The sequence below is a fragment of the Hyperolius riggenbachi genome, chromosome 12 (assembly GCF_040937935.1).
Source record: "Hyperolius riggenbachi isolate aHypRig1 chromosome 12, aHypRig1.pri, whole genome shotgun sequence".
Lineage (NCBI taxonomy): Eukaryota > Metazoa > Chordata > Amphibia > Anura > Hyperoliidae > Hyperolius > Hyperolius riggenbachi.
In genome coordinates, this window is record NC_090657.1 from 202095040 (window position 1) to 202239218 (window position 144179).

General features: G+C 45.4%; 3 protein-coding genes and 1 long non-coding RNA gene across 6 annotated transcripts in view; all 4 read left to right on the forward strand.

The window, feature by feature from the left end:
- The first annotated feature begins 9232 nt into the window (after nucleotides 1–9232).
- On the forward strand, nucleotides 9233–75015 carry UBE2V1 (ubiquitin conjugating enzyme E2 V1). The gene is made up of 4 exons (XM_068262879.1): nucleotides 9233–9342; nucleotides 64369–64517; nucleotides 70992–71117; nucleotides 74171–75015. The coding sequence occupies exons 1-4, from the start codon at nucleotides 9321–9323 to the stop codon at nucleotides 74315–74317; spliced, it is 444 nt and encodes a 147-aa protein (XP_068118980.1). The 5' UTR covers nucleotides 9233–9320; the 3' UTR covers nucleotides 74318–75015.
- Nucleotides 17794–19972, forward strand: LOC137541469 (lamina-associated polypeptide 2, isoforms alpha/zeta-like). The gene is made up of 2 exons (XM_068262777.1): nucleotides 17794–18409; nucleotides 18503–19972. Exons 1-2 carry the CDS (start codon nucleotides 18347–18349, stop codon nucleotides 19970–19972), a joined length of 1533 nt encoding a protein of 510 aa, XP_068118878.1. The 5' UTR covers nucleotides 17794–18346.
- On the forward strand, nucleotides 20207–23214 carry LOC137541468 (uncharacterized). The gene is made up of 2 exons (XM_068262776.1): nucleotides 20207–20471; nucleotides 20826–23214. The coding sequence occupies exons 1-2, from the start codon at nucleotides 20207–20209 to the stop codon at nucleotides 22874–22876; spliced, it is 2316 nt and encodes a 771-aa protein (XP_068118877.1). The 3' UTR covers nucleotides 22877–23214.
- Nucleotides 75016–139382: 64367 nt separating the features above from the next.
- Nucleotides 139383–144179, forward strand: part of LOC137541183 (uncharacterized) — a 231266-nt gene continuing 226469 nt past the window's right edge. For 2 of the 3 annotated variants that reach the window (XR_011025100.1, XR_011025098.1), the window contains exon 1: nucleotides 139383–139446. This is a non-coding gene — a long non-coding RNA (uncharacterized lncRNA). Of the gene's footprint in view, nucleotides 139447–144107; nucleotides 144171–144179 lie in introns of those variants that run through there. The other variant, XR_011025099.1, reaches the window with a different exon arrangement.

Consider the following 144179-nt stretch of genomic DNA (forward strand, 5'->3'; position numbering starts at 1 on the left):
AATAGAGGAGATAAACAGGGGGACAGTTCAGAGGGGGAGTCAGAGAGGAGTAGGAGGAGACGAGTTACTGAAAGAAGCAGGGGGAGCTTGTCGTCAGAAACAGCTGGTGGCAGTGTCCGGCGCCATGTATTGCCACCTATGGACAGCCAGCCAACATGCCCTTCAACGTCAGCTGCTGATGCCACCATAGTGCCCACACCCCAGGGCTCAGCGGTGTGGAAACTTTTTGGTGCGTCTGCCTCAGATCAGAGCAAAGCCATCTGTTCTCTCTGCCACCAAAAATTGAGCCGTGGAAAGGTCAATAGCCGCGTAGAGACAACTTCCTTACGAAGGCACATGGAGAAAAGGCACAAACTGCAATGGGAAGACCGCCTGAGGAAAAGCAGCACACAAAAGCAAAGCCACAAGGGATGATCGGAAAGAGCAAATTCCGTTCCGCTGGAATTCACGGATTCCGCCAGCGCTGAATTCCATCGCTATGAAAATTCCTCCGGATTTTTGCGAAATTCTGCGAAAATCCGGATTCCGGCCGAAAAATTAAAATAATCGCAAATGGAACCTTATCTATGTTATATGGTAGCCCATAGACCGTATTAACTATTCCCTTAGTCCTTTTTTCTCTTTTTTTGAAACCACCTACTGTGGGATAGTGGCGGTGTTAGATATAGATGAGAGGAGGTTAGTGGGGAGGATAGGACAAGATAGGCCAATAGTAGAATATAAGTAACACGATCGATAACAGGTAATAGTGAAATATCTGTTAAAAAGGTTTGGGGAGGCGCCCAGATTTTCTACTAATGGTTCTGAGTATATTACTGTACGGTATTATAAAAAGAGGCGTCTTCTCTCCAAAGAAGACTCACTCGAATATAACATAAGGAGTCTCTATTATCAAGTGGTTAATTGTAGACTACAATTAACCACTTGATAATAAAGACTCCTTGCCTTATATTCGAGTGAGTCTTCTTTGGAGGTAAGACACCTCTTTTTATAATACCGTACAGTAATATACTCAGACCCATTAATAGAAAATCTGGGCGCCTCCCCAAACCTTTTTAACAGTTGTTACCCACACCCCCAAAAGGGGTGCTAGCACTTCCCACTTGTATATCTGTCATACCAGTGGAAAAGCCGACAGGAGGAGAGCGGCCACCCTGTTCCAGAAGGTTCCGGGATACCGAGCGGAAACGTTTTTTTCCGCATGCCTATATGGTGGTTGCAGGACTGCAACCCATCCTTGTGAGTGTTATGATCATGTCTGCAGCGTTTACTGCTGGCTGCAGTGGTATTGTAACCCAAGCAGTTCTGATGTCATTACATGCATTTTCTTGCATAGTTTGGTTTGCACTTAAACTAGTTGCTGATTCCATCTGCAGTCGCTCTGAAGTTAATGACAGTTTAATATGCTTTTGTGTAAACAAACATTGTCTGCTGCAATGGAGGGGCAATCCCTTTCCTGCAGGCTGCATATCATTGTCTGCCTTTTCCTGCTGTCAGCCTGTGATTAATTACCATTCACTTGTGTGGGAATCTGCAGGTCTGCTCCCATTGGATGACCTCAGTATAAAGAACTGCTTCCTGCAATGCTTGATGGGCTACCATAGTCTCAGATCCTGTCTGTTACTCTGCCCGTGCCCCACCTCGTTCCTAGTCCGTGTGGACTGCGCTGACTCCTGCGAAGGGGTCAGCGAGTCCTCCTAGTTCTGCTCTTGTTTCTAGTAGTTGTTACTTTGCTTGTCTTGTGTCATATATTGGTTCATCGCCAATATATACGCATACTTGCACGTTTATTATTTTCCTTGTATTCGTGTTACGTTGATACATCAGTGTCGCTGATATATACGTACACGAACTGTTTATATCCTGTGTTCCGTTAGTCAGCGTTCCAGCACGCTGAGCTAGTTATCCTGTTCCTGGTCCTGTTTGTGGATTGCGTTCATCTCTGCGAAGAGATAGCGAATCCTTCTGAGTCCTGTTCCCTGTATTACTCCAGTCTTAGTCAGAGTTCCTGCTTATGTCATATATCGGTTCATTGCCGATATATACATATGTTAGTCAGACGTTACAAATAGTTTCATTGATAGCTGTAATTGTAATACGCTAGGAAATCATACTTATTGTATATTTATCTGTGTTACGTTCATCTATCTTGATCCTGCTATTTCCTGACTATCCTGTCCTGTCTTGGTGAGGCACGCCATCGCTGCAAACGCATTGGCTACCTCATTCCAGTCTGTTTTATTGTGGACGCTTGCTGTCACTAAGTAGTGACTAGTTAAGCAAGCGTTCATTCTGTCTACCTGTCCTGATCTCCTCAGTCCTGGTTTATGCGTCTCAGCACTACTTGCGCTGAGACGTTATTACGAAAGTGTTGTTTGTGGCTGTTCGGATCTGCACCGGCTCTGTGCACTACAATCTCCTATTGGAGACAGTCCTCTCCTCCACTAAACTGGGGATATCCTGATTCCTTGTGCTGGTGTGTGTACCTCCTTCACGTCAGCTTATGTGTTGCATGCTGACGGTGGAGATTACACCTCCAAGCTTAACAGTGAGTCAGGGGCAAACCAAGGATTTTCAAGGGGGGGGGGGGATTCCTGAAAGGTCTCCCTCAGCCACGCACAATACAGTTTAATAATATGGTAGGCGATCATGCTTGATATACATAACACAATTTCCTGTCCGTCCAACTGACAACGGGATCGATTTGGAGTAGTTTGGATACAGATAATAATGAGGACAGCTGACATTGGTTATGAAGGGGAAAGTGAAGCATTCACACAGCAGGGCACAGGGCTGTGCACATACCTGGCTCTAAGTTCTGCAGAGCTGCTCCATGCACTGTACACACACTGCTGCTCTACCCAAAGTCAACTGTAGCTGGGAAAGAAAGGGGGCAGTGCTGTGAGCTGCAGGATACCTGCAGGATATTCTGGTGTTTCAAATGGTGCCTGTCCCAAGACATTGCACCGGCCATGGTCTGAGGGGGGATTCTGGGCAGCTGTAATCCCCCCCTGCGTTAGCCCATGTGAGTATAAATTACCCACAATCCCCCACCGTTTAAGACCAGACGTTACTACACTATTGGGCTCCCGGTCTCTACCCCTTTCTACAGGCCGAAGGATCTCCACTCCCATTGTGAAGTGACCTCCAGAGACCTGCGCCAATCCAATAGTGAAATATCTGTAGCCTTACCGATATTTTACTATCGGCAATATTTTGCCCTAATTACCATACAGTGCTTTTAATTGTGAAGTAAGGGCCCATTCACACTAGAAATCGCAAAGCACTAGCGATTACTACTAGTGTTTTGCGGGGGTGATTTTTCCGCGGAAAAATCACTGGACAAATTTTCTTTTTTGGAGCGATTGCGAATATCTGTTCTATATATGCTAATTTCATTGCAATCGCTCCAGAATTGACGGCAAAACACTGCAGGTAACACGTTTGCGATAATCGCAAAATGCCCACGATCGAGGCAGTGAGAACATTGCCATAGGCTAGAATAGCACTAACATTTAAAAAAAAATGCTAGCGTTTTGAGATTAGCGGGAAGTGCACGTTAAGTGTGAATAGGCCCTAACAGGGACACGAAAACAGCAAATTAGGAACAAACTGAGCTCCCTACTGCTTATTGGCCTCCTAGCAGCGTTTTAGCCTGATCCGTAAATATGCTCGCACCCCCCTAGACTGTACTCCAGTGATTTGTTTGCACAAGTCACATATTAAAAAACACTAAACAGTCTCCAGCATGGTGTGAACCAAGCTTGAGCCAATTCATGTTTCTGCCTCCAATATTAACCACTTCCCGACCGCCGCATGTACAAATGGCGGCCGGGAAGTGGACCCCGCAAGGACCACCGCATGTACAAATGGCGGCGGTCCTTGTACGGGCATGGGCGGAGCGATCGCGTCATTCGTGACGCGATCCTCCGCCGGGGACTGGCTCCGCCCCCTCGCGCTGTAACCCGCCGGCCGTTCGGAAGCGCCGGCGGGTTACTAGCACCCGGATCGGCGCATACAAAGTGTATAATACACTTTGTAATGTATACAAAGTGTATTATACAGACTGCCTCCTGCCCTGGTGGTCTCAGTGTCCGAGGGACCACCAGGGCAGGCTGCAGCCACCCTAGTCTGCACCCAAGCACACTGATTCCCCCCCCCGCCCCGTGATCGCCCACAGCACCCCTCAGACCCCCCCCCTGCCCACCCCCCAGACCACTGTTTGCACCCAATCACCCCCCTAAACACCCATCAATCACTCCCTGTCACTATCTGTCAACGCTATTTTTTTTGTATGCCCTAAACTGCCCCCTGCTCCCTCCTGATCACCCCCCCACCCCTCAGATTCTCCCCAGACCCCCCCCCCCCAGACCCCCCCCCCATGTGTACTGTATGCATCTATCCCCCTGATCACCTGTCAATCACCCATCAATCACCCCCTGTCACTGCCACCCATCAATCAGCCCCTAACCTGCCCCTTGCGGGCAATCTGATCACCCACCCACACCAATAGATCGCCCGCAGATCCGACGTCAGATCACCTCCCAAGTGTAGTGTTTAGATCTGTTCTCTACCCTAAACACCCACTAATTACCCATCAATCACCCATCAATCACCCCCTATCACCACCTGTCACTGTTATTCATCAGATCAGATTCTAATCTGCCCCTTGCGGGCACCCAATCACCCGCCTACATGCTCAGATTGCCCTCAGAGTCAGACCCCCTCTTATCAATTCGCCAGTGCAGTATTTACATCTGTTCTTCCCTGTAATAACCCACTGATCACCTGTCAATCACCTGTCAATCACCCATCAATCACCCCCTGTCACTGCCACCCATCAATCACCCCCTGTCACTGCCACCCATCCATTAGCCCCTAACCTGCCCCTTGCGGGCAATCTGATCACCCACCCACACCAATAGATCGCCCGCAGATCCGATGTCAGATCACCTCCCAAGTGCAGTGTTTACATCTGTTCTCTCCTCTAAACACCCACTAATTACCCATCAATCACCCATCAATCACCCCCATCACCACCTGTCACTGTTACCCATCAGATCAGACCCTAATCTGCCCCTTGCGGGCACCCAATCACCCGCCTACACGCTCAGATTGCCCTCAGACCCCCCTTATCAATTCGCCAGTGCAATATTTACATCTGTTCTTCCCTGTAATAACCCACTGATCACCTGTCAATCACCCATCAATCACCCCCTGTCACTGCCACCCATCAATCACCCCCTGTCACTGCCACCCATCAATCAGCCCCTAACCTGCCCCTTGCGGGCAATCTGATCACCCACCTACACCAATAGATCACCCGCAGATCCGACGTCAGATCACCTCCCAAGTGCATTGTTTACATCTGTTCTCTACCCTAAACACCCACTAATTACCCATCAATCACCCCCTGTCACTGCTACCTATCAGATTAGACCCCTATCTGCACCCTCAGAACGCCCTCAGACCCCAGCCCTGATCACCTCGCCAGTGCATTGCTTGCATCTATTCCCCCCTCTAATCACACCTTGAGACACCCATCAATCACCTCCTGTCACCCCCTAGCACACCTACCCATCAGATCAGGCCCTAATTTGCCCCGTGTGGGCTCCTGATCACTCGGCCAAACCTTCAGATCCCCCTCAGACCCCCTTCCGATCACCTCCCCAGTGCATTGATTGCATCTATTTTCCCCTCTAACCACCCTCTGAGACACCCATCAATTACCTCCTGTCACCCCCCTAGCACTCCTATCCATCAGATCAGGGCCAATACAACCTGTCATCTAAAAGGCCACCCTGCTTATGACCGGTTCCACAAAATTCGCCCCCTCATAGACCACCTGTCATCAAAATTTGCAGATGCTTATACCCCTGAACAGCCATTTTGAGACATTTGGTTTCCAGACTACTCACGGTTTTGGGCCCGTAAAATGCCAGGGCGGTATAGAAACCCCACAAGTGACCCCATTTTAGAAAAAAAGACACCCCAATGTATTCTGTTAGGTGTATGACGAGTTCATAGAAGATTTTATTTTTTTTTCAAAAGTTAGCGGAAATTGATTTTTATTGTTTTTTTTTTCACAAAGTGTCATTTTTCACTAACTTGTGACAAGAAATAAAATCTTCTATGAACTCGCCATACTCCTAACGGAATACCTTGGGGTGTCTTCTTTCTAAAATGGGGTCACTTGTGGGGTTCCTATACTGCCCTGGCATTTTAGGGGCCCTAAACCGTGAGGAGTAGTCTAGAAAACAAATGCCTCAAAATGATCTGTGAATAGGACGTTGGGCCCCTTAGCGCACCTAGGCTGCAAAAAAGTGTCACATGTGGTATCGCCGTACTCAGGAGAAGTAGTATGATGTGTTTTGGGGTGTATTTTTACACATGCCCATGCTGGGTGGGAGAAATCTCTCTGTAAATGGACAATTGTGTGTAAAAAAAATCAAACAATTGTCATTTACAGAGATATTTCTCCCACCCAGCATGGGTATGTGTAAAAATACACCCCAAAACACATTATACTACTTCTCCTGAGTACGGCGGTATCACACGTGTGGCACTTTTTTACACCCTAAGTGCGCTAAGGGGCCCAAAGTCCAATGAGTACCTTTAGAATTTCACAGGTCATTTTGCGACATTTGGTTTCAAGACTACTCCTCACGGTTTAGGCACCCTAAAATGCCAGGGCAGTATAGGAACCCCACAAATGACCCCATTATAGAAAGAAGACACCCAAAGGTATTCCGTTAGGAGTATGGTGAGTTCAAAGAAGATTTTATTTTTTGTCACAAATTAGCGGAAAATGACACTTTGTGGAAAAAAAAACAATTAAAATCAATTTCCGCTAACTTGCGACAAGAAATAAATTCTTCTATGAACTCGCCGTACTCCTAACGGAATACCTTGGGGTGTCTTCTTTCTAAAATGGGGTCATTAGTGGGGTTCCTATACTGTCCTGGCATTTTAGGGGCCCTAAACCGTGAGGAGTAGTCTTGAAACAAAAATGACCTGTGAAATCCTAAAGGTACTCATTGGGCCCCTTAGCGCAGTTAGGGTGCAAAAAGGTGCCACACATGTGGTATCGCCGTACTCAGGAGAAGTAGTATAATGTGTTTTGGGGTGTATTTTTACACATACCCATGGTGAGTGGGAGAAATCTCTCTGTAAATGGACAATTGTGTGTAAAAAAAAAATCAAACAATTGTCTATTTACAGAGATATTTCTCCCACCCAGCATGGGTATGTGTAAAAATACACCCCAAAACACATTATACTACTTCTCCTGAGTACGGCAATACCACATGTGTGGCACTTTTTTGCAGCCTAACTGCGCTAAGGGGCCCAAAGTCCAATGAGCACCTTTAGGCTTTACAGGGATGCTTACAAATTAGCACCCCCCAAAATGCCAGGACAGTAAACACACCCCACAAATGACCCCATTTTGGAAAGTAGACACTTCAAGGTATTCAGAGAGGGGCATGGTGAGTCCGTGGCAGATTTCACTTTTTTTTGTCACAAGTTAGCAGAAATGGAAACTTTTTTTTTTCTCTTGTCACAAACTGTCATTTTCCGCTAACTTGTGACAAAAAATAATATATTCTATGAACTCACTATGCCTCTCAGTGAATACTTTGGGATGTCTTCTTTCCGAAATGGGGTCATTTGGGGGGTATTTATACTATCCTGGAATTCTAGCCCCTCATGAAACATGACAGGTGGTCAGAAAAGTCATAGATGCTACAAAATGGGAAAATTCACTTTTTGCACCATAGTTTGTAAACGCTATAACTTTTACCCAAACCAATAAATATAGGCTAAATGGGTTTTTTTTAATCAAAAACATGTTTGTCCACATTTTTCGTGCTGCATGTATACAGAAATTTTACTTTATATGAAAAATGGCAGCACAGAAAGTTAAAAAAATCATTTTTTTGACAAAATTCATGTCTTTTTTGATGAATATAATAAAAAGTAAAAATCGCAGCAGCAATCAAATAGCACCAAAAGAAAGCTTTATTAGTGACAAGAAAAGGAGCCAAAATTCATTTAGGTGGTAGGTTGTATGAGCGAGCAATAAACCGTGAAAGCTGCAGTGGTCTGAATGGAAAAAAAGGCTCTGGTCCTTAAAGGGGAACTGAAGAGAGAGGTATATGGAGGCGGCCATGTTTATTTCCTTTTAAGCAATACCAGTTGCCTGGCAGCCCTGCTGATCCTCTGCCTCTAATACTATTAGCCATAGCCCCTGAACAAGCATGCAGCAGATCAGGTGTTTCTGACATTATTGTCAGATCTGACAAGACTAGCTGCATGCTTGTTTCTGGTGTTATTCAGATGCTACTGCAGAGAAATAGACCAGCAGGGCTGCCAGGCAACCGGTATAGATTAAAAGGAAATAAATATGGCAGCCTCCATATTCCTCTTACTTCAGTTCCCCTTTAAAGAGACTCTGTAACCTCAAAAACATCCCCTGGGGGGTACTCACCTCGGGTGGGGGAAGCCTCCGGATCCTAATGAGGCTTCCCACGCCGTCCTCTGTCCCACGGGGGTCTCGCTACAGCCCCCCGAACAGCCGGCGACAGTCCCGACTGTAAATTCAATATTTACCTTTGCTGGCTCCAGCGGGGGCGCTGTGGCTGCTTTCGGCTCCGAACTACATGGAAATACCCGATCTCAGTCGGGTCCGCTCTACTGCGCAGGCGCCTGAAACTTGTGCCTGCGCAGTAGAGCAGACCCGACGGCGATCGGGTATTTCCGCCTACTTCGGAGCCGACAGCCGTCAGAGCGCCTGTGCAGGAGCCAGGAAGGTAAATATTGACGTCATCTTTCACGGAGGGCTGCAGCGAGAACCCTGAGGGACAGAGGAGGCGTGGGAAGCCTCATTAGGATCCGGAGGCTTCCCCCACCCGAGGTGAGTACCCCCCAGGGGACGCTTTGAGGTTACAGATCCTCTTTAAGGGGGGTAAAGCCCACGGTCCTCAAGTGGTTAATTTTCTTTTGACTCCTGCTACTATAGCTCATTAGTAGGTAAGCATGTAAAAGGCCACTGCTTTGGCATTGTGTTTCCTTATTACTTTTGTATGGTTTACCTTCTCATGACTTTATGAAGGGATTTTAGGTGCTATGCAATGTCTTCCAGTAGAGGTCGCACTTTCCAGAAGTTTTGCCCACCCTTCCCACACTTAACATGGCGCCTTCCGGGGCCGCCTGTCATTGTGCTCGGGCAGCCTCCACCCCATTCCCCTGACAACCGGCTGCGGGGGCCTGGCCTGCGTGACGTCACCGAGAGGCGGGCTCCGGAGCACAGCGAGCGCAAGATGGCGGCCACCACGGGCTCGGGTGAGTTGTGTGAGAGGGGAAGCGGGGAGGAAGCGGCGACCGGGGCGTTGGGGGTTCTGGGGGAAGCGGAGAGGAGGGATAGAGGCCGGGAAGAGATGATATAGAGGGCCGCCGGTGAAGGGGAGATGCGAGGAAAGGCCGGGGCCTTCACTGCCCCAATCTGCCCTGTCACCCCCTCCTTCCCGGGCTATGGGGCGGGGGGCTGTCACAGGGGAGACCTGGAGCTGCAGCTCTGCATATGCATTGCGGGCCTTCAGTCCTATGTAGGGATTAGTAAGGAGAATGTGCTGTATGTATGTCTGTCCCCCAGGGGCCACCTCTACCCCACCTTATATACAGCCTCTTCTGTGGTGCCTGGGAGGCTTCACACAGCAACCCATTCATATACTGTACTGACTGGAGAGCCTGCCTGTCCTGCTACCATATCTCTATCCATGTCTGATCTATATGATACTGCCCTGCCTGTTCTACCACCACATCCCCTCCCCCACCCCATTTATATATATATATATATATATATATATATATATATTTCTGCTTACCAGTAGTCCAGATTGTGTGTCTACATCTCTTCACCACCTCATATTCATTGAAATAGCTTAGGTGCTGTGGGCCCCGATGCAAGTTTTACATTGGGCCCCCCAAGCATTTTATACGTAATTGATATGGCGCACCAAAACCTGCCAATGGCAACTACAGTGTCAGAGGTGCAAGAAGGGAATGGGGAGCAGTTTAATGATTACCACTGTTCAAAGTATATATAGAAGAGATTATGAGCACAAGTCCAATAGAGAGCTAATGCTGAACTTGAGGGAGGGCCCCTCTAGCCCAAAGGCCCTGATGCGGTCGCAACCTCTGCACCCCCTATTGCTATGCCCCTGCTCATATTCCTTTTCATATGAGATGGGCGTGCCATTTAATTGACCACCTCATATGTATTGATTTCAGTACTGACCCAGGCTTTTGACAGCACATTCCCCTTCCTGGTGCCAGTCTATGGGTACTTGGCAGGAAAGCTCACAGGGAAATTCAAACGTGATTGGATGGACAGCACCCTAGTAAACTACACGCACACTGTTTGGCCAGTGCTTTGAGCTGTTAGAGGGTGCTGTGGTTCTAGACTAGCGCCCCTTTCTCTATGTGTATATTATGTACTGGCTGAAGTCAGTGTTCTCCCCAGGCTCTTTTAGCCGGGTGCTCCACCCGGCTAGATTTGGTGACCACCTGGCTGTCATCGGCTCACCTCCTTCTATGCTGTAAGCAGAGTTGCACTGCATTTTCATCTCAACCCACCCGGCTACTTTTTCATGCCACCCGGCTACTATTTCATGCCACCCGGCTGGAAGAAAATTCTGGGGAGAACACTGGAAGTCCTCACACAAGTCTGTGCTACTCTATTTTAGGGACCCAGTGGGAAACCTCATGGTAAACAGTTCTAGAGCATGAAGCGTTGGGATTGGCTGAATAGCATGGGCCTAGTTTACTACAGCCAATTGGAAACTTAGCAGTTCGAGAGGGTCTTGTCCACCAAATCGCTTTAGCGAATTTCCCTGTGAGGTTCCCTGCTTGGCCCCCTAAACTAGACTAGCACCCAACTCTCCTTTAATAAATATATGTAATTTTTACATTCTTGTAGTAGCTTAGTAAATGGGGTCATTATCTATCTATCTATCTATCTATCTATCTATCTATCTATCTATCTATCTATCTATCTACATACACACACAACTTAGTTTGAGTGATTATTTTACTTGTAAATGTGCTGAAAGGTTATTTTTGTTAATTAGGTGTAAAATAAGGAATTTGAGAAGTCTTGTGAATTGACTCCAATATGTATTCCTTTTTTGCATTGCCTGTGAGTTCTGTCTGTTCTGGTAGAGATCTTAACAGTTCTGACACTGAAGACTCCCGGTCCTATTGGTCCACAAGGAAGAATGTGATTTATGTGTGTTTAGCCCCGATAGGCCACTTATCCCATACTTATTTTTTGGACCATACACCCTCCTCTTTCTGAACTACTGAACTAGCTCAAGGTTCTCACTATTCTGAAGGGTGTAAGAAATATATATTTGTACATACTCCAAAGGTACCTGAAGTTACATGAGCTAAACCTGTATGTATACTCCTATTCATCCTTTTTTTTTTCTCTGTGTATGAAGAACACATATGCCTAGTCTGATTGTACAATCAAACCTTTTGAAAAATCATACCCAACCCCTCCCCCCCCCCCCCCCCCCCTTAGATGTATGAAAAAAAGAGTCCATATAAGGTGATTTGGTGGACAGCACCCTCTTGAACAGTTAAGTTTCGGATGGGTTGTAGTAATAATACAACTGCACTATTCAGCCAATACATAGACCAGAAGTTTCCACCACTGTTCCAAAATATAGAAAAAAGTGAAATTCTTGATTGAAAAAAAAACACATTTTTTTCTATACAATTTTTTTTTTATGGAAAAATTGGAAAATGTAATATTGTTATGAGTGTGGTCACCTTTACTCTGGAACAAGTAGGCACCTGTGACTACTACAGATTGAATGCCACTGATGTGGCGTGCGTCTTGCAGGATTCATAGTTGCACTTGTAGTGATGCGAGTACACATCCGCGCCATGCACGGCTATAGGGAGTCGGGTACATGCTGCAGGAAACTGCTGTATGCTGTCCAGAATCGCACCACAACGCAACTCGGATGGCAAACCATTGCAGGTATCGGCAGTGTTTCCCCGCCTGTGAGGAAACGCTGCAGATTTGGCTGCACTCTGCCCTAGTGGACATGGGCCCTAAGTGCGTACACGCATCCAGTTCTGATTTGCCAGTGACTGGCCAATGTTATCACTTCCATGTAGTATTAGGGCCCATATATTTTGAATACTGTATGAACAGATTGTGTGGGTAAGCTCTTAAAGAGAACCTTAGTTGAATAGGATATGTTTTTATACTTACCTGGGGCTTCCTCCAGCCACCTGAAGTCTATCTGCTTCATTGCTGTCCACCTGAACCCCCCCCATTCTCCTGCAGTGGAGTTTGCGATCTGACCAGGTTGTGGGTTACTGTGCATGCATGGTCCAGGTCATGCATTCCTTCCAATCGTGCTCACAGCGTCTGGAGCGCTCTATGCAAGCGCAGTTAGTCTAGGCAAACTGTGTATATGCAGAAGAACGCTTCCGCCAATGGGAGTGCAGTGGGTGGGTGTGCGCAGCAGTGACCGCACATGCACTGTGGCCTGCGACTGGGCAAGCTGGGGAATTTGCCAGGCCAGAGTGCAGGAGAACAGAGGAGACTGGGCGGACGGCGATCAAACATACAGCCTACAGGAAATTGGAGGAGGAAGCCCCTGGTAAGTATAAAACCTTACGTCCTATTCGTCTCAGGTTCTCTTTAAATTACAAGTAACTGGGAAACTTGGCCAATGAAAATTGGGTATGTGTATGCACCCTTGCTGGCTAGTCTACACATCACACAACATGTTCTTTTACTTTTAGGGCCCTTTCTGTGGTCTGTCACTTTCCACAACCATGCTGCATCCCGCTGCAGAAGTAGAGCTAGTCCTATGGGGCTATCACATTAAACATGGTGGGCACTGTTGGCTGACGCACGAGTAAGGACTCGTTCACATTATTTAGCGCAGATGGCTGTGCGATCGGAACGCAACGCGTCCAATCGCACGCCATCTGCGCTCCTATGCGCTGCAGATCCCATTCATTACAATGAATGGGATCTGCGCTGCGATTCACAAAAATGCGTGCAGTACGCGATAGCGCAGTCGTGCTGCCACGTAGTGCATATGATGGGAACGGTAGAAGGGCTGTCTATGCCCTTCTACCGTTCTTGCGTGTCGCACACTATACGCGCTGCCAAAATGCGCACGGCAGCGCGTATAGTCTGAATGAGGCCTTACTGTGCATTCTGTACGTCCTACTCAGAAGTGAGGCATGCTGTCATTGTAAAGTATACCTCACTGTATGGGGAGACCTGAGTGGTTGTAGAAGAATCGCACTACAACGGACATTTGAAGTGCACAAGGGGCCTCCATGTTACCAAATTTAAAATTCAATAAAACTGGGAGGAAAAAAAGGAATCCAAGACACAAGGGGAAACTTAAATACTGATAACTAATTGGAACTCTTACAACTCCATGACTAGGAAACAATGAGTGTTGTGAACTTAGCGTTAGTAGGGGAAGCCTCTTGTTGCTCCAAGCAGCAGTCCACCGTGACCCCTCTGCCGCTGGTGGGATTCATCTTTGCGCTTCCTTCTGTATTTGAGCAAGATCACACTGCACTGGCGCCAGTGGGTTTGCGCCTGCGCTGTAGCATGGAGAGAGAAAAGGCTGTGCACAAGCTGCTCCATACCACTGCGCAGGTGCGGGCTAAACATTGCGGTTGTACGCGGAGGGGTTCATGGCCGCGAGCAATCTTCGATATTAAATTAAATTTAGAGGGTCCCAGCAGAGAAACGGAGGGGCAAAAAAAAGACTAGCGATGCCTCGAGACCACCCAGAGGCTTCCCCTACTGAGGTAAGCATCTCACAGTTTTTTTTTATTGAGAATTGTCATTTCCTCACTTTTTTTTTTTTTTTTTGGAACCAAAATGCTGCAGCAACGCAAACAGATCCAGTGGAAACTGGGCCTAAAAGCTTTCAACATATATATTTTTTTACTTTTTAGATGAAAGTAGGAATCAGATCGATTAGACTATTGAATTCCAGGAAAGTCCTATTTAGGAGTAGGACTAAAATATACCCTTTATCTCATCAGTTAATTTTTATTTCAGGCTTCTAATGTAAGCCAAGTCCCTCTTATTTACTTAAGAGAACATTTTACTTTCTGACTTTTGGTTAAACTATATGATTGGAAAGACTGTAATTCCTTTAATACAGTAAAAGAAGCCAGAGAGGCATAGAGTAGCCTGTAGATCAAGTTTCACCAGGTCAGGGCTGTAAATAGTGTGATTCATGTTGGCAATGATGGCATGCGGTTTATGTTGCTTGCAGTTCATATAGAAGATGTATAATTAGCATATTTATAATTTTTCTGCATGATATAGTAAATGATGCAGGAACAAGAGGGTGGATGGAAATCACTCGCACTGTTTCAGGACAGTGCCAGGACAGCCAATCCAAAAGTTAAATGTCAACAAGGGAAGGTCCGCACAATGTCCATAAAAGTCAGATTATGTTATTATGGACATATCCAAAGTCATCATATCATACAACTGTTGTCTTTTGTGGGCATTGTGCGGTCCTTCCCTTGTTGACATATAGGAAATGATCCTTTAATGAAATAATTAAAGGAGTCTAATGTATTATAAATAAATGAGTCATAGTTAAAGAATCTATGTTCAGATCCACAGCACTGCTGTTTTGATACCACGTTTCCAATGACAACTCCTATACAGTACCGTATATACTCGCATATAAGCCAACCTGCCACTTTTTCCCTTAGAAACCAGGAAAAAAGTGACTGACTTGCGAACAAGCTCCCTCGCCAGTATAGCCCTCTCCACAGTAGCCAAAGGTGCCCTCAGTACAAGTCTGCCCCCCTCCCCATAGCCAGATGTGCTCCAAGGATGATACAGCTGTGTCTCAAGATGCCACTAGATGGCGTCTTAGATATGAGCAATGCAAATCGGGAATGTAGACAGTTCCCTGTTGGTGCGATCTGGCAATCCTCCTTAGGCAGATCTCAGTATCCACTAGAGAAAGTAAAAACATGCAAAAGAGAAAGCACTCTGAGTGACAAATGAATAAGAGCATCCACCCTGCCAAGGACAGGTCTCACCTGTTCAGAAATGGCTGCTCGTAGGACACAGCCTCTGATAGCGTTTGTCCCTTTAGGGGCCAGGCTCACGTGTCCTACGAGCAGCCATTTCTGAACAGGTGAGACCTGTCCTTGCCACGGTGGATGGTCTTAGATATGAGACACAGCAATTGCCACACAGGAAGAATCCCTGATCATGACAGCTGACAATACTGCTTGCACGTTCTGCTCCACAAGCCAGGGGGCACAGGTAGTCTAGAGCAGCACACTCTGCATACCATGTTGCAGGATATGGGGAGCACAGGGACACAGCAGGGAGACAGCTGGCAAGAGCAGGATCACTAGTGCACGATCCTTACGCTCCTCTGCCAGTATCAAATCCTGCTCCACCATCTGTTCTGCTCCACGGACTCGCACATAAGCCTAGGGGGTAACTTTTCAGCACAATTTTTGTGCTGAAAAATTAGGCTTATGCACGAGTATGTAAGAAAGATGTGGCTTACCTCAATAAGAAAACGTCAGATATAAATGAAATGTATTATGCACTGGCAACGCGTTTCATAGGTCCAAGCCCACTTCCTCAGGTTAATAGTGGTGCCTAAAATCATTAAGTGTAAGGAGCTCAATACTCAAGCACCAAAATATATAAACTTATGCATAACATATACACACAAGAATGCAGGGTGCCTAGAAACGATATATAAGAATACACAAGAACATGAGAGTCCTTAAAGTGGACCTGAACTCTTTCACAGGACAGAAGGAAAACCTAGAGAAATGTACATTGTATGCATTTAGAGAGGTAAAGCTCGAGTGTCTATGGCTAAGGATCTGGCGTTGGGGATTCTAAACGACACCTGAGCAAGATTGATAGGGTACTCTATATATACACACTCGATTGTCAGCAGAATCGGTTGTTATCTGCCGCTTCCTCCAACAATTATCACACCTTTACATTTTCCAAAATGAATTTGACAGTTTGCATGTGTGATTTTTGGGCAAATGAGCAGCTCTACCCATCATACATCATTGGTTAAAACGTATGAAGATGAAGAGAAAGAGGCACTAATTGTTGCAAAGAAGGTACCTTTAATCCAGGGTGGTAGGTTCCTTCTATTGGCCTCTGAGGAAGCTTTGTAAGCGAAACAGCTGTCAGGCCTCCTTCACCCCCACTGCACACCCCGATGTATCCTACCACCCTGGATTAAAGGTACCTTCTTTGTAACAATTAGTGCCTCTTTCTCTTCATCTTCATACATGCATGCTTGTCTCTGAGTGCACAATTGAAAATACGAAGTACGCAATCCGGTGAAGTCATTAACCCTTTGGTGAACATCTAGTGCCAGGCTTTATCTTCTGACTATATCATTGGTTAAAACATGTGAAACTATTTGTCCTTATCAAGAATCATTTGCTCTTACATGAAGAGTCTGCAGACATTGTGTGACAGTTGCTTGTGCATGTGCAGGAGACAAAAAGGAAAACCAAGAGCCCTGGGTGATGTAGTATGTTAGAGGAAATGTACAATCAATTTTTAGGAGAGATATTATACTCACAAACAAGTGCTGCCACTAAGGCAACCTCTGAAGCGGGTGGGGAGCTATGACCAGTCCCCACTCAGGTTAAGAAGTCACTCGCTGTAGGTTTGAACAGAGGCACCAACCAGGATAAAAATATTTGCTAAAAATAGTACAGACTAACCAGCAAGCTCATGGTGAACCAGAACTCGTTGGAGTGTGTAAGGGGCTACAATGGTCCTAAAAGCCCCCTTACTAAAATGCTAAGAAAAACAAAAGTTTGTTTTCTTAAAACAGAAAGAATTTGCGATAATTCAGGTCGGAGTAAGCTTGAGATGTCTCCCAGGGCATCTCTGCTGAATATATGCAAATTAACCATTATTACCCTTAAGGTGCGTACACACGTCAGATAAAAGTCTTTGGAAAATGAAAGATCACAGACCAATTTTACCCCCTTCCATGTAGTATGAGAGCCATACTCTACACAGTCTATTCTATGGAGCTGCACTCCCCATCAGATAAAATCTTTGCAGGATGCTGCACACACAGATGCTGTACACATGCAACAGATCAGTGTCTGCAAAAGATCCATTCCTGCAAAGTGCATTCATAGTCTATGACATCTGCAGATCCTCATACACACCTTGTTTAATGGACATTCATCTGCAGATTAGACAATTATCTGCCGATCTGAAGATCCAACCTGGTGGATCTGGTCTGCAGTCAATTGTCCGTTAAACAAAATGTATAAGGATCTGCAGATATCATAGACTATGAATGCGGTTTGCAGGAACGGATCTTTTGCAGGAACAGATGTTTTGCAGATACTGATCTGTTGCATGTGTACAGCATCTGTGTGTGCAGCATCTTGCAAAGATTTCTGTCTGATGGGGAGAGCAGCTCCATAGAATAGACTGTGTAGAGCATGGCTCTCATACTACATGAAAGGGGGTAAAATTGGTCTGTGATCTTTCATTTACCAAAGACTTTTATCTGACGTGTGTACCCACCTTTAGAAGCTAAACAACCTCCAGAACCGCTGGAATGCAATGATATGTCAGTTTAATTGGTACAGAGCCATAATAATCCAACATGCAAACTTTTGTTTCCCAGAACGTCTCAGGACAGCAACCCTGAGACATGTCTCCCTCCACATTCACTGGACAGGAACTAGATTAAACAATTTGCATAATTAGGTAGGCAGGGCACACACATGTATATATATATCGTTATGTCCTTACCCCCTCAGTTGTTTTCCTGTCCAGCAGGATGCTAGATGTAGGGGGTAAGGCTGGCCACCCATGTGAGTCCACAGGAGCCGCGGCTGGTGTGATCCCCTTTGTCGGCGCTGGCTAGTTGTCTCAGCGCGGGGTCATGCTACACGCACTGGCCTCTCCCCCTGTGCTGTGTTCGGAGGACAAGCGGCGTCTGAATCCGGAAGTTGCCCGCCCCAGGGTCACGTGACTGGCGCCTCACGTGACCGGAAGTCGGAAAGCCGGAAGCAGGAAGTTCCTGACCCGGCGTGCGTTCCAGCGGCCATTGCAGCATGGAAGTCAGCGTCTGCTGACACATCACACTCAGCTGCAGGGGATTGCCTGGAGGAACGCTAAGGGGATTACTACAGCAGGTAGGAATTAACGTTTGCATAATGCAAGAAGGGTTGGGCATTAAGCAATTATTTAAATCAGCTATTAAGCTGATGTCCTAGTCTCACTTTGTGTTTGACTATGGAGGCTGCCGGTGGATCTTCCTCCCAGGGCTCTGTGGAGACAAGTTCCGTACCCTCTCTGGTATGTAACATTGTGGTAATTGTTTACATATCCCTTAGGAGGGTTATTAGGCTTGGCTGAGCTAATGGCTGGTATTTATTTGTTTTATTACAGCCTAAAATGGAAAGATCAGATTCCAAATCTGGGTCAAGACAAGACAAAGCTGATAAGCCTGACAAGCCTGATAAACCTGATAAAACTGACAAGACTACACCACATGCTGGTTCTAAAGCAACACATAAATCGGGGAAAAAATGTGCTATATGTGGAAATTATATGTCATCCTCTTCAAAAGTATTATGCCAAGATTGTACTAAAAAGGTGGTTAGAGAAGAAACCCCCACTATGTTAAAGGAATTAAAAGGATGGATTAGATCTGAAATTTCGTCTGCTGTGCAGACTATCAAGGTTCCAGAGGTTGCAGTATCTAATGTACAAATGCCTTCAGTGCCTGCAGCAGTCTCTGCAGCCCCGGCAGTATCAGATATCCCAGGTCCTTCAGGTTCAGTTCCCATAGGGGACCCTACTTTAAAAAGGAAAAGGAAAGAGGACGATTCTGAAGATTCAGAAATGTCAGAAGGGGAATTGGATATTTCATCTCTGGAAGAGATACCCTCAGAGACTGAAAAATCTGCTGAAAAAACTGTAAAGAATCAGAAATTTGCTTTTTCCACTGACTTTATGAAGGAGTTATTGGCAGCCATGCATGAAGCCATGGGTATTACTATAGAGCAAAAGACTTTATCTCCATTAGATCAGATGTATGAAACATTGTCAGAACCCCAAGTGACTTTCATCCCAGTGCATAGTAGTCTTAAGGGGATTATCAGGAAAGAGTGGGATAATCCAGATAGGAGGGCTTTCTGGCCTAAATCACTAAATAAAAGATATCCTTATAGCCCTGAAGACCAAAGGTTTTGGGGGACTGCACCCAAACTAGACCCATCTCTTTCTAAAGTATCCAGGAGATCAGATCTTCAATTCGAAGATTTTGGTAGTTTAAAAGACCCTATCGATAAGAAAATGGACAATATTTTGCGGAGGGCATGGGAAGCAGCATCTTTAAATTTCAAACCCTCTATTGCATCTACAGCGGTAGCAAGATCTTTAAAAATTTGGTTAGTAGAAGTCCAGTCTCAGATAGCCTCAGGGGTATCTAGGGAGGAACTTTTGAATTTTTTCCCAAAAATTTTACATGCAACAAACTATCTATCAGATGCAGCTGATGATTCAGTCAGACTCACAGCAAGAACCACAGCCCTAGTTAATTCTGCCAGAAGAGGAATCTGGGTGAAAACATGGCAGGGAGATACCTCATCTAAATCAAAATTGTGTAGTATTCCATGTGAAGGGGGCTTGTTATTTGGAACCAAGTTAGAAGAAACACTTGAGAGGTCCGCTGATAAAAAGAAAAATTTCCCATATAAAAGAAAGATTTTCCGCCCTAACCGTTCCTTTCGTGTTTCAGGGAAAAGCGAACAGGAAAACAAGGGGAACCAGAGAAGAAGATGGATTCCCAACAAGTCCCAGCGTTCCAAACCCAGTACTCCATATACCTCTACAGGTCAACCAACAAAACAATGACGCCAGAATTCCAGTGGGGGGCAGACTAGCTCATTTTTTCGAACAGTGGCAGTTAAAGTTCGAAAACAAGTGGTTACTGAACATTATTCTCCAGGGGTACAAGATAGAGTTTATAGCCCCACCACCATCTCAATTCTGGGTGACCCCTTCCCCAAGAGCTCCAGTTCAGGCCCAGGCCCTCCAGTCAGAAGTAAGCTTACTATTGGAAAAAAGGGTTATACGGAGAGTCCCAAAATGTCAAGAAACACTGGGGTTTTACTCCCCAGTCTTTCTAATAAAGAAACCTCAAGGGAGTTACAGGTTCATCTTAAACCTAAAAAGGCTAAACACCGCAGTAAGATACAGAAAGTTTCGGATGGACAACATCCGCTCAGTATTGAACCTACTACAAGACAGCTCCTATCTGACATCATTGGATCTAAAAGATGCGTATTTGCATGTGCCGATTCATCTGGAATCACAACAGTTCCTGAGATTTGCGGTGGTGTTAGAAGGAGAGGTAAGACACTTTCAGTTTGTCGCCCTTCCCTTTGGGTTATCATCGGCTCCATGGCTATTCACAAAAATCATGGCAGAAGTCTTGGCAGGGCTTAGGCTTCAGTCTGTTCAAGTAATATCTTACCTGGATGATTTACTTATCTGGGGACCTTCTGTTGAGTTAGTGGGATCCCAGACTCAGTCCACCATAGACTTCCTTCAGACATTGGGGTGGTTAATTAATTGGGAAAAATCGTCCTTTCAGCCTCTCCAAAAGATGGAATTTTTGGGGTTTGAGATATGTACTACAAATAAGAGACTTTTTCTACCTGACAAAAAATCTTCCTTGTTGTTAAAGTCTGTTTTCTCTTTTCAGAGTCTGAAAACAATATCCTTGAGGAAAGCGATGGCCTTATTGGGCACAATAACCTCATCTTTCCCTGCAATACAGTGGGGTCAACTCCACTCCAGAAGTCTCCAGAATTGGATCCTATCAAAGTGGGACAAGCATCTCTCCTCCCTGGACAAGAGAGTGATGATTCCTTGGAGTGTCAAGCAGTCACTACTGTGGTGGACGGAGCCACAACATCTGTCAACAGGGAATCTTTGGGAGTTTCCAACCCAGTACATCATAACAACGGATGCGAGCTCTTGGGGATGGGGAGCGCATCTGGACTCTCTGACAGCTCAGGGACAATGGTCAAGCCGGATCAGCAACAGGTCTTCGAACAGCAGAGAGCTGCAAGCAGTCTGGGAAGCCATACTAGCATTCAAGATACAGATATGGAAAACCCACGTGACGATACGTACAGACAACAGTACAGTGGTGGCATACATAAATCACCAGGGAGGCACAAGAAGCAAGTCACTGCAACAGCAGGCATCAAGGATTCTGCATTGGGCAGAGCGCAGTCTCAAGTCTATAAAAGCGGTTCACCTGAAGGGGACACTAAATTGCCTAGCAGATTACCTGAGCAGATGCAGTCTGTCCCAGGACGAATGGAGTCTCAACGACCGGGTGTTTCATCAGTTGACAGAACACTGGATTGTTCCTCAAGTGGACTTATTCGCCAGAAAGAGCAATGCGAAATGCCGGATGTTTTGCTCTCTTTGTCCCCAAGACGAACCATGGGTAGTAGATGCCTTCTCGATCAGCTGGAGCCATCACAGAATGTACATTTTTCCGCCTCTACATTTGATTTCCAGAGTACTGAACAAAATCTATCAAGACCAGGCGGAAGCAATCTTGATTGTCCCGTTTTGGCCAAAAAGACCGTGGTTTGCTCTGCTACAACGATTAGCTACGGATCATCTGATCCTTCCAGATCAAGAGGACCTGTTAACTCAGGGACCAGCGGTGCATCCCAATCTGAGCCTTCTTCATCTTTCAGCATGGAGCCTGAATGGCGAATACTGAAAAGTAAGGGATTTTCTAATAGGTTATCGGAAACACTGTTACAAAGCAGGAAGAAGGTGACGCGCCAAATATACTCTAAAGCCTGGAGGGTATACAACAATTGGTGTGAGGCGAATTCTAGAGATACTGGTCATTCCAATTCAGTTTTAGAATTTCTTCAAGATGGATTCCAGAAAGGTCTAAGTAGTAGTACATTGAAGGTACAAGTTTCAGCATTAACAGTCTTTCTTGACAGAAAATTGGCAGAGGAAGAAGATATCATCAGATTCTTCAAAGCACTCAGGAGGATTCGACCTACAATCCATAGTAGAGTGCCATCTTGGGATCTGAACACTGTGCTACAGGGGCTATGTGAGCCACCCTTTGAACCATTAGTGGATAGTTCTGATAAACTTTTAACTATCAAAACTGCTTTTCTTCTAGCAATAACGTCAGCCAGAAGAGTGGGGGAATTGCAGGCATTGTCAATTCTCGAACCATATTGTGTTATAAGTGACGACAGAATTACACTTCGTCTAGATACCTCCTTCCTACCTAAGGTTGTTTCGAAATTCCACAGATCTCAAGAAATTTTTCTGCCTTCCTTTTGTAATAACCCTTCCAATCAGAAGGAACAGAAGTTACATTGCCTAGATGTTAGAAGATGTGTTCTGGAGTATCTTCAGCGCACTAAGTCCTGGAGGACTTCCAATGCATTATTAGTATTATTTGCCGGAAAGTTCAGGGGTAAACAGGCCTCAAAATCAACCATAGCCAGATGGATCAAGCAGGCTATATCTCTATCTTATGCTCAACAAGGCAAACAGCTGACTTCGGCGGTCAGGGCTCATTCTACCAGAGCAGTATCAACTTCCTGGGCAGAGAGGGCAGGAGCATCAGTTGAGCAAATTTGCAAGGCAGCCACCTGGTCAAGTCAGAACACCTTTGTGAGACATTATAGGCTAGATGTATTGTCTAGTGCCGACTTAACGTTCGGCAGAAAAGTGTTGCAGGCTGTAATCCCTCCCTAAATATTATTTCTTGTTTTTCATCTCAGGGTTGCTGTCCTGAGACGTTCTGGGAAAGCCCAAAATTACTTACGGTAATTTCTTTTCCAGAAGTCGGAAGGACAGCACCCTTACTACCCACCGCTATTCTTATTAAAAGTTATTGGAAGCATCATTATGTGCGGAGTCTTTTTTATTAACTGAGGGGGTAAGGACATAACGATATATATATACATGTGTGTGCCCTGCCTACCTAATTATGCAAATTGTTTAATCTAGTTCCTGTCCAGTGAATGTGGAGGGAGACATGTCTCAGGGTTGCTGTCCTTCCGACTTCTGGAAAAGAAATTACCGTAAGTAATTTTGGGCTTTTTCTTAGCATTTTAGTAAGGGGGCTTTTAGGACCATTGTGTAGCCTCTTACACACTCCAATGAGTTCTGGGTCACCATGAGCTTGCTGGTTAGTCTGTACCTCTCGGTGTTACAAGCCTTACTCCATAGAGCCAAATTAATCCATGCCATGCACTGATGAGGATCAAATAATCCGAAACAGGCTGTATGCATGTTGGATTATTATGGCTCTGTACAAATTAACAAGCTGACACATCATTGCATTCCAGCGGTTCTGGAGGTGTGTTTAGCTTCTAAGGGTACAATGGTTAATTTGCATATATTCAGCAGTGATGCACTGGGAGACATCTCAAGCTCACTCCAACCTGAATTATCGCAAATTCTTTCTGTTTTAAGAAAGCAAACTTTTTTGTTGTTCTAAAAATACTAAGAAGGGAAGTTGTGGGGGACTTACCTCCCTAGTAGAAGACACAATAATGTCGGTATTACCAGGGCTGTGGAGTCGGTACAAAAATTTTCCCACTCCGACTCCTCAGTTTCTGAAACCACGACTCCGGGTACCCAAAATTGCTCAGACTCCGACTCCTCGACTCCGACTCCTTAGTCTAATACTTAACAGGGCTGTGGATTTTGTACAAGTATCATGCGACTCCGACTCCTCAGTTTCTGAAATCACGACTCCGACTCCAACTCCGGGTGCCCAAAATTGCTCCGACTCCACAGCCCTGGGTATTGCATCAATAAAAACTTTATTCAACTACTCCATGGTGCAATTTGTTTGACAGGTGCTATTCTGCTTCATCGGGTAATTAAAGGAGTAACTAGATTGGGTCATCTGCACACAAGTGCCTCTGGGAGATGACCCGATCAAATTACTCCTTTAATTGCCTGATGAAGCAGGATAGCACCTGTGAAAAGCATTGCACAGTGGAGTAGTTGAATAAAAATTTTTTATTGAACAAATACCGACATAATTGTGTCTTCTATTAGGGAGGTAAGTCCCCCACAACTTCCCTTTTTACTATTTTTAACAAATATTGTTTTTATCCTGGTTGGTGCCTTTGTTCAAACCTACAAGGTGCAGGAGTGAACGGGAGACATTACCCAGGCTTGATTGCTGCTGATTGTTGGTGTTTCGTGGTAATAAACGATAGCACACAAATAATTAGTCTAAAAAGTTTTCTGCTGCGTTTGTTTGACAGCATGATTTTTTTTTTTTTTAACCCGAGTGACTCATTATTAATGTTTTAGTGTTTTGTGTATAGCCAGCTGTAGTAAGGTGAGGGCTGACAATTCAGGTTAATCTAGAATTCAGCTTGCTTCCACGGACTTCAATACAAGGGGAGCTGTAAGTAGTACAACTTCTACTTGACTCCTGAGATTTCTGTGGCCCTGGGTGAGCTCTGACAGTTATAAGTGTTTCTCCAATAGTATACTGCGCTTTGTAGTGACAGATGTTTTCTAGGTAACAATGTAATTTAACCACTTCCACACCATGACATTTTATGCTGATCTGTGCAGCGTGGGCTCTCCAGCCCACAGCACAGATCAGCTAGCAGCCAGGGCGATCAGACTTCCCCCCCCCTTTTTTCCCCACTAAGGGGATGTCCTGCTGGGGGGGTCTGATCGCCGCCGGCTGCTTGCGCTTGCGGGGGGGGGGCTCTTCAAAGCCCCCCTCCGCAGCGCTTTCTGGCCTCCTTCCCCTTCCCTCCCTCTCCCTCCCTCTGTGAGCGGCGCAGGACGGAAATCCGTCCTGCGCCTGATGGGATAGGCTTTAGCCTATCAGGTGCCGGCGGTCCCCGGCCAATCAGAGGCCGGGGATCGCCGATCTCCTCTACGGCGCTGCTGCGCAGCAGCGCCGTATACATGTAAACACCGGGGAAGATCTTCCCCGTGTGTTTACATTTACCCTGCGAGCCGCCGATCGGCTCGCAGGGTGTTCACGGAGACACCCTCCGTGAGCTGACATGGAACGGCCGCTCATACGAGCGGCCGTTTCCATGGTATACACTTCTGGATTCAGGGGCGTGTATATACGTACCGAGAATCCGGAAGTGGTTAAAGTGTACCTGTAAAATGAAGCCACTGGATAATCCAGAGGCTTTCCTATCTTCCTCATCCCTGCCTTTCCAGCGCTGAGACCCCCCCCCCCCCAAAAAAAAAAGCTTGTCATTGAAGGCTTGTCGACCAGGTCTGTAGAGTTGAGGAGTCGGAGGAATTTTGGGTACCTGGAGTTGTAGACGGGGGCAATGCTGCTCGGATACCCCTTTTCAAAATCCGGATTGAATTCAGATCTGGATATCCGATCCAAATCGGATATCCGAGTTTTAAATTTTGGAATCCGAATCGGATATCCGAACCCAGTATCCCAGATATCGGAGCAGTGCTTTTCAGCGCTGCTAGATTTGGGCGCAGCTGGCGCCTCCATAGACTACAATGGGTATCACTCCTATTGCAGCACTCAGTGAGTAACGTCGGGTCCATCAGAAGAAGAAGGTTGCTTAAAAAACACAATCATTCGGCCTCCAGCAATCGCTGAAAGCCGAATTATTTCATTCCCCCACTATCCATGTCGGCCTGGAGGGGGAATAGTAATTAAAACGGCCCGGACTTGTGCAGAAGCAGGATCAGCTATATACCGCTGTATCCTTTCTTTGCCTGCCTGTATCGAGACCCATAATCCCTGCTCCCTTGGGTTATGCATCGGTGGTGGTAGCGATCCCATGGAGCAGTTTTGTGTACCTGATGTCGGTGGTTTTATAAACTGAGTAGTCGGTTGATTGTTGTACCGACTCTACAGCCCTGTTGTCGATGGAGCTCGGCTGCATGGCGTAGGCTCAGACTTGCACTTACACATTAGCACTGAGCCCAACAGGCTTGCTTCTTTCTGCTCAAGAGGTGGCTCCGTGCTGCTGCTCAGGCGCAAGTCTCTGTACTACAGCGCGGGTGCAAGCCTCTGTACTACAGCGCAGGTGCAAGTCTCTGTACTACAGCGCAGGTGCAAGTCTCTGTACTACAGCGCGGGTGCAAGTCTCTGTACTACAGCGCAGGTGCAAGTCTCTGTACTACAGCGCAGGTGCAAGTCTCTGTACTACAGCGCAGGTGCAAGTCTCTGTACTACAGCGCAGGTGCAAGTCTCTGTACTACAGCGCAGGTGCAAGCCTCTGTACTACAGCGCAGGTGCAAGCCTCTGTACTACAGCGCAGGTGCAAGCCTCTGTACTACAGCGCAGGTGGAAGTCTCTGTACTACAGCGCAGGTGCAAGTCTCTGTACTACAGCGCAGGTGCAAGTCTCTGTACTACAGCGCGGGTGCAAGTCTCTGTACTACAGCGCGGGTGCAAGTCTCTGTACTACAGCGCGGGTGCAAGTCTCTGTACTACAGCGCGGGTGCAAGTCTCTGTACTACAGCGCAGGTGCAAGTCTCTGTACTACAGCTCGGGTGCAAGCCTCTGTACTACAGCGCAGGTGCAAGTCTCTGTACTACAGCGCAGGTGCAAGTCTCTGTACTACAGCGCAGGTGCAAGTCTCTGTACTACAGCGCAGGTGCAAGTCTCTGTACTACAGCGCAGGTGCAAGTCTCTGTACTACAGCGCAGGTGCAAGTCTCTGTACTACAGCGCAGGCGCAAGTCTCTGTACTACAGCGCGGGTGCAAGCCTCTGTACTACAGCGCAGGTGCAAGTCTCTGTACTACAGCGCAGGTGCAAGTCTCTGTACTACAGCGCGGGTGCAAGTCTCTGTACTACAGCGCAGGTGCAAGTCTCTGTACTACAGCGCAGGTGCAAGTCTCTGTACTACAGCGCAGGTGCAAGCCTCTGTACTACAGCGCAGGTGCAAGCCTCTGTACTACAGCGCAGGTGCAAGCCTCTGTACTACAGCGCAGGTGGAAGTCTCTGTACTACAGCGCAGGTGGAAGTCTCTGTACTACAGCGCAGGTGCAAGTCTCTGTACTACAGCGCAGGTGCAAGTCTCTGTACTACAGCGCGGGTGCAAGTCTCTGTACTACAGCGCGGGTGCAAGTCTCTGTACTACAGCGCGGGTGCAAGTCTCTGTACTACAGCGCGGGTGCAAGTCTCTGTACTACAGCGCGGGTGCAAGTCTCTGTACTACAGCGCGGGTGCAAGTCTCTGTACTACAGCGCAGGTGCAAGTCTCTGTACTACAGCTCGGGTGCAAGCCTCTGTACTACAGCGCAGGTGCAAGTCTCTGTACTACAGCGCAGGTGCAAGTCTCTGTACTACAGCGCAGGTGCAAGTCTCTGTACTACAGCGCAGGTGCAAGTCTCTGTACTACAGCGCAGGTGCAAGTCTCTGTACTACAGCGCAGGTGCAAGTCTCTGTACTACAGCGCGGGTGCAAGTCTCTGTACTACAGCGCGGGTGCAAGTCTCTGTACTACAGCGCGGGTGCAAGCCTCTGTACTACAGCGCGGGTGCAAGCCTCTGTACTACAGCGCGGGTGCAAGCCTCTGTACTACAGCGCTGGTGCAAGCCTCTGTACTACAGCGCTGGTGCAAGCCTCTGTACTACAGCGCAGGTGCAAGCCTCTGTACTACAGCGCAGGTGCAAGCCTCTGTACTACAGCGCAGGTGCAAGCCTCTGTACTACAGCGCAGGTGCAATCCTCTGTACTACAGCGCAGGTGCAAGCCTCTGTACTACAGCGCAGGTGCAAGCCTCTGTACTACAGCGCAGGTGCAAGCCTCTGTACTACAGCGCAGGTGCAAGCCTCTGTGCCTCTATGCTACTTGGCATATTCAAGCCCCTGTGCTGCTGGGCAGGTGCAAGCCTCTGTACTGCAGCGCGGGTGCAAGCCTCTGTACTGCAGCGCGGGTGCAAGCCTCTGTACTGCAGCGCGGGTGCAAGCCTCTGTACTGCAGCGCGGGTGCAAGCCTCTGTACTGCAGCGCGGGTGCAAGCCTCTGTACTGCAGCGCGGGTGCAAGCCTCTGTACTGCAGCGCGGGTGCAAGCCTCTGTACTGCAGCGCGGGTGCAAGCCTCTGTACTGCAGCGCGGGTGCAAGCCTCTGTACTGCAGCGCGGGTGCAAGCCTCTGTACTGCAGCGCGGGTGCAAGCCTCTGTACTGCAGCGCGGGTGCAAGCCTCTGTACTACAGCGCGGGTGCAAGCCTCTGTACTACAGCGCGGGTGCAAGCCTCTGTACTACAGCGCGGGTGCAAGCCTCTGTACTACAGCGCGGGTGCAAGCCTCTGTACTACAGCGCGGGTGCAAGCCTCTGTACTACAGCGCGGGTGCAAGCCTCTGTACTACAGCGCGGGTGCAAGCCTCTGTACTACAGCGCGGGTGCAAGCCTCTGTACTACAGCGCGGGTGCAAGCCTCTGTACTACAGCGCGGGTGCAAGCCTCTGTACTACAGCGCAGGTGCAAGCCTCTGCCTCTATGCTACTTGGCATATGCAAGCCCCTATGCTGCTGGGCAGGTGCAAGCCGCTACTGTGCACGTATGTCTGCACCACTTTCTGATGAAGGGGACCCTTCGTGGCTCTGAAACAATTGTGTGTCCATGTTGATACATGCATTGAGTAAAAACTACTTTTGGTGTGCTAGCCAACCTTGGACACTTTGTGCTACTGTGCAGGTGCAAGCTGCTGTGCTACCGGGGCTGTGGAGTTGGCACAAAAATCATCCGACTTCTCAGTTTATGAAACCACTGACTCCAGGTATCCAAACATTACTTCTACTCCACAGACCTGCATGTTACTGCGTAATATGGCCATGCTCATTCTTGTATTGGAGCGTGACCTCAAACTTCAGGGATCCCAGCACTGAAACAGCCTTGTGGAGTATGACAAGGGAAGCCTCTGGAGCTACTATTGATGTAAGTGTGTGTTTTTTCTCCCAAAATAACTCACAGGCTTGGTTGGATTGAAATATATTGGATTAATTAATTTTCTCCCCGTGTCTGCGTGGGTTTCCGCCAGGCACTCCGGTTTCCTCCCACATCCAAAAACATACAGATAAGTGAATTGCCTTCCTCCTAAAATTGTCGGTGCTATATAAATAGTCAATAATAATAAATAAATTAATATTGCTCCAGCATCTTCAGTGGTGCTGTACAATGTAGAATATAAATACGAAAGGGGAAGGAGAGCTCTTCCTATTTGAGCTTACAGTCTAAAGCTGGTCATACAAAATCAGTTAGCTTGATTGGCATGACCAAGATTCATTACAGGTATTGCCAAAGCAAGGGGAAAAAGGGGACATGAAAGGGGGGTGGGGTAGGGGGACAATGGCTAAGCAGTCTGTGGACATTTTAGGTTTACAGTTCCATTATGCTCCTCTCAGTCCGTGGCATGCTGTGATGCTGTGACATAGTGTGCAGCGATTGTAACTGTGGATTCCTCTTCTCCCAGTAGGATATATATATTTTTCTCTCATCTTCTAATGTGAGAAAGTCTGGGAATAGTTACAACAATTTTTTTAACCTTCCTGGCGGTAACCCCGAACGTAGTTCGGGGTAAGCCGCGCAGGAGGTTTTCTCAGGCCCTGCTGGGCCGATTTGAATTATTTATTTTTTTTTGCTGAACGCAGCTAGCACTTTACTAGCTGCGTCAGCACTTCAATCGCCGCCGCCCTGCGCTCGATCGCCGCTATCCGCGTCGCAAGACAGCCCCCCCCCCCCCCCCACTAGACCCCTGCGCTGCCTGGCCTATCAGCGCCAGGCAGCGGCAAGGGGTGGATCGGGACTCCCTTAGACGTCACGACGTCCATGACGTCATCCCGCCCCGTCGCCATGGCGACGGGGGAAGCCCTCCAGGAAATCCCGTTCTTTGAACGGGATTTCCTGATCGCCTATCGCCGGAGGCGATCGGCGGGGCTGGGGGGATGCCGCTGAGCAGCGGCTATCATGTAGCGAAAAAAAAAATAAAAAAACCGGCTGCGCTGCCCCCTGGCGGTTTTTAATATACCGCCAGGAGGGTTAAAGTAAGTGTCCCTGGTTGCAGTGTATTTGGGGCAGTGCAGCAGGAAGTGGCTTTCATCCTCAAAGGGTCATCTGCTCACAGTGTTGGCATAGTCTCTCCTCCCTGGATTTGTATGTCTGTCTGTGACTCCCAGACTCAATTTCGAGGTTGGAGTACTCAATCTGTAGACATTCAGGATTTTCTTCTCTTGCCACACGATGTGGCAAAATGATCAAACTCCTCTCTGATCGAAATTGATTCAGAGAGGAGTCAATTCCTTCCACACACACACACAGCAGATTGATTTTCAGTAGACTCCAGCAGGGAATCTATTGATCGAGCTGTAGTGGATTGATGGGCCTTAGTATTGCACTGCATCAAAGAGTTCATTTATGAAATTGGGTTTTAAAAATCTGATGCTTTCTTTGAACCCTTTTCCACTAGAGCGATTGTGATTGCTGAATCGCAAAATCGCAAATCGCTAGTGATTTTTAAATCGCTAGGGTTGTTACTTTATCATAGAAATCACGAGAAGTATTTTCCACTACAGTGATTCGATTTGGATATCGCAATCGCTTACTGGAGCGATTTTTACAATGATAATGCAATGCAAATGAAAATCGCATAACAGAATTAGGGCCCTTTTCCACTAGCAATCGCTAGCGTTCACGCTGAACGCTAGCGATTGCTGAATCGCAATTAGCGGCGATTCCCCGACGTTCGCGGCCGCGATTTTGCTATGCTATGCACTGCATAGCAAAATCGCGGCAAAAGTCGCTCCGCGGCGCGATCGCGATCAAGTAAAAAACGAATCGCGGTAGTGGAAATGACCTACCGTGATTCCTATGTTAAAAAGCAAACCGTAGCGATTGTAAAATCGCTAGCGGTTTGCGTTTTTGCGATTCAGCCAGCGCAAACGCGCTGGTGGAAAAGGGCCCTTAATGAAAAATCGCAATCACTGGCGTTTGTGATTTGTGATTGCGATTGCTAGTGGAAAAGGGCCCTAAAGGTGGCCACACACGATACAATAAAATTATCTGATTTTACAGCAATTCCATAAAAATCGGATTTTCCCAAAAATTAAATTTTTTTTTTTTTTTTTTTAATTTAATGGATTTCCTGTTTTTATTCAATAAGTCTATTGGGAGAGCGGGATTTTTCTTATTTTTTTTTTTTTTTTTTTTTTTTTTTTTTTTTATGAAAATTGAATGTTGTGCGTATTAGATGTCAATTTTCTTATGTATACTTCCAAGCAATTTTCTCAGCTTTTGCAACTCTTGAATTGAAAAGATATTTTAAAAATTGTATGGTGTGTGGCCACCTTTAGGCCACATTTACCCAGTGCGCTGCATTCCCTGTAAAAGCAGGATCGGAACGGGAAAGTTATGCCACATGTTATCTGAGCGTTGTTGCATGCAGTCATGCTTCACTGTCATTGTGAATGTGCATGTCATGCTGTGATGCGCTGTATGCAGTGTGTTGGGGTTTCTTGTGTGATTGGCTGAGGAAGTGGCTTAAGCTACATACACACGAGGCACAGATGTTTGCAGATGCATGGAGACAAGCAACAGTTGAAAGTCTCCAGCAATGACAGTTGTATACAAGCAACGATTGTATACACGCGGCAACAACCTGTCTGCAACATAGCGGAAACTGTTGCTCAGCAACTTCTGTCGCAGGTTTAATGAACTGCCGGACTCACAAGAGTTGCGAGAGACTAGCATACACACGATTGCACCGACTTGAGACTAGGGACGGTTGCTGCAACAGCTGTTGCCGGGGATTGAACAAGTCAATCGCCTGGGGACAGCTCTGATTAGCAACAGTTGCTTGCGCGCGCCTCATACACATGGAGGAACTGTTGCCGCAACAGGCGCGCGCCATGTGTTTCCAGCAACAGTTGTAGCCTGTGTGTATGGGCCTTTACACTAGCTGCAGACTCCATGGGTCACCTCCAGGTCTGTGTAATATACGAGACATTTATGTTGTGACCGGAACCTCATTTCCTCTGTGTCACCAGAGTCACAAGGTCAACATTCCCTGTCTGATGACCGTTCAGGGAGCTTTAGCTAATTTACTGAGAACCTTACAGGTTTTTATGACGCTACTGTCAGTTTACTAGGCTTGGAGAACTATGTGATCCAGCAACCCTGGACTGCAGCTTATCTGTAAGGTGTCAAATATCTTCCATCATCACCTGGGGCATATTGGTACATAGTGAGGATTGCTAAAAGAATAGTGAATTTATGGTTGCCTGACTGAAGTTACACGCAGTATATGTGCTGACGTCATTTCTTAATGCTGTCAGCCTTGGATTTCATAGCCTCCCTGGCAGTAAGGACAATTCCGACTCGTCCAAGGAGAAATGACTGAAACCGGTATGGAAGAGTCAGGCTCGTCCAGCAGTTCTAAGGCAGGGTTCTGGGTTTTTTGTTTTTGCATGCATTTTTTTCCACATTTAAATTTGCATTCATATGCAAATGTTTGCATGCTTAAGGAGCATGCATGCACAAATTCCCATATGAATGTTGAATAGCGAAATATTTTGCAATTTTAATGCGAAAAAAAAACCTAAAAAAACTGCATGTTTTCTTCCAAAAGTTGGAGAATGGGGAAACTGTGGCCTGACAGAAAGGGAAAATGAAACGTATGTATTTTTTATATGATTTTGCGTTTGAAACTTTTACCCTACTCAAAATGTACACCAGACCCTAGCTTGACAGATTAAGTAACAGGCAAAAATTTCATGAAGATGAAACGCCAGGCAGGTTTCAGATAAGTCTTGTTATGCGTGTTGCAATAGTGCATTCTGTAATTTACAAACCCTTAAGCAATTCTTGCAGTATTCTGATTTGACCCAGGTTAGCGCTACAGACATTTGTGTAATCACAAATCCAGCCTATATTTGCTGAGTCACTGATGACGGCATAGAGCTGAAACCTGGTAGGGAAGGAGAGACGGGCTAACTCTGAACATACTACCTACATATGTGATAAGGTGCACTTTGATGTAATTCAGTGCAAAAACCTTATAAGCGATTTGTATGCAGTTGGGTCCAGTGTGCATGGACCCACAATGTAAGTTGTTTTGTTTTAACTTTGATGATTGTGTAATAAAATTTTTAACCCCTCTGTGGCAATCCTACTAAGCCTAGCATATTGTTTGTCCCATGGCGGTGGACACTGTGTACCCTTTTTGAGCTCTGGGTGGCTGCAGGCTATAGCAACAGGATTGGGGTGACTACAGCGCTGAGGAATATACAGTGGCTTGCAAAAGTATTCGGCCTCCTTGAAATGTTCCACATTTTGTCACATTACTGCCACAAACATGAATCAATTTTATTGGAATTCCATGTGAAAGACCAATACAAAGTGGTGTACACGTGAGAAGTGGAACGAAAATCATACATGATTCCAAACATTTTTTACAAATAACTGCAAAGTGGGGTGTGCGTAATTATTCAGCCCCCTGAGTCAATACTTTGTAGAACCACCTTTTGCTGCAATTACAGCTGCCAGTCTTTTAGGGTATGTCTCTACCAGCTTTGCACATCTAGAGACTGAAATCATTGCCCATTCTTCTTTGCTAAACAGCTCCAGCTTAGTCAGATTAGATAGACAGCGTTTGTGAACAGCAGTTTTCAGATCTGGACTTTGACTGGGCCATTCTAACACATAGATATGTTTTGTTTCAAACCATTCCATTGTTGCCCTGGCTTTATGTTTAGGGTCATTGTCCTGCTGGAAGGTGAACCTCCGCCCCAGTCTCAAGTCTTTTGCAGTCTCCAAGAGGTTTTCTTCCAAGATTGCCCTGTATTTGGCTCCATCCATCTTCCCATCAACTCTGACCAGCTTCCCTGTCCCTGCTGAAGAAATGCACCCCCCCCCCCCCCCCCCCCGAGCATGATGCTGCCACCACCATATTTGACAGTTGGGATGGTGTGTTCTGAGTGATGTGCAGTGTTAGTTTTCTGCCACACATAGCATTTTGCATTTTGGCCCAAAAATTCCATTTTGGTCTCATCCGACCAGAGCACCTTCTTCCACGTTTGCTGTGTCCCCCACATGGCTTGTGGTAAACTGCAAACTGGACTTCTTATGCTTCTCTGTTAACAATGGCTTTCTTCTTGTCACTCTTCCATAAGAGCCAACTTTGTGCAGTGCACGACTAATAGTTGTCCGATGGACAGATTCCCCCACCTGAGCTGTAGATCTCTGCAGCTTGTCCAGAGTCACCATGGTCCTCTTGATTGCATTTCTGATTAGCGCTCTCCTTGTTCGGCCTGTGAGTTTAGGTGGGCGGCCTTGTCTTGGTAGGTTTACAGTTGTGCCATATTCCTTCCATTTCTGAATGATCGCTTGAACAGTGCTCCGTGGGATGTTCAAGGCTTTGGAAATCTTTTTGTAGCCTAAGCCTGCTTTACTTTTCTCAATAACTTTATCCCTGACCTGTCTTGTGTGTTCTTTGGACTTCATGGTGTGGTTGCTCCCAAGATTCTCTTAGACAACCTCTGAGGCCATCACAGAGCAGCTGTATTTGTACTGACATTAGATTACACACAAGTGCACTCTATTTAGTCATTAGCACTCATCAGGAAATGTCTATGGGCAACTGACTGCACTCAGACCAAAAGGGGCTGAATAATTACGCACACCCCACTTTGCAGTTATTGATTTGTAAAAAACGTTTGGAATGATGTATGATTTTCATTCCACTTCTCACGTGTACACCACTTTGTGTTGGCCTTTCACGTGAAATTCCAATAAAATTGATTCATTTTTGTGGCAGTAATATGACAAAATGTGGAAAACTTCAAGGGGGCCGAATACTTTTGCAAGCCACTGTATGTGCACTTTACTCAGTGTGCTCAATGTTGCCTGTGACTCGTGTATAAGTCGACCCCTATACTTTTATGAAGTGAATCAGACCTAAATTTGTAGACTTATAAGCAAGTATATACAGTAGTATGCATTTTTAGTATAATTAAAGATTGCAACCAGAAAATCATGTAAAATTGATGAAATTGAAACGTCTAAATTAAATGTAATAATCACAGACGGACTTCATTTATGCAAACCCAGCATTTTGATCCCTATTGTTACGCTTGGTGGTATATTCTCCACGGTCAGCACACAATGCGGATCCTGACGTGAAGGAGGTACACACGCTAGCACAAGAAACCAGGATATCCCCAGTTCAGTGGAGGAGAGGACTGACTCCCGTAGGAGATTGTGGCGCACAGAGCAGGCGTAGATCGAGCAACCACAAACAATACTAAAATACAATGGATACGATATTCCTAGCGTATTACAATTACAGCTATCAATGAAGCTACAAATGACTGACTAACATATGTATATATCGACGATGAACCGATATATAACATAAGCGAGGAACGCTAGCTAGGAACTGGAACAATACAAGAAACAGGACTCAGAAGGATTCGCTACTTCTACGCAGAAGTGAGCGCAATTCACACAAGGTAACAGGAACAGGACTGAACTAGCTAAGAACGGGTGATCATGATACGCGCAACCTACCAAAACGTGCTGGAAGCTGACTGAGGCCTAGTGCACACCAAAAACCGCTAGCAGATCCGCTAAACGCTTTTTATTTTTCTGCAGCGTTTCAGCTAGCGTTTTGCGGTTTTGTGTAGCGGTTTTGGTATAGTAGATTTCATGTATTGTTACAGTAAAGCTGTTACTGAACAGCTACTGTAACAAAAAACGCCTGGCAAACCGCTCTGAAGTGCCGTTTTTCAGAGCGGTTTGCCATTTTCCTATACTTTACCCTAGCGGATCCGCACCCGCAAGCAGATCGGAAACCGCAGCGGAAACCCTCCGGTGTGCACTAGGCCTGACTGAACACAGGATATAAACAGTTCGAGTACGTATATATTAGCGACACTGATGTATTAATGTAACACGAATACAAGGAAAATAACAAACACACTAGTATGCGTATATATTGGCGATGAGCCGATATATGATGCAAGACTAGCAAAGTAACAATTACTGATAACAAGAGCAGGACTGGAAGGACTCACTGACCCCTGCGCAGGAGTCAGTGCAGTCCACACGGACTGAGAACGAGGGGGCCGAGACAGAGTAAGGCCTGGTGCACACCAAAAACTGCTAGCAGATCCGCAAAATGCTAGCAGATTTTGCGGTTTTGGGAAGAGTTTTTGGTGTTGTAGATTTCATATATTGTTAGAGTAAAGCTGTTACTGAACAGCTTCTGTAACAAAAACGCCTGCAAAACCGCTCTGAACTGCCGTTTTTCAGAGCGGTTTGCGTTTTTCCTATACTTTACATTGGAGGCAGAAACGCCTCCGCAATCCAAAATCTGCAGCAGCCCGGGAGTATGCGTTTCTGCAAAACGCCCCCCGCTCTGGTGTGCACCAGCCCATTGAAATACATTACCCTAGCGTTTCCACATCAGCAATCGGATCCGAAAACGCGACCGAACCGCTCTGGTGTGCACTAGGCCTTACAGACTGATCTGAAACTATGATAGCCCGAGGAGCCCTGCAGGAAGCAGATCTTTATACTGAGGTCATCCAATAGGATGCAGATTCCCACACAGGTGAATGGTAATTATTCAATCCTGAGCTGGCCAGAACTGCAGAGCCACTGCAGATGGAATCAGCAACTAGTTTGAGTGCAAACCAAACTATGCAAGCAAATGCATGTAATGACATCAGAACTGCTTAGGTTGCAATACCACTGCAGCTAGCAGTACACGCTGCAGAAGTGATCGTGACACCTATTTTTCCTGTCTGAGGTAGCGCTGGAGAGAACAGGATCGCGCCGCTTAAAGCCAACAAATTATTTTCTGCACGCACGCAAAAAAGCATTTCCATGAGACGGGGCCCATCTGATCCAGTCCTAAGGGCCTGAGCCCACTAATGCAGTTGTGTCCGCTTTTCAGTTACAAATCATTGTTATAGATGCTGAAAAGCGGACAGACTGCGTTAGTGGGCTCAGGCCCTAAATATCCATACCCCCACTGCTCTGAACTCAGCTGTGGCAGACAATAACTGCCATCGCCTGGAATCAAATCGCAAGAATCTCACACCTGTTAGGAGTGGTTGCTTTTGCAGGATCCCAATGCCAGTGAAATCCAAATAATCGAAGAAGGGTTCCGCACACAGTTTTATTCAGGAACGATATGACTCCTTTATGGTTCCAACAGACGTCACAACATCTGACTGTCACAGCCTACGATCGCTTCAGGCCACAAAGGTCTCCTTTAAGGCGCAGGCAGACAAAACATGCACACCACATATGTGCAAAAGCACTATGTTTCTAGTAGATTTAATCATATGATCGAATTGGCTGAATATCGATGATAAAAATTGTTACAGGACAACTGAAGCGAGAGGTATATGGAGGCTGCCATATTCATTTACTTTTAAAGCAGTTCTGTGTTCCCTTTTAAAAACAAAAACTGACACTTACCTGGGGCTTCCACCAGCCCCCTGTCATGTCTTGCGCCGTCCTCTACGATCCTCCGTTCCCTGCTGCCGGTCACCATATAATTATTCGGCTAACTAGACGAATGCGGCTGTGCACCCTCTCCCCCGTCTCCGAGAGCTTCCTGCGCAGGAGACGCAAGTGGAAGCTAGTACGTGTGCGCCCACGCAGGCGCAGTTGCATTTGTCTAGTTAGACTAATTATATGGTGCCCGGCGGCAGGGAACGGAGCATCGTAGAGGACACTGCGGGCACATGACAGCTGCAGGGGGCTGGCAGAAGCCCAAGGTAAATGTCAGTTTTAGTTTTTTAAAAGGAACACAGAACCCCTTTAAGCAATACCAGTTTCCTGGCTATCCTGCTGATCCACTGCCTCTAATACTTTTAGCCATAGACCCTGAACAAGCATGCAGCAGATCAGGGGTTTCTGACGTTCAGATCTGACAATATTATCTGCATGTTTGTTTCTGATGTGGCTCAGACTCTACTATAGCCAAATAGATCAGCAATGCTGCCAGGTAACTGGTATTGTTCAAAGGGGAACTTCAGCCTAAACAAACATACTGTCATCAAGTTACAGTAGTTATGTTAATTAGAATAGCTAGGTAATATAATCTCTTACCCACCCTGTTTTAAAAGAACAGGCAAATGTTTGTGATTTATGGGGGCTGCCATCTTTGTCATGGGGGCAGCCATCTTTTTGGTTGAAAGGAGGTGACAAGGAGCAGGAGACACAGTTTCAACTGTCCTGTGTCCTGATAACCCCTTCCAGCTGCACACACTAGGCTTCAAATGTCAAATTCAAAATGTAAAAAAAATTGCACCAAAACAGCAGAACAAGAACAAAATCAGAAATCCCATCATGCTTTGCACAGCATCAGGGGAAAAAGCCTGGGCAGTTTTCTTCTGTGCAGCTAAAAATGAGGCTTGTATAAGAGAAACAAACTTCTGATGCTGTGAACCTGTTAAAGAAACACCAGGCCTTTTCAGTGCTGCTGAGTCGATTTTTATTCCGGAGGTTCACTTTAACAGGAAATATGGCAACTACCATATAATTCTCAATTCCTTAAGTGTATGGCCACTTTGTGTCTTAGTATGAAGGCATCTGCATTGATGGATCTGCTTCTGGTAGTAGTCTGTATATGTAACGCAAATGTTCCACAGGGTTTCCAATAGATGTCAGATAGGAGTGCCATTTCTGTAGTGATCAGTCACCTGCTCTGTTAGGTAATGACTTAGGCAGCAGGACAGGAATTTCTAGACAGCCTGCACACCAGAGAGAGAACAGGTTCCCAGGCTGACAGGGAAATGCAGTTAGAGCATGAAAGTTTTGTAAACTCCAATTTTAAGAACTTTTTTTGTATTATTTTAGTTCTATATAGTATGGATGTGAGCCATAAGCTTTTGGGGGACTGTATTGATTTCTGTTTCCCACAGATGAGATATTTTACTCTCTTTCACCTCCATGCAACTCTGTGGCTTTAACCACTTCTCGACCGCTGCATGTACAAATGGCGGCCGGGAAGTGGATCCCGCAAGGACCGCCGCATGTACAATTGGCGGCGGTCCTTGTACGGGCATGGGCGGAGCGATCGCGTCATTCGTGACGCGATCCTCCGCCGGGGACTGGCTCTGCCCCCCTCGCGCTGTAACCCGCCGGCCGTTCGGCAGCGCCGGCGGGCTACTAGCACCCGGATCGCCGCATACAATGTAATGTAATACAAAGTGTATTATACAGGCTGCCTCCTGCCCTGATGGTCCCTAATGGTCCCAGTGTCTGAGGGACCACCAGGGCAGGCTGCAGCCAACCTAGTCTGCACCCAAGCACACTGATTTCCCCCCCGCCCCCTGATCGCCCACAGCACCCCTCCGACCCCGTGTTTGCACCCAATCACCCCCCTAATCACCCATCAATCAATTCCTGTCACTATCTGTAAACACTATTTTTTTTTTATGCCCTAAACTGCCCCCTGCTCCCTCCTGATCACCCCCCCACCCCTCAGATTCTCCCCAGACCCCCCCCCCCCCCCCGTGTACTGTATGCATCTATCCCCCTGATCACCTGTCAATCACCCCCTGTCACTGCCACCCATCAATCAGCCCCTAACTTGCCCCTTGCGGGCAATCTGATCACCCACCCACACCAATAGATCGCCCGCAGATCCGACGTCAGATCACCTCCCAAGTGCATTGTTTACATCTGTTCTCTACCCTAAACACCTACTAATTACCCATCAATCACCCCCTGTCACTGCTACTTATCAGATTAGACCCCTATCTGCCCCTAGGGCACTCAATCACCCGCCCACACCCTCAGAACGCCCTCAGACCCCAGCCCTGATCACCTCGCCAGTGCATTGCTTGCATCTATTCCCCCCCTCTAATCACACCTTGAGACACCCATCAATCACCTCCTGTCACCCCCTAGCACACCTACCCATCAGATCAGGCCCTAATTTGCCCCGTGTGGGCTCCTGATCACTCGGCCAAACCCTCAGATCCCCCTCAGACCCCCTTCCGATCACCTCCCCAGTGCATTGATTGCATCTATTTTCCCCTCTAACCACCCCCTGAGACACCCATCAATCACCCCCTGTCACCCCCCTAGCACTCCTATCCATCAGATCAGGCCAAATACAACCTGTCATCTAAAAGGCCACTCTGCTTATGACCGGTTCCACAAAATTCGCCCCCTCATAGACCACCAGTCATCAAAATTTGCAGATGCTTATACCCCTGAACAGTCATTTTGAGACATTTGGTTTCCAGACTACTCACGGTTTTGGGCCCGTAAAATGCCAGGGCGGTATAGGAACCCCACAAGTGACCTCATTTTAGAAAAGACACCCCAAGGGATTCTGTTAGGTGTATGACGAGTTCATAGAAGATTTTATTTTTTGTCAAGTTAGCGGAAATTGATTTTTTTTTTTTTTTCACAAAGTGTCATTTTTCACTAACTTGTGACAAAAAATAAAATCTTCTATGAACTCGCCATACACCTAACGGAATACCTTTGGGTGTCTTCTTTCTAGAATGGGGTCACTTGTGGGGTTCCTATACTGCCCTGGCATTTTAGGGGCCCTAAACCATGAGTAGTCCAGAAAACAAATGCCTCAAAATGACCTGTGAATAGGACGTTGGACCCCTTAGCGCACCTAGGCTGCAAAAAAGTGTCACACATGTGGTATCGCCGTACTCAGAAGAAGTACTATAATGTGTTTTGGGGTGTATTTTTACACATACCCATGCTGAGTGGGAGAAATCTCTCTGTAAATGGACAATTGTGTGTACAAAAAAATCAAACAATTGTCATTTACAGAGATATTTCTCCCACCCAGCATGGGTATGTGTAAAAATACACCCCAAAACACATTATACTACTTCTGAGTACGGCGGTACCACGTGTGGCACTTTTTTACACCCTAAGTGCGCTAAGGGGCCCAAAGTCCAATGAGTACCTTTAGGATTTTACAGGCAATTTTGCGACATTTGGTTTCAAGACTACTCACGGTTTAGGGCCCCTAAAATGCCAGGGCAGTATAGGAACCCCACAAATGACCCCATTCTAGAAAGAAGACACCCAAAGGTATTCCGTTAGGAGTATGGTGAGTTCATAGAAGATTTTATTTTTTGTCACAAGTTAGCGGAAAATGACACTTTGTGAAAAAAAAACAATTAAAATCAATTTCCGCTAACTTGTGACAAAAAATAAAATCTTCTATGAACTTGCAATACTCCTAACAGAATACCTTGGGGTGTCTTCTTTCTAAAATGGGGTCACTTGTGGGGTTCCTATCCTGCCCTGGCATTTTAGGGGCCCTAAACCGTGAGGAGTAGTCTTGAAACAAGAATGACCTGTGAAATCCTAAAGGTACTCATTGGACTTTGGGCCCCTTAGCGCAGTTAAGGTGCAAAAAAAGTGCCACATGTGGTATCGCCGTACTCAGGAGAAGTAGTATAATATGTTTTGGGGTGTATTTTTACACATACCCATGCTGAGTGGGAGAAATACCTCTGTAAATGGACAATTGTGTGGAAAAAGAAAAAATTGTCATTGAGAGATATTTCTCCCACCCAGCATGGGTATGTGTAAAAATACACCCCAAAACACATTATACTACCCCTGAGTACGGCAATACCACATGTTTGGCACTTTTTTGCAGCCTAACTGCGCTAAGGGGCCCAAAGTCCAATGAGCACCTTTAGGGCCCGTTCAGACTGCAAAACGCGGACGGCCACGCATGCAGAACGCAACTTGTACGAACGCACGCCATCCGCGTTCGTATGCGTTGCGTGGCTGATCCCATCACTGAAAAGTGAATGGGACAGCCGCGCATTTTTGTAAAATCTGCATGCAGCATGCGTTCCCGGACCGCATAGGTCCGGAACGCATGCAGTGTGAACATCAGACAGTGCACTCTATGCACTGTCTGATGTCCTGCGTGTCGGGCCACCCGCACGTGTTTCCAAAACGCGGCTGGAAACGCATGTAGTGTGAACGGGCCCTTCGGCTTTACAGGGGTGCTTACAATTAGGCACCCCCCAAATGCCAGGACAGTAAACACACCCCACAAATTACCCCATTTTGGAAAGTAGACACTTCAAGGTATTCAGAGAGGAGCATAGTGAGTCCGTGGCAGATTTCATTTTCCTTTGTCGCAAGTTAGCAGAAATAGAAGCCTTTTGTTTTGTTTTTTTGTCACAAACTGTCATTTTCCACTAACTTGTGACAAAAAATAAAATCTTCTATGAACTCATCATGCCTCTCAGTGAATACTTTGGGATGTCTTCTTTCCAAAATGGGGTCATTTGGGGGGTATTTATACTATCCTGGAATTCTAGCCCCTCATGAAACATGACAGGTGGTCAGAAAAGTCATAGATGCTTCAAAATGGGAAAATTCACTTTTTGCACCATAGTTTGTAAACGCTATCACTTTTACCCAAACCAATCAATATAGGCTGAATGGGTTTTTTTCTATTAAAAACATGTTTGTCCACATTTTTCGTGCTGCCAGTATACATAAATTTTACTTTATTTGAAAAATGTCAGCCCAGAAAGTTAAAAAAATCATTTTTTTGACAAAATTCATGTCTTTTTTGATGAATATAATAAAAAGTAAAAATCGCCGCAGCAATCAAATAGCACCAAAAGAAAGCTTTATTAGTGACAAGAAAAGGAGGTAAAATTCATTTAGGTGGTAGGTTGTATGAGCGAGCAATAAACCGTGAAAGCTGCAGTGGTCTGAATGGAAAAAAAGGGTCTGGTCCTTAAGGGGGGTAAAGCCCACGGTCCTCAAGTGGTTAAAATGAACACTGGCAGTCTATCACCTGGGCTCTCAACACATACTACCCCAGGGGCTACTTTAGTTGGGCTCAGGGGGTCTTGGAACTAGTAATAGTCAATCTAGTTTAGTATTGGTTTCCATACAAAGTGCAGAGAACAGAGGTTTGTGTCAATTGTAAAGCCTGAGCGTGACTGGAGTAGTTAAGCATCTTAGCTGAAAACTAAGGAGAGGAAAGGGCAAGGGTTGTTCTTTGGACAAGTTGAGGAGAAGCTTTCTGCTTGTTCCTTTCAGTGACAACATACTGCTACTTAATAATAAGACCTTTTCATTTATTATTTAGGCTGCAAAAATGAACCCACGGAGCAAATTTTTTTTTGTGTTGGTCACTGGAAAGCCTCGTACACATGCCTGACTTAAAGAAAACATGAACTGAAAATTAAGTAAAAATAAACATACACATGCCATACTTGCCTCCAGTGTAGTCTACTCATCAATCTTCCTCCTCTCCTGCGTCCTGTTTGTCCACTGTGATCAATGGAGTTCTCCGTCCTCCATTTTGAAAATGGCCATTACCCCATAACAGCCTCCTGGTCAGCACACTGTTAAACTATAACATCGCCCTCTTGAGCCATAGGGAAACATGGACATTACCTTGCACATCAGTTGTCCTCTCAGCTATAACTGACAGCAACTGATATATTTCAGTTCTGATAAAATGTTATCAGAACTGGAAGGGATCATTGTCAGAGGAAAATAGTGAGCTTCTGAAAGGAACTGATGGCGAGGTAACTATGTAATGTTCATTTGAAGTTACTTGTGTTTACTTTAAATAATTTTACTCAGTTCAGGTTCAGTTTAAGTCGTCTGTGGCTTCCAATAACGCCCACTTCAGCAGACAGTCAAGTGTGTGTATGGCACATAACTCCCAACCTGTGAGCGATCTGCCGGATGGATCAACTCAACTCCATCAACTCTGATCCCATTGTTCGTGCTGCTCGTCATCCCTCTGTCGCCACTCCGCATAGCAACACAGCGCATTGCCAGCTACACAGCTGACACGTGTGTGCGGCCCGGCGATGTCGCCCAAGGGGATCAGATCCTGATCTCCGACAGCCAACATGCATTGGTAGTGTGTGCGAGCCCTGAGAAGAATGATACAATCCTTATCAGTGTTTTATTACGATACTCTTTATGATGATTAGGGATTATATCATTGTGAGTCAGCCTGCTGGGTGGTGTTTACCTGGGACTCTTTATAGGTGACTGAAGATGTTGAATAAGCTCCCATATTTGTTTGCGTTTCTGGGACGTATCTGACCTATCTATACTGTATATCATGGTAGTAGTGGTAGTGGTTAGCTCTCTCGCTTTGCAGCACTGGGTCCCTGGTTCACATCCCAGCCAGGGCACTATCTGCAAAGAGTTTGTATGTTCTCTCCGTGTCTGCGTGGGTTTCCTCCGAGTACTCCGGTTTCCTCCCACATTCCAAAAACATACGGATACGTTAATTGGCTCCCCCTAAAAAAAATTGGCCCTAGACTACAGTACTTACATTACATAATATAGACATATGGCAATGGTAGGGATTAGATTGTGAGCTCCTTTGAGGGACAGTTAGTGACAAGACAATATATATATACACTGTACAGCGCTGCGTAATATGTAGGCGCTATATAAATACTAAAATAATAATAATAATAATGGATAGCTAGAATAATAGATATCGTTTTGCTTGTTCCTTGAAAAACTGTTGCTGAGCACTTGTAGCTGTTGTGACTCTTCTACTGACACTAAACTGTACTTCCACACGTCTAAAGAAAAAATAACTATATATAGTTAAAGTATTTTAACTATATTTTGCAGACATACCTGTGATTACTGCATTAAAGTGTAAAATAGCAAAAAAAAAAAGTGCCCCAAATGGATACTTACCTAGATAGAGGGAAGCCTCTGGATCCACCTTGCCGTTCTAGTGCTGAGACCCTCCGTAGCCTTTGGACAGTGGCTTGTTGACGGAGCTCGGCAGCACTGCGCAGATACAGACTGCTTGTGCCTTCAAGGCCCTTTTCCACTAGCAATCGCTAGCGTTCACGCTAAACACTAGCGATTGCGATTCAGCAAATGGAAAAGAAATTCCCAGCGATTTCCCAACGTTTGCGCTCGCGATTTTGCTATGCTATGCAATGCATAGCAAAATCACGGCAAAAATCGTTCCGTGGCGCGATTAAGTAAAAACGAATCGTGGTAGTGGAAATTACCTACCGCTATTCCTATGCTAAAATGCAAACTGTAACGATTTCAAAATCAATAGCGGTTTTGCGATTCAGCAATCGCAAACGCTGTAGTGGAAAAGGGCCCTTACACTGGAGCTGAGCAGCGACTCCTTGCTGCACAAGTGTGATGTGAGCCATCCTGCACCTGCACAGTGCGTCAGCGATCACTCTTGTGGTTGGGAGCTTCTGGAGTCCCATCGATGGAACGATGAATCAGTTGTAAAATGGCTGCTTCTTGAGAGACAGATACAGAAGGCAGAGCAATCCAAATGGGTAGGGGACTGCCATATGGGCTCTTTTCCACTAGGGGCGATTTGCTTGTTTCCCTGCATGCGATTTCAGACAGGGCAAAGCAGTAGCCTGCCGTACAGTTTGCATTTGGAAAAAAACTGATGGCATACAGCAAAATAGCTGTGCATGAAATTTTAATTTAAAGATATTGTAATTTAATGATGAGTTGCACCCCATTGTTTGCCAGGTTTATGATATTTACTATGTGTGGTTTGCAAGTGTTAGTTCCCTTGAAGGCAGCTGATAGACATTGAACTTCCTGTACCCGCCAAACCTTTGCTGCTGTGTGAAGGTGGCTGTGCTAGTCGTGCACTGCAGCTTAAAGCAAACCTGAACTGAAAAAGAAGTCATAATAAACATACACAGGTCATACTTGCCTCCCGCATAGCCTGCTAATCAATCATTCTCCTCTCCTGCGTCCTGTTTGTCCACCGTGATCGATGGAATCTCTGTCCTCCATTTTATAAATGTTAGTGACCCTATCAGAGCTTCTGGTTCAGCTTGCTGTTAACCAGTAATATCGCTTGAGCCGTAGGGAAACATGGACATTACCTTGCACATCAGTTGTCCTTTTAGTTATAACTGACAGCAACTGATATTGTGTGAAAGGGCCCTAAGGATTTCAGCTTACTGAGAGACAAGTCTGACTAGATGTAGTCAGAACTGGAAGGAAAATGGTGAGCTTCTGAAGGGAATTGGTGGTGAGGCAAGTATGCAATATTAATTTGCTGGTACATCGTGTTTATTTTTAACTATTTTACTCTGTTCAGGTTCCCTTTAAATCCAGCACAGTTTGATTTAGCAGGTGTCACACAAACCCTTTCAGTTACATCGTCGCATAATTCTGCAGTATGCCGTTTCCTGTTTTCGCTCCAATGAGTGCACTAGCGTATACCTCTTATGGGATTGATCTCACACACAGGCATGTGACACTGTAGAGGGGGGTGTATGCAGTGAATGAAACTTATTTATATTTCACAATACAGAGATGAAGTACGGTAAATCAGCATGCTACCTGTTTGAGTTTTGTACATAAAATGAAAGCTGATATTTTTCTGATAGTATTTTTTTTTTTTTTAGCATTTTATTGGTTCCAGTAGGCCACTGCAGACAGTGATTTAAGAGACTGACAAAATCATGTTGCGTTGCTGGTAATCCAGTGTGGCTGACTGTACTGCTAAAGGTGCATACACCAATAGAGCACAAACGGATACCATTTTTAATTCCTGTTAAGCTAGGTACACGTAAGCGACCACAGTCGATCTCGCAGACAACAGTTCGGGGATGTATGCTGTACGTTGCTAGACTTCAGCGAAGCATTATATTGCTATGGGGGTGATGGAAAGGTCATTTACAATGATTAGTTAGTTATCTGGCTGTTGTTTAGGCCAATGGTACCTAATACTTTGAGGTATTTACCCAAACATTTATCATGATCCTCTGCTCTCTAAACCTCTGTTCACCCAGTATTGAAATTAGGCAAGGTGAGATAGCATGGCAAGACTCAGAACATTTATATTGCGCTTTTCTCCTGGCGGACTCAAATCGATTTAGCTGCAGCCATGAGGGCGCACTCAGTAAGCAGTAGCAATGTTAGGGAGTCTCCTTACTGAATAGAACTGAGATTCAAACCCTGGTCTCCCCTGTCAGAGGCAGAGCCTTTAACCAGTACACTGTCCAGCTACTGACTGGATAGCAGAATAACTGAACATCTCTAGATGGTGAGCGTGCAAGAGCAGGGACCTCCCCCTAGAGTTTCTTGTTCCTGCAGTACATAATTACATGAACATGTACCAGCATTGGTGACTTTTCAAACCACACATCAACTATGCAGTGTTCTCCCCACGCTCTTTTAGCTGGGCGCTCCACCCAGCTAGTTTAGATGAGCACCCGGCTGTCGTCAGCTGATCTCCTCTGCTGCAAGCAGAGAAGCAAGCACCTGCCCTGCATTCTCTCATCTCGCCCCATCCGTCTGCTTTTTCATGCCACCCGGCTCGAAAACATTTCTGGGGAAAACACTGCTAGATTTGTACTTTGTACAGCACCACGGAATATGTTGGTGCTTTATAAATCAGTATAATAACAATAATACTTGTATTGCTGGATGTCCTGATTGTACAGTGTTTTGAACTTTGTATGCATCTATGCTCCAAACAATTGGTTTTGTACCATGTAATACGCAATGGAAGAGTCTACTGCTGTATAAATGATATAATATGGACCAAATGTTCCTGAAACTGAATTAGGCTCACTTTCTCTCTGTTAATTATGCTGGTGGTTGGATGTATTCGGTGTGACAAGATGACACACAAGCAGGAGAAATAGGGAGAATGTGTTCTTGATTACATTTCCCAAAATCTCAGCATTGTAGTACAGTATAAACTATGGTATGTATGTATGTACATGAGGAGGTGGGACTTTGAAGTTTACAGAAAGGAGGTGTGAGCTGTTGCAGGAAAAATGTTAATAAAACCTAGGCGCCAGTAATCATTGAGCGAGGAATGTGTGGGGTAATACATAGACACAGATGGCTTTTATGAACAACCTATACTCAAAAATCCAGCACTGGTGCACACACAGAAAATACTGTTACTACATCTCTCAGTTGATTGCATAGACACGCATGCGTACACATATACATATACACAGACACAAGCAGGGCTCTGAAATTGGTACAAATATCATCTGACTCCAACTTGGACTCCTCGACTTATGAAACCACCGGCGTACCCTTAATTGCTCCAATTCCTCAACTCCACAGCTCTCGACACAAGGTCCATGCATACTCGTATGCGCATGCACCAGCATATGCACAAAGACACTGGATACATGCATACTTATTTGCACACATACAAATACAAGATTCCTGTATACTCAGATGCACACACAGCACAAGCAGATACACAGGCTCAAGCTACATGCATACTCGCACCCAAAGCGCACATATACAGCGCATGCATTTTTTTGTGGATGTTTTTGCTCCATCCTCTCATACACACCCATTGGATCTCACATTTTCCCTTACTCCTCTAGTGCTTGCATTACAGGCAGCAATATAAGGAGGAGCATGCAGTGCAGTTTCCCACTTTCCTCTGTTGAGATGAGTGGACAGCTGGGGTACCATGCCACACAAAGTGGGACTCCTGGACTGTAGAATGCACACAAGTTGCCGGCAAGTTGAAGTTGTGAGCAAGCGGGGTGGGGGCTACAATGTGTAGCTGGAAGCTAAAGCATGAGTCAGGAGTTAAAGGGAAACTAAACTGAGAAGGATATGGATTTTTCCTTTAAAAAAAGGGGGGTTCTAAGAATCCTAATAGCAGACAGAGGCTGGCTGTGCATATAATCACCAGCCTCTGTTGCTATATATCGTCCCTCCAGGGCCCCCCTGCGCTCTGCTCTGCCCCCAATATATCACAGCCGCGCTGTCGACACGCAGCGTGTCACCAGCCGACTGTTTACAATTGCCTATCAATCTTCGCCGCTCCCCCGCCTCCTCCATTGCTCCTGCCCGCGTCCATTCCCTCCCCGCTGATTGGAGGGAAGGGACGCGGGCCGGGTCTGGAGCTATGGAGGAGACGGGGGAGCGGCGGAGATTGATAGGCAATTGTAAAGTCTTTGAAAATACCAGTTACCTGACTCCCCTGCTGATCCTGTGTCTCTAATACTTTTAGCCATGCAGATCAGGTGCTCTGACTAAAGTCAGACTGGATTAGCTGCATGCTTGTTTCAGGTGTGTGATTCAGCCACTACTGCAGCCAAAGAGATCAGCAGGACTGCCAAGCCACCGGTATTGTATAAAGGATGTTGCTCGTCAAGGATCGGCACCCGATCCCCCAGGTGACATTGCTGTACAGATGCATAGTTAGCCTTTTTCTAGTGCAGTCAGATCGGCGCAGACGTAACGCCACGCAGCTGGGCGAGCGCAAAGACAAATAAATCGGCTGCCGCTGAGTTACTGTAAGTTATACTGCTTGGAGGATTGCTGGTTGTGGTGTGTGTGTTTGTGGGGGGGGGGGAGGTTGTAAGGGGGGATGTGTATTTATGGGGCTTTAGACATATCTTATTATAATAGTCCTCTGCAAGGGCCCTGAAAACTCCAACAAACTGTAAAGATATACTTGGGTATAGTGAGCACTTGATTAGACAGATTTTTTATTTTAAAGGGCTAATGTAGCGAAATAAGTAAGCAGCTAAAACCTAACAAACGACAGGCTTTGGCCTAGTCCGTATTCTCATGAGAGCTAGGGTCACACTTTGCAAATATCACAGGCGTTTTCTGCAACACGAAAACACACAATGCTTCCTAATGCACAATCGCAGTGCACTGGGAGCAATGTGTGGATTTCCGCAGTGGGGTGGGGGAAGCCCACACTGTTGCTTTTTATTGCACAAAGTGTGTGATTCCCCTTTGCAGACAGCTGTTTTAAGCTGGCTGCTGTCCAAGAATGCTGATTTGGCCACGGGGGAAACGCTTCTCCTTTTCCGCGGCCTCAAGTATGACCCGATCCTCAGGGTTTTTTTTTTGGGGGGGGGGGGGGGGGGGAGGGGGGTTTGAAAAGCTTTCAGGGAGAATGGCAGTTGCTCACTCTGTCAAAGTAGTAAAATACCAGCCAACTTCCATATTTGCTTGCACACTATTTTGCAATTAGACTTAGTAACTGCCGTTGAGGCCTCATGAGAAGATGGACTAGTCCAAATCCTGTCCATTCTGTCATTTTAACTGCTTACTTTTTTCGCTATAGTGGTCTTTTAAGGAGATTTTCTCTTAATAAACCCATAGAAAACAGCGAATCTCTTCAGCTGCCAGCAGCTTACTGGTAATTGCAGGCAGTAGAGGCCTGTATGGATAGGCTCATGGCTACACACAGGGTTTTGCAATGCAAAAATTCAGTTCTTGAGGTAATCTTCATTTTTTTACACTAATTAAACATGATTACTTTCAGACTTTTTTGCGTTCAGTTTTGGTTTTAATAGTTTGAGTCATCAACTCAGACTGCATTCTTGTTCCACGTGTGACACAGATCTGTATAATGGCCAGACAAATTACGTGGTGTCAGTTTGAGTTTGGCATCCTGTGTAGTCATCTCACGTGCTGTTTAACCTAATAAGATAAGATGATATTCATATTCTTATAAGTTCAGAGCTTACCGGTAACTTTGACATCCAATATCCAAATGACAGTGGCCTGACACTGGAAAACCAGCACCAAAGACCTACTTGTCGCCCTCACCTATTTCTCTTGTCCATTCCTGTGTGCTGTTCTCTCTTCTCTCTCTCTGTCCAGGCTCTGTGAGATGCTGTGGTTGTAACTGATTGTAACGTGGTATAGTAACCAGCTTCCAGTGGTTTCTGGTCTGTCTGCGGAGGGCATTCGCATATTTACCGTGCCACAAACCATAAACACTTTATTGTTCTCTGTGGAATGCTGTGACCGGTGGTCTCGGGCCTAAAGCATTGTCCTAGAGTACACCGCCTAGCCATTCCATGTGGTATTGGGGTTTTTCTCTTTAGAACATAATGCTGGTGTTGCTGGTTTTCTTATTTCCTCTGTCATGTGGCACCACAGAGGCTGAGCTATGATTTGACGATGATGAAACATTTTCGCAGAACTCTTTGTTCCTCATGTTACTCTGTCATATCGAAGTGGTTCCAGTCACAAAACAGCCCTGACTGTCATGGGTGGAATTCTCCCGTTTGGCTCGGACCTCCTTGTTAAGGCGTTTGATCGGTGAAATGAGCCTAGAGAAGTCCAGTTCTTGACTGTAATTGAAGTTCCATCAGAACAGTAGGCATAGGGGGAACAGAGACCAACCCAGATGGGTCGCTAGAGTTCAGGCAAGTGACCTCGGGACATCTCGTAGTTGCATACAAGGATAGTCGGGAGACTGGCACTGGATCCCTTATGCTAGGTACACACCATACAACTTTCTGGTAGATTTACCAACATGTCAGATCTAAATTTCTATCGATTTTGTTTGTCATTTTTTCAATCCAATTTCATAGAACTGAACGAAAAAAAAAAAAAATTTAAAACAATTTGAAATTTAGATCGGACATGTTGGAAATCGATCTGGCAGGTAAATCTGCCAGAAAATTGTATGGTGTTACTCAGCATTAGGTTACAGTTTAAGGCTGAGTGCTTTTTAGACAGGCTACTGTTGCCATGGAGTAGGGATGAAGAGACAACAGGGTGGGGTACAATAGAGTGGGAGGAATATGGAGGAGAACAATAGCCTTGGCCTGTGTTTGGATTAGATAATCCTGCAGTCTGGGTCTCTCTTTGACGTATCAGAACCACTAGATTACCAGCCAACATGATCAAAGAACAATAATTTGGGCCAAGGAGTGTGTGTCTCCTGATAAGCCTAGTACGTATGCTAGAGGGTTTTCGGCCAAGGCAGTGGGTCTGGGCCACCTCTGCTGAGAATCTAGTGTGTGTACAGTGACCCCCCCCCCCCCCCCCCCCGATCTGCCCCGACATTGCTCTCTTACTCACCCTGCCTGCTCTGTGCTTCTCCATCAGCCCCCCCCCCCCATAATAACAATGTGTCGCTAGGCTGGATGCTAGTGACATGTTTGTATGGCCTCGGCCAAGCACTGTTGCCCAAGGGATTGAATCCTGATCTCTGCCGGGCGATAGTCCTTCTATGTGTGTACGAGGCTGTTTGTGTAAATTGTCTGTAAAGTCATTACATTGGCTGCTTGTTCCTGCAGGTAAAGGATTTATCGAGAACAGTAGAATCTTAGTATAGTAAACTCTGATATAGTAAACCTCTGGCTATAATAAACTCCGTCCCCATGATATACAGTGCTTTGCAAATCCTAATATAGTTATTTACTGATATAGGCCAGGTCCCATGGAGTTTAATATAAAGGGATTCTACTGTAATGTAAACTGGTATGAAAAGTGAGTTTGTATGCTTGTAAATTTTACATAAAAAGTGACCTAAAGCACTTTTAATTTTAAGTTCTATTTAATGTTTTGAAAAGTTTAGGAACTTTAGAAAATATATTTTTGGGAGGGTGACTGATAATGACTCACACCTGTGGGGACTACAAAAGAATAACAGTAGTGGATTTATATATAGCATGCTCAGACAAGTCATGATAGCCCAGAACCACCAGAATTTTGGAAGGGACTAATGATCGTAACCCCTCCCTGCCCTCCAACCCAGACACATTAAACACAACTATGCTAAGTATACATTTGCTTTGAAGATTGAACCTTCATTATGCGTCACTTTCGCTCAATCAGTGAATATGCAAATTATTCCTTTACGTCCCTGAAAATCAACAGCCCATGGTTAAAGTGGACCTGAACTCTAGCACAGGACAGAAGGAAAACCGAGGGAAATGCACCCTGTATGTATTTAGAGAGTTTAACCTGTCTAATTCCCCCTTATCTGTGACTAAACACAAGCTGTAATTTGATCTGTCAGCTGACTGCCACGGCAGATAGCTCAGTTGTAAACACAGGATATTAACCCCATGTTTGCTTCCATGAAAGCAAGAAGTAGACAAACAGGATTTGTAACAGCTGTAACTAAAATGTTTTTCTTTAAAGGTCATTATGTTGTTTCTTATCCTTTAGAGCAGAGAGAAAGTTCTGAGTTCAGGTCTGCTTTAACCACTTGAGGACCGCGGTCTTAAACTCCCCTAGTGCCCAGGCCATTTATTTCTTAATAGACCACTGCAGCTTTAAGGCCTCGCTGCAGGGCCACACAACTCAGCAGACAAGTGATCGCCTTCCCCCCACCAACAGAGCTCTCTGTTGGTGGGGTCTGATCACTCCGCACATGGTTTTTTGTTTTTTATAAATATTTGTTGTTTTTTTTTATCAAATTTCACTTTATTTTTATTTTTTTCCCCTCCCTCCCCCCGTCAGCCTATCACGGCGATTGGCTGTGATAGGCTTCAGCCTATCACATAGGATCGCTTCTGTGTCCCCAGTACCATGCTGCCTTAGATCGCAGTGCTGTACAGTCCTATTAGACGGCGATCGCCGCTGGGACACTGAAGACAGACCGGAGCTCCGTCATTCATGCGGAGATGCGTGTGCTTTAGCAATCCCCGCCCGCTGTGATTCACGCTAATCGGCGTGGGGTGGTCCTGGGGCTGCCGCCGCGTTCATGCCATTCAACGTGGAGCAGTCGGCTAGGGGTTAACCAACTTCTGTAGTTATACTTACCTGAGGCTTCTTCCAGCCCCATGTGGTCCGTGGGCTCCCTCGCCATCCTCCCCAGCTACTCCATTGTCCCGTCACTTCCAGTAGTTACTAAAAATGTGACAGGTTTTTAACTAGTCAATCTTTTTATCGGGGATTCTCCGTATTGGGCTATTTTAAAACCTGTCAATTCTGTCAGATTGCTACTACCTACTGAGTGACAGAAACATAGGAAAAAAGTAATTTATTGTGCATTTTACTCTGGGAGAAATTTACTTTTTTTTTATTAATGTGCTGTCATGTATTTAAAATTTTGCAATATTTCGTGTTCGTGGTCCTTTTGAGGAGGGGATGGGAGGGCGATAGGAGAAAGCATTGTTTAGTCAAATGAACCTCCCCGTAAGGCTCGTTTGACAGTTTGTTTTTTTAGTTTTTTGGGGTTTTTTTTAATAATCCGCAGATTGCTTAATATGCTCCTTTATTAGATTTATATCCCGGTGGCAACTGGCATGTCCAGTTGTCATTATAAACTATATTAAAGTAATGTCCTGGCCTTTACTTTCCATAAAGATTGTTGAAACTAAAATTAAAAAAAAATAACGTGAAGCTGAACTGGGGCCCTAAGATGGGCATTTCGGAGTGTCTCTGCTACTCAGCTGATTTTCATTCCCTTCCCTGGCACAGGCAGAGGATAGCCCGTAGGACGCATTGGCCAGACAGCCAGACCACAGTTGGAGCAGCTGTTCCTATGGAAAGGGATTCTGTTACTATAGCTATATAGAGAATATCTTATACAGATAATTCAAAGGTGGCAGATTCATTTTAGTGTCCAGCTTATGTATCGGATTCTTACAGCAACTGCACTCTGCCACTACAACATTGTGCTCTGTTAGTTTCCCATATGTACAGAAATATATATAAACATTTCTGTATCACTTCCCTGTTTGTGTGAAGCACACAGCGACGCCTCTTCTGCTTTCCAGCAGGGGTGGCAGCTGTCATGTCTCCTGCTTTTGTGTTAGATTGTGGTTGCTCTGCCTCTTATCGCACTCTTGTGTTGTGTGACACAAGCTGGGGGCCCTTTAGAGGGAAATGGCGCTTTTGTTATAAAAATCCCTTAAATATAAATGGGTGCTGCACCATCTTTTCACAGTTAAAGCTTTATACAATTAACTTTCCATTTCAATCTAGAACCAGAATTAAACAATACATTTTGACTGGAGTCAGAACACATAAAAGATGCCTATGGAGAGAACTATTGGAACTAGGATATATGTAGAACTTAACTTTTATTAAGTGCTATAAACAGTAGTGGGGACTACATAGACACATAACTGAATAACCAGCTTTATTCTCTGCAAGGAATAGAGTGTAACTAGAAAATAATCCTATGCGGTAAGGAACTCTCACATAAATACTATATGATCTGGCTAGCGCTCCTCCTAACCTAAAAATGACTAGTGCCACGCACTATGGTCTGAGTCAGCAATGGCTGATATTGTAGTGATGTATATTTATTGATGTTCTGATGTCTTTAGGCCTTATTTACATCTGCCCAAGTATGGCCTGGATTTCTGCAACATGCAGTAATTCGAACTGCAGGCATATCCGAAAATGCATTGACTGCACTTTCTAAGGATTCCATTCATGCGTTATGATTCACTGCTAAACCACAATGCATGGTTGCCTGCGCATTTGCAGTCCCATTCATTAACCACTTAAGTACCAGTGGTTTCTGCTCTCCCCCCCCCCCCCCCCCCCCCCCCCAAGGTCCAGAGACCGCTGGTACAATAACGACTGAGTACTGATGAATCACCGCATATACCCACACTGTCACCACCACGACCCTCAGGACATCCACTCTGCCGTGGAGTCATGTGAACCGGTCAGGAGCCGCTTTCATTGGCTCCTGGCCATGTCTATCAATTTAAGCCTATGGGAGGTGCTTACATTGATAGACACGTCCAGGAGCCAATGAAATCTTCTCCTGACCGGCTCACAAGGCTCTGCCTTCATACAGACAGGCAGAACAAGTGAGCTGCGATGGGACAGGGCGGGGATTTAACGGAGGGAGCGACGGAAACAGCCAGGTACCCACCAAAGCAGAGCGTAGATTTTAATCACCTTGGTCCTTAAAGTGAACGTCCAGACTAAAAATCGACTCAGCAGCACTGACAAGGCTTGGTGTTTCTTTAACAGTTTCACAGCATCAGAACTTAGTTTCTCTTATACAAGCCTCATTTTTAGCTGCACAGAAGAAAACTGCCCGGGCTTTTTTCCCCTGATGCTGTGCAAAGCATGATGGGATTTCTGATGTTGTTGCTCTCCTTCTGCTGTTTTGGTGCGAATTTTTTTTTTTTACATTTTGAATTTGACATTTAAAGCCTAGCGTGTGCAGCTGGGAGGGGTTATCAGGACACAGGACAGTTGGAACTGTGTCTCATGCTCCTTGTCACCTCCTTTCAACCAAAAAGATGGCTGCCCCCATGACAAAGATGGCAGCCCCCATGAATCACAAACATTTGCCTGTTCTTTTAAAACGGGGTGGGTAAAAAATTATATTACCTCTCTATTCTAATTAACATAACTAATGTAACGTAATGACAGTATGTTTGTTTAGGCTGAAGTTCCCCTTTAAGTAGTTAAAAACCAATGGGACCGCATCAGGTAACATTAAGGAACAATGCAGGGGCATACGCTACGACTGCCACGTGTTATCTGAACCACAGACATGGAAACAAGGTCTTAATTTTGCAACTCCTGATGAAGCCCCTATATGGGATAAAACCTGTAGGGTCACTAGTGTTTTAGTCATTTTTAAGGTAGGAGAAGAGCTAGCCCGATCATACAGTATTTATGTGAGGGTCTCTTGCATATGATTATTTTCTAATTGCACTCCATTCCTTGCAGAGGCTCGAGCTTGTCATTCAGTATTAGTATCTTGTATATAGTACCCACTCCTTTTTAATAAATGTTAAATTTTATATATTCTAGTACCGATAGTCCTCTTTATAGGGTTATTTTTTAGTATTCTACAGCCAGCTAAGAATCCGTTTTCCAGATTGATGGTTAAAATTGCTGTTTTTTTGCATCCTGTGTACCCTGGAGTACTGTTGTCATGAAATTACCCAGAACAGAACAAGAGCCCTTATTACTCAATTTCAGTACCGATCTTAGTCCGTTGACTGACAGCAAATTTTTTGCCTGTCACTTCATGTAGGAAAAACTATGCAATGACTGCTTTATATGCTCGTCCAGATAAAGTTTGCCAGTAATCTGAATGCCAATCTGAAAGAACTGAAAGGGTTTTTTTCAATTTTCTTCCCTTTAAGGAATGACTCTAAACAGAACTATTTGCATATATGCTTCCCTCATAGCCACACATAGGTTTTCCCAGGGCAGAGCTGCAGATTCTTGCTTCTAAACAGCAGGAAGGAAGAAGTAATCCTGGTGGTTATCTAGGCAGATGAACAAGTAAAAGACACTGCATTGTGCTGCAGCTCCTATTCCTGTTCATAGGGGATTGGAGAAGGGATGAAGCCTCAGTCAGTTTATTACTGTGGATGTTGCTGTTACCCATGTTTCTCCATACCTCCCTTCTCTCTCTGACAATGGGAAGTTGGGGTCAGGAGCTGTTTCCACTCTTTGAATTCCGGACACTGTACACACGCGAACAAAGCATTACAACTGACAGACCATTAAAAATGATCGGGCTGTTTCCAACTAATGCGTTTTTTCCCCAAGAAAAAAAATATTCAAGCACGCAGTTTTTTCAGATGCTTCACGCGGTTGCCCATTGACAACTAAATGCCCACATTCTCTGTCTGGAACTTTCAGGCTAGGTTCACAGTGGGACGTTGCGGAGCTGCTTTATAAAGTCTTACAACGTAGCTTACTGCACTGCAATGATAAACCTACGGGACGTTCACAGTGAGACGTTTGGGACTAAGGGTAAGGGTAGTAGACTTAATAAAGCTCATCCCCTTCTTTCATGTAAAAGGAGTAGAATGCAGCGACCCTTTTGGATGACCCATTAGAGAGACCTCGCTGTTATCACAGCAGGAAAACAGACCTGTGTAAATAAGTTTGAGACCCTCACAAATATTACTGGAGAGGAGAGTATCAGAGTTCTCCATATGGGTGAATTATTCACTTGTGTTTTGGCAGATTTCTGGGGATATGAAGACGTCCTTATTACAGGCGTATGTGAACCAGTTAGCTCTGCTGCTTTATTTCTGACAGCATACACGGTTTTCCCGAAAATAAGACAGTCTTATATTCAATTTTGCTACAAAAGATGCATTGGGATGTATTTTGAGGAGTTGTTTTATTTTCCTCTCTACGTCCTCCAGGACGGCCCTCCTGAGATTGTGTAAGTCTCCCCTCCCAAAATTGGAAACACCTGAAAGAATTAAAAGCAATTAGTATAAATCCCTCCCCTGCACAATCTCCTCCAGTTTTTTGTTTGTTTCCTGGACTCCCACATGGAAGCACCTATTGGATTGTTCCTGGTGGTAGGGGAGCCTGGGGCACCTACTAGTTTAAGCCCAGGACAGAAGATTTTAATGTGTGCAGAGGTGGCGGTTTTGGTCTGTGCTGGGCGCGACCTGAGTAGTGGGAAGGGGTCAGTGTTTTACCTGTGACCACTATTTGGAGCGGAGGGGGTCGGAGGACTCCTTCTACCTTCACCGCTGCCTCTGGCGGCATGGCGGCTGGAGGTGCGCACTGTCACCTCCGCATTGACTAGCGGAGGATATGACGCGTAGGACTGTTCCGGAGCGGCGCGGAAGGATGACGTCAGTGGGCGCGGCCTCTCCACCATGCTAAGAGGGGCGGCCTTGGCGTCATGGCGTTCCGATACTCGGAAGTTTGTCGGAGACAGACACAGCACCGGCAGGACGCAGCCCTTGCTCCTTGCAGCTCGCCTGCTAGGCCTCAACGCGCACTTCCCAGCACGCCGTGCAGTCTGCATTTGAAGCAGACGATCTCTGAAGGGCCATGCAGCAGTCAGGGGAGCCCTCCTCAGAGACACAGCAGACTCCTCCGGCTGATACCTCGGAGCAGCCAGGTTCTCAGCAGCCGGTAAGGTTTGTTTACTATGGTTATAGTATTACTGCTGTTTCAGTTATTAGCTCAGTAGCCTGACTTTCTTCTGGGTTACTGTTTATTACTGTCTTTCAGAAGCCACTTAAGAGCACCGGCAAAACAATTAAATGTGCTAAATGTGGATCCAGGTTACCTGAGGGTTCTTCTAAGACCTTATGTCTGGACTGCTATAATAGATCAAAATCCCATGAGACCCGGTCAGGGCGGCAGCATTGATGGACTCGATTTCCTCTCTTTTGCAGAAGAACGTCATTTCTCCAGTTCCGAGTCAGGAACGGGGAAGGGGGTTCTATTCCAAAATATTTTTGATTCAGAAACAATCAGGGAAATTCCGTATGATTTTGAACTTCAAGCCCCTGAACCCTTACATTGTGGAGAGGAAGTTCAGAATGGAGAGCATAGCCTCAGTTCGAAATCTGATGTCTCCAGGATCTTTCCTGGCGACGGTAGATCTGGAGGATGCTTACCTCCACATCCCCATTCACCCTTCCTTCCAGAAATTTCTGAGGTTCGCGATCCAGACAGGAGATTCGGTATGTCATTTTCAGTACCAGGCCCTTCCGTTCGGGATTTCATCGGCTCCAAGAATCTTCACAAAAGTTGTAGCAGAGGTTATGGCCTTCCTACATCTCCACAATGTAAGGGTTCTACCTTATTTAGACGATTTTCTTTTTATGGCCGACACAAGGGAAACCTTGCTAGAGCAGCTAGGTTTTTCTCTTCAGGTCTTAACCAGGCTGGGATGGATAGTGAGCAACGAGAAATCACATTTAGATCCCGTTCAGAGCCTAGTTTTTTTAGGACTCAGGTGGGACACGACGGTCAGGCGTGTTTTCCTACCGAGGGAAAAAATAGTCAGATTGATTTCGGAGGTTCAGGAGATCAGAGTAGATCCCTTGGTACCTCTTCGGAAGGTAGTGTCATTATTGGGTCTGATGTCATCTGCCTTTCCGGCGGTGGAATGGGCTCAGGCCCATTCTCGAGACCTTCAGACCTGGTTCCTAACGAACTGGGACAGGAATCATCAGTCTCTGGACAGGAAGACTGTTGTTTCAGCACAGGCACTGACCTCATTACTCTGGTGGATTCAGCCAGTCAATTTAAGTCAGGGACGCAAATGGTCCCAGGAATTACCACTGAAATTATACACAGATGCCAGCGCCTGGGGGTGGGGAGCTCACTGCCTAGGTCATCAGGCTCAGGGGACATGGGATCAGCAGATGGCGAACAGGTCCTCCAATTTCAGGGAGCTCAGAGCAATTCTGCTCGGTCTCCAAGCCCTTCATCCGGTGATCGCCAATTCGGAAATTTTGGTGTTCTCGGACAATTTTGTATCGGTCTGTTACGTCAGGAAGCAGGGGGGCACCAGGGTGCCAGATCTGCAGTACCTGACGTCACAGATCATGACATGGTCAGAGGCCAATCTAGAATCCATATCGGCAGTCCACATTCAGGGGGTCCTCAACAGACGGGCGGATGCACTAAGCAGACAATTGATGGAGGAGTCGGAATGGGAACTCAATCAGGACACATTTCAGGAAATCACAGAGATGTGGGGGGTTCCCATACTCGATTTATTTGCCAACCCAGAAAATGCAAAGGTAAAAGATTTTTGTACCCTGGATCCTTCCTCTTCAATAAGCAGGATAGATGCTCTATCAATTCCTTGGCCAGAAGGTCTGCTTTATGCATTTCCCCCGTTCAAGCTGATACCGAGGGTCCTCAGAAAGATTCAGTTAGAGAGGGCAGAGGTCATAATGATTGCCCCCTGGTGGCCAAGGAGAGCTTGGTTTCCCCTACTTCAGTCCTTAGTGATCAAGGGTCCCTGGCATCTGCAGTGCAAGCAGGATCTACTCTTACAGAACGGTCAAGCTCATCCAAATCCTCAGTTTCTAAGGCTGACGGCCTGGATCCTGAGGAACAGATGTTAATGGATCGGGGGTTTTCTACCGAGGTGGTTAAGACGTTATTAGCCTGTAGAAAACCTACTACCGGGAGAAAGTATAACAGGGTCTGGTTTACTTTCTCTGCCTGGAAGCAGAGGGATGTTTCCAGGTCAGATGACATCCGGTCAATCTTAGAATTTTTGCAACACGGAGTTCAGTTGGGTCTAACGGTTAGCACCCTAAGGGCTCAGGTATCGGCACTTTCGGTTTTCCTGTCTAGGCGGTTGTCCACCAACATTTTTGTTAAAAACTTTTTAAAGTCAGTTGAACGTTCTCAACCAATCCCTCAGAAAATAGTCCCTCCTTGGGATCTGTCCTTAGTTTTGGATTTTCTAACCTCGGAGAAATTTGAACCATTAGATACGGTTCCATTGAAATTTCTTACGCTTAAAGTTGCGTTTTTGATTGCCGTTACTTCAGCCCGCAGGGTTGGCGATATCCAGGCACTGTCAATAAAGGATCCATATATGGTGGTACATTCAGACAGAATTATTTTTAAGCTGGACCCGGCTTACTTACCCAAGGTGGCTTCGGCCTTTCATAGAACTCAGGATATTGTTCTTCCTTCCTTTTTGTCTAATCCTCAGAATGATAAAGAAAGGAGGTTGAGCACTCTGGATGTCAGAAGAGCTGTTTTGATCTACTTAGATAGGACCAGAGAATGGAGGAATTCCACCAATCTCTTGGTGTCATTTGGGGGGGCCAAAAAAGGGGGTCACGTCTCTAAAACTACCGTTTCAAGGTGGATTAAACAAGTAATATCATTAGCATATGCAGAAGCTCAGTTACAGGTGCCGGACCACATTACAGCACACTCAACTAGATCCTTGTCAACGTCATGGGCAGAGAGATCGGGAGCTTCCCTGGAACAGATATGTCGAGCAGCCACCTGGGCTAGCCACTCTACCTTTGTCAGGCATTATAGAGTTGAGCTCCTGTCCAGCCAGGACCAGGCCTTTGGCCGAAAGGTTCTTCAAGCGGTTATCCCACCCTAAGGTAATTCTTCTCGCTAAATCTCAGGAGGGCCGTCCTGGAGGACGTAGAGAGGAAGTGCCGGCTGCTTACCTGGTAGCAGTGTTCCGGCGAGTCCTCCAGGACGGCCGCCTAGTTCCCAGCCCTATTAATAGTATTAGTTAAATGATATGGGTGTGTGGAAGTTCTTTCTCTTCTTTAAAACTGGAGGAGATTGTGCAGGGGAGGGATTTATACTAATTGCTTTTAATTCTTTCAGGTGTTTCCAATTTTGGGAGGGGAGACTTACACAATCTCAGGAGGGCCGTCCTGGAGGACTCGCCGGAACACTGCTACCAGGTAAGCAGCCGGCACTTTCCATGAACAATCTACATTTATACTTGAATGAAAATCAACATTTATTTAAATATAGTCATCACATTCTGCAATATCTTCACAACTCTCCATACCCTGAACTCCATCATTAATTTCTTGTGACTCGTTCTTTCCTTTTTCCATGTACAACAATCTACATTTATCACTTGCCAACCCTTTGGCCCGGTTCACACTGTGACGCTAAAGCAGCGGATGCAGAAAGTGTGCACTCAGGATGTGCTGGTTTCTAAGCCGCGTCGCTCACATACTTGGGGTTTTGCATCCACTCTGTTTGCGTCATCACCCGTCCACTGTACCATCCGCCACTCATCCTGATACAAATCAGAAGACGCCAGAAGCATGCCAGGCCTAGCTGGATTGTAAAAAAAAAAAAAAAAAAAACAGGAGTCCTACCTAGCAACAGGGAGGATTCCTATTGGTCCACTGTGAACCAATGAGAATTTTGTCTGCTGAAGCTGGATTCCCATTGTTTTTTTTGCCCACCAGTGGGGCTCCCCATGCTTCTGCTGGGATCAGATCTTCTTCAGACCAAATGGCAGCTATCAGTGGCGGCAGAACTGAATCCATTGGACAAGTAATTAGGCGTTCTGCATGCGGCGACCATTGCATCTGATTTGCGGCATTTGTATCACGATACGGTTGCAGAAAAATGCAGCAGGTCAGGATTGTGCATTTGCAGTCCAGTGCATGCACGTTGCATTCACGTTCCGCTTTACACAATAAAAGCATCCCGAAAATGCAACATTTGTCATTGCAGTGTGAACGAGCCTTATTGAGTTGAGTCTATTGGGGTCTTTTGAGTGTGATTCTTTTGGGGATCTCTGCTTTCCCTGGTGAAGGGTCTATATATCCTGCTCAATTCTGTTTACATTTGGTTTAACTTTTTATTTTTTTTTACATGTATACAGTAGCTGCCTGGACACTATTTAACCACTTGCCGACCGCGCACTCATAACGCGCGTCGGCAGCTGCAGGACCAGCGACGCAGATCTGTGTCGCCGGCTGCAGGCTAATTAATCAGGAAACAGCCGCTCGCGCGAGCGGCTGCTTCCTGTCAATTCACAGCGGGGGGCTCCGTGAATAGCCTGCGGGCTGCCGATCGCGGCTCGCAGGCTAAATGTAAACACAAGCTGAAATAATCCGCTTTGTTTACATTTGTACAACGCTGCTAACAGTAGCAGCGTTGTACTAGATCAGCGATCCCCGGCCAATCAGCGGCCGGGGATCGCTGACACATGACAGGCAGGAGCCTGTTAGAGGCTGCACAGGACAGATCCGTTCCTGTGCAGCCTCCGATCTCCGTGGAAGGGAGGGAGGAGAGGGGGAATCCTGCGGTGGAGGGGGCTTTGAGGTGCCCCCCCCCCCCGCCAGCCACACGCAGGCAGAAGCGATCAGACCCCCCCAGCACATCATCCCCCTAGTGGGGAAAAAAGGGGGGCCATCTGGTCGCTCTGCCTGGTGTTTGATCTGTGCTGGGGGCTGTAGACCCAGCACAGATCTGCGAAATCAGCGCTGGTCCTTAAGGGGGGGGGGGGGGGTAAAGGCTGGGTCATCAAGTGCTTAAAACCACTTTTTTATGAACTGTAACAAGGACTTCTTTTTGGAGTAGGGTCCTGAGCCCACTATCGCAGTTGTGCGCAGTTGTGTCCGCTTTTTAGCAACACATTAATGTTACAGATGCTGAAGTGCGGACACCCCTGCGCACAACTGCGTTAGTGGGCTCAGGCCCCAGGGATTATATTTTTGGTTTCCTGCAAAACCAGTACTGTTGTTGGTACATGAGGACAGGGTTGGTACGTCCCTGGGTTTTTAATATTGTTTTATATTTCCTACCATGCAACGAGGTTCACAGAAAGGAATCTCTCAGAGCCATAGCCCTGACATCGCGCTGTGAGGGGTTTCACCCCAATATCGGCCACACAGACACCCCCTGATAATCTATTCAAGTAAAGATTTATCGCGTTAAAGGGGCTATCTGCTACTGATTGGGATGAAGTTTAATCCTGGGTCTTTAAACGTGTGTTTGCTACGTTTCTGATAGTGATGGTCATGTCTAGGAGCACTCATGGAAAAGCATGGATTTGTTTGATCAGCTGATAGATTTGCAAAGCTCTGATTTGCTGTGATCACATCCTGCTTTAGCACATGATCATTACTAGCAAATCAAAGACTTGAACATCTATCGCCTGACTAAACTGAGCACAGGCTTCTCCATTAGTAAACCTGGGCTTCCCTATTACAAACCAAAAAGACCTGTATGTGTTGTCTGGTAGCAGTCCGGACATTTTGATGTCAGGTTAATATTTAGTTGCAGTGACAAAGTTTCTGGATTTTACTCTAACCATTCGTTTGTCATTCCTTCCAGGCGTAAAGGTCCCTCGTAATTTTCGGTTGTTGGAAGAGCTTGAGGAAGGCCAGAAAGGAGTTGGCGATGGCACAGTTAGCTGGGGTCTGGTAGATGATGAAGACATGACACTCACAAGATGGACTGGCATGATCATCGGACCTCCTAGAGTGAGTGGCTCAACCTTCCCAATTGTGATGGTTGTTTTTCTAATCCACAGCTGAATGGCATTCTTTCATGGAATTCCAAAATCCATACTACATTTGCTCAACTTATTTAGAGATGAGCTCCCTTTTCTGGATAAAAGTGAATTTCCAAGCAGAGTACTTACTGTAGAGCCCTGAGTGTATATTCCTGCTTTAAAAATAAGTAATTGAGGTGCCCTAGATGGAACCTGAAGTGAGAGAGATATGGTGGTTGCCATATTTATTTCCTTTTAAGCAATACCAGTTGCGGGGCTATCCTTCTGATCTCTTTGGCTGCAGTAAGATCTAAATCGCACACCTGAAATAAGCATGCTGCTAATCTAGTCCGACTTCAGTCATAGCGCTTGATCTGCATGCTTGTTCAGAGTCTATGGCTTAAAGTATTAAGAGATAGGGCAGCATGGCTGTCAGGCGATGTGCATTGTTTAGAAGGAAATAAATATCCGCTTCTGTATACCTCTTGTTTCAGGTGTGCTTTAAAGGAAACCTGAAGGTAGTTACAAAGAAGTGTCACTTAGCTGGGGGTTCTACCAGCCCCCTGCAGCCACCTTTTGCCCACTCCCTCCTGGATTGATCCTCCACTCCCCCACCGCGGCTAAGTTTCGGTGGCGATAGCAGCTATGCCTGCCTGACCCTGACCGTGTGCGTCTTCACGCTCATGTTGCTGTCCTGCGCACATGCAGGAAGGCAGTGAGAGCGCAGGCGCACCTGGCCAGGGCCGCGCAGGTGCAATGGCCCGGTGACTGGCCAGTTGCCAAAAATGAAAAGAAGCCGCGGTGGGGGACCAGAGGATCGTTGCAGGACAGCACGGCACAGGGTGGCTACAGGGGGCTGGTAGAAGCCCCAGGTAAGTGAAACTTTTCTTTTTTTTTCTTTAAGTATCTTCAGGTTTTCTTGAAAGGACACCTGAACTGAGAAGGATGTGGAGGTGGCCATATTTATTTCCTTCTAAACCATACCCATTGCCTGGCATTCCTGCTGATCTTTGGCTGCAATAGTAATTGGATTACACATCTGAAACAAGCTTGCAGCTTATCTAGTCGGACTTGAGTCAAAAACATCTTATCTGCATGCTTGTTTGGGAACATTGGCTAAAAGTATTACATGCAGATGATTAGCAGTATACCCAGGCAATGGGTTTTGTTTAAAAAGGAAATAAATATGGCAAATCCCAAATCCCTCTCAGTTCAGGTGGACATTTAATTGTTTGTCATGACTGCCAAGGTCTGTTTTTTCTCTTCCTGGATCTTCATTGTAAGAGGATGTTATGAAGGTCCCCAAAAATGTGTGGATTTAGGTGCTAGCTCTATGTGAACTCCCATTGTGACAAAGCAGGAGCTATCATAGGTTTTCTGTTGGAAAGGTCTCACCTTGTATGATGGCTGGTAAACCTGTATAGGAGCGACCAGCATATACCATACTTATCGGACTATAAGATGCACCCAGGTTTAGAGGCCAAAAACCAGGATATATATAATTTTTTTTTTTTTAACTGGTGCATCTATGGTCCAGGTGCATCTTGTAGATGACAATTATCTTGTCTCTTTGCATTCTTCTGTGTCCCCAGTGTCCTATCTGTCCCCCTGTCTCCCCTCTGGCTGGTGTCCCCTGTCCTCTTGTGTCTCACCTCCCCCCCCAATTCCCCCACCCCCGTCCCCCTAGTATTCTCCTGTGTCCCACTTGCCCCCCAGGGCCGAAGAGCAACAAGGGAGCACTGGACACAGGAGGGCAGCTGGGACATAGGGGGGGGCGGTGAGACACAAAAGGACGCAGGACACCAGAGACACGGGGCAGCAATGGAAGACAGAGTGGGCTCTTATGGCGGACACCTTCAGACCATGAGACGCGCTGAATTTTTACACCCACTTTTAGGGGAGCAAAAGTGAGTATTATGATACGAAAAATACAGTAAGCGTTTTTCCCACTAGCTTGGTCCAAATTACTAAGCTGGAGTTGCTAGTGCCAAATGCAGAACTCTTTCACTGTAGATTTTATGATGGTAACTCCGTTGTTTGTAATATGCCTGTAAAGCCAAACCTTTTATTTAATGAACCTCTCTTTGCCACTTCCTGACATTAGAGCATTGAGAGGTGATGTTTAACTAACTAGGTGCTTTCAGTTTTTGCCCTTTGGCCATTTTCATCATATTGATTGAAAATGGATGCGATTACTATAGGACTCTTAGGAGCTCCTTTTTCATTGCTGTTACCATCGGAAGCATTGATTACACTGCTGGTTTGATGTTGAAAGAAACTTATGATTTAATCATTGCTAATATTTCATGCTTGCTTTAAGCTATACTCAGCAGGTTCTCTAGGCTATTACTCTATAACTTATTCTGCTTATCTAGCCATAAAACATTTAGCTGTGTGCTGGGCAGTGATGATTCTTGATACAGTTGCTCTTTTATTTTTTGAGTTTTGTATTCCAAGGGACAATGAAAAGTGGTTACTAAATCAGAAAGTTTACTCTATCAGAAATTCAAACAGTATACTATAGTACTGGATCTTAGTTCAGTCAGTAATTGAGTCATTTTTTTCAATGCTTCAGCAAGTGTAAACAAACAGTTTCTAAGCTACATCAAAATGCAGTGTTTAACTATGCAAGGATTTGCATAGAATAATTATGCAGCAGCCTGCACAGGAAGCCTGGATCTCACCAGTTAATGCAGGTACAGTACTTGTAGTGTGCTCCTCTGTCCACGTCTGTGCAGCTAGGATGATACTGTAGCATTGTAGCCATGCAATAGCAAGTCACAGATGACAGGCAATGCCCTCAGTAATCAGGAAGCAGCTTACACAGGAAGCATAGGTCTCACCAGCTGGTGCTTTTGAAGTAATCCTCGCAGGCCCAGAGTAGTGTGCAGTTAGCGAGCAGGCTACAAGTGGCTGCATGCTCCTGCCCACTTTCCACTATAGCCGGATACAGAGTACCGCAGGGGACAAAAAACAGGTTTGTTACAACAGAAGTTCTATTAGATCAGTTTACTATACCTGGCTTTACTCTTATATACTTCTAACGGTGCTTGGCCGGGCCCTGGACACATAGTTTACTATACCCGAATATTTACTATATCAGAGTTTAGTAGAGCGAGATTATACTGTATATGCTTGCTGAAATTCAAACGTGAAGGCTGGAGGCCATCTTCAGTGCAGATGAGAGGCTGCTGTACCAGGGCCTCACTTACAACATGTACTGACTAATAGCATGCCCGGGCAAATAGGGAGTTGGCATCCCCCCACTTGCTATTGCTTTTTCTGCATGACAGGCAGTCCCTATACTTACAAATAGATTCGGAAGGTCATTTGTAAGTCAAGTCATGTATATATACTGGTATCTGTGGATTAGGCTCGGTTCCCGCTGCACAGATCACAAACGGATCTGTTTTCTGAGCCATTTGTAATGTTGGGCATCAGTTTTCATCTAGCTTCCGACTCCACAGCCCTGATCCTAACCAAACAGTACAAATCGCCGGCAGTACTCAGTGGTGAAGGCCAACTTCTTAGGCTTTTTGTGTGCTGTGCTTACAGACTGGGTTCCATGGCTCAACCCAAGGTTAATATACTTTCAATGGCTGTATTTTAACATTTAATACAGAGTTCATGGTATGCATATGTAGAGTGGGGTATAACACTGTATTAGCTGGGCCTATTTTTACAGCGAGTCTGAAGCAACCAGAAAGCACACTAATTCAGCGTCAGCCGATCCACATTTGTACCGGATAACTGAGACTCTACTGTAATCTCATTTTCACCACCATCTGATGCCACAGTTAACCCCCCCTTCCCCCAACATAGCCCTGTGATAGCTATCTTGCTGTAGGCAATGCCCATTTATACATGGAGGCTTTTAACTTCCTGAAAAACCAAGATTCCACCACGGACAGGCTATTTTTATTGGAAAACCGATGCATTGCAACACCGGTATTCTACTACGACTGGCACATTGTATCTATACATGACGGGTACAGCACCACTCCAGCACGTGCGATCTGGGCCTCAAACAGGTTTTTAAAAGTGAAAGGACAGTACTACAAGTAGTTCTGACTTGCATCAAACGTGTGCTTTCAGTATTTTCAACTTCAATTTTGGATTAAGTTGTGCTTTAACTATTTCAGGACCGCAGGCTATTTTTTACAAATTAGGCCACTGCAGCTTTAAGACCTCCGGCAGGGCCGTACAACTCAGCACACAAGTGATTGACACCCCCCCCCCCCTCTTTTTCTTCCCACCAACAGAGCTTGTTGGTGGTGGGCTCTGATCCCTGCTGGCATGTTTGTTTGTTTTTTTTTTCTATAAATATTGATATATATATATATATATATATCTCCTACCTAATAAAAGGCAAGTGTCGTTGCGTCCGTCTGTGTGTCAGTGCTTTTTAGCACTGCGCATGTGCAGGGACAGACTCAGAGGCACTGCCGAGAGCTGAGGGAGGACGGGGCCAGAAGGGTGTGGCGTGTGTGGGTCGGGCGTGTGTGCGGCGCACGCGAAGTAGAGACAGACCTAGCCTGTTCTTAAATGGGCTACACACACACTCACACACACTCACGGAGCATCGACGCACGCGATCTACTGCTAAACATGCCCCCAGGACTTCATGTCACTTGGCTTGTCGTAATCAAGTTAAATACTTGGTAGTTACAGTGGGGCTACTGCAGGGGTCTCAATCTCGTGGGCCATTTGTGGCCCTCGATACAATATTTTGTGGCCCGCGCCGGCAAAAGCTTCCTTATAGTTCGCTTCAGTGCTCCCAAGTAATCCGCCGCATCCCCGCTGCTAAACGAGGGCTGCAGAGCCCCCAAATCGCCCGGGGGAGCAATCCGCCGGCATTTCCTGGAAGGGGCAGAGCTTTCAGCTTCAGCTATGCCCCTCCTGACGTCTCTCCCCGCCCCTCTCTGTGAAGGAAGAGTGAGAGGGGCCAACAGAGGCGGCGATGCGCCGCGATTGACGTCAGGAGGGGCAGAGCTGAAGCTGAAAGCTCTGCCCCTTCCAGGAAATGCCGGCGGATTGCCCCCTGGGCTATTTGGGGACTCTGCAGCCCTCGTTTTTGCGGATTACTTATAATGGGAGCACTGAAGCGAACTATAAAGTAAAATAGGTAAAATAGTTTGCTAATTAAAACTGTTAATAATGACATTTGAGGACTTTTTTTGTGAAATCCCTTATGCGGCCCAGCCTCATCCTGACTTTGCCTCCTGCGGCCCCCATTTAAATTGAGTTTGAGACCCCTGGGCTACTGCTTCTCCGAAACTTGCAATATTACAGTGTAGCTTATTATTTAGTTTACCAGACTTCCTTTTTAAAGCGGTATTGGACTTTTATTGAATAAAAACCTCCTTTGTTTACAACTGTACACAAGTTATTATTAATATTCAAATCCTTATCTTATTTATATCAACAGAGAAACGTACAGCCACATCACAACCTTGCTGGCAGCATAAGGTCTGTGAGGTGTGTCAGTTTGCCAGTTATTGCTTGTAATTTCTCATTCAGAGTTGCAGTGCGCCCTGCAATTAATTACTCGCAGGAGGGGGGAATTTACTGGGGTAGGCCATACTTTAGAGCAAGGCTGTGGAGTCGGAGCAATTTTGGGGTACCTGGAGTCGGAGGTTTCATAAAGTGAGGAATTGGAGATGAGTTTTATGCCGACTCCATATCCCTGCAAGGACAGTTTTGCAGAATGCGAAGTTGTTCCAGCAGTAAGAAAGTTAAATTGCCCACGTGCCGTCTCAATGTATGCTGCTCTCCATTTTCCCTTTGCTTTCGCCTTCACAGCAGGAAGGTGGGAAGATGTAGTGCAGCGGCAAGAGTGTTCCTCGCCATCAGAACACCCTAGGACAGTTTTGAATTTTGCAAAATTGATCTAGCTCATACCGGCCCTTTAATGCGGATCCAAACTCCTGCACAGTACACGATGGAAAGTCTTTATTCCACATATAGTTGCTGAAGAAATTCACTGTGTTCTGTTTGTTTAAGCGGTTCAATGTGTCCTTTATTACTTCTTCTCAGCAACTGTGAACAGACTGCAGGAGAGCTCTGCCCAGGCTTAACTGAGGCTTAACCCTTTAAGTGCCTTCTACAAACGTGAAAAGAAGTAAAACGTTAGGTTTTGTGGGGGTTTTTTTTTTTTTTTTTTTGTAGGCTTTCCATAAATTGTAATGAGTTTAGTTCCTCTTTGAGTCATTTATAGCTGGCTAAAAACTGAAAGGGAAAGATCATTCTTTGTTACATTACAGAATGATTTGGGAAGTACGGACATGGCATAGAACTTTTTTTTTTAAAGAAGGTGAAATTTGACTTTGTATAAAATTATTATTAATATAGGGATATTGAAATGAACATATCTACACATGACAAAAAAATAACATCTCTAATAAGAATACAGCATAGTATGGCCAAAGGGTGCAACACTTAAAGCTCTGCTTTTCTCTTTCAGACAATTTATGAAAACAGGATATACAGCCTTAAAATAGAGTGTGGTCCTAAATACCCAGAAGCACCTCCGTTTGTTAGATTTGTAACGAAAATTAATATGAATGGGGTGAATAATTCTAATGGAGTGGTGAGTATACTTTTGTATCTGTATATGCTTTTATTCTGTCCTCTTATGTGGCTAGGCAGAATTCAACAGTCTAATTGTAGTAGATATTATGTATTATTATATCCTGAAAGTTTCATTCTCTTATTCCTGTATGAGTGTCCTGCTTAACATGGGTTGTTACCTTTGTTGCTTCGGAATAGGGGACACAGAGCATACCTATGAAATAGCCGCCGGGATATATGGGTGCAGGATAAAGCCTGCACAAGTCCCGGCAGCGTTAATTACTATTCCCCTTCCAGGTCAATGTGGTTGGTAGGGAATGATGTAATTCGGCTTCCCGGTGTTGCTGGAGGCTGAATTAGTGTTTTAAAAGTAATTTGAGCTCTGTCTTTTGATGGCGCCCAAGTTACTCACTGAGCGCCGGTAAAGCTGTAATTCCTATTATGGCCTATGGTGGCGCGCTGACTACGCCCAAATCTCGTGTGCTGTTTTAACAGTGCTCAGAAACAAAGGACACCAAGGGGGATACAATAATTGAAAGGACATCTACAAGATTCCCATGGACTATAAACGCACCAGGTTTTGTTTTTTTCTTCCCTGGTTTTTGTTCTCTAATCCAGAGTGTCCTCTATTCCCAAAAATTCGGTAGCTTCTTATTTGTGGAGTTAGGTGAACTCTGGGACCTGATTTTATGGTTATAATTTATTTGGGGGTTGTAGCAAGAAATAAAAATATTTGCTTACTGCAGTGACCAACATCCTTTTCTACATTGTGGGGGGTAAAAGATATTGTAAGGCAGAGTTTTCTACCAGTCAGTGGATCTATCCTGATGTTTAAATTGGGTAATAAAGGCTCCTGCTCCTGCTTACCCCAGCAATGAGTTGGGAGTTTCTGGATAGGCTTATGATAACTGTATGCCAAGCAAGAGTGCAAAGATTACTGCTGTGACGAAAAGAAGTTCCAGCTTTCTCTCAGTTGTGGAAATTGTAAGATCATTAAATTACACAGATATTTGATCATTATTTGTGCCAATTCTAAAACAAAAGCACACTTGGGGGAATCTACAGAGACATTACTCTTCGGATAGTATTCTTGCAGCAATGAAGATTGGGCTGCACAGCATACGGGGCATTGTATAGAAATTTCTGCAGGATCTAATATACAAAATTGCACAATGCCATCCTGACTACAGATAAAGGAAACTACAGCTGAAAAATATAAATGATTTATACATACCTGGGGCTTCCTCCAGCCCCATCCGCACGGATCGCTCCCACCGTCCTCAGTCTTCTGGAGCGCTGGTACCGGGTCCCGTCACTTCAACCAGTCGGAGCCAGTCTGACATAAGAGAAGTGCGCTCTTTGCGTATCTCTCCAGTCTTTGCGTATCTCTCCAGCAACCGCTTGAGAGATACGTAGAGGGCGTACTTCTCCTGTGTAGACTATCCCAGACTGGCTGAAGTGATGGTTGGGTATTGTAGAAGGAAAGTTCTGTGTGAGAGAGAATAGGGTAGGGTTTTGCTGTAGTAACATATCTGTAAATGTTACCAATATTTTACTACTGAAAAATATCACTGAAAAATAAAATATTGACAAAAGGCCAATATTCTACTAGCTTTTATTCCTGGGCACCCAAATTTCACCGTGCCTCTGTCATGCAGACGTCCTAAAGTCCTGAATGTCAACATGGCAGAAAAAAAAAGATGTCTTACTCCTGTTTTCTTAAACTGCATCTAGCAGTAACTAGCAGTGCCAGCAGTCATTGTGATCGTGTATGCGGTAATTCTAGATACTTAGCTGTGGAGTAGGGCTGGATGGGTTTACCATAAGACACTGCAGGCACGAGCCTACAGGCGTCTGATGGAAAGGCGGCTCACTCCCCTCCCCAAGTGTGTCTCTCTTACTTTACCTGTGCAGAGTCCTGAGTGGAGTGTAAATGAGGTTACTTACCCTGTTCTCTGCATTCCACTGACTTCAGCCAGGGGCACCTCTAGCTACCTAATACCTGGGGGCACCTCTAGCTACTTAGTATTAGGTAGCCAGCAGTTGATATGTGACATGATGAGATAGACATAGGTATGTACAGTGCCAAGCACACAAATAACTATGCTGTTTCTTTTTTTCTTTCTCTGCCTGAAAGACATATTAAATATCAGGTATGACTCAGTCCTGACTACAATGTTACCCTCTCTGATAAGAAATCCAACTAGAAAACACTTTCCTAGCAGGAAAGAGATAAAAAGGGTCAATAGTTCATACATTTTAGCTCTGGCATACTTCAATGAATGTGTCATTGAGCAAAAACAATAAAACTGTTAAAACTTAAAAAGTAGATTAAAATATAAAATAACTGTGGAATTTCTTAAAACGTCATTTTTAAGAGAAGGAAGATGGATACAATCGTTTATTTCATTCGTTTATTTTCGCCTCTTGTGTCCTTTATGGGGCACCTGTAGCTACCTATGACTGGCAAGGGACGTAAGGGAGAAATGACAGCTGTGCCAGCCAGCACACTTGCACTGCGGTTCGACAGGGGTTTGTAGGTTCATGGAGGGCGAAGTCTAAGGTGCCAGGACATCTGTGCCTATAGGCTCCTGTGAGGTAAATCCAGGCCTGTCAGCAGTAAAGTATCTGCTGAGAATACCTTACCAGTTGTTGTAGGTGGAGCTCCTGAAACTGTTTACTTGTAATATTTCATATGTTTCTGATTAAAAATGTTTGTGCTCAGTGATCTGCAAACTTGGCTCCCCAGCTGTTAAGGAACTACAAGTCCCACAATGCATTGCAGGAGTCTGACAGCCACATTCATGATTCATAAAGGCAAATGCATTGTGGGACTTGTAGTTCCTTAACAGCTGGAGAGCCAAGTTTGCAGATCACTGGTATAACTAATCAAAGAAATGTAAGAAAAATAGTTAACATTTTCTTTATCATCCTTTTGCAGTGTATTTGTGTTCTTTGTATCTATTTGCATAAAGTTTACCTCATCAAAAAGTGAAGGGAGAAGTCCTGATTTCATGTAACCAATACTGGCACTGTGTAATCGTGGCTGTTTTTATTCTTTTTCTTGTCCAGGTGGATCCCAGAGCTATATCCGTATTAGCAAAATGGCAAAATACCTATTGCATCAAAGTTATCCTGCAAGAAATGCGACGTCTAATGATGTCCAAAGAAAATATGAAACTTCCTCAGCCGCCTGAAGGACAATGTTACAGCAATTAAAAGGAAAACAAATAAAATTAAAAAAAAAATCAAAAACCACAAAAATGAAAAAGAAAAAAAAAAATTCTTCATGCCCAATTTAAAAAAAAGAAAAGGAATTTAAGCTGTCTTCATTTTCTGCGGTAGTAAATTTTCTAGATACATCTTGTAGACCTCAGACTTACTGGAGAGGAGGTTCCCGAGATAGTCATTTTATCTTGAGACACTATAAATTATACTAATATTTTATTTTATTTTTTGTTTTTTCCCCATTTTTTCAGAAAAACAAAACAAAAATATAAGTTTGTGCTATAACCATTAATCCTGTCTGCATAGTTCAAACTCTGGCGTCAAGAAAAATCTATTTAAATTTATTACTGTTAAGAAGCGTTTGGCACATTTATCTGACTGTGAAAAGAAATGTATCACACAATCACATTGCTGCAGTTATCCTCCCTTCCCCCTTTCCCTCCTCCTTTCTCCAACCCCCCCCTCCCCTGGATTTTCCCTGCTTTACACATCTACTTCTGAGCTCTCTGTCCAGTGGGGCTCTGTTTTTTTGTTTTTTTCTTCCCTTTTCTTTTGTCTTTTTATTTTTCTTAGTCCAGTTTTCAAACTGGGTTTCATGGACTACTAATGGGAAAGCGTGCTAACTTGGGTCACCCCCCCCCCCCCTCCTTTTTTTTGTGTCGTCTTTAATAAATGCTGGATATGGCAAATTTTCTTGTCTGGCTTTTGTGCTCTTTGTTTAGGGTATTTAAAATGAACTTGCGTGTGCATTGTTTATATTGCACATATGGGCCAATATGCAATTAACTCTTCTAAGTGATATTTCCACAGCTTGTCAATAAATTGCTTTTTATACAATACAATAACATTTCTATAGCGCTTTTCTCCCATAGGACTCAAAGCGCTTAGGCTCTCTCAGATTCAGTAATTGGTAGTAGGATGAAGTATTCACACAACAAAAGTTATATTTCTGCAAATGCCAAACTGAATAGTTGAGTTTTCAGTCTGGATTTAAACACCTCTAGAGATGGAGCTGTCCTGATCTGTTGAGGTAAGGAGTTCCAAAACATAGGGGCAGCATGACAGAAGGCTCTGGGACCAAAAGTTTCCAAGTGGACAGTGGTTATGACTAGATTATTAGAACCTGTGGATCTGAGAATGCGGGGATTGCTACGTAGCTGGTACATATCTTTCATGTATCCAGGGCCTAGATTATTCAGGGATTTAAATGTCAGTAGGCCGATCTTGAATAGGACCCTCCATTCTATAGGTAGGGAGTGCAGGACTGGCGTTATGTGGCAGTGACGGGGTTGGTTGGTTAGCAGTCTGGCAGCAGTATTCTGTATCAGTTGTAGGCGGTACAAGACCTTTTGTGGAAGGTCAGTGTAGAGAGCATTACAGTAGTCCAGTCGGGATGTGATGAAGGCGTGGACTAAGGTTGGCAGATCTTCTGGGGGGATGAGGTGCTTGATTTTTGCAATGTTCTTCAGGTGAAAATAGGATGATTTCACCACAGCAGAGATTTGAGTTCTGAAGTTTAAATCCCCACCAATTAGAACTCCCAGGCTACGCACATCATCAGAGCTGCGTAGATCCGTGCCTCCTATTCCCAGTGGTGAAGACTGCAAGTTAAGTTGTTTTGTTGTCATGCGCTGCCCTCCGATCATAAGGACTTCAGTTTTGTCTGCATTCAGTTTCAGCCAGTTGTCATTCATCCATTGCTGTAGTTCACGTAAGCAGGCATTTATAGTTAGAGTTGGGTCTGTCATACCAGGCTTGAAGGAAAGATATAGTTGGGTGTCGTCTGCATAGCAGTGGTATGTCAGGCCATGTTTTTGGATTAGTTTTCCAAGCGGTAACATGTAAATTGTGAAAAGCAGGGGAGAGAGGATTGAGCCCTGGGGCACCCCATACTTAAGTGGTACAGGGGTGGACAGGAAGGGCCCCATAGACACTTTTTGGGTTCTGCTACTCAAGAAGGATTGGAACCACTGAAGAACTATGCTATTAATGCCGCAGTATTCCTGTAGCCTGTTTATCAAGATGTCATGGTCAACTGTATCAAAGGCTGCAGAAAGGTCTAGCAGTATGAGGATCGAGCACTCTCCTCTGTCTCTTGCCATGAGCAGGTGGTTGCAGATTTGGATGAGGGCAGTTTTAGTGCTGTGGTGTTTCCTGAAGCCAGACTGGAATGGGTCATAACTGTTGTTTTGTAGGATTTTTGGCTTCTAGCTGGAGATAAATAGCTTTTTCAATTAGCTTGCCCAGTAAGGGGAGGTTAGAGACAGGTCTGTAGCTGGTCATTGCATCTGGGTTTCAGGGAGGGTTTTTTGAGGAGAGGCCTGATGATTGCTTCCTTCAGTAAAGCAGGAAATATCCCTGATTGTAAGGAATAGTTAACAATTTTGAGGAATACCGGTACGAACAGGTTGGGGCAGTTCAACATGAACTGTGTTGGGCCAGGATCCAGGTCACAGGTAGTTAGGCGGAGGTGAAGGAGGATGCTTGATGTGACTTCTTCATAAATTTCTTTGAAGTTTGACCAAGGTGTTACGTTGTCTCTGCTAATGGACTTCGGCGCTATATTAGGCTCAGATGCTGTAAGTTGGATGGCGGACCTTATAGCGGAGACTTTGTGAAGAAATGGGCAAATTTTTAAACCACCAGCAAAAGAAAATACTCAAAATAATTTTATGAGTACTTTTCACATAATATTTAGTACTTTTTCAATTGCAAGGTGTTGAAAAGTTTTTAAAGAGATGAAAAATTATCACCTAGGAGAAAACTCAGAAGAAAAAGTGAATTGTATATGGACCATTGTCTGTAGCAATGCGTATAACCTATCAGAAGCAGCGTTTACCTAAAAGATGCATATTTAACTTTAACAAAATTGTCTTTTCTGCTAGGCTCTGCCACATAGCCTTTTTTGTGTGAAATAATGTTATTCTTTTTTCAGATAAGTAAAAATGAAACAATAACCATAAAACCCCCACAATTTCCCCATCTGTAAGTCCCCTTCTGTCTTTTACTTAGCAGCATGTCACCTGAAACAGTACAGCAGTTATACATTAAACAGAGTATCTTGGCTATCTTAAACATGGTCAACCAGCAGGTCCAAGTTTTGTAAAATGTGTTTTTGGATCCCCTATTCTTATAAATGTTTTTATACACCGGTAGGTCCGGATGGACAGATTTAAGAAATTCCGTCAGGGTTGGTGCAGTTGCATTTTTCCACTTCCGGACTAATTGTCTCCTGGCATAATATCGGAATATGGTCACACTTAAGAGAAAAGGCGTGGGCACCAGTGCACTCCAGTCAGCATTTATTGCACGTTCGTGTATAAAACAATGTAGCAGCTTGAGAAATGGTAACACCATCAGATTACTTCACCCGTCCAGATGACACCTAGCACACGGAGCCCGTCCTCCTGACAATTGTTTCGCACCTGCCGGTGCTTGCTCACAGGGTTTAGCTCGGTGGCGTTATAATTCCAACAACGCCACGGAGGAATGGGCGTAAACAAATAGTTGCTAAAGCACACGCCCATTAGCCTGTCTACTCCAATCCGCCGCCAACTCCCATGGCTGACGAAGGAGTGCGCGTCATGTTCGCGCACTACCGCCCTCAGCAGGACAATTCCACCAATCCCGGCCGCATTTGACGTCCATATCACGTGGGCGTCTGCATTACCATGGAGACGGGTAACCATACCCGAAGACCAAACGAGGCCACTCCCTCCAAGCAATCCGGAAGGGATAGTGGCTTTTCATTGGCCCTGGCAGATTTGTTTTGGAGGTACAGAGGAACGGATAGGCAGGCAGGCGCCAGTGAACACTACATTGTTACCTCACGGACTGAGTTTAGTGTTCATACAGATCATAATTATACTTAATTACAGGCCAACATCAAGACCTTGAAATTACAAGCAGACCTGACTCCCATTATACAAAAATGTGAATAAAACATGATGCTTAAACCAAGCCCACCCTAGTAACCCATAAACACACTACGAAGGGTTATGCCAGCAATCCCATACAGGAGGTAATTAGAATACCATCTAGGAAGAAATATATACAATTGCATTTATCTCTCTAAAAAGACAATTAATTTTTGTCATTGAATCCAAGGGGCCCCATGGCATTCGTTTTGGAGATTCAAAAGGATTCCCTCTGTGATAGGAGTTTCTCCCGGTCTCCCCCTCTTCTTGGAGTCACGACAGCAATCAGACCCACCATTTTAAGGAGGGAGGGATCGCTGCCGTGCACTTCCTCAAAATGCTTTACAAGTCTGGGTACACCCCCTTCAGCCTTCCGCACAAAGCGTATATGTTCAACCAATCTTTCTCGCATTGGGCGAGTCGTTTTCCCAATGTAAAAAAAGGAGCAGGGACACAGGAGGGCATACACCACAAACTCTGTTCTGCAAGTGATGAAATCCTTGATCTGAAAGTGAACCAAACCCAATTTCACTTCTTTAGTTTTGAGCACATGGGGACAAGTAGGACAATGTCCACATGGAAAAGTGCCTTTAAATTTTTTCCCACCCAACCAGCTGTCACGTGTGGGGGCTATGAATTCACTATTCATTAGCATAGATCCTAATGTGGAACCCTTTCTAAATGCCATAGTAGGTGGCTGTGTCACCTTTGGGTCTAAACTCATATCTTGCTCTAGGATTTGCCAATTACGTTTAATGATTTCCTGAATCTTCTCAGACATTGGGGAATAATCAAAAACTAATACAAAACCATTTTTCTCTGACTTCTCTTTGTTCATCAAAAGGTCTGTCCAATCAGTATTTCGAACCCTTTCAAGAGCTTGATCCAGTTGGGTCTTTTCATATCCTCTAGCTTGGAAGCGATTATGCATTTCCAATGCTTGTTTTTCAAAGTCCTCTTGTCTACCATTGTTTCTACGCAATCTAAGGAATTGACTATAGGGTATAGACGACTTTACATGAGGTGGGTGATAGCTTGCGCTATGCAGAACCGAGTTTGTGGCAGTACTTATCCTGTGCCCCCTTCGTCACCAGGGCACCCTCCATCACTTCAATAGTGAGGTCAAGGAACGGAATCTGAGTTCCTCCCCATTCACCTGTGAATGACATATTCATGTCATTCACGTTGATGTATTGCAAAAATGAGTTCAAAACAAATCTGCCAGGGCCAATGAAAAGCCACTATCCCTTCCGGATTGCTTGCAGGGAGTGGCCTCGTTTGGTCTTCGGGTATGGTTACCTGTCTCCATGGTAATGCAGACGCCCACGTGATATGGACGTCATATGCGGCCGGGATTGGTGGAATTGTCCTGCTGAGGGCGGTAGTGCGCGAACATGATGCGCACTCCTTCGTCAGCCATGGGAGTTGGCGGCGGATTGGAGTAGACAGGCTAATGGGCGTGTGCTTAAGCAACTATTTGTTTACGCCCATTCCTCCGTGGCGTTGTTGGAATTATAACGCCACCGAGCTAAACCCCGTGAGCAAGCACCGGCAGGTGCGAAACAATTGTCGGGAGGACCGGCTCTGTGTGCTAGGTGTCATCTGGACGGGTGAAGTAATCTGATGGTGTTACCATTTCTTACGCTGCTACATTGTTTTATACACAAACGTGCAATAAATGCTGACTGAAGTGCACTGGTGCCCACGCCTTTTCTCTCAAGTGTGACCAGGTTGATGTTCCTTTTGTGGAGGCACAGTGAGAAAGCAGCTTGTGCAATATGTGTATTCCCCAGTGATTGTTGGAGTGCGGGGATCCTTCCTTTTTCTCCCCTCTGATTGGATATCATAATATAGGAATATGTTGAGAATAATTTCCGCTCCAATAGGGCAGTGTCACCAAAACTGTTAAGCAACATAGCCTTAGGAGTAGAAAGAAAGGAGACACTTAACGACCAGCTAACGCCGATAGGCGGCGCCTGGTCGTTAGTGGTATAGCATGGAAACGCGGCCTTTCCATGCCAGTTCACGGAGGGTGTCTCCGTGAACAGTGTGCGAGCCGCCGATCGCGGCTCGCACACGTAATGTAAACATGCGGGGAAGAAATCCCTGCAGTTTACATCATACGGCGCTGCGCAGCAGCAGCGCCGTAAGGCAGATCGGCGATCCCCGGCCTCCAATTGGCCGGGGATCGCCAGCATATGATAGGCTGAAGCCTATCCTACAATGCGCAGGACTGATATCCGTCCTGCGCCACCTAGGGAAAGGAGGGGAGGGAGGTAAGCGGGGAGAGGGCGGAAAACGCTGCGGAAGGGGGGGCTTTGAGGAGCCCCCCCCCCCCCCGCTACTCACTAATGGCCGGCGGCGATCAGACCCCCCCCCAGCAGGACATCCCCCTAGTGGGGAAAAAAGGGGGGGGGGGGAGTCAGATCGCCCTGGTGTAATCCTGATCGTTGCTGCGGGCTGTAGAGCCCACGCAGCACCGATCATTAGAAATTCGCCTGGTCCTTAAGTGGTTAACCACTTGCCGACGGCTACACGCCGATGGGCGTGGCCGCGGCGGCAGCCCCAGGACCGCCTAACGCCGATTGGCGTAAAGTCCTGGGGCTTGCATTTGCAGGAGATCGCGCGCACGCTGCGCGCGCATCTCCTACTTGGTGGGCGGAGCGGAGCTCCGCCTTCAGTCTCCGAGCGGCGATTGCCGCTTGGGAGACTGTAACGGCGAAACCGCCGCTTAATTGCATTGTATAGCGCTGCGATCGGCAGCAGCGCTGTACTGGGGACAGCCGTGTGACACGGCTGTCCCCCTGGAGGGCAAGAGAGCGATCGACTCTCATAGGCTGAAGCCTATGACAGCCGATAGCCGTTATTGGCTGCCTGGGGGGTGGGAGGGATGGAGGGAATAAGATACATTAAAAAATACAGAAATTTAATTAAAAAAAAATAACAAATATTTATATAAAAAAACCAAACACTGCAGGGGCGATCAGACCCCACCAATAGAGAGCTGTATTGGTGGGGACAAAAGGGGGGGGAATCATTTGTGTGCTGTATTGTGCGGTCCTGCAGCTTGGCCTTAAAGCTGCAGTGGCCAATTTTGAACAAAATTGCCTGGTCACTAGGGGGGTTTAAGCCCACGGTCCTCAAGAGGTTAATAAGTCTTGCAAGCAAGTCATGCACTTCCTCCCAATGATTTCTTATTTCAGGGCAGGATCAGGATATATGGGAAAACGTCACTTCAGATCCACCACATCTCCAACATCTATCTTGGTCAGCATTACCTATTCTTAATTTGTAGGGTGTAAGGTAGGTTTGATTGAGATATTTGAGTGCAGAGTGCTTATGGCTGCCATCAGAGTTTTCAGGAAGCATGAGATAGCTTCTGACCATTCATCCTCTATCCGGTATCTTTTTTTCCAGAGTAATAAGGGTTTTTGGTTACCACTCGCATGGCCTAAATGGCCCAGTAGTTCTTGAATAGGGTGGGGCTGTATGATCAACCCATGTGCGCTGAACTGCATCTGCAATGCATGGCAGAGTTGAAGATAACGAAAGTAAAATAGTTTGGCTGGGAATATGGAGTCTGGAGTGTATTGAATTGCATGATTTGGTTTCTGTCTGTGATGTTTTTAAGTAAAGGGAGGCCATTGTCCCTTCTGTGAAAGGAAGTTACCTGCAGCATTCCAGACTTGAACAGTGGTAATCATATGAAGAGTCATGGAGGTCCTTGATATGGCCAATGGTGACCCCATGATTGCCGCTTCCAGCACTAAGACAGTATTATATTAGGATTGTTCAAACCGCCAAAAGACCGAGGGTAGGCCAGCAGCCCAATAGTAGAACTTCAGTTTTGGTATTGCGATACCCCCCCTGATCCACCGTTAGCTGCAAGCCAAAGAGAGCTAATTGTGGAGTAGAGGTATTCTAAATTATCAAAAGTGATCAGTGTATCAAGGGTAGAGAACAGACAGGCTCATCATTTGACAGGAGTGTGTCTGAACGCTGAAAATGAATTTCGTCAGTATACACATTTTTATGAAGTTGGCACGTCCTATAAGGGAAAGACGCAATGTGGTCCAGGCCCTTAGTTTGTCTTTGACCCGCACTACCTATGGCTCTATATTTAAGGCATAATAATTCAGCATAATGGGGTGACTTCAATGCCCAAGTATTTTATTTTGTCATCTGGAGCAGTAAAGCACATGTTGATTTTATTTGGCAATCAAGTGGCAATAGAAGTGATTTAGACTAGTTTGTAGTAAGGCCAGAGTATGTGCCAAAGTCTGTTTTTGATCTACGTCTGCTACTATATCTGAGTGGGAGCGAAGAACTGTAGCCAAGGCTTCCATTGCCAGTGTGAATAGTGCTAGAGAGAGAAGACATCCCTGGCGTGTCTCTCATCCCAAAGAAAAGGATATCCAATTCCCAGTCTGAAATTTGGCTTTCAGGGCATAATACATGGTCTTGATATGTGATAAATGTGCTTACAAAACGGAATTTCTTCAACACTTCCCATAAATCTATCCATTCAACTGCATCAAAAGCTTTTTCAGCGTCTAAGGACGCAATTACCTTAGAGCCAACTTTATGCTGAGTGGATAGATTGGTCATTAGCCTACGAAGACTAATATCACAACCTTTGCCAGAGATGAAGGCCAACTAGTCCATAAGGACAGTAGAGGCTATGACTCCATTAAGCCTCAATGCAAGGATTTTGTCCAGAATTTTACTGTCTACATTAAGTAGGAAGATAGGTTGAGATAAGGATCATAGAGTAGCGTCTCATCCTGGTTTACATAAAACTGTAATCGGAGCCTCCGTCAATAACGGAAATACTGTTCCTGTCTTCTGGATTTCTTTGTATACTGAGAGTAGTTAAGGGGCCAGTTGATTTTTATATGTGGTGTTGAGCTCTGAGGGTAAGCCATCTATCCCCAGCATTTTCCCTTTTTTGAGAGTGGAAATGGCCTGCTTGATATCAACTAGAGCAATGTCAACCTTCAGAGAATCTGCATCTAAGATCAGGGAGGTAGATAGCATCTAGATAGGTTTTGATATCTGATTCAGTCTTTGTGATTACTAAGGTGTATAATGGAGTAGGAGTTAAATGCCTCACAAATCTCCCCTGGGAAGGGGGGGGGGGGGGGGGGAGAGTAAAGGTGGCCATCCACTCGTTAGATTAGCAGCAGATAGATCATCACACAGATTTCTGATCTATCTGATGTGTTTAGGAACATTTTTTACTAGGAACAGATTTCCAATAGATTTCAGTTTGAAATCTATTGAAAATCGATCTGCTGGCATTTTTTTGCCATCAGATTTCCATTAGGGCCAATGCAAAATGATAAGCAATCTCAGCAGATCAACCTCGAAATCGGCCACAAATCGATTGATTGGTCAATCGAGTTGCAATCGACCGATCGGCCAAAAATCAGCTGAGTGTATGGGCCCCTTAACACCTTTGACCAGTTGCGCAATTTGCGTCTTTGGTTGTTTTTGTGTCATGCTAAGTGGGCAAGCAATTAACCAGTCTTATCACCATGCTCAAAGATTTTAATATTTGTTTTGTGTAGTCTATTTGTTTACTGTAGACGGATAGGAGTGCCTACTGACAAAGCTCATGGGACCTTTCTGTCTTTTCTACTATATGGGTATGGCCTCTTTCTCAAGGTTGTTCGTTATCATTTGTGACTGGCGGTTTTCCTCCGCTATGCTAGAAATATAGGCACCATGTGTCAGAGCTTTCTGTTGGTGGGCTCTGATCGCTGCTGGAGGCTTCAGTTTACCATAGTTTTTTTTTTTTTTTTTTTAAATAAAATTGACTTTTTATTAATTGCTTTCCCCTCCTTCCCCCCCCCCCCCCCCACCTCCCCCCGCCAGCCAATCACCGCAATTGGCTGTCAAAGGCTTCGGCCTATGAGAGCCAATCGCTCTTGTGCCTCCCCAGGGGACAGCCGAGTGACATGGCTGTCCCCAGTACAACGCTGCCATAGTTTGCAGCGCTGTACAATGTAAATAGACGCTGGTTTAGCCGTCTAACAGTCTCCTGCCGGCGATCACTAGTCCATCTCATCATGCTCCCCACATGATGAGATGGACTAGGGATCGCCGGCAGGAGACTGTTAGTTTTCTATATTTTGAAAAGCACTTACTGTATGGCAGTTTCTTAGTCCACCTTCCAAAATAGTGTGCAAATAAGCAGGCAGTCTGCATAGTCTTTGCATAGGTTATTTTCAGAGATTGCTTTTGTAAATAAGGAAATATTGAACCTCCCCATAAGTTAAACCTTGAATTAACATTCAGTAACAAAAAAAGGAAGGAGTATACAGTGGAGGAAATAATTATTTGACCCCTCACTGATTTTGTAAGTTTGTCCAATGACAAAGAAATGAAAAGTCTCAGAACAGTGTCATTTCAATGGTAGGTTTATTTTAACAGTGGCAGATAGCACATCAAAAGGAAAATCGAAAAAATAACCTTAAATAAGATAGCAACTGATTTGCATTTCATTGAGTGAAATACGTTTTTGAACCCCTACCAACCATTAAGAGTTCTGGCTCCCACAAAGTGGTTAGACACTTCTACTCAATTAGTCACCCTCATTAAGGACACCTGTCTTAACTAGTCACCTGTATAATAGACACCTGTCCAGAGAATCAATCAATCAAGCAGACTCCAAACTCTCCAACATGGGAAAGACCAAAGAGCTGTCCAAGGATGTCAGAGACAAAATTGTAGACCTGCACAAGGCTGGAATGGGCTACAAAACCATTAGCAAGAAGCTGGGAGAGAAGGTGACAACTGTTGGTGCGATTGTTCGAAAATGGAAGGAGCACAAAATGACCATCAATCGACCTCGCTCTGGGGCTCCACGCAAGATCTCACCTCGTGAGGTGTCAATGGTTCTGAGAAAGGTGAAAAAGCATCCTAGAACTACACGGGAGGAGTTAGTGAATGACCTCAAATTAGCAGGGACCACAGTCACCAAGAAAACCATTGGAAACACATTACACCGCAATGGATTAAAATCCTGCAGGGCTCGCAAGGTTCCCCTGCTCAAGAAGGCACATGTGCAGTGGTCTGATGAGACCAAAATAGAGCTCTTTGGCATTAACTCAACTCGCTGTGTTTGGAGGAAGAAAAATGCTGCCTATGACCCCCAAAACACCGTCTCCACCGTCAAGCATGGGGGTGGAAACATTTTGCTTTGGGGGTGTTTTTCTGCTAAGGGCACAGGACAACTTAATCGCATTAACGGGAAAATGGACGGAGCCATGTATCGTGAAATCCTGAACGACAACCTCCTTCCCTCTGCCAGGAAACTGAAAATGGGTCGTGGATGGGTGTTCCAGCACGACAATGACCCAAAACATACAGCAAAGGCAACAAAGGAGTGGCTCAAGAAGAAGAACATTAAGGTCATGGAGTGGCCTAGTCAGTCTCCGGACCTTAATCCAATAGAAAACCTATGGAGGGAGCTCAAGCTCAGAGTTGCACAGAGACAGCCTCGAAACCTTAGGGATTTAGAGATGATCTGCAAAGAGGAGTGAACCAACATTCCTCCTAAAATGTGTGCAAACTTGGTCATCAATTACAAGAAACGTTTGACCTCTGTGTTTGCAAACAAGAGATCTTTTATTTAAGGTTATTTTTTCGATTTTCCTTTTGATGTGCTATCTGCCACTGTTAAAATAAACCTACCATTGAAATGATACTGTTCTGAGACTTTTCATTTCTTTGTCATTGGACAAACTTACAAAATCAGTGAGGGGTCAAAATTATTTCCTCCACTGTATGTGCTAAATGGACAGAGTATCAGGACGTGGTGCGCGATCCAATAACAAACTGTCACTTTTTGCAAAAATATATACAAACAAATGGCTGCGCTCTTAAAGAGAACCTGAGGTGTGTTTAAAGAATGTTATCTGCATACAGAGGCTGGATCTGCCTATACAGCCCAGCCTCTGTTGCTATCCCAAACCCCACTAAGGTCCCCCTGCACTCTGCAGTCCCTCATAAATCACAGTCGTGCTGTGAGGCTGTGTTTACATCTGTAGTGTCAGTCTCAGCTGCTCCCCCGCCTCCTGCATAGCTCCGGTCCCTGCCCCGTCCCTTCCCTCCAATCAGCAGGGAGGGAAGGGATGCAGGCGGGGACTGGAGTTCTGCAGGAGGCGGGGAGAGCAGCAGACTGACACTATAGAGATAAACACAGCCAGCTCTGACAAGCTGTTTGTCAGCAGCGTGGCTGTGATTTATGAGGGATTGCAGAGTGCAGGGGGACCTTAGGGGGGTTTGGGATAGCAACAGAGGCTGGGCTGTATAGGCAGATCCAGCCTCTGTATGCAGATAATATTCTTCAAACCCACCTCGGGTTCTCTTTAAGTCAAAGTTCAGGAAAAAGTCACTTATCCAAAAAATTGTCCAGGACCATCCAAATTCCCAGGAGTAATAACAGGATATGACTTGCAGTCAGGACCACATTCCTGGTTCAGACTAGGCCTGAACGATTTATCGGTTTTTGATCGAAATCGCGATCACGGAAACGATTCCGTGATCGTGAAGGTGACGATTTTTCACGATTTTCCTAGCAACAGTGTACTAGTTCAGCCCGGCAGTCCATCTCCCGCTTGCCGCTCTGCAGCGGCAGCTTAGTAGCTCTCACCAGCTCCTTCCTAGTGGCCGCCACTACCCCCTACGTCATCAGTGTGTTCTCCCTCCGCCTTGCATATTCATCATCGGTGGACGGGCGGCTGCAGCAGGCACTCACTCTCGCTCCGCCCAGCCTAGCACATCATTAGCTGGGCAGGCGGTGGACTCCGCCCACAGGTACTCGCTCTTTACCTCCGCCTTGCCTAGCGACTAGCGAGTCATCAGCTGGGCGGGTAGCCGCCATGGCTCTCACTCACTCTCACTCCGCCCAGCCTAGTACATCATCAGCTGGGTGGGAGGCAGACTCAGCCCACAGGCTCTCGCTCTGTTTCCCTCCGCCTAGCGTGTCATCAGCTGGGCAGGCGACAGGACTCTCACTAAAGAGTTTGGCCAGGTAGTGCACGACAATTTTTTATATATATATTTATATATATATATTTATATATATATATATATATATATATATATATATATATATATATTACTACCAGCCATCCACCAGGCTAAGATTTACCACTGCTCCGCCTCCTTTGCCACTCTACATCAGTGCAACTCTGCACATCACGCTGACACCCTGTGTGTGCCTCATCCATTCTGTATGTGTACAGGATGATGTGTGCTGGGCAGTGGGCAATTTGAGCTGAGGTGACGGTGAGCTGGACTGTGTGATGCAATTTTATATGTATTCACGATTTTTCTTCAAATCTTGTCCTCTTGCTGTGCACTGTCCTGAGCCGGCCACTGTCCTGAGTCGGCCACAAGGATCAGTTTGTGTGAACAGTAGTGTCCTTCCACAGATCTGCAGTTTGGCCAGTTATCAAGCCTGGCAGGAGTGGAACCACAGTGAGTGTGTTATATCTTGCCAAAGCCTGTCCTGCGGATTGCTGAGCTATGGAAGGACTATTGTTCACACAAACTGATCCTTGTGGCCGGGCTCAGGACAGTGCACGGCAGGAGGAGGACTAGTTTTTAAGAAAAATCGTGAATCGAATCGAAATCGCAATTTCTAACAGAAATCGTTCAATCCAATCTTTTCCCAAAATCGTTCAGGCCTAGTTCAGACCCACACGTCATACATGTAAAAAGATAGAGAACAGTACATAGCGTAATCCAATTTTAACACTATGGCCACCACCTCCACAAGCCCCTCCAAGCGTGGACCCCCCCCCCCCCCCCCCCGTCTGACCACACTCACCCTCAATGGCCTCCACAATTCCCGAGGTCGGGTTTAAAGGTATGTGGGGGTGAAAACAGCGTTTCGTCAGCACGCTGACTCATCAGACGCCCCGGATGAGTCAACATGCTGACGAAATGCGTAGGGCAGAGCTACGCATCACGTGACCGGCGCACAGGAACGAACGTTGAAGACACTTGGGATCTGAAGTGACATGCTTGTGAGCGGTACTTGGGACGCCATACCGCCTGTACAATGCTCTGTGCTCTTCTATCATTGTGAGTGCATCCTTGAATTTTTAACTTTTGATATTAAACAATATACTATTTGGAGCTTTTTAGTTTTAGTGCCTTCTTGAAAATGGCTTATTGGTCATCCAAGAGCTATCCATCTGCACAGCTGGTTTCACCCCCGCATACCTTTAAACCCGACCTCCGGAATTGTGGAGGCCATTGAGGGTGAGTGTGGTCAGACGGGGGGTGTCCACGCTTGGAGGTGCTTGTGGAGGTGGTGGCCATAGTGTTAAAATTGGATTACGCTATGTACTGTTCTCTATCTTTTTACATGTATGACGTGTGGATCTGAACAAGGAATGTGGTCCTGACTGCAAGTCATATCCTAGAGAGGTCCACAAAGTAAAGATTCACATTCACGCATACAAGACTTCTCACGTGCCTCACCCCTACTCCGGATGCCCTTCCGCCACTCTCCCACTTTTGCCATCTTTAAACGCTCCCTCAAAACCCACCTTTTCCGACAAGCATAGACCTCGCGTCTAGATTTACTTCTTACTAAATAACCTAATCACGCACTGCCTGTATGTATGCTGTATACTTCCCCACCTCTTGTTTCCACCCTATTCTTTTAGATTGTAAGCTCGCAAGGGTAGGGCTCTCTCACCCTTTTGTGCCTTGGAATGTTATTCATTTAATAGCTTGCACTCTGTTATACATTTTAGTCGTCATGTTAAGTTTGCTAGTGTAATCACCAGTTCTGTATTTTGTACCAATGTCCATATTTGATGTATATCATTATCTGTATCATTATGTATCCCTTGTTTGTTTTCCTACTTTGTACTGCGCCACCGAATATGTTGGCGCCTTATCTATTATTATTATTTATAATCAGAGTGCCCCCCTCCTTCATTTGTAGGCAGCCAGGTAGTGCCCCTTTCCCCAGTTTAGGTAGCCAGAGAATGTCCCCCCCATCTTTCAGTATAGGCCACCAGATAGTGTCTTCTCATCCCCAATGCAAAGTGTGCAGCGGATTCTAGATCACTCACCTACCTGTAATCCAGCTGCATCCTGGCAGTCCTTCTCCTGTCCTGTGGGGGTGCTGCATCTCTATGCTGATGATAGTCATGTGATAGACTGCAATATACGCATAGTAATGGGGCTCCAGGCGGACACAAAGAAGATGGGCTGTTGCCACTGGATTCTGGCGAGGTGAGTGATCCAACAGCTCTGCTGCGATCACAGCCCTCCTGGTGGTATCCATGGGTGTAGCTTGGGGTTACAGCTAATTGCTGTTAAAAGTAACCCTGAGCTACACTCAGGAAGAAGGTTAAGCCACCAACAAACAAAATAAAAATAATTTATGTACCTTTTTGATACTTTTTCAATTGCAGAGTGCTTAGAAGCTATTTAAAAAAGATGAAGATTCTCCTAGGAGAAAATGTAGGAGACAGAGTGAATTGAATAAGGGTCTGTGGCCCATATGCAATTCACTTTTTCTCCTGAGTTTTCTCCTAGGAGATAAAATAACTTTTTAACACTTTGGAACTGTAAAGTAGACGAGAAAGTACTATAAAAATTATTTTGAGTATTTTCTTGCTTGCTGGTGGCTTAAAAGACATTTTATTGACAATTTTAAAAATATTACTTAGGAGAATACGAAGGAGAAAAAGTTAATTGCATGTGGGCCTATGTGTCCAAAGTATTTCAGCTTTAGCATTGCTCCTTCCAATGAACACTCCGGCTTAATTGTTACTGATCGGATCTATTTGCAATGAATGTGTGTTCAGGGCCGGCGCTTCCATAGAGGCAAAGGGGGCAATTGCCCTAGAGCCTGTGGGGGCCCCCATCCAGGTATGGTGACCCATAACGGGAGGCTACGCATGCACTTCGGGTAGGAAAAGGAGGGGTGGATAATGGGAAACCCAAAAATGCATTTTGGGGATGTGTGATGGACACCTAATGATATAGTGGGGGGGAGGATGTAATCTTGCCTGGCAGATGGCTCAGGGGCACTGGGGGGTAATTTGGTTCCATGGGGGTGTTGGGGGCCTCCCCAAGTTACTTTTGCACCGGTGCCCCATTGTAGCTAGAAGCAGCCCTGTGTGTGTTGCGCTATTGCTCAGGCAGAGTATGGTCACGTTCAGGTACAGAGGAGCCACGAGCTGTCAGGGCTGGTTCACACTACAAGAGCTTTTCTAAGTGCTTGTGATTTTAAAAGCTCTTGCTAATGTTATCCTATATGTGTGTGTTCACACTGGAACGATGCGATTTTGTAAAATCACCCATAGCATTATGTTATTATTATTGATTTATAAAGCGCCAACATATTCCATAGCACTATACAAAGTAAGAAATGAACATAGGGTACATAATACAGACAATGGTGTACACCAATATACAAGATACATAAATGGTGACAAAATACAAAAATGATACAACATACAGAATACAGAAGTGGTAATGACAGTGATAAAAATAACAGGATAAATAAAATGTATATTAATTTTCAAGACGAAAGGGGGAAAGAGCCCTGCCCTTGCGAGCTTACAATCTAAAGGGAATGGGGGGATACCGGGGAAAGAGATCCTGCGCCTGGTGGTCTTGGAAGGGATAGTTCGGAAGCGCCGTCCAGATGGGAGGAGCTCGAAGAAGAGGCTGTGGGAGAACAGGGTGGGAGGGGTCGCAGGAGATCTTGGTTGCCTTCTTCCTCATCCTAGCCGTGTGGAGGAGATCAAGAGGTGGCAGGGGCGATCCAATGATCTTTTCTGCCTCACTGATGATTCTTTGCAGTTTGTGCCTGTCGCTGGCCGTTGCGCCAGCATACCAGACGATGACTGAGGAGCAAAGTATGGACTCCGTGGTGGCGGTGTAGAAGCTGGTCAGCAGCTCCGGGGCATGCTGAATTTTTTAAGTTGCCGCAGGAAAAATAGCCTCTGCTGTGCCTTCATTTGAATTTTGATGGTGTTTTGCCACCATCTTAGGTCAGTGGATAGGGTTGTGCCAAGAAACCTGGCTGATGGTACTCTGGAGACCTCGGTCTCGCCTATGTGGACTGTTGGGGGAGTGGGAGGGTTTTTCCTGAAATCAACGATCAGCTTTACAGTCTTTGTTCCACTTCCTGGACTGAGACTGGTGCAGCGATGCCACGGTCTTTCAGTGTGGAGGGTGTCACTGTCATTGTTGACCTCGGGGCCCCTAGCTGCTGTGGCTGTTTCTCGAACCTGCAGTAGAACTCATTGAGTACCTCAGTCAGTTGCGTGCTCGGGATCACCTGCTGAGGAGGAGGTTTGAAGTTAGTGACTGCCCTGAGGCCTTGCCATACCTCCCTCGGGTTTTTGGACTGGAGGCGGAGTCCCAGCTTGTCGGAGTAGGCTCTCTTTGCAACTCGCAGTTCCAGTTTCAGAGCGTACCTGGCCTCCTAGTAGGAGTGCAATTTGGTCTTAGGACAAAGGGAAGTGGCCTAAGGTAGCACATATGCTTGTCGGAACAAATTCATTTTTATAGAGCGTTAACGGTAGCACAGGTTGGCGAGTGACTGATGTGTTGGGGGAGGGCATTCCAGAGGAGGGGTGAAGCGCGTGCAAAATCTTGTGAATGTGGGGAGGTAATTTTAGAGGAGGACAACAGAAGATCATGTGCAGATCTGAGGTTGCGGTTGGGTTTGTATCTAGATATTAGTGAGGATATGTACCGGGGAGAGAGATTGTGGAGAGCTTTGTAGGTTAGGGTTAAAGGGGAACTGAAGTGAGAAGAATATGGAGGCCGCCATATTATTTTCCTTTTAAACAATACACATTCCCTGGCAGCCCTGTTGATCTATTTGGCTGCTGGTGTGTCTGAATCACACCAGAAACAAGCATGCAGCTAATCTTGTCAGAGACAATGTCAGAAACCCAGATCTGCTGCATGCATGTTCAGGGTCTATGGCTAAAAGTTTTAGAGGCAGAGGATCAGCAAGACAGCCAGGCAATGTGCATTGTTAAAAAGGAAATAAATGTGTCAGCCTCCATATCCCTCTGCTTCAGTTGCCCTTTAAGAGTTTGAACTAGCAAGAGCTTTTAAAATCTCTATTGTTTAAAAAGCTCTTGCTGTGTGAACGGACCCTGAGGGTCCGGGGCAGCGGTGGAGGTCTTAAAGAGAATCTGTATTGTTAAAATCGCACAAAAGTAAACATACCAGTGTGTTAGGAGACGTCTCCTATTCCCCTCTGTCACAATTTCGCCGCTCCCCGCCACATTAAAAGTGGTCACAAACAGTTTTAAGAAGTTTGTTTATAAACAAACAAAATGGCCACCAAAGCCGGAAGTAGGTTGATGTACAGTATGTCCACACATAGAAAAAACATCCATACACAAGCAGGCTGTATACAGCCTTCCTTTTGAATCTCAATAGATCATTTGTGTGTTTACCTTTTTCCACCTGCAGCTCTCATCCACTGAAGAGTGACAGGCTGATTGTTTCTTCCTGCAGACAGCTCTGCTGTGTCTGTAATTCCTCAGCATGTGCCAGCCCAGGCAGCCAGCTCCTTTCACAGCCTAACAGAGGATGATTTATCCAGCTTGTAAAAGATAAGAGAGCAGAGAGGCTGTCTAATCTAAATAAAGCTGAGTACACACGTACGATAACGATCGTTCAAAAACGAACGATAACGACAATTGGACCGATAATCGTGCGCTCCAAATTTTCCAACGATCGTTTTTTGGGACGATAACGACCGTTATCGTTCAATCCGACCGATCCAACCCGGCGGATTTTTTCTAAAGATAATCGTTCAATCGTTGCAGTGTGTACAAAGATCGTCCGATAACGCATGTTCTTATTGCCTGTCATAACGTCACTTCCGTTTGCGCACGCATTTTTTAATCGTTCGTCGTTCAGTACTTTATACTTATATCGTTCACGTGTGTACACAATCGTTCATTACGAACGATCTTTTCCGTCTAATTTGAATATCGTGTAAACGTCATGAATCGTTCGTAACGAACGATCTTTATCGGACGTGTATACGAACCTTAACACACACGGGAGTGTGCATAGATTGGGCCTGGAGGGGGGCGGGGGGGAGTGCATAACTGATCAACAACACAGAAGAATTGGCAGCCTTCCAGACACAGGGCGACAAATCCGACAGGGGAAAGATAAGTTGATTTATTACAGAGACTGATAGTAGAAAGTGCTGCAGTAAGCCAGAGCACATTAAAATAGGTCTAGGAACTTGTAGGATGGTAGAAAACAGGATGAAATTTATGTTAGAGAGTCTCTTTAAGGAGTACATGTGAATGCATAGAGTACATAAATAAGATGGCACCCAGAGATGGTCTGTTTACAGAATTTGTGAGGCAGTAGCAGAAGAACAAAGTAGAGGAAGTGCCATGTCAAGACCCAGGATCCTGCTACTGCCAAGTGGGGCAAAGGCAGGCAGCAGCATCCCCACCACAGGACCCATCAATCCAAAACAAAATATAATCTTTCATGCGTTAACCCTCCTGGCGGTGAATTTTTTTTTGCCACTTAGGCAAAAATCCTTTTTTTTTTAAAAAAAAATTTTTGTTTCATGTAAAGCTACCAGAGTGGTAGCTACATGAAACACCACTAGAGGGCGCATGTGTCCATCTAGTGCGATCGTCGCCGGCATCAAAAGCAAACAGGGGAATGCGTATATAACGCGCTCCCCTGTTTGGCTTCTGTCGCCATGGCGACGATCGGAATGACGTCAGCCGACGTCATGGACGTCAGCCGACGTCCTGACGTCAGACGCCTCCGATCCAGCCCATAGCGCTGCCCGGAACTCATTGGTCCGGGCAGCGCAGGGCTCTGGCGGGGGCCCTCTTGCGCCGCTGCGTGCGGGCGATCGCCGCAGAGCGGCGGCGATCGAGCTGTACGCGCGGCTAGCAAAGTGCTAGCTGCGCGTACAGCAGTTTAAAGTGCGCAAATCGCCCCACCAGGGGCTGAGATATCTTCCTGCGCGGCATAGCCCGAGCTCAGCTCGGGCTTACCGCCAGGAAGGTTAATGATAAACTGACTCAGGGTTTTCTAAATGTCATTTGCCTTCTTAAAACAGAAGGTATTTATAAGCTATAATCTTACTATACACCAGCGATTCTGGATGTAAGTCTGGATTCAGGGGCATAAAGAGTTAATTTGCATATTCAATAGTGATGCATTGTGGGTAACCACAGTTTACCTAAAGCGGAATATAACCCTGCTTTTTAACTTTGCTCTAAAACATTATTTACAGCATATTATATGCAACCAACATTTTTCTTTTACTAGACCAGCATTGGAAGGGTTACACACAGAGCTTTAAAGTTCCGTGGAGAGAAATGCTGCCACAGCTGAAGTTTAGATAGATACATTTAACCTCCTTGCCGGTCTAAAAAATCCGGCAAGGAGGCAGCGCCGCACTTTTTTTAAATTTTTTTTTTTTTTTTAAAATCATGTAGCGAGCCCAGGGCTCGCTACATGATAGCCGCTAAGCGGCGGCATCCCCCCACCCACTCCGATCGCCTTCGGCGATCAGAGTATGCAGGGAATCCCGTTGAGAACGGGATTTCCTGCAGGGCTTCCCCGGTCGCCATGGCGACCGGGCGGGATGACGTCACCGACGTCATAGACGTCGTGACGTCAGAGGGAACCCCGATCCGCCCCTTAGCGCTGCCTGGCACTGATTGGCCAGGCTGCGCAGGGGTCTGGGGCGGGGGGGGGCCGCGCGGCGGGTAGCGGGGAATCGGCGGCGAGCGGCGGCGATCGCGTACTACACGCAGCTAGCAAAGTGCTAGCTGCGTGTAGGGAAAAAAAAATTATGCAAATCGGCCCAGCGGGGCCTGAGAAATCCTCCTGCGCAGGTTACCCCGAGCTGAGCTCGGGATAACCGGCAAGGAGGTTAAGTAAACACAATGTAACAAGTGTGGAATGTGACTCACACTCTCTGTCTGTGTCCGGGAGCTCCTGCACAGTAAGTGTGAGTCACATTCCTCACTTGTTACATTGTTTTTCCTTAAATGTATCTATCTAAACTGCAGCTGCGGCAGTATTTCTCTCCACGGAACTTTAAAGCTCTGTGTGTAACCCTTCCAATGCTGGTCTAGTAAAAAAAAAATGCTGGTTGCAAATAATATGCTGTAAATAATGTTTTAGAGCAAAGTTGAAATGCAGGGTTATATTCTGCTTTAACCACTTTACCCCCCGCGGTACGAATTTCTCCGTCCCTTTTTTTCCCCCCTAAAAAGCCAGGGACGGAGAAATCCGTACCTTCCGCGCTACCACCGCTGTCCGCGCTCCCGCCACTCGTGCATGCCGCCTCCCGCTCTCCCGGAGATCAATGAAGGGAAAATCCATTCCCGTTCGTTGATCTAAGTCCCCGCAATGATCTGCTGCTTCTTTGAAAAACAGCGCGATCATTGTGATTTACCCAGCCTTGTACTGCTTCCTGTAAGCGTCCTTCCTGACACTTACAGGTCGCATGTAAACAAACACACTGTGGCCATCTTGTGGCCAAATAGTAAAACTACACCCTAAAGCATTTTACATACACAAACACATTAGTTTTACACAATAAATTAACTCATTACCTCCCACACTCCCCATTTTTTTTTTTTTGTAATAAAAAAAAAAATACAATAAAAAAAAAAAAACATATAGTTACCTTAGGGATTGAACTTTTTAAATATTTATGTCAAGAGGGTATAACACTGTTACTTTATAAACTACGGGCTTGTAATTAGGGATGGATGCAAAACTGAAAACAATGCACCTTTATTTCCAAATAAAATATTGTTGCCAAACATTGTGATAGGGACATAATTTAAACGGTTTTATAACCGGGACAAATGGGCAAATACATTTCATGGGTTTTAATTACAGTAGCATGCATTTTTTAAAACCTATAATGGCCGAAAACTGAAAAATAATTTTTTTCACACATTTTTTCCTATTTTCCCATTAAAACACATTTAGAATAAAATAATTCTTGGCATAATGTCCCACCTAAAGAAAGCCTAATTGGTGGCGAAAAAAACAAGCGATAGTTCCATTGCGATAAGTAATAATAAAGTTATAGACGAATGAATGGAAGGAGCGCTGAAAGGTGAAAATTGCTCTGGTGTTCAAGGGGTAAAACCCTTCAGTGGTGAAGTTGGTTAAGGTTAAACTGTACGGAAAAAAACCCTCTGGGGGAAACTTACCTTGTGAGGTGAAAGCCTCTGGATGTGGCATTCCCACATCCTTCTCCGTCTTGGCTATCCAGGAATGGAACCCCCGAAACCACAGTCTACAAGGATGATGACTGTGGCACAGGCGCAGTAGGGCCTGCAATATTTACCTTCCCTTGCTCTAGCGCAGGCGCAGTAGCGGCTTTCCGATCTGGCTCAGGCAGAAATAACCAAGCCCAGTCGGGTTCGCTGTACTGTACTGCACAGGCACGTGTCGCCTACAGTGTACCCAAACGGGCTCAGCTATTTCTGCCTGAGCCAGAATGTAAAGCCGCTACTGTGCCTGCACTGGATCATGATAGGTAAATGTTTACCTCCCCGGTGTTCAGGGCCTTCCAGCGATGGATCCCCGGGACGGAGGAGAACGGGGGGGGAAGCCTCATTAGGATCCAGAGGCTTCCCCCTCCCGAGGTAAGTATCCCTCACAGGGTTTTTATTTTCTTACAGATTTTCTCTAAAGCTTAATTATTGCAAATACCTTTTGTTTTAGAAGGCAAATTACACTGTGTTGCTTTTTAGTAGGAGGGCTTTTTGGTCTTTTTTAGTCCCCTATATTTTTCTAGTGGTTTTGGGTCACCCTGAGCTGCTTGGGTATTCTACGGTTTTTTGAATGACCCCGAGTCAGCAGAAGCATAGGTCAAGGTGGATAGCATAGGTCCATATGGATGGGTCATAGAAACTTCTGCTTTGTCATTAGTTATCCTGACTTAAAGTGAACCTAAACTGAGAAGGATATGGATTTTTCCTTTTAAAATAATATGTTGTCTGACGCTCCTGCTGATCCTGTGTCTCTAAATCTTTTAGCCACAGCCCCTCAACAAGCATGCAGATCAGGTGCTCTGACTGAAATCAGACTGGATTAGCTGCATGCTTGTTTCAGGTGTGTGATTCAGCCACTACTGCAGCCAAAGAGATCAGCAGGACTGCCAAGCAACTGGTATTGTTTAAAACGAAACATTCATATCCCTCTCAGTTTACGTTCCCTTTTAAGTGGGATTGTCTGCCACAAAATCAAATTCCATTTCAACACTGCACTGTTTATAATGCTGCCAGGAAACTCACCCTGCAGTGCAAGCTCTCTATTCTATTCAGTAATGTCTCTGCTTTAATTATCTTATCTCAGTTATCCAGGCTCTATTCTCTTGCTATTGCTGAAGACAGTAGAGAGGGAAGCTTGTCATCTCCCCTCCCAATTTGCTGCTTCTCATTGATTGGGCTAAGCACACTGCAGTGTGACAGGTTTGGCTGAAACCTAATCCTGTGCTCACACATGGTTAGAAAGCAAGCCAGTATGACACAGCAGATTAAAGGATACCACAACCGAAAAAAATGATAGCTGCAGTGTGTGGGGGGTTAAAAGTACATACCATCTGCTCCTCCTGCCCCCCTCCGTCTGCCACCGTTAGTCTAATATACATCCTGGTGTTCGGCGACTTTCTTGACCCCTCACCCTGACATACTGCACCCTGTGTGCGCAGTATGTCCTCCCCTCTTCACTTCTGGCCAGTGCATAGCGAGCGGCTCAGAAGCACGCTGATCCCTATAAGATAGGAAGGGGAAAATCGCTCTGAAAATCGCTAAATCAGAGCAATTTCCCAAGCGTTTTTGAGACAAAACCAGTACACTAGCAGCTGTACTGAGCATAAAAAAACAAAACGCTACACAAAAATGCTCCAAAAAAAACACTAGGTATAAATAGAAAATCACTAGGCACATGTCTAGAATCGCCTTGAAAAATAATTTCAAAAAGCGCTGAGCGTCTGCGATTACTCTAGCGCTTTTTGGTGTGCACTGGCCGTAATACTTCTTACCATAGAGCCTGAACAAGCATGCAGATCAGATGTTTCTTACTGAAGTCTGACTGTCTTAGCTGTATGCTTGTTTCAGGTGTGTGATCCAGACACCATGGATGCCAGAAGGGCAGCCAGGCAATGTGCATTGTTGTTTCAGGGCTCATTTCCACTATAGCGAATCCGCATGCGTTGGCCGCATGCAGATTCGCTCAGCCAATACAAGTGGATGGGCCTGTTTCCACTTGTGCGTTGTGCGGAGCGTTTTTGTGTGCGGGGAAAATCTGCATGGCAGAGCCGTCAGAATTCGCTCCCCGCACACCGCTAAGCGAATCGCATACAATGTATCTAATAGGGAAATCGCATGCGGTTTTGGCATGCGTTTTTCCCCGCGATTTCGCATAGGAGGTAATGTTAATTTACAAAGGCAGTGACATGGTTTAAATCGCCCACCTACTACCCTATGCGAAATCGCGGGAAAAACGCATGCAAAATCGCACTAGCATGCGATTTTCGTCTGCGGTGATTTCCTGGCGATTCCGCACCGCACAAGTGGAAATGCAGCCTAAAAGGAAATTAATATGACCGCCTCCAAATCCCTCTCACTTCAGGTGACCTTTAACCATGATGCCCATGTAGTTGCTGACCAATCATATGACAAACACTGTTTCGCACGACAGCCGGGGGCCCCAGTCTCTCTCACTGGCTGGGGCCCCCAAACCACCATGCAATACCTAGAGGCAAATGCGGGCGATCCCTGGATCTCTCACTTCCAGGAACTTCACCCCCACTGCCTCTAAACTGAATGCTAACGGCAACACACACATGTGCTCACTCACAGTGAGCAAATGTGTGTGTTGCAGTGACCAATCATATGACCAGGAAACCTCTGTAACAACATTCTGCCATTGTAACCTGTTTTCCTTCCTTTTCTTCTTTAGCAAACTCCCTTCAGGAAAGGAAAGGTGCACTGAAAGAAGCAGTCTAAGCTCAAGGTCTGTTCAATGGTCATTTAACCTCTTCATGGCTGGAGCCATTTCATACCTTTGAGGACACTGGGCATAGTATGCTTTGTTGATTGGAAACATTGGCATGCTTAAGAATTGTTTTTTTTTAACAGATATGGATTTCTTTGGGCACACATTGACAAATATAGCAATGTAAATGTATGATAACAAGGGCAGAATGAGTCAATGATAACTTATTGAATAGGAACGCCTTAATAGATTACTATATCTAAAAATTATAAATATGCAGAGAATAGCCTATGAATACTAATTGCCTCTGCCACTAAATCATGGTAAGCGTAAGTGTCTGTGGTAACGGCACTTTAATGCTAAAATCATTTGATATTAAAATATTTAAAAGTGGCAATGAATATTTCATATGTCCTGAAATTATATAGACCGTTATCCATGAAAAAGAAAATTACTTTTCTCTGTATTTTAATATAACAGCAGCAACAACAGACTTCTCTGTTCCAAGATTGTCCTCATGGCATGCTTGTGCCAGAAATGCAGTGTACTAAATGACCACAAGAGGGCAATGCATGATCAGAAATAATACTGCAGAAAACCTCTACTCCTTGATGGAAGATCTCTCTACTCTAGTATTTTGCGTTGCTCACTCTAATCTGAATAATCACAAATACCTTCTGTTTTAAGAAGGCACACAACTGTTTTGCATTGCATTTTAGTAAGGAGGCTTTTTGATCCCTTTCAGCCCCTCTATACACTCGTAGACGTTCTGGTTCACCATGAGCTTGCTGGGCAATCTGTAACTCTAGATTGCAGGGCCGGGCCGAGGCATAGGCTGGAGAGGCTCCAGCCTCAGGGCGCAGTGTAGGAGGGGGTGCACAATTCATTCAGCTGTCATTCCTAATTGTGTATGAAGCAGAAAGAAATAAGAAAAGGGGATACATAGCAGTGACTGCAAGCCAGATAACTAGATATTAAGGTATTGGGGAGGTTGGGGGCCCTGTGGCACCTCTTAGTCTAACAGCAATCAGTGTGTGACGGCTGGGGTGAGAGGGATGGAGGGGCGCACTTTGGTGTCTCAGCCTTGGGTGCTGGAGGACCTTGTCCTGACTCTGCTAGATTGTGTTCTCCTAGACTTTAATTCTTCTTTGTTACAGTGCAAGAACAGAAAGGAGCATCTGATTAGCTTAAACTGATATAGGGGGAGTGTACTGGCTGCATTTCAAAATGTGTTTTTTTTATCCACTTATATAACTTGTCCTAAAGACTGATGTGTCTGAGCCTTTTTTTTTATTTATTTTTTTATTTTAAGGAAACCTGTAACCACCAGGGGGGGAAAGGTACCAGTGATCCGATTTTTATGTCAAGCATCTGGGTCTCCTTAGAAGGCTATGGAAGTACTAGGGTCTCCGAGTTCTTTTGTGCACTCAGTACAGAGCCACTTGTCTTTAGATGTACTCGGTGACCCTAGTACTTCCGAGAAAAACAGAAAAGACACAACATTTATACCATGATTTTCTCCTGAGGGGACTCAAAGCACCAGAGCTGCAGCCACTTAAGGCACGCTCCATGGGTGACAGGATCATTAGAAAACCTTGCCCAAAGACTCCTTACTGGTTTACCTACTGCCTTGAGCCGGGATTTGAGCCCTGGTGAAAGGCTCTAATTCTACGTCTAAGAGGCAGCCTTAACAGTACACTATCCAGCTATGGTGGCTGGATAGTGTAATGTTAAGGTCTCTGCCTCTGACACAGGAGACCTGGGTTCAAATCTTGTTTCTGCCTGTTCAGTAAGCCAGCACCTATGCAGTAGGAGACCTTGGGCAAGTCTCCCTAACACTGCTACTGCCTATAGTGTGCGTCCCAGTGGCTGCAGCTCTGGTGCTTTGGGTCCACCAGAAGAAAAGTGTATAAATGTGTCTGTATTCAGGAGACCTAAAAATGCAGCTGGTGGGAAATATGAACAGGCTTTAATGACTAACTCTAAAAACAACTTCTGTTGTTATGGTGGAATGAGGGAACGCAGCGAGGCCTGGGAAGGCTCTAAGGGATCCAGAGCAAGCTAACTTTTTTATTTTTCTCAAAAACTACTTCTACTAATTTTCTTAAAAACTACTACTTACGTTTTGAAAAAATAAATTGACTTGCTCCCACAGAATCAAATTTCACATTTTTGAACTGTTCATACTGGTGGATCGTTCATAAGTCGTCTGTAAGTCATGTGTTTGTAAGTTGGGGACTACATGTACATGCCGCCTCTTAATTAACGCACTGCTGATTTTAAAGTGTAGTGTTTTCCTAACATCCTTTTATGCCTATTGCAGCATCAGTGGAGATCTGAAAAATGTACATTAGCTTGAGATTTCTTCCTGACCCTCATAACTAGAGGTGTCTCAGGGAACGTTCTATGGGCTTAAATATTTTTGCACAAGAAGGTGTCCGTCTTTCCTATTTAAAGAAGCTTTGGAAGTTTGCACTTGTACTTTTGACTAATGAAGCTCTAGCACAGGGGTGTCTAAAATCTAGTCCGAAGACATAACAACTAAAGTTGTTTAGGTGATACCTTTAATGACTGACTCTAAACAACTTTAGTTGTTATGTCTTCGGATTCTCTCCTTGACTAATACCAGACCACACGCAACTAAAATCTAGTCGCAGGCCAAATTGTTTATTAAGATTTAACAATTATTCAACAGTTTAAAACTAGGTGGCGTATCTATAGTGACCGTGGGGGTCTTGCTTCTTCTTCTGTGGAATAGTGCAGCGAGGCAGTTTAATGTTTGCCTGCTCCAGTGTTGCTTTGGGTCTCCTTTGATCTTCCTGACGGCCACGTGCTCTATGCTGCATACCTCCGCCTCTGACTGGATGTCACATGATCAGGAGAAAGAGGTAATGGGAGCACAGTGTGTGCAGCTGCAGGAAAGACCAGAAGAGGCTATACATGCCTAGAGCAGGTAAATTTAGCATGTCATTGCTGCTCTATTCTATGTGGGGAGATGGGGTGGGGAGTGTAGGGGTTTGTATTTTCCAGCCATACAGGGGTAAGGAGGGGGGCCCATACTAATTTCTTGGGGGGAGGTTCCCATGGGTTGTTGCTGCATCCCGGCTCAAAGTATTTCAACCAGAACAGGGGTGTGCCCCTCTGGATGGGAAGGCAGTGTGCCATTGTTCTTTTACAGCTTACAAGGGTGCCCATTTGAAGCCCTCGAGAGCACAAAAAATGACAGAGGGCCGAGTTCGCCCTGCGGGCCTAGCAGGTCTAGCACTACACTCTCAGCAAATGACAGAACCTGTCTGCTTCTAGCAACTGGCAGTTTTCACAAATAAAACCCAATGTTACTAGCAGGCCAGTGTGTAGATCAGTGTTAATGTTTACGGACCCCTAGCAGATACGTAAACTGAAATGGTGCCGAGGTGTGGCGTCACACTTCAATGAGGTGACATCTGTTCCCCCTCTTTTCCTTTGCTAGCAGCGTTTGCAGCTCTTCAATCTCTCTTTCTCTCTGTGAAACCGTCCAGATCTCGAGGAAGTTGACGCAGCAGCCTCCTCCAGAGATCTGGAACGCTGACAGGTTACGATAAGAGCCCGGCCAAGCAGATCTCCTCCAGGGAAACCTCTGACAGTCCCTGGGCCGCAGCCCTCATCCTTTTTGTCTTAGGTCTGCAAGCAGATGTTGCTCAGCTGCCTGACCCACTTCCAGCTGAGACACACACTGAAAGGGCCGTCCGGCGTGTAAGCAATAACATAAACAGTTTTGGAGGCCTACCCTAGAGCAAGTCATTAAAAACTTCCCACGATCCTCCGCAGCACAAGCTTCCTCCGAGAGCATCAGTGTTTTATGCACTGAGCCTGGATATCCTGCGCGAGTCAGCAGTGGGCTGCCACCTGCTAGCTCCAGTTCCACAAACACATTTCCCCGCTCTGTTCAGTGGCGCCAGCGAGCCGCGCTGCTCCACCGTGAGATTATTTGTCTTAGCAGATCACTTGGGCCAATTGGAGAGAGGGGAGGCAGGAGCCCTGCAAGTGAAGCGACCATTTGCAGCCCCGTATAAACACAGGCAGACAAATTATGTTAATTGTCATCTAAACGCTCCAAAATCAGATGGTTTGTAGACGGGAAATTAAAAGTGGAACCAGGGAGGAGGGAGAAAGGCCTGAGGGCCGCTTTTGCTTTCAATAAAGAGAGCCGTGTGTAAGATCGGAGCTCGTGTTTCCTTTCCCCACAAGGGTCCTGATATGCCAAACGCAGGTCACATTAGGGGATCTGTTCGAGCAGTTACCCTATTCCATGGGAGCTTTTAAGTGCAGGTAACTGTCTTAGGGCTCATTCGCACTAGTAAATGCTTTGAAATGCATTAAAAAGCATGTAAAAACTCATTAATTGGTCAGTGAGTTTTGGTGCATTTCATTGCGCATTACCATGCGTTTCTATGAGCTTGACTGCATTGTAGTAGCTGTAGGATATTGTAGAAGTTTTTTTATCAGGATTAGACCATTTATTAAAAGAAAAGGCTGTAAAGCCTTCGTCGGACTTCAGTGCCAAACCACTGTGAAGTGACGTAGAGGTAAAGGAAACCAGCAGATTCATGGGCTTATCTTCATAATCCATATGCTGAAATGCACATAGCATGCATTTCTATGAGTTTTAATCATTCCCAACGAGTTGAAATGCACTACACAACACCTCACAGGTTTACTGTGAATGTTAAAATGAAAGGCTATGGACTTTCATGTTACCATGTCTAATGCACAATCAATACATTGCAAGGTGAGAAGTTAAATACAAGAAATGATTAGTATTCACGTGTAATTTGTTCATGTTGTTTGACCTACTGTTCGCTTGCAGTTTATAAACTTTACTGCTGGCAGACATGAAAATAAGAAAAGCACCAACTTCCATTATCTACTGTATAAACACAAACACAACCACTAGCAATGTGATAGGCTAAAATGTTGTGGTTATTTAATCACAATATCCACAATACAGATGTCCCTGATGATCTATTTGAGAAAAGGTAAAGATTTGTCATGGGAAAGGGGGTATCAGCTACTGTGAGTGGGGTGGATTTTAAAGCGTATTCTGGGCACTTAGAAAATCTCCCATACGCATTCTTGTCTCTCCTGTGAATAGGTTCAGTTTTATATTACCTAAAAGCCCATTGCATTGAAAATTAGCATCACAATGGAAGTGCAGAGCCGGGACAAGGTCCTCCAGCACCCAAGGCTGAGACACCAAAGTGCGTCCCTCCATCCCTCCCACCCCAACCGGCACATACTGATTACTATTAGACTTACAGGCACCCCAGGGCCCCCAACACCTTAATCTCTAGTTATCTGTCATGCAGTCACTGTGCGCCCTTCCTGCACTGCGTCCTGAGGCTGAAGCCTCTCGCCTTGGCCCAGCCCTGTGGAGCACCCACTCTCAGCCTTGGTGTCTCAGCCTTGGGTGCTGGAGGACCTTGTCCCGGCTCTGCACTTCCAGAGCTCTCCTTTAAACCTCACATTGCCTCATTAACCGCCACCTGCTATTTCCAGCTCAAAAATATATTCCGTATCCGTCCCTTCCTCACACAAGAGGCCACCAAAATGCTTGTTCATGCCTTAATCATCTCCCGCCTAGACTACTGCAACACCCTGCTCTGTGGTCTACCAAAAAACAGACTAGCACCTCTCCAATCCCTTCTAAATTCAGCAGCCCGCCTCATTCACCTTTCCACACGCTCTTCTGATGCAGCCCCACTGTGCCGTTCTCTCCACTCGTTACCCATCACCCAGAGGATCCAGTTCAAACTCCTGACTCTAACATACAAAGCCCTCCATGGGTTGTCTCCTCCATACATCTCCTCACTAATCTCAAGATATTGTCCCTCCCGCAACCTTCGCTCCTCCCAAGAAATTCTCCTGGCCTCCAAGCTGATCACCTCCTCTCATGCTCGCATCCAGGACTTTACACGAGCACCATCCCTTATCTGGAACTCTCTTCCACAGCCTGTACGTCATGCTCCAAACCTGGGCATCTTCAAACGCACTCTTAAAACACATCTTTTCAGACAAGCTTATAACATTCTATAGCCCTTATCTGTCACATTGTAATCAGAGGCAAAGGGTCACTGCCTCATCCATCCTCCACCCCCTAACCTAGTGTGTCCCCCACTACCTATTAGAGTGTAAGCTCGCAAGAGCAGGGTCATCCTCCTAATGTTTACTGCTTTGTAACAATATTTATGCTGCTTGGAACTCTGCTGTACATTTGTTCGTTGTATCTATGTTCCCCTTTTCGTCTTATTGTGCTTTGTAAAGCGCTGCGGAATATTTTGGAGCTATATAAATAAAAAATAATAATAATAATAATCTACCCCCCTTTCACTCCCTTTACTTATAACTATCATAGCTGTTCCCAAAATCAAATGTTCAAATTCACCCCAATGTCCATGAATATTCTTACTTCTAAATGATTCCGATCCGAATTATTCTGAATATTCTCATTCTGATCCAAGCCTAACTGACTGCCAAACTAGAGGCCTGTGCAGGTCTAATTTTTTAGACCCGCACCCAACCCGCAATCCGCTTTCTGGTGAATCTGGTACCCGCACCTGCAGACCTGCAACCTGATGCAGGCCTCTACCCCAAACCATTCCTCCAACCTAAATGAATGCTCCCTTAAACCCAACTCTATTCTGCAACCGAGGTGAAAGAACACAGCACCGAAAGGATCCTGCGCCAAGATGTGAAAAGCTGACATTACACAGCTAAGTGCATCATGTGATATGTGTGCAGATCTTGGCACCTCTGACTACTCCGCACAGAGCTCCGAGTTCATTTTAGTGGAGAGCACCCAATGCCGTAACCAGGAGATGCTGGAATGCTCACAACGTGGAATGTTACTTTGAGTTTTTAGAGTAGTATGTGGGAGATTGTCTGCCATCTACTACATGGGATAGTTATGTTCCTGAGACATCTGGGCCCTATTTTCTTACACTGTACACTGCAGTGGCACGTTATCATGGCCTGTGCTGAGATACATTCACAGATTGTCTGTCGCTGTGGATGTGGAAGTGTTTGAGATGAAGCGAAGTGTTTAATGGGGAATGCCTTGTAGTACTAATCTGTACAGCTGGGAATAGTTTTCTGACTCCAGATAACAACAGAAGGAAATATCTGTTTATTTCTGAATGCTGCTCTGCTAATCATTACCAAATTATTTATTTAATCCATCCACATCGGAAATAGTTCTCTAACTTGGCTTTTTCCTCCCTGTGGTCAGGCTGATGTACGCATTTGTCATTTACTGCGCACTAAAGCAGCCTTATTTGTATGTAAATTGCAGTATTACATAATCCTTTAGCACTTAAAACTGCAAGCCTTTATTTAAAGTGCATGGATAGTTTGCCAGATATTTCTTCCTCTGCTTCCTTCTGCCACTACTTAAAAGACACCTAAAGTAAGAGGGATATGAGGGCTGCCATGTATTTCCTTTTTAAAGAATGCCAGTTGCCTGGCCGTCCTGTTGTACTCTTTGGCTGCAGTAGTGTCTGGATCACACACCTGAAACAAGTATTGGAGGTAGAGGATCAGCAGGACAGCCAGGCAACTGGTATTGTTTAAGTGTAAATAAATATGGCAGCCTCCATATTTTTCTCACTTCAAGTGGACTTTATTAAGGCAAATATTGTACCTCTGAGCTAGAAACAACACAATCAAGGCAGGTAAAATACAGAGATAGTTGTTAAAGAGAACCAGAGAGGAAGCACCCTCATGTATTTTGCTACATTTATCAGTGGGAACATGACAGTAAACACTTACCCGGCTTTTAGTTTCATTCTTCTCTTCTCAATCTGTCTGGTATCAGCTGTGATAAGAATCCCCGACTAAGCATTCAGTCTAGGTTTGACCTGGAATCATAGTGGAGTCAGTCTTCTGTGAAGTCTTTTCAAGCCCAAGCCTGCCCCCTCCTGGCTCAGCTTTCCTGCTTTGCATACTGTGAGCTCTGATGACATGGGGGGAGGTGCTCTGCTGAGAAAGAAGCTCTGAAACAGACAAGTGTGGCTGCCTGTGTGCACTGTGCAGTTTCATTCATATGAGACACACTTCCTACAGGCAGCCACACAGCATACCAGAATAACCAAGGTGAAAGCACACAGTTGAAAGCACACAGATGTGCTTGTCTAGAGCCTAGACAGCACATCCAGAACAACACATAACACGGAAGCAGAAGGGATATGAGCTGGCGGCCATATTGGATTTTTCCTGGAGCAATAATGAATAAAAAACACTCAAAAAGGCACACCAGAGGGGCGAAATTATCAGGTAGAGCATTTATTCTTTACAAGCTATCGACTGATATGTTTATTTTGTGTGAAACGTTCATCTCTGGTTCCCTTTAAGTGTATTCCTTTGGACAGATCTTTTGTAACTCAGCAGAAATGGGTATTAGGTTGGATGAGAGAGCAAATTCATACTTAAATTGTTAGAACCAAAATCTGGTCATTTAGGCACAAATCTTGATCTATAACACCTGACGTTGACAGTGTGTGGTGATAGATTGGGCACCTGAGAAAGATTACTGATGGAAAGCCTAAGAATTGGAAGTTGGCACTAAAGCAAAGATGTTGAGAAGTGAATATAGGTAAGACTTAGGCATTGAGAGGGGGGACTATAGAAAGAGGAGGTGAGTATCGTCATTGTTAATTCAGCTGTCTTGGGGAGTGTCAACGGCTAATTTTCATTTTATAAATGTCACCAAAACAAAGTGAGGTTGTAGAATTGTCTGATGGTCTTTGTTTTAAAGCAAACGTGCCCCTCACACCCACAAAATAGTTTCTGAAGTAATTTTGCATATAAGCTGCTTTAATGTGGACTAACCTCCAATCTTCATGATGGTTCCTCTTTGTGCCCTGGTGCATACCCATACTTGAACATGGGGTCTTTCACTGACACTTGGTAGAACAGTAACATGGAGGGGGGTGGATAACGGAGCAGCAATCACAGATCAGCCAAAGAGAAAATGTAACCAGACCCTTATAAAGCCTTATGTGAAGATGGCAATGTTGTGGGTAATAAAGGTGCCCAAGGGGAAAAAATTGGCCTTCTTGCATTTCTACGGCTCGGTTCTTATTGAATGGTCCGTTAAGCGGACTGTAACAGAACAGATCATATGTTAATCAATAGAATCCGTTCACCTTGCTCCATTCGAACAGAACCATTCTGTCCGTTCTGCCGAATGGACTGCAAATTTGGGTCTGCATAGACTTTTCCCAGAACGGAGGGTCACAGATGGAAAACAGATTACTTTAAAAACCGATCCATTCCAAGGTTAACTGAGCATTAGGAACAACCCACCTTTGTACCAGGACAGATAAAGACCTGGTTCTATAGGAACAATTTAGATAGCGATATCTAAACACTATAGGAGCAGCGTGACCTGATGAAGCAAGGACCCTTGGGAAACATGTTGTCTATAGTCCAGTGTTTCCCAACCCTGTCCTCAAGGCCCACCAACAGTGCATGTTTCGTGGAAATCCACAGAGGTAGTTAATCATCTCTGCTGAGACACTAATTACCTCACCTGTGCATGTTTGTGGTTTTCTGCAAAACATGTACTGTTGGTGAGCCTTGAGGACATGGTTGGGGATCTCTGGTCTATACAATAAACATAGTTTAAACAAAAGCACTGTTCATCTACTATGTGCCAATATACCAGCTTGGTGTTTTTCGAAGGTACCGACACTTGAGCAGAAGCCGATGCCCAGTGTCACAGCTTCCCCATCCTAAGGGCTTGTGCCAGTGCTGCAGTGCATCTTCATGCTCCCCTTTGATCCAAACAGATGGACGGCATTCACCTCCAATCCGGAGCCTTCACACCTCTCCACCGGTGTTCCTCTGGACCCGCGGAGGGCCTATGCTCAGTCCCCGGCTGAAAGTGGGACGAACGCTCTACTCAGCTGTTCTTAGTAAACAGCATGGAGGGCAGTTCCTGTTACTTTACAAACACTGTGAGCACTCTCTCTTGTATTTCTTCAATTTGCAAAATTTGGAGTTGGTGACCAAAGCAGATTTTTTTGTTAAAGATACCACTCTTATAAAGATTGGAACTTTAGAAGCAAGGAAATGAATTACTAGGAACTGGATAAGTATGGTAATTCCCAAACTTCGTGTGGATATCATCTATGGATAGATGATGACCTTTGCTAGTGCCGTGGTACTGGATACCACAGGAAACATTCGCTAATATCTTGGTACCAGATACCACAGGTCACCTTTGCTAGTGTCTTGGTACCAGATAGTGCTGAGCGTAATGACGTAATTACGATTTTGCGAAATTTCGCGTAATTACGATTATGGCCGTAAGTACATAATTGTAATGAAGAAGGATTTCGTGTAAGCGTAATTTTCGCGTAATTTTCGCATTACAGTGGGTATTACGAAATTAATGCGTATGGCCATGCTCCCAAGCGGAAAAGTTGGCGCATGGATCAATGTTAGGTACCCGCCAACTTTAAGGGTTAATAGCAAAGCCCCCTTAAATGCTAAGAGCCTCAAATTTGGAGAATATATTAAGGAGATCAGGAGGAATAAGAGGAATTTTTTTTTTTTCAAAAAGACCTTATAGTTTTTGAGAAAATCGATGTTAAAGTTTCAAAGTAAAAATGTATACATTTAAAAACCCGCCGACTTTAACGGTTAATAGCAAAGCCTGCTTAAAGTTTAGGAACACCAAATTCATAGGGTATATTAAGGGGATCAGTGGGAATAAGAGGAACATTTTTTTTTTCAAAAAGACCTTATAGTTTTTGAGAAAATCGATTTTTAAGTTTCAAGGGCAAAAATGTCTTTTAAATGCGGAAAATGTCAGTTTTTTTTGCACAGGTAACAATAGTGTATTATTTTCATAGATTCCCCCAAGTGGGAAGAGTTTTACTTACTTCGTTCTGAGTGTGGGAAATATAAAAAAAAACGACGTGGGGTCCCCCCTCCCAGACCTCTTTAACCCCTTGTCCCCCATGCAGGCTGGGATAGCCAGAATGCGGAGCACCGGCCGCGTGGGGCTCCGCACCCTGACTATACCAGCCCGCATGGTCCATAGATTGGGGGGTCTCGAAAGGGGAGGGGCAGCCAAGCTTTCCCCTCCCCCTCCGAGCCCTTGTCCAATCCAAGGACAAGGGGCTCTTCTCCACCTCCGATGGGCGGTGGAGGTGGAGGCCGCGATTTCCTGGGGGGGGGGGGGGGGTTCATGGTGGAATCTGGGAGTCCCCCAGATGCCCACCCCCCCTCCCAGGTGAAATGAGTATAGAGGTACTTGTACCCCTTACCCATTTCCTTTAAGAGTTAAAAGTAAATAAACACACAAACACTTAGAAAAAGTATTTTAATTGAACAAAAAACATAACCACGAAAAAAGTCCTTTAATATTCTTAATTAACCATTAATACTTACCTGTCCCTTTAAATAAATGATCCCTCGCAATATCCTCGGAAATGTTCTATCAGTTACGGGTGACATGTGGGTGACAGATGTGGGCGGGGTGGACAGCGGGAGCTGCGGGGACTTAGCGTCCTGCACGGACGCGTAATTGCTGCGGCGGCTGAGCGGCGAGTGACGTCGGGTGCGGCGTAGTTACAATGTAACAAAGTTGTTACATTGTAATAACTTTGTTACATTGTAACTGATAGAACATTTCCGAGGATATTGCGAGGGATCATTTATTTAAAGGGACAGGTAAGTATTAATGGTTAATTAAGAATATTAAAGGACTTTTTTCGTGGTTATGTTTTTTGTTCAATTAAAATACTTTTTCTAAGTGTTTGTGTGTTTATTTACTTTTAACTCTTAAAGGAAATGGGTAAGGGGTACAAGTACCTCTATACTCATTTCTCCTGGGAGGGGGGGTGGGCATCTGGGGGACCCCTTTTTAAAGGGGACTCCCAGATTCCACCATGAACCCCCCCCCCCCAGGAAATCGCGGCCTCCAACTCCACCGCCCATCGGAGGTGGAGAAGAGCCCCTTGTCCTTGGATTGGACAAGGGCTCGGAGGGGGAGGGGAAAGCTTGGCTGCCCCTCCCCTTCCGAGACCCCCCAATCCGCTGCCCCTCCCCTTCCGAGACCCCCCAATCCATGGACCATGCGGGCTGGTATAGTCAGGGTGCGGAGCCCCACGCAGCCGGTGCTCCGCATTCTGGCTATCCCAGCCTGCATGGAGGACAAGGGGTTAAAGAGGTCTGGGAGGGGGGACCCCACGTCGTTTTTTTTATATTTCCCACACTCAGAACGAAGTAAGTAAAACTCTTCCCACTTGGGGGAATCTATAAAAAATAATACACTATTGCTACCTGTGCAAAAAAAACTGACATTTTCCGCATTTAAAAGACATTTTTGCCCTTGAAACTTAAAAATCGATTTTCTCAAAAACTATAAGGTCTTTTTGAAAAAAAAAATTTTCCTCTTATTCCCACTGATCCCCTTAATATACCCTTTGGTGTTCCTAAACTTTAAGCAGGCTTTGCTATTAACCGTTAAAGTCGGCGGGTTTTTAAATGTATACATTTTTACTTTGAAACTTTAACATCGATTTTCTCAAAAACTATAAGGTCTTTTTGAAAAAAAAAATTTCCCTCTTATTCCTCCTGATCTCCTTAAAGGGACACTTAAGTCAAACAAAAAAAATGAGTTTTACTCACCTAGGGCTTCCAATAGCCCCCTGCAGCTGTCCGGTGCCCTCGCCGTCTCCCTCCGATCCTCCTGGCCCCGCCGGCAGCCACTTCCTGTTTCGGTGACAGGAGCTGACAGGCTGGGGACGCGAGTGATTCTTCGCGTTCCCAGACACATTAGCACCCTCTATGCTGCTATATGGTATATGATATATGCTATAGCAGCATAGATGGCGCTATTGTGGCCAGGAACACGAAGAATCACTCGCGTCCCCAGCCTGTCAGCTCCTGTCACCGAAACAGGAAGTGGCTGCCGGTGGGGCCAGGAGGATCGGAGGGAGACGGCGAGGGCACCGGACAGCTGCAGGGGGCTATTGGAAGCCCTAGGTGAGTAAAACTCATTTTTTTTGTTTGACTTAAGTGTCCCTTTAAAGAGACTCCGTAACAAAAATTGCATCCTGTTTTTTATCATCCTACAAGTTCCAAAAGCTATTCTAATGTGTTCTGGCTTACTGCAGCACGTTCTACTATCACCATCTCTGTAATCAATCAACTTATCTCTCTCTTGTCAGACTTGTCAGCCTGTGTCTGGAAGGCTGCCAAGTTCTTCAGTGTTGTGGTTCTGTGATGCATCTCCCCCCTCCAGGCCCCTCTCTGCACACTGCCTGTGTATTATTTAGATTAGGGCAGCTTCTCTCTTATCTTTTACAAGCTGGATAAATCCTCCTCTGAGCTGGCTGGGCTTTCACATACTGATGAATTACATATGGGCAGAGCTGTATGCACTCTGCAGTAAGAAACAGCCTGACACTTCAGTGGAAGATAGCTGCAGGGGGAAAGGAACACACAAATGATCTCTTGAGATTCAAAAGGAAGGGTGTATACAGCCTGCTTGTGTATGGATGTATTTTCTATGTGTGGACATACTGTACATCAACCTACTTCCTGTTTTGGTGGCCATTTTGTTTGTTTATTAACAAACTTTTTAAAACTGTTTTTGACCACTTTTAATGCGGCGGGGAGCGGCGAAATTGTGACAGAGGGTAATAGGAGATGTCCCCTAACGCGCTGGTATGTTTACTTTTGTGGGATTTTAACAATACAGATTCTCTTTAATATATTCTCCAAATTTGAGGCTCTTAGCATTTAAGGGGGCTTTGCTATTAACCCTTAAAGTCGGCGGCTTTTTTATATTATACGGAGCGTTACGGTTTAACGCGAAATTACTGTAGCATTTAATGCGAAATTACGGCATGAACGAAACGCGAAATTACGCGTTGAAAATTACGCTTACGGTATTTTCAATTACGATTTTAATGGCAATTACGCTACCGTAATTTCGCATCGTAATCGCAAATTTTGCATGCGTAATTATAGTAATGCGAAATTACGAAAATTTCGGCTCAACTCTAAGTGCAGGACACATTCGCTAGTGTGTTGGTTCCAGATACCGCAGGACACCTTAAGTGGTTTTGTGGAGCTCATGCCTTGATGGGTCAGAGCTGTTTTGGTGACACTACAGAATTGTAAACAATACTAGGCAGGTGGGTCTAATATTTTTACTGATAAAAGTATACATGCATTGCAGAAAAACTCTATGTAAACTCCACTTCCATCCCAGGCCTGGGCAGAACGTCAAATCTTCTGGTAGGCAAGACATTTCTGTCCTGTGCAAGAGGAAAACCTATCAAAATGCAGCCTGTATGTATTTAGAGAGTTTAACCTGTCTAATTCCCCCTCATCTATGACTACTCACAAGTGATCAGCTGACTGCCATGGCAGAGAGCTCATTTGTAAACACAGGTTTTTAACAGGAAGTAGACACAGCAGATTTATTGCAGGATTTGTATGAGCTGTATCAAAGAAATGTTTTTCTTAAAAGTTTATTATGCCGTTGCTTATCTGCTAAGAGCTGAGATGAAGTTCTGAGTTCAGGTCCGCTTTAACCCCCTTGGCGGTATGAAAAATACCGCCAGGGGGCAGCACAGCAGTTTTTTTTTATTTTTATTTTTTTTAAATCATGTAGCGAGCCCAGGGCTCGCTACATGATAGCCGCTGCTCAGCGGCATCCCCCCAGCCCCACCGATCGCCTCCGGCGATAGGCGATCAGGAAATCCCGTTCAAAGAGCGGGATTTCCTGGAGGGCTTCCCCCGGGATGACGTCAGCGACGTCGGGACGTCATTGGGAGACCCGATCCACCCCTTGGCGCTGCCTGGCACTGATTGGCCAGGCAGCGCAGGGGTCTGGGGGAGGGGCCGCGCGCCGCACCGAATAGCGGCGATCGGGCGCGCGGCGGCGGCGGCGATCGGGGTGCTGGCGCAGCTAGCAAAGTGCTAGCTGCGTCCAGCAAAAAAAAAATTATGTAAATCGGCCCAGCAGGGCCTGAGCGGCACCCTCCGGTGGCTTACCCCGTGTCACACACGGGGTTACCGCTAAGGAGGTTAACTGTGCATTTAGCTGGCAGCCTGTAGTTGGGCTGCGGTAAATAATAACACAACCAGCTATATTCCCAGAAGTGTTTTGATTGTGACACACGAGAGAAATGAAGAGGTTTGGATGGTTTATATTGTACAATAAGCATGATTGATTGGCTGGAGGGTATGAAAGCCGGTAGACATTGGAGTCATGGAGCAGTCCCAGAGTGGTTTATTTATTCTGTGACAGCCGGACCCTCTCCAAACACTCATGTGTTGAAATTCTTAAATCTGATACAAAAGGAAAACCCTTCAGAGCCCTCTTGATTGTTTATTTGTTTTATTTCTAAACATCCATCACCAAACACAGTTTCCCCAATCAGCTGAATTCACGCAGCAAACAGCACAAGAGGCGCCAGCAGATTCTGTGTATCCCATGCCGCCCCCCACCATTCTGGGGGAATATATGAGCATAATATTTCTATGGACGGCCTACACGCACACACACGTTATTGTAGCCGCCACACAGGCAGCTCCAAGGTGTTATACAGACCTCAGTCCATTTTTATAACCACGCCGGCACCTTGTTAAACTATATTGCAACGATATGAGCTGTAAGTTATTGTAAAATGAAGCAAAATGGGACAATAGTTAGATTTGAAATAAGAACTAAACAAGAACTGAAGTAATGCAAACTAGTGAGAATTGCTCCATGTCTGGATTCAATGTTAATATCGTCTGCTCTGAAACTACACACACACCTTCCAACTGTCCTTTTTTCAGAGGGCACAGGAGACCTGGGTTAGAATCATGGCTTTCCCTCTTCAGTAAGTCATCACCTATTCAGTAAGGAGTCCTTGTTCAAGACTCCTTAACCCTGCTACTGCCTATAGAGCACGCTCTAGTGCACATGTGTCGAACTCCAGGCTTGGAGGGCCAGATCCATGCCAGTGTTTAGGATGGGTTGAGAAAGAGAGATATGTGTTCTACCTGATGGACCACACCTTTCCTGATTCAGACCCATCAATTAATTTGAGCTGAGTCAAAAATGGGTGAGGACCCCGGCCCTCGTAGGATCGGTTTGACATACCTGCTCTAGTGGCTGCAGCTAAAGCGCTTTGAGTGCGCCAGGAGAAAAGCGCAATATCAATGTTATTTGTCTTGTCTAGTGAGGGACATGCACTACTGTAGTGGGGTAGGGGGCAAAAGAGATGAACTTACTCTGGGCTTCTGATGGTCCCCCGCAGACCTGTGTCTGCGCAGCAACTCATCGATGCTCCGGTCCCCGCATCCGGTTCACTGTGACTGCGCGGTCGCGTCTTCGCTCCCGCTGACGTCACCAGGAGTGTATTGCGCAGGCACAGTAGGCCAAGGCCGCGCAGGCGCAGTGGTTTTCCAACTTTAAAGTTGGATAATCCAGAAGTGAACCAGAGGCGGGGACAGGAGCATCGGTGAGTGGCTGTGTGGCCACAGGACGTCTGCGGGGGACCATTAGAAGCCCCAGGTAAGTTCATCTATTTTACCCCCCTACAGTAGTCCCTTAAACTTGGTTGAGTGGCTGACAGATAGGTGAGTGATGCACCTTTGTGTTGGCCTGGCCTTGTTTAAATACTTTGTGAAATGTATATTTTTATGAAAAAAAAATGTACAAGTAGAAACCAGTACAATAATACAATACAATAAAAGTTGTAAAGCACTTTTATACAGTGGGATGCGAAAGTTTTGGCAACCTTGTTAATCGTCATGATTTTCCTGTATAAATCGTTGGTTGTTACAATAAAAAATGTCATTTAAATATATCATATAGGAGACACACACAGTGATATTTGAGAAGTGAAATGAATTGGATTTATAGAAAGTGTGCAATAATTGTTTAAACAAAATTAGGCAAGTGCATAAATTTGGGCACCACAAAAAAGAAATGAAATCATTATTTAGTAGGGAGCTAGTAAAAAAGGGCGCACAGGGATAGTGGACAAAAAGGGCGCCGCCATAGACTGCAATGCAAAATATCGGCTATTCGGCACCCGACAGAAAAAAAAGGGCGCCCGAGAAATAGCGGTTACAGGGATCATGTTAAAGAGAATCTGTATTGTTAAAATCGCACAAAAGTAAACATACCAGTGCGTTAAGGGACATCTCCTATTACCCTCTGTCACAATTTCGCTGCTCCCCGCCGCATTAAAAGTGGTTAAAAACAGTTTTAAAAAGTTTGTTTATAAACAAACAAAATGGCCACCAAAACAGGAAGTGGGTTGATGTACAGTATGTCCACACATAGAAAATACATCCATACACAAGCAGGCTGTATACAGCATTCCTTTTGAATCTCAAGAGATCATTTGTGTGTTTCTTTCCCCCCTGAGGGGGGAGTGCATAGCAGAACCACAACACTGAAGAACTTGGCAGCCTTCCAGACACAGGCTGACAAGTCTGACAAGGGAAAGATACATTGATTTATTACAGAGACTGTGATAGTACAAAGTGCTGCAGTAAGCCAGAACACATTAGAATAGCTTTTGGAACTTGTAGGATGATAAAAAACAGGATGCAATTTTTGTTACGGAGTCTCTTTAACAAAAGTTTTCATTTACAGAGTAAGGTTTAGAACAAATATCGTTTACAAGTTCGTTTTGAGTTTGTGTTATACTTATTTTTTCGTTTTTAAATTTCGCTTATATCAGTTTTTACTTATTATTTAGTTTAAAAATTTCGCTTACAAAAGTATAAAACCTAAATTTTCATTTACACTTCTTTGATCATTTAAAAATTTGTTTTCATATGTATAATGCGTAAATACCGTTTTCAACCTTATTGTATTAGAAATACATCGCTTTTGGTATTAACTTTGTTTATACACTTATAATGCGTTGATTATAGTTACTAAAATATCGCTTTTAATGTTACTGTTATTTTAAGATTTCTAATGCTTGTAAGGCTATCTATTGTATTGTATATATTTATATATACTTTTCTCTATTTATAATATTAATGTATACGTGATTTTAAGGCTATTTTAAAGCTATTTAGTCTATTACAAATATATAAATTATTTTATTCATGTTATTTGTAGAGAAGTATTTTAAGGATTAAATATATTATTGTTTATATGTGTTTAGGGTGTTTATGCGGTGGGGATGGTTAGGTTTAGGCATTACCAGGGGGGTCTAGGGGTTAGGGATAGGTACAGGGAGGGTTAGGTATAGTTACAGTATAATATACGCAATCAGGGGGTGGTTAGGGTTAGGCACCACCAGGGGGGTGGTTAGGGTTAGGCACCACCAGGGGGGTCTTAGGGTTAGGCACCACCAGGGGGGTCTTAGGGTTAGGCACCAACCGGGGGGGTCTTAGGGTTAGGCACCACCAGGGGGGTCTTAGGGTTAGGCACCACCAGGGGGGTCTTGGGGTTAGGCACCACCAGGGGGGTCTTGGGGTTAGGCACCACCAGGGGGGTCTAGGGGTTAGGGATAGGTACAGGGAGGGCTCTGTGTGAGAGTAAGGTTAGGTATAGTTACAGCACAATATATGTAATGTATACAATTTATTAAATTATATTTAAACAAAGAGGGGTCTAGGGGTTAGGGATAGATCTGTGTGAGCCTACAGTTTGGTATGATTACAGTAAAATATCTGTAAAACCTACCATTCCATTGCTATGCTTAATACAAGTGTAAATATCGTTTTTGTTATAGACGATTTTTCATAATAAGGTTTTGATCTATTTTTGCAGGGCTGCGCAGCCATTAACACGTGTGCACATATCTCTGTTTAGGAGGGGGAGAGTATAGGGGACGCCTGGGCGGGTATGTGCATGGATGGGGTGGGGGATGGGCTATATGGTGGGATTTTTATCTTGCAGTTTTTAATAATGAGCATATGTTTGAATAAAGTTTTGTACTTTTGAATAAGACTGATTTGTATTCAATCAGGTCTCACTCCTCCTTTACTCTATCTCATAGTTTGTACTATTGTTATAGACGATATTTGACGTTTCTTTTCAGAATTCGTTTGTTGTTATAGACGGTATTTTGCCATTTCATTTCCGTTTATTTAACCTATTTAGCACTCAATTTTCGTTTACAACCCCTTAATTGAAAAATATGGTTTTGCATTAAAACTTACAATTTCGGCTATGAGGTATAGCCGAAATTTTAAGTTTTAATGCAAAACCCTTTTTTTCCAGGCGCCCTTTTTTGATACACGCATTAAGTAGATCCTCCTTTTGCAGAAATTACAGCCTCTAAACGCTTCCTGTAGGTTCTAATGAGATTGTGGTTGAAGGTATTTTGGACCGTTCCTCTTTACAAAACATCTGTAGTTCATTCAGGTTTGATGGCTTCCGAGCATGGACAGCTCTCTTTAACTCACACCACAGATTTTCAATTATATTCAGGTCTGGGGACTGAGATGGCCATTCCAGAACACTGTACTAGTTCCTCTGCATGAATGCTTTAGTGGATTTCGAGCAGTGTTTAGGTTTGTTGTCTTGTTGAAAGAGCCAGCCCGGTGCAGCTTCAGCTTTGTCACTGATTCCTGGACATTGGTCTCCAGAATCTGCTGATACTGAGTGGAATCTATGCGTACCTCAACTTTGACAAGATTCCCAGTCCCTGCACTGGCCACACAGCCCCACAGCATGAAGGAACCACCACCATATTTTACTGTAGGAAGCAGGTATTTTTCTTGAAATGCTTTGTTTTTCCTCCATGCATAACGCCCCTTGTTATGCCCAAATAACTTTTGGTTTCACCAGTCCACAGCACCTTATTCCAAAATGAAGCAGGCTTGTCGAATGGGCTTTAGCATATCTCAAGCTGCTCTGTTTGTGCTGTGGGTGGAGAAAAGGCTTCCTCTGCATCACTCTCACATACAGCATCTCCTTGTGTAAAGTTCGCCGAATGGTTGAACGATGCACAGTGACTCCATCTGCAGCAAGATGAGGTTGTAGGTCTTTGGTGCTGGTCTGTGGTTTGACTCTGACTGTTCTCACCATTCGTTCCTTCTGTTTATGCAAGATTTTTCTTGGTCTGCTACTTCGAGCCTTAAAGGACAACCGAAGAGAGAGGTATATGGAGGCTGCCATGTTTATTTCCTTTTAAGCAATACCAGTTGCCTGGCCGCCTGCTGACCCTCTGCTTCCAATACTTTCAGCCATAGACCCTAAACAAGCATGCAGCAGATCAGGTGTTTCTGACATTATTATCAGATCTGACAGATTGGCTGCATGCTTGTTTCTGGTGTTATTCGGATACTTCTGCAGCCAAACAGACCTGCAGGGCTTCCCAGCAACTTGTATTGTTTGAAAGGAAATACAAATGGCATCCTCCATATACCTCTATCTTCAGTTGTCCTTTAACTTGAACTGAGCCTGTGGTTTTCCATTTCCTCAATATGTTCCTAACTGTGGAAACAAACAGCTGAAATCTCTGAGACAGCTTTCTGTATCCTTCCCCTAAACCATGATGGTGAACAATCTTTGTCTTCAGGTCATTTGAGAGTTGTTTTGAGACCCCCATGTTGCTACTCTTCAGAGAAAATTAAGAGAATTGAAACTTACAATTTACCCCCTTAAATACTCTCTCATAATTGGATTCACCTGTGTATGTAGGTCAGGGGTCACTGAGCTTACCAAGCCAATTTGAGTTCCAATAATTAGTTCTAAAGGTTTTGGAATCAATACAATGGCAACAGTGCCCAATTTTATGCACCTGCCTAATTTTATTTAAACAATTATTGCGCACTTTCTGTAAATCCAAAAAACTTCATTTCACTTCTCAAATATCACTGTGTGTATCTCCTATATAATATATTTAACTGCCTTTTTTGTCGTAACAATCAACGATTTATACAGGAAAATCATGACGATTAACAAGGTTGCCCAAACTTTCGCATCCCACTGTATGTCTTAGGTCAATACATGGCTGCATAGTTGCCGTGTGGACTGTGTTAAAGTGCGTACACACCTGTGATGTATGTCGCCTGTCGGGGATCGAGACCGGATCCCCTTGGGCAACATCGCTGGGCTGGCCAGTACAGATGACGCGTACTGTTGCTATGCGGGGGGCAGAGAGATGGACAGAACGACATATGCATGACATCACAGGGTGGGTGGGGGAGCGGCATTTCCTCTGGTCCAGGGGCCCTGGTGAGCTTACTACCTCTGCATTCACTATTGCTGTGTGTGTGTGTCTGTTTATAGTGGAGAGGGGCAGTACTGGACAAAGGGGGATAAATGGATGTGGGCATTTTGTTTTAAAGGGGAACTGAAGAGAGAGATATATGGAGGCTGTCATGTTTATTTCCTTTTAATCAATACCAGTTGCCTGGCAGCCCTGCTGGTCTATTTCTCTGCAGTAGTATCTGATTAAAACCAGAAACAAGCATGCAGCTAGTCTTGTCAGATCAGACTTATAAGTCTGAACCACTGAAACACCTGATCTGCTGCATGCTTGTTCAGGGGCTATGGCTAATAGTATTAGAGGCAGAGGATCAGCAGGGCTGCCAGGCAACTGGTATTGATTAAAAGGAAATAAACATGACAGCCTCCATATACCTCTCTCTTCAGTTCCCCTTTAAATGTATCCAGCCCCCTGGCAAATTGAGGACAGTAAGGCTGCACCTGTGTAGCCATATTATCCACAAATTGCCCCTTGGACATACCCCTTGGAAATGGATGGCAGCAGGACCGGTTTTAGAAACAACGGGGCCCCAGGGCAAAATTTGCCTGGGGGGGCCACTTATAAGACACCCCCCCCCCCCCCCCCCCAACCAAAAAGCAGCATTAGGGACTCATTGGGGTTAAAGAGACACTGAAGCAAAAAAAAAACTATGATATTATGATTTGCATGTGTAGCACAGCTAAGAAATAAAACATTAAGATTAGATACATCAGTGTAATTGTTTCCAGTACAGGAAGAGTTGAGAAACTCCAGTTGTTATCTCTATGCAAAAAAGCAATTAAGCTCTGCGACTTTCAAAGTCCTGGAGAGGGCTGTTTTCTGACTTTTATTATCTCAACTGTTAGTTATTTTTTTTACTTCTCCTCTGCCAGAGGAGAGGTCATTAGTTCACAGACTGCTCTGAAAGAATCATTTTGAATGCTGAGTGTTGTGTAATCCGCACATATTAGAGAATGATGCAATGTTAGAAAACACACTATATACCTGAAAATAAAAATATGAGGATATTTTCTTTGCTGCTAATCTTCTAGTAATTATTCATAGTACACAACCAATTAATCATATCATATATTTTTTTTAGCTTCAGTGTCTCTTTAACCTCCTGAGCGATAATCCCGAGCTGAGCTCGGGGTATATCGCGCAGGAGGATTTCTCAGGCCCTGGTGGGCCGATTTGCATAATTTTTTTTTGTTACACGCAGCTAGCACTTTGCTAGCTGCGTGTAACTTACGATCGCCGCCGATCCGCTGCCGCTCGCCGTGCCGTCCCCCCCCTCCCCGACCCCTTGCGCAGCCTGGCTAATCAGTGCCAGGCAGCGCTGAGGGGTGGATCGGGACTCCCTCCGACGTCACGACGTCCATGACGTCGGTGACGTCATCTTGCCCCGTCGCCATGGCGACCGGGGAAGCCCAGCAGGAAATCCCGTTCTGAACGGGATTTCCTGCTTACTCTGATCGCCGAAGGCGATCGGAGTGGGTGGGGGGATGCCGCTGCGCTGCGGCTATCATGTAGCGAGCCCTGGGCTCGCTACATGATTTAACAAAATAAAAAAATTTAAAAAATAGTGCTGCGCCACCTCCTGGGCGATATAATTGTATCGCCCAGAGGGTTAAATATCACTCCTGGGCCGCTGAGCCAGGCTGCTGACCCCTCCTTCCCAATCACTTTCCAACTTAACTGTGCTCCCAGGGGCCCCTACAGAGTCTCTGATAATGTAGTGTCTTATTTGCCAGCCAGCACAGGTGATACGCTGCCAAAGACTCTGCAGGGAGCAACAGTTAAGATGGGCGAGACGCCTTGGGGGCCCCTACAAGCTTGATTGCCCCCTTTGCCTCTATGGTAGCATCGGCCATGGATGGGGGGCTGCAGTGAAGGAACTGCTTTGTCGCCAATAGTGGATTTTCACTTGGAATAAGTCTGTTGACTCTTGCCAATGCCTCTTTTACTTTCCCCTCTTTGTTTAATTCACCTGCACAAATCTAAACTGAACTCAATGACCTGTTGTACTCCAGTCTCTTTTTCATCTCCTTATTGTAGCCTCTCCATTGGGTTAAACTAACCTGAACAAAAGAACTGACACTCTAAAGCTGTTTGCATGGCCCTGTGATCACAGACCCTTTCTGTGGCAGTTGTCAAAGGATCAAGTGGCCATAGTGAATGGGCAAGAGTGTATTTGTTTAGTAAATAAGCCCCCTAATTGCCGGGAATAGGGCTATCCATGCAGATGAGAGAGAATAGAGGCTCAGCAGGCCCTTTGGATGAGGACAGTGGTGCACAGAGGCATGGAGCTCATCAGTTCACAGCTTCATCAGTGTTGTTAAGGGATCCTCCCAGGGGTTCAGGCTTTATGTACTCTGGCCAGTGAATGAGGATACTAATGAAGGACAAGACCCCACTCCTGAGCAGAACATTCAGATTCTTTTGCAAAGGTGGACTTTAGACACAACTTTTTGTGTTCCTCTGTCTGGAGTGCTGAAGATGTCAGCTCTATGTAAATTCACAATGGTAATAAGAAGAGCCCCTTCCCCCTTGCACATCTCAAGTCACATCGCCATCACACCTCCAGCCAGGCACACTATGATGACTTTATGAAGTCAGGCTGGATTTTCTTCCATCATTAATTATCCTTTACGCTATAATATTTAAAGGGAACCTAAACTGAAAAGGATATGGATTTTTCCTTTTAAAATAATACCAGTTGCCCGACTCTCCTGCTGATCCTGTGTCTCTAATGGCTCATACACACGGGGCACAACTGTCGCCACAAACATGTGGCACGCGCATGTTGCGGCGACCGGTCCCCCATGTGTATGAGGAGCGCGCCACGAACCGTTGCTAGTTAGAGCTGTCGCCAGGTGATTGACGTGGCCAATCACCGGTAACCGCTGTCACCGCAACTGTCGCTAGTCCGCCACGCTTACTGCACGTGTATGCGGACTAGCGACAGCAACCCATCCACTATGCGGGGGGGATGAACCTTCGGCGACAGCTTCCGCCGCATCTCTGTCCCTCTGCGTGCCTTGTGTGCGGCTGCTGCACAGAGGGACCTGGCGACAAACTTTTGTCTCTTGTGAGACAATTGTGCCTTGTGTGTATGAGGCTTAATACTTTTAGCCACAGCCCCTGAACAGACATGCAGATCAGGTGCTCTGACTGAATTCAGACTGTTTTAGCTGCATGCTTGTTTCAGGTGTGTGATTCAGCCACTGCTGCAGCGAAAGACATCAGCAGGACTGCCAGGTATTGTTTAAGAGGAAACATCCATATCCCTCTCAGTTAAGGTTCCCTTCAAGATAGCAGTGGCTGGATAGTGTTCCTCTGACATATGCAACCTGGGTTCAAATCTTGACTCTTCCTGTTCAGTAAGTCAGAATCTATTCAGTAGACCTTGGGCAAGACTCCCTAACACTGCTACTGCCTATAGAGTGCACCCTTGTGGCTGCAGCTCGGGACCTTTAAGTCTGCCAGGAGAAAAGCGCAATATAAATGTTGTGTCTCGTCTAATACAATGAGTTGGACATTTAATAATTAGACATTTAGTAATAATTTAGAGATTGAACAAGTTTAGGACAATGTAAACACTTTTTTTTAGTAGGTAAATATATTTATTTACACAGACCTGAACATCAGGCCAAAATGGAGACTAGAGGAGGATGTGGAGTAACGAGGGATTTAAAGGGGAACTGAAGAGAGGTATATGGAGGCTGCCATGTTTATTTTATTTTAAGCAATACCAGTTGCATGGCAGCCCTGCTGATCCTGTGCCTCTAATACTATTAGCCATAGCCCCTGAACAAGCATGCAGCAGATCAGGTGTTTCAGACTTTAAAGTCAGATCTGACAAGACTAGCTGCATGCTTGTTTCTGGTGTTATTCAGATACTTCTGCAGAGAAATTGACCAGCAGGGCTGCCAGGCAACTGGTATTGCTTAAAAAGGAAATAAACATGGCAGCCTCCATATACCTCTCTCTTCAGTTCCCCTTTAAGCAGGCCATACATTGATTTTCCCTTGTCGCAAAACAAAAAAAATCTGCCGGAAATCTACAGCACAGCATGTCTGATCGATCGTAATTTTGATCCGTTTTTTCAAAAATGGATTGAGATTATTGATGGGACCAAACTAAAAATTTCGATCAGGGGTGCGGGTAGAAGCGTCGGCCCATAATGTGTAACTGCATTGTCAGGGCTGGATTTACCCATACGGCACTGTAGGCATGTGCCTACAAGCGCCTGATGATGGAAAGGCGGCTCACTCCCCTCCCCAAGCGTCTTGCTCCTTCCCTATGCAGAGTCCTAATGAGATTGTCAATTAGGGGTTACTCACCCGGCTCTTGGCATTCCACTGCTGAGATCTCCCTTTAGTCAGGGGCACCTCTAGCTACTTCATACTGAGGTTCCACTAGCTACCTAATGCTAAGGGGCAGCTGTAGGTACATAATATTGAGGGTACTTCTGGCTACCTAACACTAAGGGCACCTATAGCTACCTATGATGGGCAAGGGAAGTAAGGGAGAAGTGACAGCTGGGCCAGTCAGCACACTTGCGGTGCAGATCAGTGGGGTTTTGTAGGTTTATAGTGGGCAAAGTCTAAGGTGCCAGGACATCTGTGCCTATAGGCTCCTGTGATGTAAATCCAGGCCTGTGCATTGTACAGTGCAACACTGGTTCGAAAGACTTTCCCAAGATTTTATGCTGAAATGTATTGAAATGCTATGTGCTGTGTGTGGAAAGATGTGATCGTTCTTCTATCTGCTTCAGATCAGACAAGACACTGCTATTGCCTACAGAGCGCGTCCTAGTGGCTCCAGCTCATTTATATTGCTCTTTTCTCCTGGCAGACTCAAAGTGCCAGAGTTGGAGCATCTAGGATGCACTATATAGGCAGTAGCAGCATTAGGGAGTCTTGCCCAAGGTCTCCGACTGAATAGGTTACTGAATAGGAAGAAGCGAGATTCCAACTCTGGTCTCCTGTGTCAGAGGCAGAGCCCTTCACCAGTACACTATCCAGCTACAGCAGAAGAAGAGTTAGATGAAATGGAGCAATTTTGTCCACCACTGATGATCACCTGGCTTTTTTGGTTACATTTGGAGGAGGCTAGCATCCACCAGACCCCTAGACTCTCTCCAGGCCCTAAGCAGCTGCCTAGGTCTGCTTTGTGGATTATTCGGCTTTGCAGATCAGAGAGGGATCGATCTGTTTGCCACATTGTGTGCTGATGGCCACCTTTAATTCAAAAACAGGGACAGTTGTGAGCTATTTACTGACTTCCTGAAGCTTCTGCACCAAGAAAACATCAGAAACCAAAATGTCTTGTTCTGCTTCTATGTGCTGGTCTCTATCTCTTTATCAGTGTGTAGGATCAGGAAACTGGAGCAGATAAGAATATGGTATACATTTTTGTTATTAAGAGAACCTGTCATGGCTGCTCATCTATTAATTGCCATGGCTTAGCCTCTCCTTTGGTTCTGGCAGCATTGTGACAACCACAAAACATAAAACTCTTGCCGTTTAGGCCAAGTTTCTGTAAATGTGCTTCCTCTCGTTCAGATTAGCGTGGCATCTCCCCAGCAGCACTCTGCATTATCAGTAATTGATCTCTGGTATTTGCCTGCCTGCAGTTCTATCATATTCCTTGTAACTGCGCACCCTGCATGGTTCCATGCTGCCTCCTGCAAAGAATAGATGGGGCTTCATGTGCTGTCCGCCTCTGCCAGGAGGTCTTCATCCCAACCTTCTGCTGGGGGTATGCTCAAATCTCTTTCAGATGTGAAGTCTTTTATAGAGCAAGGCGGTGATTAACTGGAAGGTTATAGCAGACTGGCAGGCCAAGCACACTATGCTCTCCTCAGATTATCTGTTGCTCTAGGTACCTGATACTTGTCATTTTGTCAGGAAGGATGGCAATCAGAAATGGCTTCTCTGGCATGCATGCTGAGAAATCTGCAACTAGTGAATGTTTGTTTCCTTTTCAAGCTATTCTAACAGCCAACATGACCATAAAAATGAATTCTCCTCTGAGCAGGCATTATTACGATTATGGAGAGGGTAAAGTTTGTCCAGTCAAATAGCCTGATGGGAACAGCTGGTGTTGATTGGTCAGGGCCCTTTTGATATCGCCACCGGTGGTTGGGGTGGGCGCTCCTAGGGCCATTGGTTTTCACCAAAGCACCCTAAGGGGATGAAAGGCCACCTAGTGGGTGGCAGACTACTTTGCTGCCTGGTGGCTACCAGGTCGTGACCTCCTAGGTTGCACCCCCAGTGATGAGAAGAATAAGAGGGCATACCCCACAATGTGGAAAGGGTAGGGTGGACTTCAAGGAAGGACTGGCAGGACGGACTGGAAGGGAAGGTTGGAAGGCGGATTGTAAGGGAAGTCTTAAAAAGCTGTCTGACAAGACAGACAGGGCTGGCAAGACCGAATAGACTTGCTGACAATTAAGACCGATAAAGCGTGTGTATTAAACAGTTTAAAACTGGCCTTCATGCCAGTGATGTGATTTTGCCCCCCTTCTTGCACGAATAAGGAGCGACTTACCGCATGTAGCTTCCTTAGAAGCGTGCCTGGCAGAAGATGGGAGGGTGTCCTGGTAAAGCTCTGAGGTCAGCATAGGCAGATGCCATGGAAAAACACATGCCCACCGCCCGATCATTTGGAAGGTGAGTATAGCTTGAAGCTTGATTACACTTATACATTTATTGCCTGATCTATTTTTAGCCAGGGTGAGTTGTTATCATCTTTGAATTGGGCGGAGACAGGTAAAATTGTCACCAGACAATTCACAGGGAGAAATATGTCTCTTGTTAAATATGCTGACTGAAAGTTTTGGACTTGCTCCAATTATCTTCCACAATCACATGTAGAAAGGCCTTCATTCCTTCCTTATTTACCAAAAGGGAAAGATGAGCTCATGCCCACACAGAGGATGTGCACCAAACTGAAAAACCGTATGACTCTGGTAGTTGGAAGATCTTGTCATTGTCCCTAGGTATGACCCAGGCCTTAATCCAGGAAGCTAGTCGTGTCCTAGCCACACATCTGCCACTTCTTTCACCCAAATGACCTAAAGCTTGCATTCCTTATGGCTCATACACACGGGTTACAACCGTCGACGCAACCACGTGGCACGCGCGTGTTGCGGCGACAGGTCCCCCGTGTGTATAACTAGAGATGGCCCGAACCTCCGATTTTAGGTTTGCGAACCACCATAGACTTCAATGTGGAGGCGAACTTGAAAAATTAGAAAAAATTATGCTGGCTAAAAAAGTAATGGAAAAGATGTTTCAAACATCAAACACCTGGAGGGAGACATGGTTGACTAGGATAAAAATCAAAAGTCCTGCAAAAAAATTTGGTTTTCACACAAAGCAGTGTTTTAAGGGAAGAAATCCCATTCAATGCTATATTGTAGGCCTACACTACTATATGTGTATATATCAATCAGGGAGTGTAATCTTTCCTCCTCTTGTCTTCCAGGGATTTGTAGGATGTCAAAAGCACGCTCACATACCTTGGCCAGGAATCAAATCCAGGTCAACTGCTTGGAGGGCAGCTATGCTCACCACTATACTACCAACACTACAGGCTGAAGCCAGCCTAGCTGGCCCGAGAAGGATGAAAAGCTAGGTGGCCATGCAACCATTCCTGCTAACCTAAAGCTTACTTGTATCTTACAACACATTGGCTTAAGACTTTACCAAATCCAATGCTCCAATATGGGGAAGCTTCTCTGTTTGCTTTTTTTTTTTTTTTTTTTGTAAGTGTGGTGTCACAGTTCACTAATCTCTTCAACTACAAAAAAGGCCCAGGAGTAGTCTTAGCTACCGTAATATCTTAAGGCAGGGCCCTTATTACACTTTCTCTTACAGGGCTATGGAAACCGTTTTGCCCATGCGATAAAGCGAGGTGCAAAAATGAAATCATGCCTAGCAGAGGGTGGTTTTGATCCATCAACCTCTGGATTATGGGCCAAGCACACATCCTCTGCACCACTCTGCAGTCTGCTTACATTTTTATACAATCTTCAAGTTTAAAGAGGAACTGTAACATAAAAAGATCCCCTGGGGGGTACTCACCTCGGGTGGGGGAAGCCTCCGGATCCTAATGAGGCTTCCCACGCCGTCCTCCATCCGTCAGGGGTCTCGCTGCAGCCCTCCGTGGAGTCCGGGCAGCGGTGACGTCAATATTTACCTTCCTGGCTCCTGTGCAGGCGCTCTGACGGCTGTCGGCTCCGAACTACACGGAAATACCCGATCGCCGTCGGGTCCGCTCTACTGCGCAGGCGCAAGTTTCCTGCGCCTGCGCAGTAGAGCGGACCCGAATGAGATCGGGTATTTCCGTGTAGTTCGGAATGGAAAGCCGCCACAGCGCCCCCGCTGGAGCCAGCAAAGGTAAATATTGAAATGACAGTCGGCACAGTCGCCGGCTGTTCGGAGGGCTGCGGAGAGACCCCCGTGGGACAGAGGACGGCGTGGGAAGCCTCATTAGGATCCGGAGGCTTCCCCCACCCGAGGTGAGTACCCCCCAGGGGATCTTTTGAATGTTACAGAGTCTCTTTAAGAAGGGTACATTAGTTCCCTTCACAAAACACAAAGGCGTCCCTGGGTGGGCTTGAACCACCAACCTTTTGGTTAACAGCCAAATGTACTAACCAATTGTGCCACAAGGACTGTGTGTATGTTGTTGCTGCTAAATGGCTATCTGGGTTTTTCTTCGGACAACTGTTGAACACAAAATGCAAGGCCATCCCTGGGTGGGCTTGAACCACCAACCTTTCGGTTAACAGCCAAATGCCTTAACCAATGGCCGCCATAGCCTCTTAAGAGAAAGTATCATTAGGGCCTTGCTGTAACATAGATTGTAGTGTAACTATTTCAACTAATGTACCCTTCTTAAACTTGAAGATTGTATACAAATGTAAGCAGACTGCAAAGTGGCGCAGCAGAAGAGTGCTGGGCCCATAACCCAGAGGTTGATGGATTGAAACCATCCTCTGCTAGGCATGATTTCATTTTTGCACCTCGCTTTATCGCATGGGCAAAACGGTTTCCATAGCCCTGTAAGAGAAAGTGTAATAAGGGCCCTGCCGTAACATAGATATTACGGTAGCTAAGACTACTCCCGGGCCTTTCTTGTAGTTGAAGAGATGAGTGAACTGTGACACCACACTTAAAAAAACAAAACAAAACAAAAAAACAGCAAACAAAGAAGCTTCCCCATATTGGAGCATTGGATTTGGTAAAGTCTTAACTAATTACTGTAGGCAGACGAGTGAGTAAAACGGCTGGAGAACCTTGCCTTTTATAAGGGGGGGCTCCAGGAGTGAGTGTAGTTTGATTGGCGACGATGTGCCTGCTGACTGTGATGTAGAGGGTGGAAGTTGACCGTAATGGAGCATTATGGGGGCGAACCGAACTTCTGCAAAAGTTCACCTTCGCTGGCGAACGTGAACCACCTAAAGTTTGCCTGGAACCGTTCGCGGGCGAACCGTTCGGGACATCTTGATGTATAACGCGCGCGCCACGAACCGTCGCTAGTTAGAGCTGTCGCCAGGCGATTGGCGTGGCCAATCGCCGGCAACAGCTGTCGCCGCAACTTTCACTAGTCCGCTGTGTGTATGCGGACTAGCGACAGCAACCCACTTACCATGGAATTAAATAAAAAAATACATTTTACGGGCATTGCTCTCATGACAGATACCCCTCTTGTATAAAACCTAATTATGACGGTTAATCAGACGCCAGGGGTGCTCTCATCCATACACAACTTATATTTCTCTGTAGTTTGGAACTCAATCCAGGAGAACCAAACAGCTCTGTATTTCTCATATCTGTCCCTGGCCAATAATATGAATGCCTCTGCCTTTCCCCAAAAAAAAGACTATACCACTAGACATTCCCAATGCAGCATGTTCTTAACCTCCCTAGCGGTCTGTTAAAACCGCCAGGGTGGCGGCGCAGCACTTTTTTTTTTTAAATCATGTAGCTAGCCTAGCGCTAGCTACATGATAGCCGCTGTGCAGCGGCATCCCCCCACCCCTTCCGATCACCTCCGGCGATCAGAGCAAACAGGAAATCCCGTTCAGAACAGGATTTCCTGTTTGGCTTCCCCGTCGCCATGGTGACGATTAGGATGACGTCATGGTGTCTGGGGGAGTCCCGATCCACCCCTTAGCGCAGCCTGGCGGTGATTGGCCAGGCTGCGCAGGGGTCTCGGGGGGCCCTCTAACGCAGAGGGTAGCGGCGAATCGGCGCAGAGTGGCGGCAATTTGCTAGCTGCGGGTAACAAAGCAAAAAGTATGCAAATCGGCCCACCACCACCAGGGGCTTAGAAATCCTTCGCGGCAGCTTACCCTGAGCTCAGCTTGGGGTTACCGCTAAGGAGGTTAATGCGGCTAAGATCGTCATTGTGAGAAAGGGGAAATCCCGACAAGTACCGACAGTTTTAGAACTTTTTGCTGAGCTTATTTTCATTTTGGAAATGGAGGGTCTCACTCTTCTCAGAGCAAGCATGATAAATTCTTAAAAGCTTGGACAAGTCTAGAGATGTATTCTATTGCAATGCGAGGGGGCGGAGGGCCGACAGAGCGACGTCACGCGATGAGCAGGTTCGGTGGGGAAGACAATTCTCTTGGCTGGTGGAATTGATTCGCCATGCTGATCACTGGCTGTGGCATTGGGGACTGCTGTACACAAGCGAGATTCTCGCCAGAGACGGTTCGTTAGCAAGTTTCATTTTCCATGAGCACAAGGCTTAAGTTTTTGTTTCCTTTGCACAAACTAAGCCCTGCGTGAACCATGAAATCTCTACTGTCAGCTGGGCTGTTCTGTCCTACCAAGCCAACCTGTCTTGACAAAGTTCCAGCCTGATCACTGAACCTTCAGCAGGGGAATGTATCTCATTATTAAGCCTCTCAGAAATGTGTTTTGAGCTCAAGCCTAGTTAACATTTCGGTGTTTTGACTATTCTCCGATATTGGAGAACAGAACCTTTCATTGTATTGTGCAAGGCTCACATTAACATAAACTCATATCGCCTTGCAAGCCAGGTCCTTGATCTCCTCTATCCAAACATGGAGGCATAAGATGGGAGACTCACTTCAGAGAAAGTGACATGTTTGAAGTTGTCTGCAGGAGAGGGGACCAATCTCCTGTGCGATTCCCTTTCTTCCGAAATATGAGCACCAAGGAAGACTGTACAAAGTCAGATGTATTTTCAGCATTCTAGCTTCATATGAAGTCAGTTGTCTGAATTGATGAAGTAGAACGGGTCAGATTCAGGGCTAGCTGTTCAAGTATCACCTTGATATATACAGTATAAGCTATAACAATTACCTATTTGTACAGTGTGGGTATGTTACATAGTTACATAGTTATTTTGGTTGAAAAAAGACATACGTCCATCGAGTTCAACCAGTATAAAGTACAACACCAGCCTGCTCCCTCACATATCCCTGTTGATCCAGAGGAAGGCGAAAAAACCCTTACAAGGCATGGTCCAATTAGCCCCTAAAGGGAAAAATTCCTTCCCGACTCCAGATGGCAATCAGATAAAATCCCTGGATCAACATCATTAGGCATTACCTAGTAATTGTAGCCATGGATGTCTTTCAACGCAAGGAAAGCATCTAAGCCCCCTTTAAATGCAGGTATAGAGTTTGCCATAACGACTTCCTGTGGCAATGCATTCCACATCTTAATCACTCTTACTGTAAAGAACCCTTTCCTAAATAAATGGCTAAAACATTTTTCCTCCATGCGCAGATCATGTCCTCTAGTCCTTTGAGAAGGCCTAGGGACAAAAAGCTCATCCGCCAAGGTATTATATTGCCCTCTGATGTATTTATACATGTTAATTAGATCCCCTCTAAGGCGTCTTTTCTCTAGACTAAATAAACCCAGTTTATCTAACCTTTCTCGATAAGCGAGACCTTCCATCCCACGCATCAATTTTGTTGCTCGTCTCTGCACCTGCTCTAAAACTGCAATATCTTTTTTGTAATGTGGTGCCCAGAACTGAATTCCATATTCCAGATGTGGCCTTACTAGAGAGTTAAACAGGGGCAATATTATGCTAGCATCTCGAGTTTTTATTTCCCTTTTAATGCAAAATTTTGTTAGCTTTAGCTGCAGCTGCTTGGCATTGAGTACGATTATTTAACTTGTTGTCAATGAGTACTCCTAAGTCCTTCTCCAAGTTTGATGTTCCCAACTGTATCCCATTTATTTTGTATGGTGCTAGACCATTAGTACGTCCAAAATGCATGACCTTACATTTGTCAACATTGAATTTCATCTGCCATGTATGTGCCCATATAGCCATCCTATCCAGATCCTGTTGCAATATGACACTATCTTCCTGAGAGTTAATGATTCTGCACAATTTTGTATCATCTGCAAAAATAGCAACATTGCTCACTACTGCATCTACTAGGTCATTAATAAATAAATTGAAGAGCACTGGACCCAGAACAGACCCCTGTGGGACCCCACTGCTAACAGTCTCCCATTTTGAGTATGATCCATTGACCACAACTCTTTGTTTTCTGTCCATTAGCCAGTTCCCTATCCATGAACACAGACTCTTCCCCAGTCCTTGCATCCTCAACTTTTGCACCAGACTTTTGTGGGGAACAGTGTCGAAGGCCTTTGCAAAGTCCAAGTATATCACATCTACAGCATTCCCAATATCCATATTAGCATTCACTACCTCATAAAAGCTGAGCATGTTAGTCAAACAAGACCTGTCTTTAGGAAACCCATGTTGATGCTGAGAAATAAGATTATTTTCTACTATGAAGTCATGTATAGTATCTCTTAGTAACCCCTCAAATAGTTTGCATACAACTGATGTTAAACTTACAGGTCTATAATTTCCTGGATCAGATTTTTTGCCCTTCTTAAATAATGGGAAAACGTGGGCTGTACGCCAATCCATTGGGACTCTGCCAGTTGCAAGAGTGTCACAAAAGATAAGATAAAGGGGTTTATCTATAACTGAACTTAATTCCCTTAGGACCCGAGGATGCATGCCATCCGGGCCAGGTGCCTTGTCTATTTTTAATTTATTTAGTCTTGCCTTCACTTCTTCCTGCGTTAAGTATTTAATATTACAGTTAGAAGATTGAGACTCTTCCGCCTCTGTAGTTTGCAACAGTGCTGTTTCTTTTGTGAAGACAGAAGCAAAGAAAGCATTTAATAACTCTGCCTTACCTTGGTCATCCACCATTGAGTTCCCATCCTCATCCTTTAGGAGTCCTATACAGTCAACCTTTCTTTTTTTAGAGTTAATGTACTTGTAAAACTTTTTTGGGTTAGATTTGATATCCTTAGCGATTTGTTTTTCAGCTTCAATCTTTGCCTGCCTAATTTCTTTTTTACAATTTTTATTGCACTCCTTATAATTGCTTAGTGCAGCCTCGGTCCCCTCCTGTTTTAAGACCTTATAGGCATTCTTTTTCCTCTTCATTTTATCTTTAACCTTTCTATTCATCCATAGAGGCCTTTTTTTATTCCTAGACATTTTGTTTCCATATGGGATATACATACTACAGTATTGATTGAGTATAAGTTTAAAAGCTTGCCATTTCCCTTCAGTGTCTTCCCCTTGTAGTACATTATCCCAGTTCACCAAACTTAGTGCCTGCCTAATTTGAGTGAACTTTGCTTTTCTAAAGTTCATAGTTTTAGTGGTCCCGCTGCCCCGTGGCCTATCAGTCACCAGCTCAAACGTTATCATGTTGTGATCACTATTTCCCAAATGTTCTTGAACCTGCACATTTGATACATTATCTGGTCTATTAGAAATGATCAGATCCAGTAACGCATTCCCCCTAGTTGGTTCAGTTACCATTTGAGTCAAGTAATTGTCCTGTAGTGCTGCCAGAAATCTGCTGCTTTTACCAGAATGGGTAGCCTCAATACTCCAGTCAATGTCTGGAAAGTTGAAGTCGCCCATAATTATGACCTCATTTTTACCTGCAGCTTTTTCAATCTGCTGTAGTAATCGTAGTTCTGCAGCTTCATTAATAAGAGGTGGCCTGTAGCATACCCCAATAAGCAATTGGCAACTTTTATTTCCACCATGAATATTTACCCAAACGGACCCCACATCTTCGCAATCTTCCTCCATCTCATCGTTGAGGACAGCTGTAAGAGAATTCTTAACAAAGAGACAAACCCCTCCACCTTTTTTCCCTGTTCTATCCCTCCTAAACACATTGTATCCTTTTAAATTAGCTATCCAGTCATGGCTTTCATCCATCCATGTCTCGGTTATTCCCACAATGTCATAGCCTTTGTCATTCAGAATGAACTCTAGTTCGTCTATTTTATTTGCAAGGCTCCGAGCATTGGTTACCATGCACTTTATATTTTTACCACCACATTTACCAATTTTGTTTACATGAAATTGGCTACTTGAATTTTTACCAACCTCCTTAACCTTTACACTGTCCCCACCCCCCTCTCCACCCTCCATAATGATAGGTTCCCACTGTCTTTTTACCTCATCTTGTCTATGTATTGAGACTTTATCCTCCCGCCTCCCCCCAGATCCTAGTTTAAAATCTCCTCCAACCGTTTAGCCATCTTCTCCCCCAATGCAGCTGCACCCTCCCCATTAAGGTGCAGCCCATCCCTGCTGTAGAACCTGTAGCTGCCTATGTTTATTCTGTGGGAACTGGTCCTGTCTGATCTAGGTTGTGGCACCATTGTTCTAGCTCTATAAAAAATGGGGAGATGGAGGAAGTCACCACACATTAATTATGTACTGTATATCAACGTGAATAGGCTGATTTTTGGACACCCAAATTGTGGTTGTTACTATGTGTTGTCATTACTGATACCCCGCTGATATGCCACGGATGGATATCGAGAAGTGCAGTCCCCTACGGCCACCATTCCCATCTTTCCCCATAGCAAGTTCTGGCACCATTGCCAGCTGTGGCCAGGGGGCAGCTATTCAGGACAATTCCTATTGTAAGCTAGAGAAATGCTGTATTGCTATGAAGGGGGCAGAGGAATGATGCTGCAGCACACAGGAGCAGAACAATGGGTTTGGCCTACGCTTGGCCAAGATACTTGGCAAAGCATTGGGGAGGATCGGGGTTGCCGTACACATGCTAGATTCTCAGCAGAGGAAACCTCGACTGGTTGCCCCAGCCAAGAACCATCTAATGTGTTTATAAGGCTTAGTAGCTGAAACTGCCATAATTCCCCACCTGCATGTAGATTACAGCAAAGTCCCTAATCTCCGGCACAGGTGGGGATCGCCTATTGCCGGATATGTGTGCTTGCTGGTTGCTTGAGTCGGCTAAAAAATAGCACAACCCTCCCCCCATGATTCAGAAATTACTTATGATCTTCTACACTTCCTGTAGCTCCCATCCTCTGTGTACCGCTCCCAACATGTCACCTGACCCACTTCGGGTCAGATGTCATGCAGGGAGCCATGCATGGATGCTGGAAAGCCACTGTGAGCTGCAGGATGTGTAAAAGACAGCGCCCAGAGGATGAGTAAGTTGTTTATGCCCTGCAAACTCCCAAAAGTTCCTTCTCCGATATTCCCTTCAGGGGTGCCATTTAGTTGAAACTTCCGGTCAAAACTTCCTTGAGTGTTCCGGATAAGGGGCACTTTGCTGTATTTAGAGCTAGTATGGTTGAGTTGACCCACTGGGAGACTTCATAGGAAACAGTTCACCAATCACAACACCTCCTACAGCACAAAGCGTCACAATTGGCTGAATAGTGCGGTTGTAGTTATTACTCAACTTAACTGAAACCTAAAAGTTGTAAAGGGTGCTGTCATTGGAGAACTGTTGAAATAACAATCAATTGTGTTACCAGAACTTCCCTATGAGGTTTTTCCACTGGGTCACCTCAACCATACTAGTATTTTATCTGGTCTAGTGGCAGGTGGGGTCTGCTGTTCTCTCTTCACTGCAGACACGCACTGTGCTGACACAAACCGTCGTATAGCTCCTGAGTGGCATGAATTTATAGATCAATTAATTACATTTTCTGATGATTTTCTGCACAACCATTTTTTTGGGTGACATTTGACTCACCCCATCAATCCAACACTGGATGTGCCGCCATATTAATTTTGTTCTACAAACAACGCAGAAAAATGAAAAAGTGATGACAGATGAGCAAAGACACCATAAATAAATGAATTTGACGTTTAAAAATATATAGCTAAAACATGTAATTTTTTTTTTATTTTACATTTTGCCTGCAGTTCCTTTTGAAGCCTCACACTACACCCCAGACATGTTACTTTTGGATGTATGAGCTGCAGGCTAAGCCAAAATCTTTTTCACTGCAGCTCTCTCTTTCCAGTTCTTTCATTTTCAAAATATCACCCAATCACAACTATAATACCGTTAACTAAATATATACAGTATACAGAGCATACAGTCTTACTACTGTCTCCCAGAAGGGCTCACAATCTAATCTATACCATAGTCATTTGTCCATCACAATTTGAAAGTGATGTGGAAGCCAAGGTAATAAAAAAAAAAGTCACATACTCACCTACGGAGAGGGAAGACTTTGAATCTTAGAGTCCTACCTATCCTGGCTTGGTTCCCTTGTTCCAGCTCTGTCACCCGTTACACTGATTCAATCAAGTGGTCCAAAGCGCCCTCTGGGATCCTCGGATGCACTTGCGTCTCCAAGTGCATCCGAAGATGGGCGGCGCCGTTCTGCGCATGCACAAGTGCGCACAATGGAGCAAGCAGTCTTTGGAAGCCCTTGGAGACGAGCAGTCTTTGGAAGCCCTTGGAGAAGCGAGTGCTTCCAATGGCTCCTGGAGATGGCAGATTCATACGGGGGACAGCGCTGGAGCCAGAACTCTGTGAGAGGGCAGGAAGGCTCTATAGGATCCAGAGCCTTCACTTTCCATAAGTATGTGACTGTTGTTTTTTTTCTTTGGGTCACTACAGATTTGTCATCTGCCAGGATCAGGACTTGATTCCGTGGGTGACAGTTCAGGGCACAATTCTGTACTAACGTCACTAGCCTCAAGACTGGCGACATGTAGTGTTGGAGGTGGCCCAAGAGCTGACATAGCTCTAGAGAGAGCGGGTTGGGGGCTCACAATCTAACCCCTTCCATCATATGTCCATCATAGTCTATGGCCAATTTTAGGGGGAAGCCAATTAAAGTATCTGTATGCTTATGGGATGTGGGAGGAAACCCACACAGATACGGGGAGAACATACAGACTCCGTGCAGATAGTGCCCTGGCTGGGATTCTAACCGGGGACCAAGCGCTGCAAGACGAGTGAGTTAACCACCAGTTAGGTGAAAAATGCCCTTGACCTTCATCACTCAGCGAGATTATCTGCCAGGCTGGTCTGGCTTTTGAGGTACACCAGACATTTACTTACCTGCAGGAGGACTGCTCCACGGACAAGTAAATGCCTGCTGCAACCCACCCCCCCCCCTCCACCTCATTTTCTTGGTTGAAATTCCCACAATGATATACTGTGTCCCCAGCCGCCACTATGCAGGCTGAGAGATGTAGTTCATAGATGTGGTTACACCTCCTGCCCAGGAGATGTAATCACATCAATGGGTATTACCGTAAATCTCCCAGCATACACTGTGCCAGCTGAGGAAGAGCTATACCGGTATAGAAAATTTGCAGTTCTGCAGTGCCGGGTGAGAGAAGATTGAGGCTTCCATATAGGTGGCTGGTTCTATAGATATATAGATTTATACATACTTGGGGCTTCCTGCAGCCCCATCCGCTCAGATCGCTCCCACGCGCCATCCTCCGCTGTCTGCAGCATCGGGGAACCGGGTCCCGTCACTGCCGTCAGTCGGCTCCAGTCTATGCACGAGAAGTGCGCCCTCTACGTATCCAGCAGCTGCTGGAGAGATACATAGAGGGCACACTTCTCGTGCGTAGACTGGAGCCGACTGACGCCAGTGATGGGTCCCGGTTCTTGAACCGGAGGACGGCAGCGTGAGAGCGATTCCCCCCCATATGTGCAAAGCAAAGTCAAATCGGTGAGAAGAGACACATTGGGTTGCAAGCACTGGCACTACGATTACCTCCCTCTGCTTCTTCCAAGACGGCACCTCCTCCCTGTTGGCCCGCAGCATCTGATCCCCAGGATGCCAGGTATGTGCTGCACCAGCACAGCATCACTTATCCGCTAACAGCAGATTAGTGATGTGATCACCAGCTGTGCTTTCTCTCTGACTACAGAGGTGCCTATGTGACCCACTGTACCCATGGATACAGTACGCTGGATGGGCCGATTTACATCCCATCGCTGGAATGCCAACAGCAGGTGAGTGAAGCAGCGCCCCACATCTTGGAGAAGGGGGGGGGGGAGGTGGAGGCGGGTTGACATTTGGTGAGGGGAGCTGCCTCTTCATGAAAGAACCACCCCGCCTCCACAGCAAACATCCATTGGGGAGGTGGAGATTAGCTAGATAATACTTAGTTCCCATTAAGGCCATACAAACTCCAGGCAGGTTGGCAACTATCCATATGAGGTTATACTACAGAAAACAGTATCAGGGCACTAACCCTAGAAATATACTAACAGTAATTAATTACAACTCTGGTATCAGTCAATGTACAAGCTAAATACCAGTACTATACTAAAATCAATAATAAGTAGGGCCAGAAGGCGCTGTGCATTTCACTGAACTGCCAACACACACTAACGGAATAGCAACCTAGCTTTTCAATGAAACACTGACTTTACCGCAGTGCAGATAGCAAGTTAGCAACATGTGCACATTCGGCAATATTCGCCAAGCCCCGCGTGCGCACTGACTCAGCCGCAGAAGGAGACGTGAGTGGCCAGACACTCCCTCTCCCGCCGAACTCGATTTCAGCTCCGCCCTCCTGTAAATGGGCGGAGCCGCCGAACAGAGAAGAGCGCTCCCGCCATTTGCTGACTGCTGAGGTAATGCGGTGCGTGCATTGTTTTTGACTCTTGCTGAGCACGCGTCCTAATGTCACTCTTGTCATCCAAGCAGCGTGTGTGACACTGTGACTGCGCATTGCTGTGCTGCCCAGGAGGAGCGCCATGTCCCCTGGACAGTCTCATTCAGCTATATATATACATGCGTGTCAGTGACGGTGCACATAGGGAATAGTGGCTCCTCTCACAGCTTCCCATTCCACACACGTGCTGCTGCTATGTGACCATTCAAGGCTGCATTCGTTTTTCCTCCCTTGACCCGAGTTTCTTGTGGCCCCTTCGCCTTGCATGTGCACTACTACGGTAGCACAGTGACCTCACATTGGGCTCTATTCACAAATCTCAAACACGACTTATTAATCACCTAATTGTTAAAAATAACCTTTTGCCACATTTACAAGCAAAATAATCACTCAAAGTAAGTTGCTCCCGATTAACTTAATTTAAATATTACTTTTCTTACCTTAAGTATATTACATTTTTTCACTTTGGGAACTTAGTAACAGATAAGGTGAAAACAGGGAAACTGGTGAAAAAAGCTTTGAATTATGCCCAATGTATGTGTTACCTCCATGTACGTTAAGGTGTTGTCCCCCTTATGCATACTCCTTCCATATATTAATTTTAACCACACTTCCATTGTCCTGCTGCCACTTTGGGAAGCAGCACCCCTAGTCCACAACTACACAACACAACTACAGTAATCCAGACTTGAGTGCATTGCTGGAACTGGCTTTGTAAAACCTTCCTTGCGTTTTGTATTGGGCATGTGTGATGTTTGCTTTAAAAAAATAAAATAAAAAATCAATATGTAATGTGGCCAGCCATCACATCTGAAAACTACTGTCTTCTAGACCTTTTTCTTACTACTCAGTTTTTCCTTGCTCCCCAAAAAGATGAGGGCAGCAGAGAGGCAACTTGCAGAGCTGTGTCCCCCAGTTTGAACCCTAGCCAGGGCACTATCTGCAAGGAGTTTGCATCTTCTCCCTGTGTCTGCAAGGGTTTCCTCCAGGCACTTACCTCTAAATTGTCCCTAAACAAAAGCCCTACACACGTTCAACAGCGGTCTTTTACGCAGCACAGTTATCAAACAACTTTAGTTTTGAAACAACCCAAAAAAAGTTTCTTGCTATTGTTCACACAACTGATAAGACATCCAACAGTTGGATTGACGTCTTATCAGTTGTGTGAACAATATCAAGAAACTTTGTAGGGGTTATTTCATCTTGTTTCACAGCAAAAGTTGTTTGATTTTGAGCATTTGTATGGGGCTTAAAGAGTCTCTGAAGCGAGAATAAATCTCGCTTCAGAGCTCATAGTTAGCAGGGGCATGTGTGCCCCTGCTAAAATGCCGCTATCGCGCGGCTAAACGGGGGTCCCTGACCCCCCGAAATCACCTCGGTGCAGCGGGGGATCTCTTCCTGGTTGGGGCAGGGCTAACCGCCGCAGCCCTGCCCAACACGCGTCTGTCAGCGCGTATCTCCGCCTCTCCCCCGCCCCTCAGTCTTCCTTCACTGAGAGGCGGCGATGCGCCGCTGATAGACGCGACTAGAGGCAGCGCTGCAGCCGTTAGCCCTGCCTCTAGGAGCAGCAAAATCTATGACCAATTGGGTCATTGATTTTGCGGGGGGGGGTTGGGGGTGAAGGGACCCCCGTTTAGCCGCGGGATAGCGGCGTTTTAGCAGGGGCACACGTACCCCTGCTAACTATGAGCTCTGAAGCGAGAATTATTCTCGCTTCAGTGTCTCTTTAAAGGAGTCATCAGGCAAAGTCTAGTAAAATGAGTGGTACTTACCGGGGGCTTCCTCCAGCTCCAAACTCCCAGCATGTCCTTCGCCGCAGCTCTTCCCGCAGCCGTTCGCCGCAGGTCCATCCCGGTTGCGGGCGATTACGTCAGAGCGACCTCCAGGTCGCTCTGTACGGCGCCTTCGCAAGCGGCGCTGTCAATCACCACCACGTGGGCCGGAGCGGACTGCGCAGGCGCATTTAACGTGCTGCGTTATACTCAAACGCAACGTGGGCACTGTGAACAGCCCATTGATTTTTCATTGCTGTGAGTTGGGCTGCGTTACAGGCTGCTGTAACGTGGGACTATAACGGAGTACATTTGAATTGGGCGCAGGATCCAGCTGTTATATAGCTGGTCCTGCTTCTGCACAAGTCCGGGCCGAATTAATTACTATTCCCCCTCCAGGCCGCCATGGATAGTGGGGGAATGAAATAATTCGGCTTCCAGCGATTGCTGGAAGCCGAATTATGATTTTTAAGCAACCTCGGCTCCGTTTTCTGACGGCGCCGACGGTACTCACTGAGCGCCGCTATAGACCGAATCCCTTTATAGTCTATGGCGGCGCTGTCTGCGCCCAAATCTAGCAGCGCTGAAAAGCACTGCTCCGCTATAACGTCCCACTGTGAAAGCAGCCTAAAGCAGGGGTCCCCAACCACCGGGCGGCAGGTCTGGCCTTTCCCCCTCTCCCTCCGTGGCCTAACTATGCTAGCTATACTGAGGTAAATATGCTAGCTATACTGGGCTAACTGTACTAGCTATACTGGGGTAACTATACTACCTAACTATACTGGGGCAACTATAGTCTTTATACAGGGGCATCTATTAGCTACCTATACTGGGTGCAACTATACCTAGATACCTACTTACCTATATACTACACTCCAAATCGGGGAAAAAGGTAGAGGGGTAGCTGCCGCCACTACCCCCGGGCCCCAGAGAAAAGTTTGGTCAGGATAGCGGGCCCCTGGCTGAAAAAGGTTGGGCACCCCTGGCCTAAAGGAACAGTTAAGTGACAAGACCGTATACGCTGCACAGCGCTGCTGAAGATGCTGGCACTATATAAATACTAAATAATAAACAAGACAGTTTTTAGGAAGTGTGCACAGGAGAAACCGTTACGGTTAGTCAGTTATCAGAGAATTAACAGTTGGTTAGGAATGGTCAATGAGATACAAATAATTTTAAGTGGATGCAACATTATGCAAATGTATGCAGCTTTAAAATGAACCAATCGAATCCTGCTGAGGTAAAATTTGATTGGTCCATTGTCAAGCTGCACTAATTTACATATTTTGCATCAACTCAAAATTTGCATCTCATTGACCACCCCTGCAGTTGGTTTCTGAATCTGATAATGCCTGTGCAAAAAAAAATAAAAAAATACTCAAAATAATTTTGATAGTACTTTTCTATCAACTTTTTGGTAGAAAAGTTATTCTAATTTGAAGATGAAACGTTATCTACTAGGAGTAAACTCAGGAGAAAAAGGGAATTGCATATGGACCATTGTAAGGCCTCCTTTCCACGGACTGCTGTGCTGTGTGCTCAGCAAGCAGTTGCCAGGCTGCAGTGAGCAGTTACCAGGCAGCAACAAGCAGTTTCCGGGCAGCAGCAAGCAGTTGTAAGAGTTTGAGAGGCATTTTAATGCTTATCAGAAGTTCGTGGAAAAGAGGCCTAAGAAAAAATGGGCTCTGCACCACATCAAGAGGAACCCAAGTGCTGTGCGTTGCTATGGATACCTGCATTGCAAGCAGCTCACAAGTGGGAAGAAGAGCCTAAAGTTGATTTTTCAGCCCATCTCTAGTGTGGACTCACAAACCTAATGCAAGTTTTGTGAGGAGACTCCATTAGGTGTCATTGAATTGCACATTGGAAAAAAAAATCATTTGTGGCCTTTATCTTTAAAAAATAAATCACTTTTTTGTCATTCAACAGTTTCCATCTGCAAAAGTTTGTTGTTTTTTTTAGAAATGTTATCTACATTTTGAAATTATTTGCTCTACAGTGAGATTAAAATCTCCTGAGCTGCAGTAAAAACTAGGTCAATGAGATGCAAATAATTGTGACTTGAGGGTAGGAACACACAAGGCAGTGTGGGAAAGGTAACATTTTGCTGCTTGTGCATTTTCTGATCGTTTGCGGTTTTGTTTCGTGCATTTTGCGTGCTTTTTAATGCGTTTGCGGTTCGCATATATAAATCTAATGTGTTTTGTATGCGTTTTTTATGCAATCACTAGGAAGTCAACAGGGAGTGGACATAAAAAAAACGCACTAAAACGCAATACCGCTGCATCACCATTGACTTTCATTGGGCTTTATTCTCAATGACTTCCCGCATGCGCTAAATTCAGTGCGGGAAATTTGCGATCAAAACATCGGCATGTTGCGATTCACAAAATTTTCCGCATGTTGTTTCCGCATGCGGTAAATGTGCGGTAGTAATGCGGAAAAAGGTGCGCAATGGCTCCCTTTGCACAGTGATTCTGCATTGGGAAGCATGATGTGCGTTTTCATGGCGCCAGGAAAAGGCTGTGTTTTTGGCAATTGTGACCACTGCCTTATGCTAGGTACTCACCATACAAGGTACTTTTCCGTTAGCCGGGTGCATGCGGCAGGTGGCGCTAATTACTATTCCCCCTCCATGGATAGTAAGGAAAGATGTAACTCTGGTGGAGTTTTGTCCCCACCTACAGGATGCGCCCAGCTAACGGAAAAGAACCCCATACAATTTTGTGTTAGATAGATGGTTCGATAGATCATTTCCGTCATGTCTGATATTATTTCCGATCATTTTTCTGGTCAATTTTGCATAGAAGTGAATGGAAATTGATAAGAAAAGATAAGAGAACCGAGCGAAAAAACCAATCGGACGGAAAATCGACCGAAAAAATGCATCGTGTGTACCGAGCATTAGAGAGTGAGTACC

Excerpts from the sequence above, each read along its gene's own strand:
- UBE2V1 (XM_068262879.1), top strand. The coding sequence starts at position 9,321 with ATGGCGGCCACCACGGGCTCGG. Across the intron at positions 64,518-70,991 it reads TGATCATCGGACCTCCTAGA|ACAATTTATGAAAACAGGAT; the intron begins GTGAGTGGCTCA and ends TTTCTCTTTCAG. Across the intron at positions 71,118-74,170 it reads TGAATAATTCTAATGGAGTG|GTGGATCCCAGAGCTATATC; the intron begins GTGAGTATACTT and ends TTTCTTGTCCAG.
- LOC137541469 (XM_068262777.1), top strand. The coding sequence starts at position 18,347 with ATGGAGGCTGCCGGTGGATCTTCCTCCCAGGGCTCTGTGGAGACAAGT. Across the intron at positions 18,410-18,502 it reads CAAGTTCCGTACCCTCTCTG|CCTAAAATGGAAAGATCAGA; the intron begins GTATGTAACATT and ends GTTTTATTACAG.
- LOC137541468 (XM_068262776.1), top strand. The coding sequence starts at position 20,207 with ATGTCAAGAAACACTGGGGTTTTACTCCCCAGTCTTTCTAATAAAGAA. Across the intron at positions 20,472-20,825 it reads CGGTGGTGTTAGAAGGAGAG|AGTCTGAAAACAATATCCTT; the intron begins GTAAGACACTTT and ends TTCTCTTTTCAG.